The sequence below is a fragment of the Mauremys mutica genome, chromosome 10 (assembly GCF_020497125.1).
Source record: "Mauremys mutica isolate MM-2020 ecotype Southern chromosome 10, ASM2049712v1, whole genome shotgun sequence".
Classification (NCBI taxonomy): domain Eukaryota; kingdom Metazoa; phylum Chordata; order Testudines; family Geoemydidae; genus Mauremys; species Mauremys mutica.
In genome coordinates, this window is record NC_059081.1 from 50359118 (window position 1) to 50481013 (window position 121896).

Sequence of the window (121896 nt, forward strand, 5' to 3'; positions counted from 1 at the left end):
CCTTGCTGCTGGATGTTCATTAATGATTTCATAGGGCAGAACACCGGAGTGATTTAAAGAAACTGAAAGCATCTTAACCAGAGCTCAGCCCTAACTCATTCCTGTTTTTCTGCTTCCCTGTAATGTTAAACAACAGTTGACGCCTTGTGACAAAGACTGAAAAACAACCTACTGAGAAATGCTGCAGACTACATATCTGGTATTTATCTTCCTCTGTGTTTCTCTTTACTAGTATGAGTGATATTAACCTGGAAATGGATCTTGTTTCTTTAGAGTTTAACTGTGGATTCCTCATCTGAATCTGCAACAAACAAACCCCCCCACTCCAGTGTATTCTGCAACAAAGATCCAAAATGCTACAGCTTTAAATAGTATTACTGCAGGGTCTGGGACAATTACTGTAGAATACGGCACTATGTTCTAAAACAAGGATCCATAGTTGCCCATATATTCTGTTGAAACCAGTGGGAGTTCTGCCTGCATGAGGCTTGCAGGATGGGGCACTCTATGATCCTTATGGAAATCATACATTGAAACCAAAAAGTTCTTTTGGAGCTAAATCTTAATCACTTTGCTCTTGTAAGCAGTAGTCACCAAAGACACTTCAATGGGATTACTGGCATGAGTAAGGATAGCAGAATTTGGACTCTGATGATTATTAGCCATCAGCAAAGTAAATGGGACACTGATTTCCAGGGTCTCATTGAGCTCTTGTACTGCTAGCCTTGCAAATACCCTTAATTTACAAGAAGGCAGCAGCTTCCACTATGCTCAAAAATACCAAATGTGATTTCAAATTATAAATAAAACTGATTTCTCAATACATTCAGGGAAGTGCGTCTTAATTTTCACAATTCTGGTATGAGAAAAATAAGTGCAGTTGTTCATTAAAGTGTTTAGATTTTAACTGTGAACTAATCTACCAAAACTGCAGAGGGTCTGCTGCCAACTCCGAACTCAGCCAGCAAGTTTCTTATGAATCTGGCAGATGTTTCTCTCCTGTTCTAAATCAGCCATTGAAACTAATTTTGTCCACTCCCCTTCAGACCTTCCAAAGAACTAATGAACACAAACTGTGATTTAGATTCTCAGTTAGAGCATGATCCTGCAAACTCTGATTCATGCGAGTAGCCGTTACACAGCGCCAGTTTTAGGAGTGGGTGAGCAGGGCAGTAGCCCTGGGTGCCAGCTTCCCTGGGGTGCCATAGCTGCACTTCTCTGTTTTGTTTGTTTGTTGCACTTCTCTGATCAGGTGGCCATTTTTGCTCTGCTGATTGGTCAGCCTTCCCCCCACTCCCGGTTGCTCACAGGGCGGGAGGGAGCGTGAAAAACTTTTTCTGCCTTGGCTGGCAAAACAGCAAAGACAGCTGCTGTCCTTGTTTATGCATATAGACCCCCTGAAGTCAATGGGACTACTCACATGAGTAAGAGTTCTCAAAATCTGGCCCATAGTTAACACCAAGAAAAATCTCATAGGAAAATGGAATACTGATAAACTGAAGTTCAAGATGTCTGAAAGATTAATTGTTAGATTTGAATTGCTTTATAAGAAGATGATGTACTTTATGTCAATTGATCTCTGAAGCTGAATAACCCAGACCAATTTAATTTCCAAGGGTTTTTTCTGAATACAGATAATCAAGATTTGCAAAAATGCCTACTAATTTGGGGTACCTCATTTTTGGGTGTCCAACTTGAGACCCCTCTAAAGGGGACTGATTTTTCAGAAACAACTGAGCATCCACCCACCGAGAATCAAGCCACTTTAAGGGGTATCAGCTTGGACACCAAAAAATAAGGCACCCAAAATTACTAGTCACTTTTGAAAATCTTGCCCTACCTAGGCCTTACCTTTTAATTCCAATTTCAGAAATGGATTATCATTACTCCAGTGTCACGCTATCGTACACGTATGTAGTGTCTCTCTTTCAGTTTCATGTTCATTTGCCTAGCAATCGTTACCTCTTATACATCATGATTAGACACCTCTGAAGTTTTGTATATTTGAATGTAGGATATGCACTTGCCTGTGTGAAAGCTGCCACTCCATATTTCCCTGCTTTCTATAAATCACAATGACAAGTTCCTAATGACAAAACAACCTCTCAGAGAAGTGCTAAATCATTCTAATCATTGAAGATTAGGGTTGGAAGGGACCTCAGAAGTCCAACCCCCTGCTCAAAGCAGGACCAAGCCCCAGACACATTTTTACCCCAGTTCCCTAAATGGCCCCCTCAAGGCTTGAACTCACAACCTTGGGTTGAGTAGGCCAATTCTCAAACCACTGAGCTATCCCTCCAATTACCATTATTGTGGTAATTGGATTGGGGGGTAGATAAGACATAAAATCAAGCTCCTTTTCAGTTGTAGTCAATAAAGTTTCCATGACTCTTTGTACAAGTGTAGGATTGTTAACCCTGGTGTTTTGACCAAATACCAACTCAGGAGATTACATTCTGCCTTCCTAAATTCCCCTTAGTATGTTATCTTTTTTCCATACACAAAGAGCAACCATACATAAATACACTTTTTATATTGCCTTTTCTTTTGTAGTAAAAGAACAAAAGTAAGACCTCCAAGAGAGAATACACAGTGTGTGAGTTTCTTGTCTAACAGACTACATCTACACATACTAAATGACTGCAGCAAGGCAGGTATTTCACTCCATTTAAAGTTAAACTACACAAGACAAGTCAGTAGGTACAGGTTACATTCAGCAGAAATTGGATATAGCATTCTTCTTCACTTCTTATCCTAAACTATTTTTAATATTGCTGGGTATTGTTAAATAGCTGTTGCACTCCACTCCAGAAGTGGATGCATTTTGGTAGTGGATGATTCACATATAGCTATATGTTTATGGACTATTGTGATACTTTGGAGATCCATTAATTGAGTTGCAATAAAAGTCCACTTATTAATGATCATCACCACTTGAAGTTTGAAAGGATCATGAAGCCCTCTGTTTAAGATATTGTTTTCTAAAATCATACTCTTCTATGCAATTCATGCAGTAATTGTTCACTAATAGCTGTGTCAACAATAGCCATGGGTTTGGGGTTTTTTTTGTTCTTTCTTTTTGTTTGAAACACAAGACATACCATGAGGTATTTGTTTGTCAGACATGGTTATTTTGCCCATTAATCCTATTGTATGCTCTTCAGTTTCTTCAAGCAGGAGCATGACACATTTTTTACTGTAATTCTGTTCACCAGTAAACCCCTGAGTCAGTGACTATGCTCTTTTGCGGTTTGGGTGTGTTTGTTTTTGTCTGGGACAAATAGCTAGAGAATCTTCAGAGGCTGATGCTGATATTTGAAACGTCACTGGACATTTCAGATAGTGAGCCTGAAGTTCACTGAAGTTCAGGGTCAGTATTCAGAGGGATAGCAGTGTTAGTCTGTATCAGTAATAATAACAAGGAGTCCTTGTAGCACCTTAGAGACAAACAAATGTATTTGGGCATAAGCTTTCATGGGATATAACCCACTTCATCAGATGCATGGAGTGGAAAATACAGTAAGCAAGTATAAATATGCAGCACATGAAAAGATGGGAGTTGCTTTACCAAGTGTGGGGTGGTGTCAGTGCTAACAAGGTCAATTCAATTAGGGTGAATGTAGCCCATTCCCAACAGTTGACAAGAAAGAGTAAATATCAACAGAGGAAAAATTACTTTTTGTAGTGACCCAGCCACTCCCAGTCTTTATTCAAGCCTAATTTGATGGTGTCAAGTTTGCAAATTAATTCCAGTTCTGCAGTTTCTTGTTGAAGTCTGTTTTTGAAGTTTTTTTGTTGAAGAATGGCGACTTTTAAGTCTGTTATTGAGTGTCCAGGGAGATTGAAGTGCTCTCCTATTGGTTTTTGAATGTTACAATTCTTGATGTCTGATTTGTGTCCATTTATTCTTTTGCATAGAGACTGTCCAGTTTGGCCAATGTACATGGCAGAGGGGCATTGCTGGCACATGATGGCATATATCACATTGGTAGATGTGCAGGTGAACGAGCCCCTGATGGTGTGATTGATGTGGTTGGGTCCTATGGGGGTGTCCCTTGAATAGATATGCAGACAGAGTTGGCAACGGGGTTTGTTGCAGGGGTTGGTTCCTGGGTTAGTGTTTCTGTTGTGTGGCGTGTAGTTGCTGGTGAGTATTTGTTTCAGGTTGGGGGGCTGTCTGTAAGTGAGGACTGGCCTGTCTCCCAAGGTCTGTGAGAGTGAGGGATAATCCTTCAGGATAGCTTGTAGATCCTTGATGATGCACTGGAGAGGTTTTAGTTGGGGGCTCTAGGTGATGGCTAGTGGCATTCTGTTACTTTCTTTGTTGGGCCTGTCCTGTAGTAGGTGACTTCTGGGTACCTTTCTGGCTCTATCAATCTGTTTCTTCACTTCTCCGGTGGGTATTATAGTTTTAAGAATGCCTGATAGAGATCCTGTAGGTGTTTGTCTCTGTCTGAGGGATTGGAGCAAATGCGGTTGTATCTGAGGGCTTGGCTGTAGACAATGGATCGTGTGGTGTGGTCTGGATGAAAGCTGGAGGCATGTAGGTAAGTATAGCAGTCAGTAGGTTTCTGGTATAGGGTGGTTATGTAACCATCGCTTATTTGTATGTAGTGTCCAGAAAGTGAATCTCTTGTGTGGACTGGTCCAGCCTGAGGTTGATAGTGGGGTGGAAATTGTTGAAATCCAGATGGAATTCTTCAAGGGTCTCCTTCCCGTGGGTCCAGATGATGATGTCATCAATGTAATGCAAGTAGAGTAGGGATACTAAGGGACAAGAGCTGAGGAATCATTGTTCTAGGTCAGCCATAATGTTGGCATACTGTGGGGCCATGCGGATACCCATAGCAGTGCCGCTGACTTGAAGGTATAAATCGTCCCCAAATCTGAAATAGTTGTGGGTGAGGACAAAGGGTATGTCTACACTATGGGATAATTCCGATTTTACAGAAATCGGTATTTGGAAACAGATTGTATAAAGTCGAGGGCACGCGGCCACACTAAGGACACTAATTCGGCAGTGTGCATCTATGTACCGAGGCTAGCGTCGATTTCCAGAGCGTTGCACTGTGGGTAGCTATTCCATAGTTCCCGCAGTCTCCCCCGCCCATTGGAATTCTGGGTTGAGATCACAATGCACGATGGGGCAAAAACAGTGTCGCGGGTGATTCTGGGTAAATGTCATCAGTCAATCCTCCCTCCGTGAAAGCAACGGCAGACAATCATTTCGCGCCTTTTCCCTGGATTGCCCTGGCAGACTCCATAGCACAGCAACCATGGAGCCTGTTCAGCCTTTTTTCACTGTCACTGTCCAGTATGTCTACTGGATGCTGCTGACAGACGCGGTACTGCAGTGCTACACAGCAGTATCCCCTTGCCTTTGCAAGTTAGCAGAGATGGTTACCAGTCATATTGTACTGTCTGCTGCTGTCATGGGTGCTCCTGGCTGGCCTCGGTGAGGTTGGCTGGGGGCGCATGGACAAAAATGGGAATGACTCCCCAGGTCACTCCCTTCTTTAAGTTTTGTCTAAAGGTAGAGTCAGTCCTGCCTAGAATATCAGGCAAGCCTTCTAAAGAACCAGAGAGACAAACGGCCGCTCCGGTTCAGAGCCCCAGACATCCCGCAGAAATGATGAGCTGCATGGCATTCTAGGGGGTGCCCCTGCAACAACCCCACCCGTTGCTTCCCTCCTCCCACACCCCTCCTGGGCTACCGTGGCAGTTATCCCCCCATTTGTGTGATGGAGTAATAAAGAATGCATGAATAAGAAACAACACTGACTTTATTGCATCTGCAAGCAGAGATAAAATGGGGAGGAGGTTGCCTCCAGCTGCTATGATATTCCAGGCAGCACTGAATCTCCATTAGACATTAAAGGGGGGGAGGGGAGCGCAGCCTCCAGCTGCTATGATATTCCAGGCAGGACTGAATCTCCAGGAGACAAAGCTTAAAGAAGGGAATGACCGGGAGTCATTCCCATTTTTGCCCAGGCGCCCCCGGCTGACCTCACTGAGGCCAGCCAGGAGCACTCATGGGACAACAATGACAGATATCAGTCATACTGTACCATCTGCCGTCCGTAAGGGAAGGGAAGGGAAGGGGATGCTGCTGTGTAGCGCTGCAGCACCGTGTCTGCCAGCAGCATCCAGTAGACATACGGTGACATTGAAAAAAGGCGAGAAACAATTTTTTTCCCTTTTCTTTCACCCGGGGGGGAGGAGGGGGGGCTGACGACATATACCCTGAACCACCCGTGACAATGTTTTTGACCCTTTAGGCATTGGGAGCTCAGCCAAGAATGCAAATAGTTTTCGGAGAGTGCGGGAACTGTGGGATAGCTAGAGTCCTCAGTCCCCCCTCCCTCCCTCCCTCCGTGAGTGTCCATTTGATTCTTTGGCTTTCCATTACGCTTGTCTCAGCTCCTTACGTTTCACGCAGCACTGTGTTGAGTCCCTGTTGTGGCCTCTGTCTATCATAGCCTTGGAGATTTTTTCAAATGCTTTGGCATTTTGTCTTTTGGAACGGAGTTCTGATAGAACAGATTAATCTCCCCATACAGAGATCAGCTTCAGTATCTCCTGTACGGTCCATGCTGGAGCTCTTTTTGGATTCTGGGACTGCATGGTCACCTGTGCTGATCGGTGCTCCACGCTGGGCAAACAGGAAATGAAATTCAAAAGTTCGCGGGGATTTTCCTGTCTACCTGGCCAGTGCATCCGAGTTCAGATTGCTGTCCAGAGCAATCACAATGGCGCACTGTGGGATAGCGCCCGGAGGCCAATACCGTCGAATTGCGGCCACACTAACCCTAATCCGAAATGGCAATACTGATTTCAGCGCTACTCCCCTCGTTGGGGAGGAGTACAGATATCGGTATTAAGAGCCCTTTATATCGATATAAAGGGCTTTGTTGTGTGGACGGGTGCAGGGTTAATGCGATTTAACTCTGCTAAATTCAATATAAACTCGTAGTGTAGACCAGGCCAAAGTCACAAAGCTCAGCCACCAGGTTTGCAGTGACATTATCGGGGATACCGTTCCTGATGGCCTGTAGTCCATCTTTGTGTGGAATGTTGGTGTAGAGAGCTTCTACATCCATAGTGGCTAGGATGGTGTTTTCTAGAAGATCACCAATGGATTGTAGTTTCCTCAGGAACTCAGTGGTGTTATGTCAACTTCACCTTACCTTTCACTTGCCTTCATATCACTTCCAGGGATTGTTTAAAATGTATGGTTGCCACCTGGCTGGCAACTATCAACAAGGGTTATTTGTCCTGTGTTACAACCCACAGCACCCAAAGTTTGAGCAGTGAATATAGTATTCTTGAAGGGGAAGCAGCATTGTCTTGTGGACTGATCATGAGATTGGGAGTTAGGAACTGCCAATATCCAATCCTGGCTCTGGCATTGACAATATGCCCTTGTGCCAATCAGTTAACCGCTCTGTGCCTGTGTTTAAGCATCTATAAAATGGGGACAGTACTAAATTACATGCCTCTCAGGCATGTTCTGAGAGTTAATTAGTAGCTCTGAAGATATAATGTGCTATACATATTATTAATATTAGTGGTGAACTTCCTCCAAAAAGAACCTTTTTTACAGAGCATAACTGAAGCCTTGAGGGAAGTATTGGGTGAAAACTGTGGCTTCCTTTCTGGCATGTTTTGGGGTTACAGAATTGCAGCAATACTAAATTAATGATAATAAGAAGGGCCAAGTTACCTGGATAAAACTGAAGCAACAGTTATTCTTGAGAAAAACCCTCACCTGTGCATCTGGGCTGCTTGTAACAATCATGAAACAAGTTCCAAAGGCAGATTCCAAACCACACTTGCACTCTCCACTCTGAAAAAAAGTACACACCCACCTCCTTCTTTATCAGCAACTGGAAAACAGTAGCAGACATGGTGAACTAAACAAACAAAAAACACTTTAGCTTGTTAAAGGAACCAATGGGATTTCAAAGTTAAAAAGCATTTGACATATTTTGACATTTTGGTAAATACATGAGCATTTAAAAACACAAAATATTTTTGCTTATCCTTCTTGTTTGCTATTACAGGGACATTTATTTCTGTTTTTCATGTGAAGAATATTAGAGTGGCAGGATTTTTATGGTATGGTAATTCAGTTATAAATTTAACTGAGATAGTTTTGTGCTAAAGATAACACCATTACGGATTCCTTTTCGTTGGAAGTGTAAGGAGGCTCTAGGACTATACATACAATGTGACCTACACTAGAAAATCCTGCCACATTTGACAAATAAAAACCTCTCCCAGCTTCCCCAATAAGTGTTGAAAGTAACTGCCATTTACATCACTGGTTGTCAAAATGGAATAACTCCAATAATTTCAATGATGTTACTCCAAACTTACACCAGTGTAAATAAAATTTCATCCAGTAATGACCAAGCATGTAGGACTAAGCTACGGACTGTGACCTTCTGGTGGTAAAACATAGAACAGCTGTTGTAGAAAGTTGCGAAATTCATGATGGAATTTGCTGAGAGGATACAGAGGTGGGGAAACACAGCTGCCAAATATGGCAAGCACTTTTAATACAAACACAGCCTTCTTTTGAGAGACCTTGGTGCACTTTTGAAATGGAATAATGCTAGAGATTTCTGCTCACCAGTTTGTTTCCCATATCTGTTCTCTGGGCTGGTTCAGCCGAGAGCAAATTCCATCACGTGTTTCTCAACTCCCTTTAATAGTTGTTCTATGTTTTACCAGCAGGTCACAGTCTGTAGCTTAGTTCTACATGCTGGGTCGGTACTTGGATAAATTGTCCTTTCATTGGCACTGATGTAAATTGGGAGAGTAACACCACTGAAATCATTGGCATTATTTCATTTTTACAGCACCATGAACAGAATGTGGCATAGACAGATTGATTCTTCTCCTACTTAGCACAGCTTTACGCCAGTGTAACTTTAATGGTGTTACTTCCACTGGTGAATGGGAGAATCAGGCCACTGCTGCTAAATATCTCTACCAACCAAGTTATATGGATATATTAGTACTCTTTAAACAAAAACAAGTGTGGCCTTATTAAGCTCATAATATGTACAAGGTGAGATTTTAAGCATATAGGAGCCTAACTGTAGGCACCTTTATGTTATTTAGGCACCTAAATAAGTGGCCTGACTTTCAAAGGTGCTGAGCACCCAAGGGCTCTCATTAAAGTAATGAATATATATGTACAAATGGTTTGCTGTTCTAATTTTAAATGTTGCAAAGTGATGAGGCCTCTATCACTCACATAGCAGATGGAATAATCTTCTAAAGGACCTCACTGTCAAGAGTCATAGAATCGTAGGACTGGAAGGGACCATGGATGGAGGAGCCCCAGCCCACCTGCCCTAGCCACCCCAAGCCGCCAGTTGGCCCACTCCAGCCCCAGCAGCCAGAGCCAGCCCCAGCACCAGGCCTGTCCAAGATGCTGGCCCCAGCGCCAAGCTGGCCCAAACCGCTGGGCCAACCCCCAGGCCAGCTGTAGCACCTCCCCAGGCCGCCTTGAGCTCCCCAGGCAACTGGCTGAAGCTGAGCCCTGCTGGCTTCCACCCCCAGAGCCCTCCATTATCTTTCTGGGTACAAAAGTTAAGATGACTGGTCTGTAATTCCCCGGATTGTCCTTATTTGCCTATTTGTAGATTGGCACTATCTTCACCTTTTTCCAGTCTCCCTTCTATTCAGATTAATTTTTCTTTTTCCTAATTTCATCCTTTCTGTTTCAGAGATCTTAGCTGTTATGCTAAATAACTCTGTACTAAAATACAGGATAGGAATTATATGCTAAAGAATTTCTCTTCCTTCTGTGTGTTGTGTCTTTGTTCTTTACACAACATTAAAAATATGTGGAAAGTATGTGACACAATTAGATTCCAAATAACCATGTTTGCAATCTATATAAAAGAAAGAAAACACAGCTACCTCTATACACTGCTGCTGTGTTGGGTTCTAGTGGCTTCTGCCATAGAAGACGTAGAGGGTCATCAGAGGGCTCCCAAATTATTTAAAGGGATACTACCCAAATCATATACAATGCTTATAGCCTTCCATTATTTCTACTAGTATGTTCCTCCTTAGCTGTCACCATAAGTGCTGACTCGTGGGTGCTCCGGGGCTGGAGCACCCACGGGGAAAAATTAGCGGGTGCTCCGCACCCACCGGCAGCCAAGCTCCCCTCTCCTCGCCTCCTTCTCCCCCCCACAGCACACCACGTCCCTGCTCCTCCCCCTCCCTCCTAGTGCTTCCCTCCCTCCTCCCCCACTGCCTAACAGCTCTTTGGTGGCACTTAGGACTTTCCAGGAGGGAGGGGCAGGTGCAGGCACCCGGCACACTCAGGGGAGGAGGCGGAGAAGAGGCAGGACAGGGCTGGGGACTTGGGGGAAGGAGGTGGAATGGGGGTGGGAAGGGGGAGGTGTTGGGGTGGGAAAAGGCAGGGTGGGGCGGGAACTTTGGGGAAGGGGTAGGATGGGGGAGGGGGCGGGAAGAGGTGAGGCAAGGGCAGGGCTGGGGGTGGGTGTTGAGCACCACTGGGCAGAGGGGAAGTCGCCACCTATGACTGTCACTCTAAATCAGTGTAGTTGGCTCCAAAAGTTGTAGTAAAATTTGGCAAAGTGTGGTTAGAACTTCAAGCCATACTGACAATGTGTCACAAGAGGGCAGCAGTGGAAATCAGTGAAGGCTTTCTGAATAGGTTTCAAACGAGAAGATAATGCTAGTAGTGAATAGAGAAAAATGTAATGAATTTTGCCATTTTGCTGGCTTGGTGATGGCAAAAAAATACCAGATTTTTTTATCTTGTGCAGGCTCAACTCTCAGTGCACACTCTGTGCGGTCTCTTGTACTCAGCATCTTACTTGCTGTAGAACCCCTTGCTGTCCTCCCTCAAGCGCTTACTCTGAATATTTTCTTTACTGCTGCCGGAACCATCACCACTGGTCATAGGACTTGATTATTTACAGGGCACTGACAACCATAATACTGAACTAATATTTCTTATGTATCAAAAAATGTTGGAGAAGATCCATGAGCTAAGTGAGGGAGGAGATAAGAATGTGGGGAAAAACAGGCGGACTCTTCAGTGCTGACTTGACATTTAGAAAGATTGGGAGTGAAAACTAAACGTAGATAAAGCATAGGTTGGGCAACAGCTTATTTTGCTGTTCCTGTTCCGTGAAGGGAACTTGTTCAGGCTCACTAGTTTCCTAATGATGGTCATAAATTAATAGAGCAAAAATAAGTCTCATCCATTAAAGTAAGTGTGGACTAGTGAATGGGGTCTGGGCAGGGAGCCAGAAAATTTGGGTTCTAGTCTCAGCTCGGCCATGAATGCCTGCGGGATCATAGCCAAGTCACTTGACCACTCTGTGGCTCAGTTTCCCCTTATTTAAAATGCAGATAATATTATTTATCTGCGACCCAGGGAGTCACTCAATACCAACTGGCAGAGGGCACATCATACTGTAACTCACTTCAGGCCTGACACTCATTGTCCCAATACATTGTTGCCATCATCTGTATCTAAAAGGTGCTATGTAAGGTATCATATGCTAGCCACTGGTCAGTAATATTATTGTATGCTGTATGTAAAGGTGATGTATAAACAGATTTAGATGTGTTGCTGGAAATATGTTCTCAAAAGGTGTTTTGGAAGCAATTCACAACCCCAACCTGTCTTAGACAAAGGAATGTTGTTTCGCCTGTTTTTCTGTGTCTCCAGTGTAAACTGAGCCAGGTAAGCATCAGGACAATGAAAAGTACATCTACATACAAGGGAAACAAAGCCATCAAGCTAAATGAGTGGGGCTGGGGGTGGGGGGAAGACCACTTCACTATCATGACAGGGGATTGAGTCTGCATTCCCCAGGAAGCATTCCTGGCTTTTGAAACAGAGACAATAGATGTTGGGAAATATAAGCAGAAGCAGAAAGCCATTTGGCATGCGTCACTAGGGGATAAAGAGGAAGCTGCACCCTTTGAGTCCATGAAAAATGGATCCTCTTGGCCCCAAAACCAAGAGTAGCTGGAACTGACTGTGGGTGAGAAAATTGCTTAGATCAGTGGTTCCCAAACTTGTTCCGCCGCTTGTGCAGGGAAAGCCCCTGGTGGGCCGGCCCGGTTTGTTTACCTGCTGCGTCCGCAGGTTCGGCCGAGAAATTAATGTTCTGCGCAGAATTTCCTTTCCCCCCCAACAGAAATGGGCTGCTGAGCTACTGACCGCCACTAGATTTGGCAGAGCCCAGCTCCAACATAAAAGACACTGCGAAGAGAATGGGGACAGAGCTGGAGGGTTCTCGGCAGCTGCAACTCCTGGCATGCCCTGAAGGAAGGAGGTGGCATGCAGGAAACTCCACACAAGCCTGGGACCCAGCATCAGGTTGTTTCTCCCTCTGGATCCCTGGGTTCTAGCAGGTAGGGGGTGTGGGTGTTGGGCTGTGGGGGAGCCAGCAGCTGGGCTCTGGGAGGTAAGGGTGTCTGGGCTGGGGGGCACCTTGCGGTTGGGCTCTGGGGGAGGGGGTGTGGGTGTCTGGCCCCGCAGTTGGGCTCGGGGGTGGGGGGTGAGAGTGCAGAGAAACAAGAACTGTTTCATAGGGGTTTCTGTAACTCTCTACCTTTGGGGGAATTTTTTGTGTGTCTGTATTGTTATAGATATAGTTGCTGACAGGTATTTTGAAATAAATTACCAAAGGAATTAGAACTGTCTTGAATATATAGTGTTATTTTGACAAATAAAATAAGCAGAATTTTGCAGAATTGTTATTTTTTGGCCCAGAATTCCCCCAGGAGTAGTGCTGTGTATTAAACTGAAGTGTTCAGCTAAACTAACGGGCTGGTGTGTGCTCTGTCTCTTTGGCAGCAGAAAACTTGATAACTTCTGTGAGTGTCCAGTGAGAGGGGCTGGAAACTGCAGAGGGGAGAGGGTTTGGGGGAGACTCAGGACTGGAAGAGCTGTTGGTGTCACCCTGCAAGGAGTAACCAGGATGGGGGAAGCTAGGATGAGGCCACTGTGCTGGCGGAAGGCTACTTGCATCAGGGCTCTGAGCCAAAGCTGTGCAGCGCAGAAGCACCCTGGGTTACAGGGCAGGCAGTGGTGAACTCCCAAAGCGTCACATTGGCATAGTCAAACAGGATTTACTGTTTACTGCTTGCTGTTTGGCTCACACTCAAACCACAGTTGCCAACTTTCACGTGGTAAATAAGCACCCCGACTTTCACAATAAGCCAAAAATCAAGCTAATCCCATTTCAAAACAAGGCCAAAACAAGCCAATACCTAAGAACCCCAACACTCTATGTGACTAGATCCCCTCAGCGTGCACTGTGGTGGACCTGCTGTGCGCCCCTGACTCTCTTCCCGCCTTGCCTCTGCTTGCCCCCCCCCTGCCCCCCCCCGCGCTCCTGCTTGCCGGGAGCCGATCAAAAAAACAGAAGCAACAAGCTACAACACGCAACAAGCTACAAGCCAAAAACTAGCCAACAAAAAACTCACAAGCCAATTAAACCAAAAACAAGCCCAATTTCTGTGTGTTTTTCACGAGTTTGGCATGTCTGTCTCAAAACACTGATTTACTAGATTTTAAAGCGATTTTTCAGTGAGAAGGCCGAGTGGAGTCAAAGAAAGTTTACAGATTTATTGTTTTTTGCTTGTTTATTTTGGGCAAGGAAATAGAACAAAAGGAATTTTAAAATAAGCAGCAGCGGAATAACCATAAAGTTAGAACTGGACAGATTGGAGGCTGACCAGACAGAGAAAGAATGCGAAGCTGCAAAAGCAGCTCGTGATCACCAAAAATGGGAAGCCAAACAGCAAGATAAACAAAACCAATTATGAGAAACAGACCAGAGAGCCAAAAACGCTGATCTGAGAGACAAGCAGAGGGAGGCAGAAAAGCAACAGCAGGAGGAAGCACACTAATGAACCATGGAACTAAAAAGAGAAAGAAGCCCAAGAAAGGGGGAGAGAGAGGCTGTATAACCTGGATATGATGGATAAATATGGACACAGCCCACAGGTACTCTCTCTTCCCCAGGAATAGCCAGATGGGACAAGCAATGCTCTGCATACAAAATCAGATTACATTGAGGAATACCTTGCTACTTTTGAAAGATTCTGTGTGTTGCATAAAGTCCCAGAAGACAAGAAATTCCCAATGCTGGTGAAAAGGCATTTGGATAAAGCATTAAATGTATTTAATGAAATGCCAATTGAATAGGTTTGAAATATGATGAATTTTAAAAGGCTGTATTGCAAACGTTTCAAATTACCCCTGAAGTGTACAGGGTGAGATTCAGAAACCTCAAAAGGATGTTAATATGAGTTGTAGAGAATATATGTATGATTTGATGAGGAAATGGGTAGAAGGGAAAGGGGCAGAGAATTACAACCAGTTATTTGAACTATTTGCATTTTCTAAGTGTATGTATGCTTTGATGAAATCAGAGCTGCTCTTTGGGATAAATCCCTAATGTCTGTGCAAGAGGCTGCTGATCTGGCTGATTCCTGTGCACAAGACAGAGTTTCCAATGAGCACAAGCCTCCAAGGGAAGGGCACAAGGGAGGCAAGTGGGAGGGTGGAGGGGAGCCCAGGCACTCACCTCTCCAGAACCTATGCCCTCCTGGAAATCACATTTGCAGACCCACATCACAGGAGAACAGACCCAGAAAGTATTTCACATGTAATTCCACCAAGCAGGGCCGGCTTTAGGCCAATTCCCCGGAATCGGGCTCCGCGCCTTAGGCGCCTTTTTAATTTTTTTTACTCACCCGGCAGCGGTCTGGGTCTTCGGCGGTACTTCGGTGGCAGGAGGGTCCTTCACTCGCTCCGGGTTTTCAGCGGCATTTTGGTGGCGAGGGATCCGTGGAAGACCCGGAGCGAAGGAAGGACCCCCCACTGCTGAAGTGCCACCGAAGACCCAGACTGCCACCGGGTATTCGAATCGGGCCACGCAGTTCCTAAAACCGGCCCTGCCACCAAGCACCTGAGAGACAATTGCTCTAAACAAAGGGAATCTAAGCCTACAACCATCCAGCCACGCTCAGATTAATGTGGCTGTTGTAAACACAGGACCCACTAGAGTGACCAGATGTCCTGATTTTATAGGGACAGTCCCGATATTTGGGGCTTTTTTTATATGGGCTCCTTTTACTCCCCTCCCCCATCCTGATTTTTCACACTTGCTATCTGGTCACCGGAGGACCCACAGAGGTGCCTGAAACATTCCTGATAACCTTTGTAAGGTCCAGCCCATTGGAGGTTGCTGCTGAGTTTATTAAAGTTGTCAAAGTGAATGGCAAAGAATGCCTAGGGTGGAGAGACATTGGTGCCCAGATCTCTCTGGTTAGCGAGAGCATGGTCAGGAAGACTGACAGGCTGCAGGAAGAAAGTGTAGAGCTCCTGGCATTGGGAAGCTGTAAAACCACTGTGCCTTTAGCTAAAGTGCACTTGGAGTTTGGAAGGTGTGGAAGCCATTTTAAATGTTGGTGTGTTGGATTAAATTCCAGCAGAAATACTCATAGGAAATGATGTATTAACTATGTCTAAAGTTGTTTAATACAAACCTGCTCTTTTCTGAATGTTGGCAGAAACAGGGGTGGTGAGTTGTATGGGCCCGTGGTGCGCTGGCCCCACCTGCTGCCCCCATGCACCTCCCCCGAGTGTCCCCCAGCCCCCACTTGCTGTCCCTGCGCACCTCCCCCAGGCCCTGGAGTGTCCCTGCCTCTCCCTGGAGCTCCAAGCTGCCTCCACTCTTCTGGCTCCCAGCATCAACTGCTGCTGCAGGGTCCTAGTGCCCCCCATCCACTAGGTAATATACCAATCTCCTAGAACTGAAAGGGACCTTGAAAGGTCATCAAGTCCAGCCCCCTGCCTTCACTAGCAGGACCAATTTTTGCCCCAGATCCCTAAGTAGCCTCCTCAAGGATTGAACTCACAACCCTGGGTTTAGCAGGCCAATGCTCAAACCACTGAGCTATCCCTCCCCTGCCCCTGCCCCTGCCCTTCTGCCTCGGACCCTTCCCTTTTCCGGCAGGACCCTCCACCAGCAGAGGGGGCTCCCCGCCAGGAGTCACTGCTCCTGTCCCATGCTGGGCAAGGGGCAGCCCCATCCGCCACCCACAGTGAGGCTACAGTGAGGGGCAGCAGCAGGGGAGGAGGTGCACATGTGATGGAAGCCCCCCTCTGGCACCCAGCACAGGGGAAGCGAAGGGGCTTCCTGGACCTGAGAGGGGCCCTAGGAGCACATGCAGTGGCAGTGGTGTGAGGTGAGTGTGCTGCTGGGAGGAAGAGGCCCCCTTCCTCCCCTCCTCCCAGAACTTGCTGCTGCCGACAGGAAGAGGGCTGGGGGGAGTCCTCCTCTCTGGCCTGCCTACACCCTAAACCCCTCATCCCCATTCCCACCCCACAGCCCTCACCCCTGCACCCCAACCCTCTGCCTGAGCCCCTCCCACACCCCAAACCCCTCATCACCAGCCCCAACCCAGAGCCCTCACATTTTTACATTATTTAAAAAATATATATATTGGCTTATAAGGCAGGGTGTGTGTGTGTGTGCGGGACTTGGACCTGTTCCGGGCACCACCAAAATTATACAAACCTGCCACACCTAGGCAGAAAGGCTGTCTTGGAAACACCTGAAACTGGGCTGCTTGGTAAAAAGGAGTAATAAAAAGATAAAACTTCTGATGCCAGAAGTATTCACAGATTTGGTCCTGTGTGAAATTTTAGCCATTTTTCACCACTGGCTCAACAGACTTCCACAAGAAAATGAAGAAATTCATTCATTCCTGTTGGAAAAATCAAGAGTTGTGTACAAATATGGATTTTATTTTTAATTGTCAGAGGTAGGAGTGAAGTAGAGGAGTTGGTATGTGTGCAATTTTTCACCAACCTTGAAGCCAAGAAAACAAATAGAAGCCTGTGTTTACATGGCTTAGATATTCAGAGCCAGAGCTTCAATTGTAAATTGATGTAAATTGATATAGCTCCTTTGAATGTCAACCATTCAGTCAGATTAATAAAGGGAAGTATATGGAGATAAACCAGTTTACTCCTGCTGAGGCTCTGGCCCCCAGCTGTTACTGAGCTGGCGTGAATAATTAAATTGTTAAACTATGGAATGAAGAAACAGAGAGATGAATGTAGGAGCTTTATTTCTATTTCCAGGTTTACTCTCCTGGCTTTTGATTTCACAAGAACCCCCAATAAATTATGACCCCAGGGTTGGAGAGTAAAATGTTCCATTTAAATTTTTAAAATAATACATAAATGCAAATGCCTAATTTAACTATTGCTGTCCTTTCCCCTACCAACCTTCTTTTCTGCAGTCTCCCCAGACAGCTCCAGCTGCTGTAACCCTCATGCTTCATTCTGACTTTGACCATGACTGGAACCTGCATGGCCATGGCTGTTGCTAGCAGCCATTACTGGAGCAGCAATTTGCTTGATGTTGAAATCCAGTTCCATGAACCTGATGGAGGGTTCGGTTTAAACCTACAATGTTTGGACCACACACTCCTTGAAATAGTAAAGAGCCAGTCTGTCACATGTGATGTGTTTGGCTCTGTGGGGAAGGTAGCATCCTCTAGTTTATCATCTGATGGAGTGGTAATGTCGGAAGCATCCAGCGAGGGTCAGACAAGATTATCTCGGAGGGAGAGGGGGGCAGGGGAATGATGGCTATAGAATCATGTTACGCATTCTGCCTATCCTCCAGTGCTCTGGGAGACTTCTTCCAATAAATATCTGAAGAAGATAGTTTATGGGAAAGCCACTTCCCGCTTATGAAGCTGCGTAGCATATTCACTGGAAATTAAGTGGACGCCAATTTTTCAGTACACAAATGACAACCATGATTCTTTAGAATCTGAATTCTGACAACAGAAATTTACTGAGCATTCATTATTTTAAAAAATTCCATATGATGTGCATGATTAAAAACTGGATATTTATTATACACAGTACTGGAATTTACTGTAGTGTTCATGATATTTCCTATTCTAAGCACTGTGGGAGAGGTTCATATTGTGTAGTAAGCATACACTTTTAATGGTGCTTACGGCATATGTAAACTGAAGTGAGTGCATGCTTTAGAGGCTCCAAACAGTATACAGAGCCTTAACAAAAATTCCAGTGTAATTCAAAGTGAATTAAAATGAGTCTCAGGAACACAATTAGGCAGTGAATGGGGGATGAGGGGAGGGAAGGGGAAAGGCTTTTTTCATTATGCCTGTATTCAATTTCTTTTGTGAACAGATCAGATATTGTCATTAAGTCTAACTTTCTTTTCAGAACAACATCAAAGACATGTGGTTCAAGGAAACTGTGAAATACATTTCCTTTCCCAATCCAGGTTTCTGCATGCAGAATGCTAGCTAAGGTCTGACAGTGAGCTTCTGTATGGATGCCATTCCCCTCATCCTCAGATATGTAAGTCATTGCCTTGTTTATAAACCCAACCTTCCTCACTACACCTAGGCATCTGTGTCTCTGACACACCTAAGTCTCTTTCTTTGGCTCTTCCAGCAAAAGTCCAATGTTTACATCACCTGTAGTTGTCTTTGGTGCATGCAAACATTACCCAACCAGTTTCCTATTTCTTTAACTTGCCTCAGTCAGCTGCAGGTTGACTCTATACTCCCTAGTAACGACCACCCCTTCTGTCTTGATGCCATCTGCAAACTTGTCCCACTTTCTAGACGCATACTGCAGTTTCTGACAGGATTGGTCCCCATATTGAGCCTTGGGGATACTTTGATTTCATCTTTCAATCCAGGTACATTTGCTGTTGTTGATGCTTGCCCTGATGACTTTGCTTACCAGCTTCCTGTAGTGGTGTATTATTAAACACCTGGCAACTTATATTCTGTCAGATCAGCTAAGATCAGCTGGTATGCCCTGGGCATCAGTTCCTACAAGCAAACTCCCCAGGACACGTAGCAGAGCTTTTCCAGTGGAGGGCCCTAATCTGTGCAATTTGCTCCCTATGGATTTGGTGATCTTGAGCATGCTTATTTGGACAGGCATTTTGCTAACTGTTATTGTTTGCTTGCAGTCAGGAAGGTAATTTGGCTGCAAATGTTTTCTTGCAGCAGCAGTGACTGCTGTTTATAAACTACCTGTGTTGAGTAATTTGTATTTAATTTTGTATCTTTTTATATTTTTGTAAAGACCCCAGATGCTGAAGAGAAGGGCATTTTACTCAATACTGAATTTAACAAGTGTCCTAGTCATTATTTTTCACTGAAATCAATGGCTAGGTAAGGGAATTAACTTAGTTTTTTTTATTTTTAAGGTATAATAAATCAAGCATCTTTAATCTTGTTTTCAAAAGCCATTCAGTCAGGAACCTCATTTGTGCAACAAACTAGGACCTCTTTAGGTAGCACCCCCAAATTATAAATGTTTCATACAGTCAGGAAGTCATTAGGACTAAATTGTACCAATAATATAATGTTAAACTATATTATATTATAATGTTTAGCCACTAGGTGGCACCATGAGTAACATACCTGTCCCAGGACTTCTCCTGGGGTAGAGCAGTTATATGCCACCTCTCACTCAGGGTCAGGGCTGAACCTCCAGGAAGAATCTAGCCCTCAGTGAGAGACTTTGGCTTGGACAACACAACTCTTTTTTCATTTGTTGATTTTTAAACTTAACAGTTACAGACAGCAAAAGTGCTCTTATCTTGCTTGGATGTGAAGGTGGGGTGATCTGTTAGATTTAATCATGCATTAGGAATGCATTTATTTTAAGAAGACTTGTCAATCACACAGTCAATACTCAGAATTAGTGGAAATGTCAATAATTTCTGGTAAGGACAGAAGTTGAAAACACCCACTCTTCAGGACCAGGAACCTTTATCTGCACTCTCACAAACTAATCAATGAAACGCTCAAACACAGGGACATTGTGATGAATTAGTCATTAATAAACTTTAATTGTGTTTGTAACTGAACATAAAAAGGGTAATCATACTTTGAAATAAATTATACTTTGACTACTCAGTTACTCAATTGTCAACCTTTGTACATATCAATAGCAAATAAATCACTGATGCAGTAGAGTGTTCAGAAGCATTCAGATTACACCACTTACATTGCAGACCGAACAAGTAGCGAACTATAGCAATAGCATCAAAGAATGCAGATGAGTGTATAAAATTATTGTCCAGAATTTAAGTATATTGTATAAAAGAATTCAGGCATATGCCAGGACATGTAAATGTCTCAGTTGGATTCTAGTACACTTCTCAAATAGCTGTTTGTTGAAAAGCATTCTGCATTGAAGCATACAAATGAACAGTAACACTTAGCATTAGACGCAACATTAGTCTTTCAACTATTCAAATAATTTAAATCCAAATGTCCTTAAAAATTAGAGCAAAAGTGATGTCTGCAGTGGTCAGCTACGAATTGTGGGTTTCCTGCTGTGACACTTGTGGGGTATGGTGGGGTTTCTATAAATTTGGCCTAGCTGCAGCAGTTCATGTTAATTTTGGAATGACTCTCCTTGGGCCTTACAATGCTATCTAGTATTAAAATAGAGGGAAAGGACAAGGTGAGACAAAAAGTAAAGGGGACATCGTCACAGTGATCTCACTGACTTTGGCTAAAAGCCCTGACAAAATCCCACAGATTTGTGGGAAAATTCTGTGCAAATGTTGCCTAAATTTCCCTCTGATTTCTGTTGACCCTCCCTGTTGATAAAAATATGATCCAGTACCTATGAAAGTCAACGGACTTTCAGTCAACTTCAATTGGCATTGGATTAATCCCCCTAAGTGTTGTGCATTATTTGCCTGATGCAAAGCCCATTTGCTTCATTGGATTTTGGATTATAACGTATTAGTTAACGTCTGTTGTCTTCAGTGGGAGCTATGGATGCTTTGAAATTAGGCCATGCGCCTTACCCAAAGTCACACAGGTCCTGATCCACAATGGTACTTAGAGACCCATTCCAGTAGGCAGCCTCTGAGCACACCTACTTGACTGGACCCCACACATGAGTCAAATACAGGATTTTGCCTTCTATGTCTGTCTTCTGATGATTGGCAACCAAGGGCACAAGCACCTTACACACGGTACTGGCTGGGTATATCAGGCCTCTGCAATGCTTAATAGGGGAACAGAAAGGTGCATGAACTCTGATAATGCTTTATTTCTTCCTTGCTTTTTCACTTTTACATTTTTCCCATTAAACTCATATTTCAATCTTTGATTCCTAGCCTCATTTTCTTCTTGTTCAAGTGAATTAGCAGAGAAAAACACTGAGCCTTGGTATTGTGGGAAGGGAAATCCTGTCTTTTCCTGACTATTCATAACAGGCAATTCCATTTTTGTTTCTGTGACCCAGCTCCAATGATAGCAGCGATGCGCTGTCGGACTTCCCTGGGGAGCTTCTAGGTAGCTGAATTTGAGCTTTTATGTAAAGGGGACTAGGACCATTAGCAACCCAAGAACTGCATTTGCAAGGTTTGGTGAATGAACCACACACAAACTAAAATTGTCAGTGTTCACACACTTCTAGTTACTTGATCACCAAGGCCTACAGGTAGCAGTTTCCATGTAACCAATTTATGATGGTGGCATCTAATAGTTAAACTAGGAAACCAGGACTCATTGTTCCTGGCTTTGCCACTGACTTACCATCAGGTTACTTAAATTCTCTGTGCCTTGCTTCAGCCATCTGTGTTGTGAGATCTAATTAGATGTTTGTAAAGAACATTGACCTACTCAGATGAAGCAAGGTGCTATAGAAATGCAAAACAATATACTACTATTAGTAATTATTAAAATAATAGGTTTAGCCAAGAAAAAGGAAGCCTTTAAAACCATGAACCCATATAACCCATATAAGGGTTTAATAAATACCCTTCTATAGGTTTCACTGCTTCATTTCTGCTGTCCATTTCTGGTAAAGGGCTATGAAGTGAACAGTTTTTTTCTAAACACTAATTAGAATCTTTCCTTTAATTCTTTTTTTACACTTTTGTGGTTTTTTCATTCTTAAGCTTTTGAGGCCTATCTTCTCAAATTGTAGCACTAGTTCTAACCAATTTCTTTCCTTCTGGTCTTGCTTATATTAGGAAAAAAAGTTTGTTTTTTAAAACCCTAGTGTAGGCAAGTTATATGTTCACATATTAGCTAGTGTAGGTGGACACCAGGGATTTATTCAAAATGTCAAAACCATGTTTGGAAAGGCTTAACCATGTGTGCAAGTAAGGATATCACTACCCTATAATCAGGGGAGTGATTGCAGTATGTATAGACACATGGTTTGGTCTAGCTATCAGTGAAACTGTGGCAGTATGGACTTCAGTTTGGTCTGTACAAGCCCATCTGAAACCCCTGTGTAATTCAGCCCATGCTGAAATTTGTGCCACTGAGCCTTCACTAGGTACTCATGATAGCTAAATTAAAGCTAGATCAGGTATGTCTATACATGTTACAGTTACACCTGATTGTGGTATAGACATATCCTAAGACAGTCATTGAATCAAGGCTCTAGGACAGGGGTGGGCAAACTACAGCCCAGGGGGCCACATTTGGCCCTTCAGACGTTTTAATCCAGCCCTCAAACTCTCGCTGGGGAGCAGGATCCAGGGCTTGCCCTGCTCCACGCGGCTCCCGGAAGCAGCGGGATGTCCCCCCTTCGACTCCTACATGTAGGGGCAGCTAGGGGGCGCCGCACACTGCCCCCACCCCAAGCAAGTTCCCGGCCAATAGGAGGTGCAGGGGCAGCACCTGTGGACAGGGCAGTGCACAGAGCTGCCTGGCTATGCCTCCACATAGGAACTGGAGGCGGGACATGCCACTGCTTCCAGGAGCTGCTTGAGGCCTGCACCCCTAATCCCCTTCTGCACCCCAACCCACTGCTCTAGCCCTGATCCCCCTCCTGCCCTCTGAGCCCCTCAGTCCCAGCCCAGAGCACTGCCCCAACCCCTCATTCCTAGCCCCACCCCAGAACCTACACCACCAACTGGAGCCCTCACTCCCCACCCCCCTTCCCCAGTTCAGAGCCCCCTCCCACACCTTGAACTCATTTCTGGCCCCACCCCAGAGCCATCACCTCCTCCTGCACCCCAACCCTCAATTTTGTGAGCATTCATGGCCCGCCATACAATTTCCATACTCAGATGTGGCCCTTGCACCAAAAGGTTTGCCCACCCCTATTCTAGGAGGCAGCCGTTTACAGCTCCCTAGGGGCAGCTTTTCTGATAAAACTGGATTCTCAAGGTGTGGGGTTCCCAAACTTTATTGTATTGCAGCTCCCTTCCAGGAATTTTAAAACTTGATGGCTCCTCACAACCAAATAACATTTTTTAACCAAGTCAAGACACTAGCTTCAAGGATATTGACTTAAAGAGTTAAAACACTTTTGCAACTACTTATAGTTTCAAAAAATATGAAGCACCTATCCCTCCCTTCCCCTGTCTGCTGGTGCTGGTCAGCACTGGGAGCCTCACTTTGCCCTTTACTCTAGCGGGGGGGGGCTTTCAATCAAGAGCCTTCCTGTGGGCGCTTCCCCCAGCAGGGAGTCTCTCTGCTGAAGTCCCCACACTCCAGGGGGCACAGAGCGGTCCCAGTGCCTATAGATAAGGTAATTTTAAGCCTAGTTTAATGGTCTCCATCATTAGAAAAGAACAGAGACAGGCATATTAATTCACTCTCTGCCCCCAATACTGGTGGCTTCCCCTCGAGGCCTTGGTAGGGCCCCCGGGAGCCCTGGCTCAGTCTGGGAAATGCAGAGCTAGGCATTGGGCTAGATTGTGGCTTTCCTGCCACACATGCACCACCCAAGGAGGAGCACAGGAGCGGCCTCTATTAACCCCTGTCTTCCTTAAGTCCCTTTCTTCCCCACATCAGCCAGGCCCTTCCTGCGCCCTGCCCCGTTTGTGGCCCACGAGCCCTATTTCCACCTCCCTGCAGATGGCAGGTAAGGGCAGACTAGTTAGGGCAACGGCTTCAAACGTTGCTAGTGAGCATGCGCAAATCACTCGCGCATGCTCAGGGGCAAATATCACGGAGGCATGACTTGTTACTGAGCATGCTCGGAAAGTTCGCGCATGCTCCGTCGCTCCACCGGCCTAGCTGGATGAGCGTAGTTCGTGGCTTTGCGTGTAGTGCGACTGCGTAGTTCGTGGGTTCGGGGCGTTTGAAGGAAGTAGTCGTTCCCCCCGCACGTGGCAGGATTAGGGAAGCGCGAGCCCGTGAGTTTCGCGCCTGACACCGCTGGCAACGGGACACGTAAGGCGGGAATGTCGGGCCGGGAGCCGCGGAGAGAGGAGGAGGGGGCGAAGCTGAACCAGAAGGAGGAGCTGAACCGAAAGGTGGGGGCGGGGCGCGAATGACAGTCGTGCACACGGCCCTCGCGAGACCGGAGGTTCCGGCCTCTTCAGAAGAGAAACTGGTCCAGTTCCGGCTGGGGTCAGTGCGGAGGAGGGAGGCCCCCTGTCGGCTGGGAGGGTGGGGCCCGGTGCGGGAGGTGCGGCAGTGGGGAGGGAGGGGGGCACCAGCATGACGCCATCTTGCTTATTTGGCTTCATCACTACTAGAGCGTTCGCCGTGATGTCACGCTGCCAGGTGTAGCGTCATAATGCCGCCACAGCGAATCAGGGGGTTACATTGGCCCTGAGACTACTTTCAGGGAAACCGTGTGGCATTGGGCGCTTGCTGTGAAAATGGGGGTGCAGGGCAGCAGGACTATAAGGGCGATTACTTCATTTTTACCTGCAGGAAAAAATGAGGGACTCAGTACCACCAAAAAGCAGAGATTTCTTTGGCTTTTTTAAATTTTCACAGTAGAAAAACTTCCACCATAATTTGGCCCTAATTAATGGCCTTAGTGGCTGTGTTAGTAAAGGGCTAAATGGACATATTGGTAGAACTGCTTTGTCATGCCTAGTGTTGATCACTCCAAGCTTGAGATACACGGTCAGGGAATTGTGGCTGAGTAGCTACTCATCCCATACATGCTCCATGGAGACATATAATATTTTAGCCTCTGGAGTTGTCATTCTGGCATTCTTTACAAACACTAAATATTTACTGTAGAGACAGTAATGTCATCAGTCTGTAGTCTGTTAAATCCCAAGGAACCTCCTTCACTTTCCTTTTGTAAATTTACTGCTTCTCCATAGAGTCCTCAGTGGAGGATATTGGTGCAAAATGTGTGTTATGGTTTGATCACCTGAGAGACAGGAATGGGATCAAAGGTGGATTTATGCCAACTTTGTGACTTCCAAATTCTGGAACCAGTTATGGTACTGTTCAGTCCATGGCATAAACTAGAGGAGATGCTGTGCTATTCTTGTTTATGTCAGTTGCCTATGGTTCCAAGGGCCATTCTTGCAGCCTGTAATAGCTCTAATAGTAGAGATTCTTTCGTCTTTTTTCCAACAGTGAATATCAGGGAAAGAAGGTGTGAACAGCTCTGCACTCCAAGGATTCCCCCTGTCCTAGAGGCATTCCCAGGAAATTGACAAAATTGGCTTCACAGTTCTTTGTACTGTTGCGTGCTTCAGAATGACAAAGTTAGAAAAATCATGAAGAAACCCATTTTTTCCCCTGAAAAGAAGAAAATCCCACAAAAAACAGATTTTTCATATGCTGTTGTTGCATTAACCTCAGTGAAATTCTCCTGATTTATACCAGAATAATTCACAATCTAGTTCCTAGCCTGTTCTGTCATCCCTGTTGATTACAAAACATACCATATTTGCCTACATAGTAACCCCATCTACAAGAGTAGTAGGCTTTATTAGGGTCTAGTGCAAAGCTCATTGAAAGCAATAGAAAGACTCCCATTGATTTCAGTAGGCTTTGGAATCAGGCCCTAGATGTGCAGTAGTGATCACATGCAATTGTGGAGAAAAAGATGCAGGTCGTATACAAATTACCTCCCTTCTAAAGCAGGTATTTGAAAATGTGATTTACTCCCTCCTGATTTGCTGGCTCAGACTTCTACAGATACATAGTTTTTGAGATCAAATTAATTTCAGAAAAATTTACTTCGGTTTCTATCAGTCATATGCCCCAGAATATCTTACTGGCTATGTTTATATTGGCTATGGAAACAGCATCTTTCATGTCTCAGTTTACTTTCCATTCTTTACTCCATCACTTTTCTATCTAATTTCTCCTGGACCTGTCAGAATAAGACAAACATTTGCATTTACCTATCTGAAAACATGGGTTGGAGTGTTTAATAGTGGGTTATAACATACTGATTTATCTGTCATAAATCTAGAATTCTGTTATGTTTTTCAGATTAAAGAGCAGAAAGTTGTAGTTGATGAGCTTTCCAACTTGAAGAAGAACCGGGTGAGTGATTACAAAGTGGTTTTTTATCAATTCATCTTTTGCATTAGATAAATCACCTTGTCCGGCTTGTCCTCGTCCGACCTTCCACAAACGCAGGTCGACGCCACACCATTATTTTTTATTACGAGCATGTTCTTTCCATTTCTGGCCAAAGAGTTTTGTCATGGGATCAGCCCCGCGCATTTCTGGTCTGCCCAGCAGTCGCTTGTGGTCTGTGTGGTCTATTGTCTTGCCTGCACACTACATGACCTGCCCATCTCCACTTTGCGTTGTACATCACCTGCACTACATCAGTACCCTCTATATGCCTTCTGATCTCATTCGGTATATTATCACAGAGCGATATCTTGCACATTTGCCTTTCCATTGCTCTCTGGGTGACAGCGAATTTTTCTTCCTCTGCTTTTGTCATTGACCAGCTTTCCACTCCATATATCATTGCTAGCAGAACAGTGGATTTAAACAGTTTTTTCCTTTTTATGCATGGGCAGTTCATCATCAGTTAGAGATGTCTTTATTTTGTTGAAACTTTCCTGCCCCGCCTTTCTCCTCCTCCTGCATTTCCCTTCTAATGAATTGTCTCTGTTCAGCTGCTGACCCAGATAAATACATTTGTCAACGTCCTCGATTACTTTCCCGATGATTCCTGCTTCAAATGCTCATTTCGCATCCGCTTAATCTTTGACATGTTCACTTCCAACCCAATATCATGTGAAAGTGTATGCAGTTACTGCAATTTGTTCTCTAAGAACATAAGAACGGCCATACTGGGTCAGACCAAAGGTCCATCCAGCCCAGTATCTTGTCTACCAACAGTGGCCAGTACCAGCTGCCCCAGAGGGAGTGAACCTAACAGGCAATGATCAAGTGATCTCTCTCCTGCCATCCATCTCAACCCTCTGACAAACAGAGGCTAGGGACACCATTCCTTACCCATCCTGGCTAATAGCCATTAATGGACTTAACAGCCATGAATTTATCTTGTTCTCTTTTAAACCCTGTTATGGTCCTAGCCTTCACAACCTCCTCAGGCAAGGAGTTCCGTAGGTTGACTGTGCGCTGTGTGAAGTAGTACTTCCTTTTATTTGTTTTAAACCTGCTGCCCGTTAATTTCATTTGGTGGCCCCTAGTTCTTACATTATGGGAACAAGTAAATAACTTTTCCTTATTCACTTTCTCCATACCACTCATGATTTTATATACCTCTATCATATTCCCCCTTAGTCTCCTTTTTTCCAAGCTGAAAAGTTCTAGCCTCTTCAATCTCTCCTCAGATGGGACCCGTTCCAAACCCCTAATCATTTTAGTTGCCCTTTTTTGAACTTTTTCTAATGCCAGTATATCTTTTTTGAGATGAGGAGATCACATCTGTACGCAGTATTCAAGATCTGGACATACCACGGATTTATATAAGGGCAATAAGATATTCTCCGTCTTATTCTCTATCCCTTTTTTCATGATTCCTAACATCCTGTTTGCTTTTTTGACTGCCATTGCACACTGCGTGGATGTCTTCAGAGAACTATCCACGACGACTCCAAGATATCTTTCCTGATTAGTTGTTGCTAAATTAGCCCCCATCATATTGTATGTATAGTTGGGGTTATTTTTTCCAATGTGCATTACTTTACATTTATACACATTAAATTTCATTTGCCATTTTGTTGCCCAATCACTTAGTTTTGTGAGATCTTTCTGAAATTCTTCACAGTTTGCTTTGGTTTTGACTATCTTGAGCAGTTTAGTATCGTCTGCAAACTTTGCCACCTCACTGTTTACCCCTTTCTCCAGATCATTTATGAATAAGTTGAATAGGATTGGTCCTAGGACTGACCCTTGGGGGATACCACTTGTTACCCCTCTCCATTCTGAAAATTTACCATTTATTCCTACCCTGTGTTCCCTGTCTTCTAACCAGTTCTCAGTCCATGAAAGGATCTTCCCTCTTATCCCATTACAACTTAATTTACGTAAGAGCCTTTGATGAGGGACCTTGTCAAAGGCTTTCTGGAAATCTAAGTACACTATGTCCACTGGATCCCCCTTGTCCATATGTTTGTTGACCCCTTCAAAGAACTCTAAAAGATTAGTAAGACATGATTTCCCTTTACAGAAACCATGTTGACTTTTGCCCAACAAGTTATGTTCTTCTATGTGTCTGACAATTTTATTCTTTACTATTGTTTCAACTAATTTGCCTGGTACTGACGTTAGACTTGCTGGCCTATAATTGCTGGGATCACCTCTGGAGCCCTTTTTAAATATTGGCATTACATTAGCTATCTTCCAGTCATTGGGTACAGAAGCTGATTTAAAGGACAGGTTACAAACCATAGTTCATAGTTCCGCAATTTTACATTTGAGTTCTTTCAGAACTCTTGGGTGAATGCCATCTAGTCTTGGTGACTTGTTACTGTTAAGTTTATCAATTAATTCCAAAACCTCCATAGTGACACTTCAATCTGTGACAATTCCTCAGATGTGTCACCTACAAAGGACGGCTCAGGTTTGGGAATCTCCCCAACATCCTCAGCCATGAAGACTGAAGCAAAGAATTCATTTAGTTTCTTCACAATGACTTTATCGTCTTTAAGTGCTCCTTTTGTATCTCGATCGTCTAGGGGCCCCACCGGTTGTTTAGCAGGTAGATAAATGAAGGTGGGAAAGCACGAGAAAACAAACACTTCAAAATAGCTGATGCCCACTATCAGTCTGACATTTTTTAAGACAGCATTTAGTTATTGTTATATTGATATTATTAACCTAGTTTACACTCCTTGTCAAAGAAGATTTATTTTCCAGGAAGTGATCACATTCAGTTTTGTGATAGTGATGAAGTGTAGCACATCCTAGATCAAAGTAAAACACTTGAGTGCCCCTTCCAACACATCTCAATGCTTCAAGCCAAAAAGAAGACAACTCTTACTGTACATTTTCTAAGTGGTGAGGGAATTACTCTCCATATTAGATTCAGAACTAAGCTGTGCAGGAATTAGTTTTTATCAGGGGAAATACCAAATTTTTATGTCAAACCCATAATATTTGTCACAAAATTTTGAAGGCAAACGTTGTTTAAAGTTGCTTTTTAAAATAAAAAAGAAGACCTTCTCTGCTGTTATCCTCCTCTATAAATCCCCTGAGTTTTGACCATTATGCAAGAATGGTTGGTGAAGGGCTGTAGATAGAAATGAGAAAACAGATGTTATGTGCACTGATAAGCAAATAAATACTTTCCTTTTCTCTAAGCATAACTTATATTGGCTAAAACTCCAAGATAAAGATGTATAACCTACATGATGGGGAAATATCTGCTCCCATTTTAATATTTAAGAAAAGCAGGACAGCTTTTCCATGACTACTTCAAAATGATTGTGTTCCGATATTTATCAGTCTGATTAATCAGTGTCTAAAGTTCGTAAAAGAAAAATTAATTTAGTTTCTCTTTGGATCAGCACAATTTGTTTTGCCATTAATCATGTCCATCATGTGTGAGATTTTCAGAAGTCCTTACCATTGGCCTAGCTGCTTTCTTTGAAATAAGAGAGATTTACCATTAATTTTGAGGGGAGCAGAGTTAAGCCAATACTGAGCATGTGTGAAAATCCTACCCTATATGCACAAGTTAAAACCTTTTTAAAAATAAAGATAGGGTTAACTATATACAAATGTCATTTGCAAATCATATTTTCAGAGATATCTTATGCGTTACCTACCAACTATCTAATTTCAACAGTGCACAGAAAAAATGATAATCAATGTAAATGGACTTACCTGTTCTTAAAAATAAATCCTTCCAGGTGCAGGTAAATTATGCAGAAACGTGTAAACAATTCCTGACAAAAGCAGAATTAGTTTGAGCCCTGGATAGCTCAGGACTGATAATGGGTCTTTGTCAAATAAGATCCATTTTTTTCTTGGTACAGTTATTGGTGGACATGTTCACATCAGAGTTGGCACCACTGGCTGACTCATTGGCAGTTTCAGCAGAGAGTATGGAAGAGATGGAGGATGGATACTGAAGCACATTGAAGGGGCAGTGTAAGAAAGCATGTACCTGCCACTTCTGGTCTGTGTGTTCTGTGGATAGAGGACTTCAGTCTCCAGGACTCTCCATCTGAAGTTTCACAAACACCCCCCCCCTTTTTTTTTTTTGGAGTGTTTATAGTATGCCAGTTGAGACTGCTATTTCGTGTTTTGGTTAACTGTTCAGGATTAAATGCACAGTAGGTATGATATGAAATCACAAGTTTTGTTCCCTATCACCATGACTGAATACTTCAGTGTAGCTTTGTGTACTTGATGAATATCATGGATACAACTTGATAAAGAATTGTCTTTATGGTATAGTAGAACCTCGTTTTTACAAACCCAGATTTTACAAACCACCAGTTACATGAACCATTTTTCTTGATGGGACAAAGGATCACAACAAAAGAGACGTCAGTGAAGAACAAGTCAACATCCCTTTATATTCTGATGTCTTCAATGTGTTGGAAATTGCTTTGCAGTTGTTTGAAAGACAAGAAAATGATGCAGTGCATCATACTGCAACTTAGGCACTGTACTAATTTTTTTATGTTCAATTTTATGAACTTCTTGACTTTCTGCACTCAGTCTCCAATTAGTTTGTAACATAGAGTCTCTACTGTATATACAATTTATGTTGGGCCAAATCCTGTAGTTTTTAATCAGTCTATTCCAGTGGTTCCCAAACGTTAACAACCTGTGAACCCCTTTCACTAAAATGTCAAGTCTTGCAAACCCCCTCCAAAAAATGAATATTTCAAGGGATTTTCTCCTTTACCTGAGCATAAATTATAAAAGCAGTGATCTTGGAAATATAAAATTTGTTTTTATGACATGCCAATTACACACTATTTGTTATTCATTATTATTTATCATTACAGTATTTTTATTAGAATCAAACGAAACACAGAGACAAAATTTCTTGATACTTTAAATGACTGCTTATTGGAGCAGCTGGTACAGGAACCCACAAGGGGAGAGGCAACTCTCAATTTAGTCCTGAGTGGAGCGCAGGATCTGGTCCAAGAGGTGACTATAACAGGACCGCTTGGAAATAGTGACCATAATATAATAACATTTAACATTCCTGTGGTGGGAAGAACACCTCAACAGCCCAATACTGTGTCATTTAATTAAAGAAAGGGGAACTATGAAAAAATGAGGGGGTTAGTTAAACAGAAATTAAAAGAGGTAAAGTGACTAGAGTGAAATCTTTGCAAGCTGCGTGGACACTTTTCAAAGACACCATAATAGAGGCTCAATTTAAATGTATACCCCAAATTAAAAAACACAGTAAAAGAACTAAAAAAGAGCCACCGTGGCTTAACAACCATGTAAAAGAAGCAGTGAGAGATAAAAGGCATCTTTTAAAAAGTGGAAGTCAGATCCTAGTGAGGTAAATAAAAAGGAGCATAAACACTGCCAAATTAAGTGTAAAAATACAATAAGAAAAGCCAAAAAGGAGTTTGAAGAACAGCTAGCCAAAAACTCAAAAGGTAATAACAAAATGTTTATTAAGTACATCAGAAGCAGGAAGCCTGCTAAATAACCAGTGGGGCCCCTGGACGATCGAGATAGAAAAGGAGCGCTTAAAGACGATAAAGTCATTGCAGAGAAACTAAATTAATTATTTGCTTCAGTCTTTACGGCTGAGGATGTTAGGGAGATTTCCAAACCTGAGCCGGCTTTTGTAAGTCACAAATCTGAGAAATTGTCACAGATTGAAGTGTCACTATGGAGGTTTTGGAATTAATTGAGAAACTTAACAGTAACAAGTCACCGGGACCAGATGGCATTCACCCAAGAGTTCTGAAAGAACTCAAATGTGAAGTTGGGGAACTATTAACTAGGGTTTGTAACCTGTCCTTTAAATCAGCTTCTGTACCCAATGACTGGAAGATAGCTAATGTAATGCCAATATTGAAAAAGGGCTCTAGAGGTGATCCTGGCAATTACAGACCGGTAAGTCTAACTTCAGTACCTGGCAAATTAGTTGAAACAATAGTAAAGAATAAAATTGTCAGACACATAGAAGAACATAACTTGTTGGGCAAAAGTCAACATGGTTTCTGTAAAGGGAAATCATGTCTTACTAATCTATTAGAGTTCTTTGAAGGGGTCAACAAACGTGTCTGTACTGTGTACAGATGTGGTCCTTTCATCTCAAAAAAGATATACTGGCATTAGAAAGGGTTCAGAGAAGGGCAACTAAAATGATTAGGGGTTTAGAATGGGTCCCATATGAGGAGAGATTAAAGAGGCTAGGACTTTTCAGTTTGGAAAAGAGGAGACTAAGGGGGGATATGATTGAGGTATATAAAATCATGAGTGGTGTGGAGAAAGTGAATAAGGAAAAGTTATTTACTTGTTCCCATATTATAAGAACTAGGGGCCACCAGATGAAATTAATGTGCAGCAGGTTTAAAACAAACAAAAGGAAGTTCTTCACACAGCACACAGTCAACCGGTGGAACTCCTTGCCTAAGGAAGTTGTAAAGGCTAGGACTATAACAGGGTTTAAAAGAGAACTGGATAAATTCATGGCTGTTAAGTCCATTAATGGCAATTAGCCAGGATGGTTAAGGAATGGTGTCCCTAGCCTCTGTTTGTCAGAGGGTGGAGATGTATTGCAGGAGAGAGATCACTGATCATTACCTGTTAGGTTAACTCCCCCTGGGGCACCTGGCATTGGCCACTGTCAGTAGGCAGGATACTGGGCTGGATGGACCTTTGGTCTGACCCTGTATGGCCATTTTTATGTTCTTCTGTATTACATTATGAAAACGGCAACACTCTTCCGCAATCTCACTTTTGTAGCTTGTATCACTTTGAATAAGCCTGTTATAAGACAAGGCTCCTGTGTTTCATCAAGGAGTATCAGATGTGAAACAGCATGAAGGTATTTAAGAAGCCAATCCAAAGAGTTCCTCCTACACAAGCATTCGGGGCTTGAGCAGTCCAGACAAACAATGCACATTACAACAAAGCTTAAACTTGTTTTTCATAATAATTTAAACAACAATATTAGCTGCCTATTTAATTTTAAGAACAGCAAAAAATATCCACCTCCCTTTCCATTTCTTAAAAGGAGTCTTGAAGTTTAAATCTCCTCAGTGTGATAGATATGCTTGCTTTGATCTGCTTAGCTCTTGGAAGTCCAGGGGCTCCAGGCTGCTGGCCCCGTGCTGTTCAGGATCCCTGTTCGCCATTAGGGATTTTTTTTCCTGGGAACCCCCTGTAACATTTTGGTTCACGAACCCCAGTTTGGGAACCACTGATCTGTTCTAAACTCTCACTGAAGTTTTGAGTGAGTAGAGGCTCCAGGACACTGTCAGTATAAATGGTAGCCATGTTCCGTTATAGATTTTACAACTATAATATGTGTTGCAAAGAATTAACTTTTTAATATTTTTATCTTTTATCCTACATTTTTTTGTATCACATACATCTATTTTTAGTACAGTGCCTTTTAATGTAGTTTCTTGATGGACACTTGCCATTTAAAAGAATGAGAATTTGTGTGTCCTTTTGGCATCAATACTTTCAGTAATGTCTTATCTAAATTGTTGATTAAAATGTTTAACTTGGCCTGATATTTGCCAATATCATGTTAGCCATTCATACACTTTAAGTATCCATCAACATGTTTACTTTCAATTTAATTTATATTTGAAATAGTGGCACTTGACTCATCATATGTGAGGGAAGAAGAATATAAAATAGCAGTAGGTAACAATGCTGTGGATGGTAAAACCATTGTTTTGATAACACATTAGGCTTCTGCTATGGATTTGTTATTAACATTAACCTATCCCAATTTCCTTCTTATTTTTCAGAAAGTTTACAAACAGCAACCCAATAGCAACATATTCTTTCTTGTAGACAGAACAGAAACACTATCTGAATGCAAAAGTAAGTTCTTAACATACGTTGCCTACCAATATTTAAAGGTGGTATTCGTAACTGAGTAGGATTTCCCATGCAGATCAAAATGAACAATCATAATTTGTTTATTCAAAGCTGTATGATTGCTGTGTTTAATTTGTCTGGATAGGACAGAAGATTAAAGTAATCACAATATTATATATATGTGTGATAAAGTACTTAAAATGAAAAGCTGCCAGTCCTAAAAATGTAGGAAGGGTTGCCCGTAAAAATTATAGTAGATCTAGTGCCCAGTCCTCTGAAATGCAGAGCACCCTCAACTCCTTTCAGGAAGCAATCAGCATCTTGCAGCATTTGGTCCCATATAGGAAGAATAAACCTGTTTGAAAGTAGCATGAGTTAGGGAAGAAAGAAAACTGAAGTTGAACTGGATACCTTAGGGGGCTGGAGGAATGGGCTTTGGGATTATGGAGGTGTGGAGGGTTGAGGATCCAGGACAGAAGCATCTGGAGAATGAGAGAGAGACTTGATGGTTAAATAGAGACCAAGAAGCATCAGTTAGATGAGAAATCTAGGGTCAGGTGTGGAATGAATTCCAGGATGTAAATGAACTTGGTAATTTCTGGACAGAACAAATGGTGCTTGATCTTCATTTCTTAGAGTGTTTTTAGCTAGTTTACACTGAGAAGGCTTTAGTTAAGATAGTTCATTTCAGTTTGTTATGATAGTAAAGTGCAACTCTTATATTGACAGTAGCTAGGAGTTCACCAGGTTCTGATACTGATAAAAGCCTTATATTTAAAAATGCAGTACAATAATAATGACTTAGATTAGAGGGATAGGTTGTAAACTCTTTGGGGCAGGGATTTTTTGTTCTATGCCTGTATAGTGCCCAGCACAATAGGGTCCTGGTCCATGACTGAGACTCTTGGTCTTGGGCACTATAATAATACCAATAATAAAGAATAATTTCGGTGCCTGATAAGTCAGTAGTTACAGCTAATAGCCCAATCAATGCAAATTTAATGATGCACAATTTTAAAGTTCATGTAAACAAAAATGTGCATAAACAATAAGAATATATATCTACATTTGATTATCTTTAAGGGGAGGAAGCTGCAATGGACTGATTTGTGCTATGGTACTGATGTAAACACTTTCATATTTTCTTATGTGTCTTTAAATTTGTGTTTGGACTATTGGCTATAATTACTGACTTATCAGGAACCATTATTATTACTATTTATTATTTGTATTATTGTAGTGCCTAAGAGGCCCAGTCATAGAATCATAGGACTGGAAGGGACCTCAAGAGGTCATCTAGTCCAGTCCCCTGCACTCATGGCCTGACTAAGTATTATTTAGACCATCCCTGACAGGTGTTCGGTAACCTGCTCTTAAAAATCTCCAATGATGGAGATTCCACAACCTTCCTAGGCAATTGATTCCAGTGCTTAACTACCCTGACACTTAGGAATTTTTCCTAATATCCAACCTAAACCTCCCTTGCTGCAATTTAAGCCCATTGCTTTTTGTCCTATCCTCAGTGGTTAAGAAGAACTATTTTTCTCCCTCTTCCTTGAAACAACCTTTTATGTATTTGAAAACTGTTATCATGTCCTCTCTGTCCTCTCTTTTCCAGACTAAACAAACCCAATTTTTTCAGTCTTCCCTCATAGGTCATGTTTTCTAGACCTTTAATCATTTTTGTTGCTCTTCTCTGGACTTCCTCAAATTTGTCCACATCTTTCCTAAAAGGTGGCACCCAGAATTGGACACAATACTTCAGTTGAGGCCTAATCAGCGTGGACTAGAGCGGAGGAATTAGTTCTCGTGTCTTGCTTACAACATTCCTACTAGTACATCCCAGAATGATGTTTCCTTTTTTTTGCAACAGTGTTACACTGTCGACTCATATTTAGCTTGTGGTCCACTATGACCCCCAGATCTCTTTCCGCAGTGTTCCTTGCTAGGCAGTCATTTCCTATTTTGTACGTGTGCAACTGATTGCTCCTTCCTAAGTGGAGTATTTTGCATTTGTCCTTATTGAATTTCATCCTATTTACTTCAGACCATTTCTCCAGTTTGTCCAGATCATTTTGAATTATAATCCTATCTTCCAAAGCTCTTGCAACCCCTCCTAGCTTGGTATCGTCCGCAAACTTTATAAATGTACTCTCTATGCCATTATCGAAATCATTGATGAAGATATTGAACAGAACTGGACCCAGAACTGATCTCTGCGGGACCCCACTCATTATGCCCTTCCAGCATGACTGTGAAGCACTGATAACTACTCGCTGGGACCAGTTTTCCAACCTGTTATGCACCCTCCTCATAGTAGCTCCATCTAGGTTGCATTTCCCTAGTTTGTTTATGAGGTCATGCAAGACAGTATCAAAAGCTTTACTAAAGTCAAGATATACCACGTCTACTGCTTCCTCCCCATCCACAAAGCTTGTTACCCTGTCACAGAAAGCTATCAGGTTTGACACAATTTTGTTCTTGACATATCCATGCTGACTGTTACTTACCACCTTATTATCTTCTCAGTATTTGCAAATTGATTGCTTTATTATTTGCTGCATCTCTTTCCAAGTACAGAAGTTAAGCTGACTGGTCTGTAATTCCCTGGGTTGTCCTTATTTCCCTTTTTATAGATGGGCACTATATTTGCCCTTTTCCAGTCTTCTGGAATCTCTCCCGTCTTGAATGGCTTTTCAAAGATAATTGCTAATGGCTCAGATATCTCCTCAGTCAGCTCCTTGAGTATTCTAGGATGCATTTCATCAGGCCCTGGTGACTTGAAGACATCTAACTTGTCTAAGTAATTTTTTAACTTGTTCTTTCCCTATTTTATCCTCTGATTCTACCTCATCTTCACTAGCATTCACTTTGTTAGATGTCCAATCACCAACCTTCTTGGTGAAAACCAAAACGAAGTCATTAAGCCCCTCTGCCATTTGCACATTTTCTGTTATTGTTTTTGCCCCCTCATTGAGTAACGGGCCTACCCTGTCCTTGGTCTTCCTCTTGCTTCTAATGTATTTGTAGAATGTTTTTTTGTTATACATTATGTCTCTAGGTAGTTTGATCTCGTTTTGTGCCTTGGCCTTTCTAATTTTGTCCCTACATATGTATGTTATGTTTATATTCATCCTTTGTAATTTGACCAAGTTTCCACTTTATGTAGTAGTCTTTTTTGAGCTTCCGATCATTGAAGATCTCCTGGTTAAGCCAGGGTGGTCTCTTGCCATACTTCCTATCCTTCCTATGCAATGGGATAATTTGCTCTTATGCCCTTAATAATGTCTTTTGAAAAACTGCCAACTGTCTTCAGTTGTTTTTCCCCTTAGACTTGCTTCCCATGGGATCTTACCTACCAACTCCCTGAGTTTACTGAAGTCTGCCTTCTTGAAATCCATTGACTTTATTTTGCTGTTCTCTCTCCTACTACACCTCTACCCCTACATAACTCTGTCCTCGGGAGCCAAAAAATCTTACTGTGTTATAGGTGAAACTGCGTTATATCAAACTTCCTTTGATCTGCCGGAGTGCGCAGCCCTGCCCCCTCCCCCCCCCCCCCCCCCCCCGAGCGCTGCTTTACCACATTCTATCCAAATTCGTGTTATATCGGGTTGCGTTATATTGGGGTATTAAGGTATATTCCATACTTCTCGCATTAGTATACAGATCTAAGCTACTGATCTGATTTCCCCCACCGCCAGTTCTGTCTTTTCTCTCCCTTATCCCTGCTATAAGAAACCCATGCTCCACCCAAATTCTGATCCTTCTCTCAGGTCCCCATGTTTTTTACTTACTTGTGGGCTTTGGTCACCTGCCCCCTTCAAACCTAGTTTAAAGCCCTCCTCGCTAGGTTAGCCAGTCTGTATCCAAATATGCTCTTCCCCTTCCTCGATAGGTGTACCCCATCTCTGCTTAGCAGTCTTCCTTCCTGGAACTGCATCCTGTGGTCAAGGAAGCCAAAGCCTTCCTGACGACATCATCTTCGCAGACAGGCATTCACCTCCAGGAGGCATCTGTCTCTGCCTGGGCCCCTACCCTTGACCGGAAGGATCAAAGAGAACACCACCTGTGCTCCCAACTCCTTCACCCTTATTCCCAGAGCCCTGTAGTCACTTCTGATCTGCTGAGGGTCATACCTCACAGTATCATTAGTGCCCACATGGATGAGTAGCATGGGGTAGTAGGGGAGCATGGGGATGATCCTTGACAATCCCTCCGTAACATCTCGGATACGGGCCCCTGGCAGGCAGCATACCTCCTGGGATGCCATGTCAGGATGACAGATGGGTGCCTCCAACCCCCTCAGAAGAGTCACCAACCACCACTACCCTACGTTTCCTTCGGGGAGTGGTGGCTGCGATCCTCCCAGCCTTGGAAGTATATGGCATTTCCTCCTCCACTTTTGGGGGTGACTGCTCATCGCTCGTTGCCAGGGCAGCATATCAGTTTTCCATCACCATCGTGGGTGGGTTGGGAGTAGGGATGGAGCACTGCCTGCTGCCAAAAGTAACCAGGAGCCAGTGTCCTCCCTGTGACAGAGCCATATCCTCCTCCCTCGGTGGTGTGACATCAGTCTTCTGTAGCTGTATAGTGTCCTCAGCCTTGGATGTCTCCCTATGAATACTCTCAAGGAATTGGGCACGGATGCTCCTCAGCGTAGCCACCTCCTCCTGTAGCTCTCCCACCGACTTCCTGAGAGATTCCACCAGCAGGCACCTTTCACACTGGATGGTCCCCCCCAGCCTGGCTTTCTGTGAGTGGGAAATGCAGGCCCCAATCTCAGGAAATCCACACCAGGATCTGGGTAGAGGCATCCATGGTTAGGTTGTCTGCTGGATACAGGCTCAGGTGGAGGAGACAGGAGCAATGCTAGCAATGGCGATGTGGCCCTTCCTAACCATAGGGATTTTATTTCGTCTCCCTCCCACAAACCCCTTCTCAAACTCCTCTGTTTGTGATCCTCTCGTCGCTAGCTTCCCTTGGTCACTTAGTCTTTGGCTTTTAAGGCCTTCTCTCCTACGTCAGCCCTACCCCCTCATTAATCTCATAGGGGCAGGTGATCACGAGGCTGATCAAGGATGAGCCAGGGAACAAAGGCTCAAACGGTCTCCAGACACACAATCCCAACTGACCCTGCAACTGAAATAACCTGAAAGAGAAAGAAAAAACACAAGCAGCCAAACAAACTCACTCACCCCAAGATTAGTACTCGCACCTTGTTTGTTCAGCAGGGGGATCGCCCCTTCTCAAACTGTCCTGTTTGCGGTCCCCTGTTCGCTAGTTCCCCTTGATTGCTTAGCCTCTGGCTTTTAAGGCCTTCATGGACCAGGATCCTGTTGTGCTAGGCACTGTACAAATATAGACCAGAAAGACAGTTCCTGCCCCAAAGAGCTCACTGTCTATCCCTCTAAGTCATTTGTATTCTATCACATTTATTATTATTTATTTTTAATAATTATTAATTTATTAATTAAATTTATTGATTTATTAAAATAATTTTCAATGATTATTTATTTCCTCTTTTCTTTTATGCAGACACATTAGATGACCTGAAGAAGGCACATCAGGAGATAGAAAATTCAGAGAAGACCAAAATCAGGAAATAGACCATTTAAATTCTACATAGCAATGTGTGGCATTTGTTGTGTTGTCAGCTTGTCTGTTCAGCACACTGTTGGTGGGTTCTTCAAAGATGATCTGCTGTGCAACCTTAGAAGAAGAGGACCTAATAGCAGCCAGCATCTGATAAAGACTGTGTCTGATCTCTCCTACCAGTGTTTGTTTTCTGGCCATATACTTCACTTGAGGGGATTGATGACTCCCCAGCCTCTGACAGACATTGATAACAATGTGTTTCTTTGGAATGGAGAAGTCTTCAATGGAATTCACGTAGGGACAGTAGAGAATGACACTCAAGTTATGTTTCATCATCTTTCATTATGTAGTAGTGAATCTGATATTTTGTCACTCTTCTCATCTGTTCGGGGTCCATGGTCTTTTATTTATTATCAAGCATCTAGACACTACTTGTGGTTTGGTAGGGATTATTTTGGTCGTCGTAGTTTGTTGTGGCAGTTTAATAATGAGCTAGACAGGGCTCTCTGTCTGTCGTCGGTAAGTGCTCTTTCTGAATCTGATAACCAATGGCAGGAAGTTCCAGCATCTGGAATTTACAAAATCGATCTCAAGGCCTGTGCTATATCTGAATCTTTGGTTTTAATATTATATCCCTGGAAATACCATTCCAGAGAAAATGCAATAGAAGAAACATTCCTCAGTGGCTTGGATCAGATTTCAAAAGATTTACCTGCCTATGTGTCTCTTACGATGAGTGAGTCAAAACTTTCTCTAATAACACCAGTTGTTCCTTTAAATAGGACAGTTCCTGAAACTTCAGTTGACTCTCATTGCCCTAATATTACTAATAGTTTAGTTACTGTAGAAGATCTTCATGGATTTCTTGCAGAAGAGCACAAGAAGAAATTGGTCCATCAGCTTATTGATGTTTTAAGTGAAGCAGTAAAGAGACGTGTTTTATATCTGTTTAGAGATACAGATGAGCTAACAGGAGAAATTCTGAGTATACCTACCAAGAAAGCACATGTTGCAATACTGTTTTCTGGTGGCATTGATTCTATGCTTATTGCAACCCTAGCTGATCGACATATTCCTTCGGAGGAACCAATTGATCTTCTTAATGTAGCCTTCATGATTAAAGAACAGACTGAACAAAGCAAGCAGAAAAAACAACATGAATTGCATTCTTGTCAGGAATGCTTTAAAAAACTTGATACTACACTTGTTGATAACTTGTCTCGCTTCAATGTGCCTGACAGAATCACTGGCAGGGCAGGACTGGAAGAACTAGAGACTATTAATCCTTCAAGAACTTGGAATTTTGTGGAAATTAATGTTACACTTGAGGAACTGAAAAGAATGAGACAACAGCGCATAAGCCACTTAGTTTATCCATTGGATACTGTTCTGGATGACAGCATTGGTTGTGCAGTTTGGTTTGCTTCCAGGGGAGAAGGTTTTATTACTACCCAGGGGGATGTAAAACCATATAAAAGTTCTGCAAAGGTATAAGATCTTCTTTGTCTGTCTTATACTTGGTCAATAAAAATAAGTATAGTGCAATTTAGCTTCAATAGTCAGTACAGAATAAATATCCAAGGTCACTGGAATATAAGTAAATTTTGCAGTTGTTATAAGTGCGTAACTGTCTGCAGTTCCAAAAATGCAGGACTTCTGCATTCAGTTCCTTGGCATGGAATTATTCTATTCCGTAAGCTTGAGTATACAGCAGTAGAACTGGGAAAGGCAGTACCTTCAGCCTGAAATATTCAATTTTTGAATTGACGTAGTAGAGAAGAATTGTACCATCAGATCCAGCCTAAACAGATTTGAAATATTTAAATCTGCAGAAAATTTAGTTAATCAGCTTTGTTTTGTGCTGGTAGCCCACAAACCAGTAATTCCCACAATATCATTATTTGGGTTGGTATGTGCCCAAAAAATTGCTATTACTATTGAGGGGAGAGGATTGTTTTTTGAAGGCTTCCGACATATTTTAAACAGTCATTTAAAGAGCAACTTTTCCCCTGTGTCCACCTGATATTTTTCTTGCTGTTTTGAAGGGGGCAACTTCTTTCAGTAATTTGATAGCCACTTCAAGAATTCTTTTCTTTCCTCCCATTTGTCTTTGGTAGCTAGGATGGAGAAAGAATTAATGTTTTTTTTAAATAATGCTGCATATTTGGAGTTCACTTCTGCATCATCTTGGAGATTTATACTATTTGCTGCCAGTTAATGGGAATGTTTTAAATGGTTGGAGTCAAATAATAAAGGATTTAAAGCACAGTTGAATGGATTTTGCTTTATTTTTAGATTGTGCTACAACCTATAATGGCTTATCCATCAGAGTGGATCACCTAAAGATGTGGATACTGGTTTTATTTTAGTTGTCTTTTAAGTGACGTGATTTACTTAGCAGTTTTTCTCAATTTTTCAAAAAGTTCAAATTATTTTTTCCCTAAATAGGCTGAAATGGTTTACTATAACAGAGCAGGTTTTTTGTTTTTCTTTAATGAGTTAAAGCCTGAGGGTATACTGTTCAGGTCTGATCCTGCTCCAATTTAAATCAGAGTTCCCAGTGACTTCAATGGGAACATGATCAGGCCCTATAAAAATTAATAAATGCAGGCTTATTCTATTATGTTAATCTAACTGTGTTTGAATATATTTATTGGGTTTATTTTCAGATTGTTACAGTTGAATATTTTGAGAATTTATAACATGTTTTCCCCTCTTTAATTAGAGTTCCTAGATAAATAATAAAATACCACTTTTTATACTCTTCTGTAGGTTGTGCTTACAGGAATTGGAGCAGATGAGCAGCTTGCAGGCTATTCCCGACATCGTGTTTGCTTCAGAAAATATGGTTTAGATGGCTTGAATAAGGAACTAGGAATGGAGCTGGCTCGCATTTCTTCTAGAAATCTTGGCCGGGATGACAGGATTATTGGAGATCATGGAAAAGAAGCAAGGTAGCACTGTTTTAACATGCAGCAAATCGTTTCAACTCAGAACTCCATTTCTAGCACTGCAGTGGAATTTTAAATCAAAATTGTCGTGTCTTAATTTTTTTAAAATTCCATGAGAACATTTGTTGTGTGTGTACAGACATTGGGCCTGTACTAATTTAAAGTGCTTACAGTACCCCTTAAGAAGACATAGCAACTTGAAAATCACATTTTCACCTGAAAGTTTTACTTCCAGTCTCGTGTTAGTATGATGACATTACTCTCACATTTGCACAATGGCTATTGGCCAGGATGGGCAGGAATGGTTTCCCTAGCCTCTGTTTGCCAGAAGCTGGGATTGGGTGACATTCCCTTTGGGGCACCTGCCATTGGCCACTGTTAGAGGACAGGATACTGGGCTTGATGGACCTTTGGTCTGACCCAGTAGGGCCATTCTTATGTGATAGGTATAGTGAGTTTGTGTGGCTGGTTGGGAGTTACTGTTGGAAAACAGGAGTTCTTAGGGTCTCATACACTTTCCCCCAGGTTTAGTATAACAGGAACAGCAGCAGCAAAGCTTAAACTGAAGAGGCAGCAGACAGATATGTCCAGAGGGAGGAAGGAGATGCCTGAGCATTTTTGGTGTTGCTCTTGGCCCAACAGACTTCTAAACCTCAGGAAGGGAGCAGAATTTTTTTTTAATCCATACATGCTGTTAGGTGTTCTTATAGAAACCTGAATTATTTAGTTGATTTTGTCACTTTATAGGGGATCATTCATTGTTCTGCATAAAGTCTACATAATCTGGTTTTGTATGGGGAACTAAGTGATGACTTTAGAGAAATGCAATCCACACACTCTACCCACCACATAGGCTGTGGGATTGCAATACATGCAACTTCTTGCAGCCATTATTCCTGACTGTGAAACAGCAGCGGCTGCCCTTCCACACCTCTCCACTAGAGTTCCTAACCATTAGATTGGTATAGCCTAGATTGGGGTGGGCAAACTTTTTGGGCCGAGGGCCACATCTGGGTGGGGAAATTGTATGCAGGGCCAGGGCAGGGTGTTGGGGTGTGAGAGGGAGTGTGGCGTGTTGGAGGGGGTGCAGTGCAGTGCAAAGAATTGGGGCAGAGGAAGGGTGTAGGGTGCATGAGGGGGCTCAGGGAAGAGGGTTGGGATGCAGGAGGGGTGTGGAGTGCAGGAGGAGGCTCAGGGCAGGGGTGCAGGAGGGGTGTGGACTGCGGGAGGGGGCTCAGGGCAGGAGGTTGGGGTGCAGGAGGGGCATGGGATGTGGCAGGGGGTTGGGGTGCACAGCGGTGCAGGGTGCAGCAGGAAGCTCAGGGCAGGAGGGGTGTGAGATGTACCTGGGGGCTTAGGGCAGGGAGTTGGGGGGCGGGCTGCAGGAGTGGTTCAGGCTCTGGCCCAGCACTGTTTACCTAAAGCGGCTCTGGGGTGGCAACGGCACGCAATGGGGGCAGGGCAGGCTCCCTGCATGCCTGCCCTGTCCCCGGCCCCGCACCACTCCAGGAAGCCCTGCAGCCCCTGGAGGAGGGGAGGCGGAGGGCTCCGCGTGCACTGCCCTTGCTGCACCTCCAGGTACCTCCCCTGAAGCTCCCATTGGCCACGGTTCCCCGTTCCTGGCCCATGGGAGCTGCGGGGGGGGGGGGGGAAGGCAGTGCCTGGAGGCAAGGGCAATGCACGGAGCCCTCTGTCGCCTCCTCCCTCCCCCAGGGCTTCAGGGACATGGTGCCGACCGCTTCTGAGAGCAGTGCGGGGCCCACGGCACTCCCCTGGCCTAGATTCAGTAGCCCCACTTTAATTTACACAGAAACAAAACATCTCCTTTCATGCCTGTTTGACCCACCTAATCATCCCACCATTGGAGTTAAGTGATAGTCTGGAGGTTTTTGCATATTAACTCTGCACTGGGGAGAATTTCTTTCTGTATAGTAAACTGAAAAAATTGATCTTAGGTCACCAATCGTGATTTTGTGACTAGCAGAAAATGTGTAATATCTTGGGCCAGGGGGAGTGACCTATGGAGTTATAAATCTATGATACATGTGAAAGGATCTTTAAGAAGGAAGTACCTTTTTAGCAAAGTAAAAACTGACAGTAGGCATTTAAATTTTTGTGATTTTTTTTTTCCCCTTTAGCATGATGTCACAGAATTTTCAGTCTAAATATGTTTTGTTTCATAGAATCATAGATTATTAGGCTTGGAAGGGACCTCAGGAGGTAATTTAGTCCAACCCCCTGCTCAAAGCAGGACCAGTCCCCAACTGGCCCTCTGAAGGATTGACCTCACAATCCTGGGTTTAGCAGGCCAATGCTCAAACCACTGAGCTATCCCAGTGTAGCTGTAGATTAAGGTTAACATTTAAAAATCCTCTGATCTTGGAAAACATTCTATTTATAAACAACCCTGCACCTACATCATTTATGTTTTCTCTCTTCCATGTATCTTTATTGGTGGTGACGAGAGCTGTGCATAAAAACAGAAATTCTGTCATTTGCTCCTATTTAAGTACAAATTATTTTTCTTGGGCAAGACTTTTAAAACTTCAAATCAGATAAGTTTTAAAAGAAGTTTCTTATTGTGTATTGCTGTTTCAGTCTTTTATGTCCCCAAGACTCCACAACACTTCTGTTTTTCCACACCACATTAACACCAAGATTTATGTTGCATCTCCTAGGAATGGATATTGGCTTGAAAGTCCAAATTTTCTACAGATCACTATAGTGTGAATTGAGTATTCTAAAAGCAGTTGTCTCGTACACTACACATTTGTTTGAGTTTAAATGTTGTCAAGGTAACAGTTTTTCACAATATTTTCTGTTTAGATTTCCTTTCCTAGATGAAGATGTTGTTTCGTTTCTTAACTCTCTGCCTGTTTCGGAAAAAGCAGACTTGACTCTACCTCGAGGAATTGGTGAGAAATTACTTTTGCGCCTGGCAGCTAAGGAGCTTGGCCTCACGGCCTCTACTATTCTGCCAAAGAGGGCCATGCAGTTTGGAACCCGGATTGCAAAAATGGAAAACAGCAGTGAAAAGGCATCTGATAAATGCAGCAGACTTCAGTCAGTTTCAGTAGACTAACTTATGAGGCTGCAATTGAAGGTTTGTTCACAGCACATCTTATGGGAAATTTATGGTTAAAATTTTGTATTTTATTATGTGTGGATATTCAATAAATCCTCAACATTTTTGAATTGTGTTTTATCTACTGGTTTTAATCAGTTTAACTGTAATTACACCTTGTACTGTATATCACATACATTCTGTTCTTTTATCAATATTGCATTGTCCATTTGAAATGTACTCTACATTTAACATTTTAATTGTGTTAGTATTATATATTTTAAAAATGAAACTCTCTAAGAAATTCTTAGTTCAAGATACTAAAAAGTCCATGTCAGAACAGTGATTGTTAGGATTAGGGAAAAGTCAAGATTTAATACAAGTAATATAATTCTCATCTGGTTTATAATATAGAGAGATACTCATAAAATGAATGTCTATATCACTATTGTTTAGCAGTGATGTGATGGTAAGAAAGTATTATGAACAATGTACATCATACAAATCCATGTTTCTTCCATTGTAACTTTATTTTATTTGTTTTACAATGACACCCATCCTGATTAGGATAGACCAGGGGTCGGCAACCTATGGCACGGGTGCCGAAGGCGGAACGCGAGCTGATTTTCAGTGGCACTCACACTGCCTCGGTCCTGGCCACTGGTCCGGGGGGCTCTGCATTTTATTTAATTTTAAATGAAGCTTCTTAAACATTTTAAAAACCTTATTTACTTTACATACAACAATAGTTTAGTTATATATTATAGACTTATAGAAAGAGACCTTCTAAGAATGTTAAAATGTATTACTGGCACGCGAAACCTTAAATTAGAGTGAATAAATGAAGACTCGGCACATCGCTTCTGAAAGGTTGCTGACCCCTGGGATAGACTGTCAAGCACAAATGAGAAAGTGACCATAAATACTTGTGGAAAGGGAATGCCTGAAATTCAAAAGGGGAAGAGGGGGTGACAAATAATTTGTAAACCATGTATTAAATGTGTCTCTCTGTTCCCCAAACTGTACATAAATTAAGGCTGTGTGACAGAGTGTATACCCCATCCTGGCTCTGAAAGATGCGAATTAACATCTGGCTGCACCAAAGGGTGGACCAGGCCTAATTAAAGATGCACCCCAGCTGGGCAAGGATGATGATAAAGAAAGGAAGCACAGTATTAGAAGGACTGTAGGGAAGGAACCATATAGTTCTTCTCTGGGGAGTGGAAAGTGGGAGGCTTAAGGAAAATACCTAGGGGCAGATTTGATTTTGGGATTGGGAAATCTGGGAAGAAGTGGGAGAGATCTAATAAATGGGCAGGATCTGGACTTCAAGGGAAAGAGTCCAGGAAGCTATTCAGTGGAGGAATAGAGCAAGGGAAATTTAGAGTTGTGAAAAGTTGAGATGGAAGAAGTTGGTTTAGGATTTTATTGGGGGATTAAGCGTCCTAGGAATCCCAGCCCTGAAAAAAGGCTGAAATTAGAGGCTATAGAGAGGCCTGCTGACAGGCTATAGTAGGAAGTCCAAGGAGGCAGCAGCAAGGTCTCTAAAGAATGCTGGTTATAGGATCCCTGGATGGGAGTCCTATATAATGGGAGGGCTTTCGTTCCCCTCCTAGCCACTGGGGAAGGGGGTGAGTGAGACCCCCGCTGTAGTGTAGGGGGTAAGATTTTAAAGCCCTGAGAATAGTTCAGAGTAGATCAGAATAAGGCCAGGGCCTGTTATTGTTGGACTCAGTTACCTTAGAATTAGTGGGATTAAACGTGAGGGGGGCAGAGATTTGAGTCATGAGAGGATGCCCACAGTGCTGGAATAGCTGCGAGCAAAAAAGCACTAGATGAGAGCCTAGCTACCGGGGCGGGTTTGCGAGCAGTGCTGTTGGAGCGCTAATTCCCTGTTGTGCAATTTTCCCATTTTGACTCGAGCTGAAGTGTGCAGCTACTGGTTTTATAGCGGTAACGGGATCCCTGCATTCAGTGAGTCACCCCGCCACAGTTATTCCTGCTGCCACTTGTTTACATTTCATCAAAGATTAATTGGGGTGATGTGTGATCAGGGATAAATTATTCCTAACCCCCCCGCCGGGAAGCTGGCGCAGGCGGTCCGCCGGGTACGGATTCCCTCAGAAGCGAGCAGAAGGCGGCGCCCTCGTTTAGAAGGGCGCACTGGCAGCTTCCCGGGTGGCGATGGTGTCCCCGCCCCACAGCACGAAATAGAGAAGCCGGCTCTAGCCACTGCCCCCGCCTGGGCCTGGCGCGCAGCCCCGACTCTCGCGCGCTCTCCCTCGCGGGGACGCGCTCCGGCCGCGGGCACGACCAGCGCGTCGTGCACAGCTCCCCCTGCGGGGGTTGCCAAGGGGGAGCGGCGGCGGCGGCGTCCCGCGTTGCTAAGGTTCCCGCCAGGCCAGGCGCCGCGCGCGCTTCTCCCGGTTGGGCCGCGGGACTCCCTCCCTTCGCCGCCACGACCGGCCAGAGCGGAGCCTGGCCCCCTATGGAAGCTCCCACCTCGCCGCCAGGCTGGTGAGCCGGAGGGCAGGGACCCGCGGGAGGAGGAGGAGGAGGAGGAGAGCTGGGGGAGAAGCCCGGCGTGGGACCCCCGGGGACGCCGCTCTGTGCTGGGGACGGTGCTGTCTGTGTCCCTGGAGGCAGGAGGTTGCCAACCGATACCTCATTCAGCCACCCGGACTGGGAAGGCGGTTGTGGCGGTGCTGCCCCCGCCCCCAGGCCCAGATGCCTCCAAATTGGTTGCTTTTTTACCCAATGCCTAACTGGCCTGTGGAACTCATTGCCACAATATGATGGAGACTAAGAGTTTAACAGGATTCCAAAAACAGTTCAGTGTCGGTGTGGCTACCAATGGCTGTAGTTATAATAGTGACCAGCACCAATAAACAAGTTTTAGAAGCTGTATAAATCTCCAAGCTTCCAGACATTAGCTAATTTCTAACTGTTGAGGGCTAGGAGGAAATTTACTTGGGAGCAGATTATCCCATAATGTCTCCTCCAGAGTTTCTTGCACCTTCCTCTGAAGGAGCTGGTACTGGACACAGTTGGAGACAGCATATATATTTAATTAGTGGTCTGATCCAGTGTCGCAATTCCTATGGTTTATGTTTTATTTACTCTTTCTGTTACAGTATATATTTTTAGAGGTTACTTGTAACAATAGTAAATTCAAAGTCATAAATTGAAATATGATTTTTTTTTCCCAAGAGGGATTTTCTTTCAAAATCATGAACTCCCTCCCGGATTTTTAAAGGACTATTAAAGCTAAGTTTTAAAATGCTAGTATTAATTTTCATGTCACTCCAAGGCCCTGCCAGAATTACACTGCTGTAACTATTGGGATCTAAATCATCTCTATTTTTTCAGTAGGTGGTTCTAGAGCTTCTGCACTTCCAAAATTAAAATTTCACCACTTGCTAGGTTTTCTGGGTGTAGGATTTCTCTTTTTGGATGCTCAAGTGACTGTCACTCTGTTATTCTGGGTTCTGTGTAAGACAGGACATACGTCCTGAATCTGTAGGGAGTTATGTTTCCATAAACAGCTTGAGTGAGCAATCCCCTACAGGAAGAAGGATTAGCATGTAGAAAGTGAGAGTTCAAAGGGACAATGTGGGAATGAGTGGTTTCTTGCCGTATTCAAGACCTTGCGTAGGAAGAAGATAAGAAATGATACATTTCTTTTATGTCATGCGAATCTGGTGGTCCTGTTTATGAGATACATAATAATGTATGCCTTGGGTAGTAAATGGTGTTTAGTGTTTGCTCTGTATTAGAAAACACCATGTGAAGATTTGAGAATTCATTCGCAGGTGTTCCGTGCATTACAAGCAAAGACATAGTCCCTACCTTATAGGGTAATCTGAAAGAAAGAAATTTAAAATGTTGATATTTAAATTATCATTACTAGACTTCATCTTCAACAACCATTTCAGAGTAATCGGGCAGTGACACTTGCCCAGAGCAATTGTTTCAGTCTGTCTGTAAATATCACTGCATTGATTTGTACTTTTTCACAGTTGAAGTTTGTTTTTCCAGCCATGAGGGTCATATTGTTTTTTTTAAATGACATCTTAGATCAGGCGTCAGCAACCTTTCAGAAGTGGTGTGCCAAGTCTTCATTTATGCACTCTAATTTAAGGTTTCGTGTGTCAGTAATACATTTTAACATTTTTAGAAGGTCTCTTTCTATAAGTCTATAATATATAACTAAACTATTGTTGTATGTAAAGTAATTAAGGTTTTTAAAAAGTTTAAGAAGCTTCATTTAAAATTAAATTAAAATGCAGAGCCCCCCCGGACCAGTGGCCAGGACCCAAGCAGTGTGAGTGCCACTGAAAATCAGCTCGCATGCCACCTTCAGCACACATGCCATAGGTTGCCTACCCGTCTTAGATTCTAAAGCACAAAATGCCTGGCTCCATAAATACATATTTTTAAAAAGTTCACTTGGTTATTGCAAGTTGGCCCAATTCAATCCTTGGATATCATAGGCAAAATGAAGTTCTTGGTTCAAGGAAAATAACATTTTCAAAAATGTGTTGCCTTGAAATAGCTTGGAACACCTCATGTATGCTGTAGTATATTTTGATCTTGTTATTAAAGAAAGTCATTTTTCTTACAAATATTAATACCTAATTAAATAACTATTATACTTATTTGTCTTATGTTTCTATAAGTATTTAATTTTAGACACTGCAGAAAGGAACGATTGGAGAATGCTGAGGTCTGTCAAAAAAACATTACCTAGAAATGAACAAGCAGATGAGACAACCTACTTAGCAAATTTAGCAGTACAGAGAAATGCCAGTGCCTTCTTTGACAAATTTGACCGAAGTGAATTACAGGAATTACTTACCACTACCTCTTGTAGCTGGCTGGCTTCTAAAGATGACCTACACCTGCCATTAGAACTTCCCAGTGGACTTATGGGTCAGCTAAAAAACATAAGTTCCCCAACTGCAATTTTCCTAGCACCAGTGGTGCCAGATGTACCTTTGGACTGTAAAGAAGTTCATCAGATTTTGAGAGAATTGGCTGTAGGAATTTACTGTTTAAACCAAATTCCTTCCATCAGCTTAGATTCCAATTACGATCACAGCACATCTTGTCAGCTTCCTCCAGCTTACATTGACACCAGAATTGGACAAATCTTGATCAGCGTTGACTACATGTTAAAAGCACTGTGGCATGGTGTGTATATGCCCAAAGAGAAGCGTGTCAGGTTCTCTGAATTGTGGCGTTCCAGTATGGATATTGATATGGATGGGAATCCGCAAACAGAAAAAAATATTTTTTCAGAGTTTTGTTCAGCAGGTGAGTAAAAAACCAGTTATTTTCTTCTGGTATTTTCAGCCACTATAGCCCATTTAAAGAAAAATAATCTTACAAGTGATAAGTACTTAGCATATTCCTAAGAGCTAGGGGTCATTATCTGAAAAAACAAGAGATTGCTGGATAATATGAAAAGTCATCAAGTTGGAAACTAAAAAAAAATACTTCAAAGATCATTTTTTTCAAAATGGTGTTGAGACTGGTATTAAGCGGCTAGATTTTCAAAAGTGGTCAACACTCTGTAGTTTCATTTCAGGGAAGTTAATGCTGCAGGGTGCTGAACCCTTCTGAAAATATGGCTCTAAATACTTGGAAAAAAGTTTGTATGTATTTTTTTACAAAGGGTTTTTTAGATCACAACTTTGGCTTTATTATTAAGAATTAAAATTAGCTACTCTTTTAATATATAACAAATAAGACTGGGCTAAAATTAAAAAAAAAATTTCTAAATAAAAGACAAAAAACACCTGAGAGAAATCCTGTGGCTCTCACAAATATATCTCAAGAACAACTGATGGTAGAGATTGCTAATGAAATATAGAACCAGGGTCACTGGTTAAAATCCAGCTCAGTTTCATATTGATTTAATGCGGCTCTCAATCTTTCCAGACTACTGTACCCCTTCCAGTCTTGTGAACCCCCAAGTTTCACCTCCCTTAAAAACTACTAGCTTATAAAATCAGACATAAAAATACAAGTGTCACAGCGCACTATTACTGAAAAATTGCTTGCATTCTCATTTTTATCAAATAATTATAAAATAAATCAATTGGAATATAAATATTGTACTTACATTTCAGTGTATAGTATATAGAGCAGTATAAACAAGTCACTGTATGAAATTTTAGTTTGTACTGACTTCACTAGTGCTTTTAATGTAGCCCAGGGGTCAGCAACCTCTGGCACCCTGGCTGGCTGGGCCAGTTTGTTTACGTGCTGCGTCGGCAGGTTCGGCCGATCGCGGCTCCCACTGGCTGCGGTTCACCACTCCAGGCCAATGGGGGTGGTGGGAAGCCATGGCCAGCACATCACTCAGCCCGCGCTACTTCCCGCCGCCCCCATTGGCCTGGGACGGTGAACTGCGGCCAGTGGGAGCTGCGATCGGCCTAACCTGCCGATGTGGCAGGTAAACAAACTGGCCCGACCTGCCCCGCCAGGGTCCTTACCCTGGTGAGCTGTGTGCCAGAGGTTGCCGCCCCCTGATGTAGCCTGTTGCAAAACTAGGTAAATATCTAGATGAGTTGATGTACCACCTGGAAGATTTATGCCTACCCCCACGGGTCCACGTACCCCTGGTTGAGAACCACTGATTTACTGTCATTACTCTTTGGTGGTTTATGAGAAATTAGTTGGTGCCTTAATCCAGTTCCTAGTGACAAGTATACACATTACAAAATTGTGCCCAGTGTTGGCAGTAATCACCTGATCCAAATCCTATTAAAATCAATGGGAGACTTTCCAGTGACTTAAATGGGAATCAGAGCAAGTCATAACTGGCAGTCTCAGCAGAGAGGAACTTTCTCACCCCTACTGGTAGTCCCATCAGAACAAGAACAAGGCCACTGCCAAGGGAGTGGGGAGGAGTGTGCTGCAGCTACAGCTCTGCCTATTGTGTAGCTAAGTAGAGGGATTCATTTTTCCAGGGCTGTCTATTTAGCATTTTCATGAGCACTAAATTTACTCGAGAAAAAGATATCAGGATGCCCAGTGTATCCACTAGAGCACTGAGGAAAAGGAGCAGCTCTTACTGGGAAATTCCCTAATTCTCCCCCGCCCCCCGATATAGTTAAACTGCAGTCTGATTTGATACAATTTTGTATATAACAGCAAGGTGATGTTTAATATGTTAATATAAAGATAAGTACAATTCTGCAATGTAAAAAGTAAAAATATACTTATCAGAATTAAACAGTTGTATTAAATTATTTTTTGACAGGCATTAGTTTTTTAAAATATATTTTACTTACATCCAGTAGCTATATGGTTATTTATGTAGATTTTTGTTTGTGTGATGCAGGTCTAATTGATCTTTCCAATGAACCAGATTTTGAGGGAATCTATGATGAAAACATGAATGAAGATCCAACTTATGACCCTAACAGTGCACAAGAAAAAAATCTCTTTATGCAGTATGCAGACAATATACTATTTAAGTTGACATTTGGTACTATACAAGTTCAGCAGCATGAAAATGTGTGTAAATTTGATGCAGCATATGTGCTTTCTAATGTGATAAGATTGACTGAGGATCACCTTGACACAGTAACATACCAAAGGTTGCAGCAGAGACTAATTCTTCAGCAAAAACTCGTGAAGAAGCACTTAGAGAAAAAAGCAGAAATCCGTAAGAATATTGAATATCTAAAAATAGTGAGCTTTCTGATTCCATTTTTACTTGGCTTAAAAAGAAAGATGAAAATTCCAAATTTAAATCAGCTTCTTCAACCATATTCAGGTACGCAGCTTACAAAAGACAGGTTATAATTTTAAGTTTTTATTTTCAAATTGTATATTGTTCATATAATATTAAATTACAGTACTTTGAAAATCATTTGACCATGTATTCTGAAAATTTTAATAAAATTATAATTATATAAGAAAGTGAATGTCTTTTAAGTGCGGAGAAACTATTATTTTTTACATTCTAAGAATAGCAACTGCAAATAACTTAATTCAGACCGTGGTAGATAACTTGGATGCTCATTGTGTACAGGGAGCCAAATTCATCCCTGATGTAACTCTGTTGAAGTCTGTGAAGCTACAGCACAGTTGAATTTGGACTGAAATATTTATTCTAAACTAGTATTACACAATCATTTCTCAATGAAACACACTAATATGTAATTGCTTAGCACCTAAGATTTTTAGACCGCATTAAGAAATTACGTTGTAGTACTTTAACCTTCTGTTGTGCTCTAAAAAAATGTCCTCTTTTTGTAGATGATAAAGTTAAGACTGAACGAGAATTGCCTCCATTTGTGTTTGGGCCAGATTTTAAATGCCAACATTTTCATTACATAAAGAATGAGTATTTTCATGTTCATGGAGGAATTGAATTTGATGTTGGTACACCTTCTCTTGAGGATGTTTCAGAAAAGATAAAGGTTTTGGTTCAATATCTTTTCTATGATTTATGTGTGTGTACTTGCAGCTAATATAGTATAAGAGAATATTCTACTTTTGTTAAAAATACCAGTGAGAGCTAAGGAAATCATGTGCTCATGAATGCAGATTTCTTGGTAAGAGAAATATAGTAGAGCCAGGCTAAAGTAACAGTGCAATATTTCCTTATAGTAAATCTTCAGTATCATCAGTTTACTAGTTTGTAGCACAACTGTTATGTATGCTGACTTCAGCTGAATATACAGAGTGCACAATGCAAGAATTTTCAGGAAGTTAGGTTTGCATATGTGGGGGGAGAATGACACAGTATTTCTCCCCCCCTCAAAAAACAACAACCCCAAAACACATACATTTCTCTTTCACCAGTTCCTTTAGTGTGGGTCTGGCTCCAGTTCTCAGTCTTCATCATACTTTCATCTGCATCTTCACAGTTTATCGAGAGTTGGGAGCGCTCTGATTTGCAAACAGGCTGAGTCCGTGGCATTATCCCCAAATTATATCCTATAGCAGGGGTCAGCAACCTTTCAGAAGTGGTGTGCCGAGTCTTCATTTATTCACTCTAATTTAAGGTTTCATGTGCCAGTAATACATTTAAATGTTTTTAGAAGGTCTCTTTCTATAAGTCTATAATATATAACTAAAATATTGTTGTATATAAATTAAACAAGGTTTTTAAAATGTTTAAGAAGCTTCATTTAAAATTAAATGAAAATGCAGAGCCCCCCCGGATTGGTGGCCAGGACCCGGGCAGTATGAGTGCCACTGAAAATCAGCTCGCGTGTCACCTTTGGCACGCATGCCATAGGTTGTCTACCCCGTCCTATAGAAAGGACAGGGCTTCTGTCCTGTAGCCACAGTTATCACCTTAGTGTGAAGTCTTAGGCTTTGGCTACACTTGCATTTCAAAGCGCTGCCACGGCAGCGCTGCCGCGGCAGCGCTTTGAAGTGCTAAGTGTAATCAAAGCACCAGCGCTGGGAGAAAACTCTCCCAGCGCTGTCCGTACTCCACTTCCCTGTGGGGAATAACGGACAGCGCTGGGAGCGCGGCTCCCAGCGCTGGGGCTTTGACTACACTGGTGCTTTGTAGCGCCGCAATTTGCAGCGCTGCAGAGGGTGTGTTTTCACACCCTGCTGCAGCGCTGCAAATTTGTAAGTGTAGCCAAGCCCTTAGCTCCATTGAGGTCAATGGGTGTGTTTGTCATTGACTTCTGTGGAATCAGTATTTCACCATTAGTCTCTACTGGAATTTCAGCTGTGAGGTCAAACAGCTACTGATTTTGGATAATGGAATTCAGTTTGTTCTGAATAAACCCATTGCTCCAGAGCACCATCAAGGTCCCCATGCCATTTGCAGCTGAATGTTCTTCACAGACATGACTAATACTAGAGTTCAGGAGTCTAACAGGACAGAATGAACATACACAGAATGATGATTGCTGTTTCTACCTGCCGTGATTGGTATCCTTGGTTACAGAGGTAGTATTGCCCTAAAGGATGCATAGAATACAAGGGACAGATTTCTCTCTGTGCAACACAATGCATGGTATTGTATCATGGCCACCCTGAGGGGAAACATGGCAGTTAAAGGGGCTGGCAAAATCCATTCATTTGTTATACCAATATAATAAAAACCAGCAGGATCTTATTAAGAGGGATAAGGCAAAGATGCCACATTTATTGTAAATACCATAACAAAACAAAAGACAATGTTTTCCTACTTGTTTCTATTACTACTTATTCCTTATACACACACACACACACACACACACATATATTCATCCACACAATCATTCATTCAGGTTCTGTATAGATGTTATAGTTACCAGCCTAGATGTTGCTCATGCCAAGTTACTGGCCAGGTATCTTGGTCATGAGGATGGAGCCGAGTCTGTGTCAGATGCATCTGATGCTCCTGGAGGCTGGCAGCAGAACCATAGACTCAAAGTCCTCAGTCTTTAGAGTCCAGTTTTATAGGGATTTTTCCCTATGTTAGTTCATAGGAGTTGCTTCATTCTGCTGTTGCTAAATCAATCAGCAGATGGCTGGCTCCATGTTATTAGATGTTTTGTTTTTCCTTCCTTTGAGGTGTGGTGGGTGGATTCCAGTTTGCCCTCCGGGGGTCATCTGGTTGATCCCACTTGACACCTTCTTCAGCCGACACTGAATTCTTCAGGCTGGTGACTCCCTAACCATTCATTCATTGTTTAAACTAGGCATGCATTCACATACATTCTCTATCTTAATCACATCTATTTCACTGTCTCTTTACCTTTTGGGGTGTTACCAATTTATGTGAGACTCCCTGTCTTTTAACAAGCAAAGATAAAGTGAGATGAAAACTTACAGAGGGTGGGGGTCTCTATCTATACACTATAACAGCTACTGTTTTGGCTTACTTAGAGATAATTAATGTTTAACAAGTTTTATACAAAGTATTTCTTTGAGCTTAACAAGTTTTATACCAAGTATCTCTTTGAGCAGGCTTTACACAGACACAGCTGGTGGCTTGCAGGTTAGAAGCTAAATGTTGGGGATCACAAATTTACTTCTAACATAAACCTTAAGTTATAAAGTATTAATCAACAATAAATCAATAAATCATTTCTCATATAAACCATGTTTAATATAAACCTTCTTTAATATCCCTACACATTTCCCAGGGATCAAAGTTCCTGTCTGTACTAAAGAGAGAGTGTGCTAGGCACAGCCATTGCATCCACATCCAATAGCAAGACTATTCCCTCAGTGAGACTTCACATTGGGTGTGGATTTAACTTTCAACAGTCTCTGAAAGCAGCCTGTGTGTGTAGATGCACAGTGATCAGAATGGATTTCAGCTTGTATGTTTGGCATAACACAGACAAAATTTAAGTTGTTGGGCTCTTAGTGATCCAATGGCTCTGGTCAGTTCTTAGCCATTCAGACAACCACTTTATAAATGTAAACACTTACAGCTGGTTAATATAACAATTCTTTTGTTCTAGGCCGTCTTTGATGACATACAGATTTGTGCATCAAACCATGTAGCCCAGTTGTTAGACCCGGATATACCATACAGAGAACATTATTCCATACCAACCATGGAATTTGATGGAAAGAGGTAGGAACATGCCTCATACTGTATATTTAAACTATGTAAAAATTGCCAAAGTGTTAGTCTGGTTTACTGCTGTTTTCAAAACAATTATTGATTACTTGGACCTGATGACTAGAAATGAAAGAAATCACAGTTGTCAAGAACACCAAGACAGAGTAGTGTTTGAGAAAATGTGATGTGATCAAAATTTAATTTTAGTAGTCTAAATAATGTTCTGTTTAATATATTAAAGTAATAAAGCTAATTGAGTTACTTGATTAAATTTATGTGTAAACACAATTTTTTAAATCTCATACCCTAGCTTGTAAACTTTGGTTAAGTTTTCTTGAAATTATGAAATATTCTTAAATTCTGTAGAATCATAATATAAAATTAGGATTCTGTCTCAGAAATATTGTTCCAAGACAATATGAAAAGAAGCATGTTTTAAATCCCAGCAGTTGAATGAATTCACACAACTGTATTATAAAAATTAATGTAAAAGTGCACAAACAGTCTGAGGCAAATGTTTAGTTTTTAAAATTGTTGTTTGTTAAACTTTTGTAATGTTAGTGTTCTGTAGGAAAGAATGTTTTTATGTAAATATTCAGTAGTTTTAAATAAGATGTATTGAACTTGAAATAAGTATTCTCAGCTATACCAACTACTGAAAAATTCTTAAACTGTTGATTATTCAGACATGTATAGTATAATGATTTTTGTTTATATATTTTATTCGTCTTCTGTCAATGACAGTACATTGAAAATATTTTTATATGTAAAGACACAGAGCTGGATCCTCATTTGGTGTAAAGTGGTGTAGCTTCAATGACTTTAAAGGTACTCTGACAACTTCTATCAGCTGAGGACCTGGCTGTGTATTTTAATTCTATATATAAAAGCACAAAGTACACAAAAGAGCTAAAATGTTTCCTTTTAAACTTCTTTGTTTTGTTTTTTTGTTACAGCTACTATGTGATCTCCATTGAATTGGAAACTTTTTATCAGCAGCTATATAAGACCCCATGGTGGGGAGCCATAAATGAAATAATAAGCACTCTGAAGCCTAAAAGGCTTCCATTAACTGATATCCAGTCACTGGAGCAATTCAAGAAAAGATTTGGTTATAAGAAAGCTATTAAATGCAAGGTATCCTACTTATTGTATAATTCTTTTTCTGAAAGAGCATTTATACTCTGGAAACTGACTCTAAAAATGGCTTTATGTTGAATGTCTCTCAATCATTCCAGAATAAGTTTGCACAGTTTACAAGTAAAACAATGATTTTTTTTAATAACTGCCAGTGCTGCAGATTCCACCTGGAATCTAACAGTGAAGCTGTATTTTCTTGAGGCTCATGCACATCATCAGTGATAAGCAACAAAGAGTCCTGTGGCACCTTATAGATTAACTGACGTCTGTTAGACGTTTTATCGTCTGTTAGTCTATAAGGTGCCACAGGACTCTTTATTGCTTTTTACAGATCCAGACTAACATGGCTACCCCTCTGATACTTGATCATCAGTGATGATTCTGCAGGCAAAATTGTGGCTTCAGTAACATCTCCCTAAACCCACTATTCTCACATTCTGTTCTCATTTACACAAGAGCAACTCCATTCTCTTTAATAGAATTAAACAAGTATAACAAAGGGCAAAAATTTGACTATGCACTTGTAACTCGATTGATTGCTTTATGCATTATCAACAGAATAGAAATTGGTTCACTCTCCTATCGTACATCTTTGATGCGACAGTGTAAACAGGAGTAAAATGGAATAAAATGATGTTGTTTAGTCTCAAGTAAATAGATGTGATTCTGAATACACAGGGGGCAGATCCGTTGAGTAGTATGCTGCCATTTTTAAATAGTCATTTTCAGGGTCCAGATCTTCATCTGATGTAAATTGACACACATTTATTGAAGTTAAGGGAGTTAACTGGATTTATATCTGCTAAAGATCTTGTCCTCAATATAGACCCACAATTTAAGAATTGGAAGTTGCCTCTTCCCAGTGTCTCCTTTTCCAGTAAATGTTTTATTCCTCTTTGACATACTGTCTCTTATTCTATTTACATGGATTTAGAGTTTACCTTATGGTATGAAGTCTGCTGCTGAGAGAGGACTATCTGCTATCTTCCATACTTTTTGTCGTAAAACATCTACTTCCAGTCTCAGTGTTGTAGATGAATATGGTTATGCTCTTCTCCATCATGCTTCCATACACAACCGTGTGCCAATTATCTGTCAGCTGATTAAATCTCATTTGAATATCAATCAGAGGCGCAATGTTCACTTTAACCCGGGTAAGATATGATATATATATGTCGGGAAGCTATGATTGTGGGGGCCCCATGTTCCCTGTCACTTCCATCACCAGAGGGGAGCTCTCTGATAGGGGGGAGTCATGGAAGGAGGGAATACCAGAACAGTGAAATGTTTCTTCTTTCTAAACCTTGTGAAAGCCTCTCTGCAGGAATTTCACAGGGATCCAGATTTGTGAAGTGAGAGGCAGAGGGCAACATTCATTCTATATTTCATTCTCTCCTCTTCAAAAACCGTGGAGCAGAGCAGTGTAAATTACTGCAGGTTGAATTCACATTAACTTACTGATCTATTAAATCTACACCTTCGGGCATTTCAGTTGGCAGTTGGGGGAGCACATGTGGCTGCACTTTCTTTTGTTAGGTACTGCAAGGAGTCAGGAGTGCCATGTTGCAATATAGAGGAAAGTATCTTTCATGTGGGTGGCCTTTGTATCTAGCAGATTTCCAAGATCCGTGGGATTGTAGATGCACAGATTTTTAAGACTACTGTGATCATCTCGTCTGATTTCTTGCATAATACATTTCATCTAGTAATTCCTATAGTGGAGGAAATTATTTTTTCCTACTACATCAGTGAACACTATCAAGCTCATGAACGGAGGTTGAATCAGAGGACTTTTAAGAAAGATATGCAATAAAGATTTAAAGACTCTAAGTAATGATGAATTTATCACTGGACCCCTGACCTCTTCTGTGGGGGGGGAGGAAAGGGGGAACAAATTCCTCTGCACTAGAATAACATGTTGGGGTGTATGGGTTCCAGAGTATTTGTGGGCAACAGAAAAGTTTTCCTCCCTAGAAATATTAGAACCCTCCTCTGTGACCACTCTTTGCTTTCTTTCTGCAACATACAGCATAGGACAAAATGTGCTTTACAACTAATTTTATAAATTTATCAATCTCTCTTTGTGAATTTCAGCCTGTTCTATTACAGTCATCACTATCCAGCTTTTCAGTTTCTTTAAATTACTGCCATAATGTAGCCCTCTAAGATTCTATTTTGCTTGATTTATGACATGTATACAAATATCATTAGAAATATATAGAATTAGAATATATCCAATATACAATACTATAAAAACATTTAGTCTGTAGCTAATGATCATAAATATATTTTTGTTTTAGGAAGACGTTCACAGAAGAGTGAGACTAAGGGGGACAGAGCTGGTAATTAGTACATTAAATATTATGAGACCTTTTAGTATTTTTTGTTGTTATAAATATACAATGTAAACAAAAAAGAGTTCATCTCAAGAAAGGGAAAATTTGACATTTTTATGAAAATTAGAAGGTAGAGTCTACTGGCCAATTCTTGTCTCTAGTCAGCTTTTACTGAAGCAAAACTCCCACAGAAGCCATGAATTTTGACTAAATACATTAGGATTTTGATGTAAAAGAAGGGGAAGCTGAGTGGGGGATGGGCACGTATAGTATGGGAACTTGGAAGACTTGTTCAGAGTTCTACTTAAAAGTTTCTGTAATTCTTTCATCAGTAGTAAACTAAGTTCCAGCCATGAGAAGGCAGTCCCAATATGTGATGTCTCATGATTACTGTCACTGGGATTTCATGAAAACATTAGAGGAAAGCTATAGGATTTGCACTGGAAAATTCTACATTTCACTTGTCAGCAGCTCCTATCTTCCACACCTTCATTCTAGGGTATAGGTTTCATATTTTAGAATTCTTTGGCTTGTCATCTGCTGTGTTTAAGACTACATGGAAGATAGTTAATTCTCCTCTAGAGCTTGGTGTTTCAGTACTAAGCGAATAATTGCTTTGCTTTGAAATCCAAAGCCAATGCATTCAATGTGATCTTTACTGAGGTAGGGAAGCCTTCTTTTAAACTATCCAGTTGCCTGACTGCTCTTAAATTTTTCAGAGAAATTTCTTGATATAAGTGATCTCAGCCAGTTCAATGAGTATTGCAAGTTAAGAGGCTGAACAGCACTTTATGTTCCTTTTCTTTAAGAAAAAGAAGATGGAGTGCAGACACTTATTCTGCCAAGACTGGAGGTCCATTAATTAAATAATGGATAAGTTCTGGTTTTATAGGTCTTATTATCTGAAACTAACTACTTCCTGACTACTGTTCATGTTATTTATTCCTTGATACATTCCCAATTCAAACCTAATCTAAGTGTTTTGAACTCCAGTTAAGTACATCTTTTAATCCTTTTCACTTGACAAAGGAACTGATAGTTAGGAGCATTAAGGGACTATGCCTTCTCTGGTGGAACATATCCCCTAGTGTGTGGCACTGTAGTTGCCCCATAATTCTAAAACCTCAATTCTAAACTCCACTTCCTTACTGAGGAGTCTCCAGGTGTCGGAAATTCTCCAGTGGACATAGGCCTTGTCTACACTACAAGACTATTTCGAATCTACTTAAGTCGAATTTGTGGATTCGACCTTATGAAGTCGAATTTGTGTATCCACAGTAAATACACTAATTCGAATTTCTGAGTCCACAGTAATGGGGCTGGCGTCGACTTTGGAAGCGGTGCACTGTGGGAAGCTATCCCACAATTCCCGCAGTCCCCGCTGCCCATTGGAATGCTGGGTAGAGCTCCCAATGCCTCCTGGGGGAAAAATGTGTCGAGGGTGCTTTTGGGTAACTGTTGTCATTGAACCGTCAATCACGCCCTCCCTCCCTGAAAGCTCCGGCGGGAAATCTGTTTGCGCCCTTCTCTTGTCAGTTACAGCGCGTACGCCACAGCACTGCGAGCATGGAGCCCGCTGCGATCATCGCTGCACTTATGGCCGTTGTCAACTCCTCGCACCTTATCGTCCACCTCTTCCACAGTCAGCTGCTGAGAAATCGGGCGAGGAGGCTCCGGCAGCGTGGTGAGGACAGGAATTCACAGAGTGGCGCAGACCTCTCACAAAGCAGGGTACGCCGCGCCGTGGAGATCATGGTGGCAATGGGTCAAGTTCATGGTGTGGAACGGCGATTCTGGGCCCGGGAAACAAGCACGGACTGGTGGGACCGCATAGTGCTGCAGGTCTGGGATGAATCACAGTGGCTGCGAAACTTCAGGATGCGTAAGGGCACTTTCCTTGAACTGTGTGACTTGCTGTCCCCTGCCCTGAAGCGCCAGGACACCCGGATGCGAGCAGCCCTGAGTGTGCAGAAGCGAGTGGCCATAGCCCTCTGGAAACTTGCAACGCCAGACAGCTACCGGTCAGTAGCGAACCACTTTGGCGTGGGCAAATCTACCGTGGGGGTTGCTGTGATTGAAGTAGCCCACGCAATCGTTGAGCAACTTCTCTCAAAGGTAGTGACTCTCAGAAACGTCCAGGACATCATAGATGGCTTCGCCGCGATGGGATTCCCAAACTGCGGTGGGGCTATAGATGGGACTCGCATCCCTATCCTGGCACCAGCCCACCAGGCCAGCGAGTACATTAACCGAAAGGGCTACTTTTCAATGGTGCTGCAAGCACTGGTAGACCATAGGGGACGTTTTACCAACATCTTCGTTGGGTGGGCGGGCAAGGTTCATGACACGCGTGTGTTCAGGAACTCTGGTCTGTTTAAACGCCTCCTGGCAGGTACTTTCTTCCCGGACCACAAAATAACGGTTGGGGATGTGCAGATGCCTACAGTGATCCTCGGGGACCCAGCCTACCCGCTAATGCCCTGGCTCATGAAGCCCTATACAGGCGCCTTGGACAGAGAGAAGGAACTCTTCAACTACCGGCTGAGCAAGTGCAGAATGGTGGTGGAGTGTGCTTTCGGACGTCTCAAGGGGAGATGGCGGAGCTTACTGACTCGCTCGGACATCAGCGAAAAGAATATCCCCGTAGTTATTGCTGCTTGCTGTGTGCTACACAATCTCTGTGAGAGCAAGGGCGAGACCTTTTTGTCCGGATGGGAGGTTGAGGCAAATCGCCTGGCTGCAGTTTACGCTCAGCCAGACACCCATGCCGAGAGAATATCCCAGCGGGAAGCGCTGTGTATCCGGGAGGCTTTGAAAGCAAGTTTCCTCGGAGAGCAGGGTAACCTATGACTCTCCACTTGCTTTCAAGAGAAACTGACCCTGGGCCTGTGTCTGTATGTGTCGATTTCGATCTGCGGTTACATACCCCGTTCTCCAAGTTTCCCCCACTTCCAAAGCACGTTTTAAAGCAAATTAATTGTTACGCTCATTATTAATAAATCTTTGTTTTACTTTGCATTTCTGTTCAGGTGTTGAAACATGGATGCATACTGTGCTGGGCACGGTGTGCACTGATGTACAGACCGCTTGTTCCATAGAGGAATGACATCCTCCTGCTCCTACATAGGTCTCTGGGGTGGGGGACGGTTGCAAGTGGTTGTGCATGAAGGGGAGGGATTGCAGGAAGGGGTGGGTTTGCAGGAAGGGGCGAGTGGTGCCTTCTTTGGATAGGGGTTTGGATGACGGCAGTGGGCTGCGGGTTTGGGCGTAGGAAGGGGTGAGGGGTGTGGGGGAAGGGTGAGTATCTGTCCATGGATGAGGGCTCTTGTTGGGGCTCAGGGCAGCGGAGAGGCTCGTTGCTACGGTGGAAGTGCATGGTAAGGGCAGCATGCCTTAACATTAAGGGGGTGGCAGGCGCTAGGACCCTGGACAAGCATACACATCACAGAATGACCCGGGGCAGCATACACCACACAGAGTGACCCTGGTGCCTACTGACTGCAGTGTGTGTGTGCCCTGCAGTTGATCATGCCCCCAAGTCTGTACCCTGGTAATGTAGGCTATACCGTGCAATTATAAATCCCCTCCCCCCCCCCATACACAAAAAAATCCTCTGACACGAAAGACATGACCGAAACAGTGAATAACAGCAAACAGCTTTTAATAATCTAATACACAGTGGGGGGATGAAACTTGGATTTGGGACTGGGTGAGCCTGTAAGGGAAGCACTTCTACAAATTTATAGCGTGAGAGGTGTGTGGTACATTAGCGCTATGCAGTGGTGCAGTGACAGTTCTCACGGCCCCTACCGCCCCTCCGTCTTGTACTTTTGGGTGAGGGGGGGGCAGGACTTCTTGGCGGGGTAGGGCGGTTGCAGATACACTGCAGGGGGGCTCTGTCCTCCTGCCTGCGGTCCTGCAGAACATCAACAAGGCGCCGGAGCGTGTCCGTTTGCTCCCTCATTAGCCCAAGCAGCATTTGAGTCGCCTGCTGGTCTTCCTGCCGCCACCTATCCTCCCGTTCGATGTGTGTGCGATGCTGTTGACATAGGGTCTCCCTCCACTGTCTCTGCTCTGCCGCCTCGGCTCTGGAGCAGGCCATCAGTTCCGCGAACATCTCGTCCCTAGTCTTTTTCTTTCGCCGCCTAATCTGCGCCAGCCTCTGCGAGGGGGACGCCGGGGCAGTCCGGGAAAGAGCCGAAGCTGTGTGATGGGAAAAGTAACTGATTTCCTTGAACAGATACATGTTTGCGAACAGTGAACACAGTCTAGTCAGTTTCTCTGAACAAGACCATACAGGGCAACAAGTCTCACGAGATCTCAGGACAAGTTCGAGATTTCGGAATACGCTCTCATTGGCTGCGGCATTGCACAGGAGAGCGGACAAGTGGGGAGAAACAGCTGAATCCGTCTAGCAGACAGTCCTGGTAAGCCTTACAGTACATTCTGCTTATCAGTTAATGGATAGCTGTGCCCTCCCGCTAAAGGCAATCTGGAAATCATATACTCTGACCCTTTTCCAGCCACTCCCGCCAGTGCACGGGAAAGATCAATGTATGCTTTTCCTATGTGGCCTACAACACGTGGCTGTTAAGCGAGGGTCATTGTTATGCAAAGTAAAAGTCAACCATTCACAACAGTAACAATACACTAATTGCCCTAATTAGATGCAGCATTTCATGAACGAGATCACCCTGATGCGGGTCCCTCGGAGTCACAAAGAGCGGATGCTAAGGGAAGCCCTGCAGAGACCAGGACCATATGCGGCCATGCTTGTGGAGGCGATGATTCCCATCTACATAAGGATGTCCTGGCGCGGAAGAGTGTGCTTCCACGGAGCACCCAACAAGGCACCTCTCCCCAGGAACCTCCTGCGGAGGCTTTTTGAGGACCTAAATGAGACCTTTCTTGAATTGTCCCTGGAGGATTATTGTTCAATCCCTATATGTGTGGACCTACTTTTCATATAGTTTTTCATTGAAAATTTTATATATAGTATTTCTATTTTTTTATACCTGTTTTATAAAAAATAAATGTTTACATGTTTATAGCACTTACCGCCTGATCCTTCCCCTGATTCAGAGTCCGGGTTAACGGCCGGGGAGGGTTGGTAGGGGATCTCTGTGAGGGTGATGAAGAGATCCTGGCTGTCAGGGAAAGCGGTATTGTGTTCGCTGTCGCCTGCGCCGTCCTCCACAGACCCTTCCTCATCTTCCACATCGGCGAACATCGAGGAGGAACTGTCCAGGTTCACTATGCCATCCACTGAGTCCACGGTCACTGGTGGGGCAGTGGTGGCAGGCCCACCTAGAATGGCATGCAGTGCCTCGTAGAAGCGGCATGTCTGGGGCTGGGCTCCGGAGCGTCCGTTTGCCGCTCTGACTTTTTGGTAGCCTTGTCTCAGGTCCTTGATTTTCACGCGGCACTGCATTGCATCCCGGCTGTATCCTTTCTCTATCATTGCTTTGGAGACCTTCTCGAAGGTCTTTGCATTCCACTTGTTGGAGCGCAGCTCCGACAGCACAGACTCCTCGCCCCACACACCGATCAGATCCAGGACTTCCCGGTCTGTCCATGCTGGGGACCTCTTTCTATTCTTGGCTTGGCCGGACTCCTCTGCTGGAGAGCTCTGCATCGTTGCAGGTGCTGCGGAGCTCGCCCCGATGTCCAGCCAGGACGTCAGATTCAAAGTGCCCAGACAGGAAAAGGAATTCAAATTTTCCCGGGTCATTTCCTGTGTGGCTGGTCAGAGAATCCAAGCTCCGACTGCTGTCCAGAGCGTCAACAGAGTGGTGCACTGTGGGATAGCTCCCGGAGCTACTAAGTTCGATTTGCATCCACACATAGCCTAATTCGAGCTAGCCATGTCGAATTTAGCGTTACTCCACCTGTCGGGGTGGAGTACCGAATTCGAACTAAAGAGCCCTCTAGTTCGAATTAAATGGCTTCCTGGTGTGGACGGTTGAGCGGTTAGTTCGAATTAACGCTGCTAAATTCGATTTAAAGTCCTAGTGTAGACCAGGCCATAGAGTCTATGTAGTTGTCTCTACAACCTCACCTTTCATGCACTGTACTATAAACCTTGCCTTTGGTGGAACACAGCTCAGTATCCGTTTTAGAAAAAAGTATACTATGACCCCAGTCCTTCGTTAGGCTCCACACAGCCACAGAATCCCTATTGAAGTTGCCTAGGCTTCTATAGGGATCTGGCTGCATAGCACAGATTGGAGACTGTGTGTCTGTGATACTACCTGTAACAGTCCTGGGCTGCCATGCCTTCGGAGTAGTGCCAGTATATCTGATTATGTTAAATATGTTCACTTTCAGGAAAACCAAATTTGCAAGAAAAGGAGACCTCTGGGGAAAGAACTGGTGAGTGGTAAAGAAATCAAATATTACCTTTATTATCTTTACCTATGCAGCATGTGGAAGCTAGTAAGATTACAACTAAGGAGCAGAGAAATGGAATATTTTTATTAAAACTAAGGCATTTATACTTTAAGAAAATGTGTTTCCACACTGCTTAAGTCTGTCCAAGGCTTTGAAAGCTATAAAAATAAGATTTTTCCATGACTTGCATGGGATGGAAGGCAGGATGTTTGTTTTGAAAAGTATAAAATACTGTATTATTACCACTGAAGTTATAACTTCGGACATCTTTAGTTTTAAATATGTTGATACATTCAGATGTTTTCCTTTTATCTCAAAAGCTTCAATTTGATATTAAATCAAGACCTCGTAGAGATGAATAACTTATTCTGTGATTAGAATGGCATGAAAACAGTGCTGGTAAAACTGGCAAATAGTTACGTGGAGATTTTACATGTTTTGCAGGCACAGTTTAGGTGCATCACTTTGAAAATTATGCCCATTGTATCAGCGTTTTTTATATATCCATCAGCTTTAGGCCCTACTGCTTTACACTTGGCAGCTCAGTGTGGATCCATTGAAGCACTTACTTGTCTTCTGGCCTTTAAGGCAGATTATAAATTAACGGATGATCGAGGATGGATGGCTATACATTTTGCTGCATTTTATGACAACATTTCCTGTATCACGGTTCTCTGTAGAAAAGACCCAGATCTACTAGAGGCTGAAACAACAGCTGAGTAAGTCACTAGAGTTTTTATCACTGTGACGATTGGTGCTTTATCATTTATATAATACAGTGTATTTGAAAGACCACAAATATGCCTCCTCTCCTAAAATTTCTGTCTTGCTGTACAAATACAGCCCCGTATTGGAAAACGAATTAGCCTTTCTAGAATGAGGAGTAAAATAACAGTATTTATATGCTCACATATATGTCCTTAATTATATGGGAGCAACTCCTTTGGCTTTAATGGGAGTTATATGCATTGGGGCCCCATTGTCTCTAGGCTGTACAACTTCGGTGTTATCATACTCATGATTGTGAATTTCTATTGCTCATGATGTTCCTATGCTCTGGATGGGTGAAGGAATATTATAAGCCATAGAAATTCAGGACCTAATTTTGCCGTCCAATAGGATTGTGCAGCACCCACTCAGGTCAACAGAAGTTACATTTCTGTATGAGGTCAGAACTGGGCCCTCACAGTCCTGAGACATACTTAGGCTATAGCATAAAATCATTATTTTGTGGGGAAGAAGAAGAGGAGACCTGCTGAAATCTTGAAGATGCACTCTCAGTGTCATTCAGTCATGATACTGCACAGATATCTACCATTGAGAAATAGGAAAAGAAGGACCTAATGCAATCTCAGTGGCAATCAGCGTAAAAGCTACCACTGACTTAGTAGAATTTGGTATGACCACCAGGGAGCCTCAGCTAAGTCAGAAATCAAATGAACAATTAAAAATCAAACAAGCAGAAACTGTAAATCCAAGACAGATTAATCTGAACAGAGAGCTTATGCATTCACATCCTTATGGATTCCATTTTTGAAAAATAATAGTTTATAATTAGCTGAAATAACTATATGAAATAAACTTGTTTACATACTTCATATTTTATTACATATTAATTTATACCACAATATGTTTGTGTTCCATAGATATCATTCTACTCCACTATTGCTTGCAGCCACATCTGGAGCATTAGACACTCTTCAATATTTGTTTTCTCTTGGTGCCAACTGGAAGAAAACTGACAGTGAAGGAAACAATATAATTCATTTAGCAGTGCTGTACTTTCACACAGAAATTCTCAAGCATCTAATACAGCTAGATAATCCAGATCTTCCAGTTTGGAATACTCTTGTAGGTAAGCACATACATTTTCTCTAAAATAAAAAGTCTGTGTATGATTCATTTTAACCAATGGTATTTTCCCTAAAATGGTGAAAATATCTATAGTTAATGTACTTTCCAAACTAAGCTACAAATAATGAAAAACAGAATTTTGAATGTTTTGGGGCTAAACTGTATCTCTAGCTTTCCCTGTGAAGTCCATTAATTTGAATGGAGTTGCAGAGGCATTACTGAAGGCAATCTGGTCCTTAATTGTTATATGATGAAATAAAAATATGCATGACTCATTTAATATAATATACTAATTTTTGGAGATATACCTATCTCATAGAACTGGAACTGCTGAATACTGCCTCAATCTATGTCAGCTGCCAAGGGGGCCATTATGGCAAACAGGGATTCCTAGATACAGGGAACCACAGGCCAGACCTCCAGTCCTTAATCACAGCCCCAACACTGGCAGGCGGTGATATAAAAGCTGCCTGAGTATCCTTATATGTAAGGGAGACCAGAGTTACTTGATTTAGGTCCGCTTTGCTTTGGATTAGGGCAATTAACTCCAATCTGGAATACAATGAAGAAGGAGTTGCGTATCCATCAAGTTGTCTCCTTATATAGTAATGAGTTCAGTTGCTTCTGGCATACGTGAATAAGGGTTCCACAAAGACAAACAGGGCCTTACATGCTATTCAAAACTGTTCTCAGTTGGGGTATTTGTTCAAATTGTGATTTCATTTAAATAATTTCCCTTTGTACTTATACATGTAATTAAATAGCTTTGCTTCGAACTAAGCAGGTCAACTTTACATCATAATATTCAAAGAGAATAAATACTCTACAGCAGAGGTAATATTAAAGGAAGATTATATGGGACACTCAATTTAAATCCTGCTAATGGCAGTTCATGATTTTACTAGGTGAGGATACTAGGAAGAGGATTAAGATGGGAGGATATAGTTTCTTACAGTAGAAGCAATGCAAGCAATGTAATAGAAACATAATGTTAAAATGAAGCACTTGTCATATTATCCTACCTCTCCATAAACCTTTTTTTATTTAATTTGTGCTAGAGAGAATGTAAACAGTTGCCCATACCCTTTGGGGTTGCCCCAAACTAAAATATTTTTGAAATGAGAGGTGGTGTTGGTAAATATTGTTCAATTTGGAGCCTGAAATGAATACCACCTAACAGCAACAAACTGTTCTTTGATTATTTATGTAGAGAGTGCATATACTTAATCTGGTTGCTGCCATGATATAATTTTTAAAGTAGACTGCTAAAGTGGACTATTTGCTATATGCAAAGACACACACAGAAAACCAGTACATAGCACACACATTAATGTAATGTTTGGACTCCCTGATCCTATGGTTATTTTTGAGAATATAGACCATTGATCACCAAACTAAAAAGTAAATATGGATATATGTAAAATTGCTGGGAAGAAGGCAGTTATTAGAACTTGAAAATCACCTTAAATGTTAAGTACAGGTTGGCTATTTGAAATTTAAGCCATAACTGAAAGGTTGATTTAAAGATAAATTCAGATTGTTTATATTGTTTCAAGTGCAATCAGAGTAACAACATTTGAGAGTTGCAGAGAATTCCCATTGACAATAATGGAAGTTTTGCATAGGAGGGGTTTGGTGCAATATGAGAGCACTCCTATCCAAGAAGAGATTTTTTCCTTTATTGTGAATCTCATTGTAACAAAGTGGTATATGTGCACACACATACTCATTCCTATCATAGTACTTAGCTGCTAGTCTGTGGAACAACACTGTAAACTGGAAACTTTTTTTAAAACTATGAGCTCCAACAAGGATTGTTTTTTCTTACCCACATGGAAACATATGTGGAGTAAAATCAGACCCCATTGAAGTAATTTAAATTTGATGGAGCCAGGATTTTTATCCCTGATTGGCGTATCCTTATGATAAAGGAAAAGGACCTAAGGAACTAGGGGTTACAGTGGACCAGAAGCTGGATATGAGTCAACAGTGTGCCCTTGTTGCCAAGAAGGCTAATGGCATTTTGGGCTGTATAAGTAGGGGCATTGCCAGTAGATCGAGGGATGTGATCATTCCCCTCTATTCGACCTTGGTGAGGCCTCATCTGGAGTACCATGTCCAGTTTTGGGCCCCACACTACAAGAAGGATGTGGAAAAATTGGAAAGAGTCCAGCGGAGGGCAACAAAAATGATTAGGAGGCTGGAGCACATGACTTATGAGGAGAGGCTGAGGGAATTGGGATTGTTTAGTCTGCAGAAGAGAAGAATGAGGGAGGATTTGATAGCTGCTTTCAACTACCTGAAAGGGGGTTCCAAAGAGGATGGATTTAGACTGTTCTCAGTGGTACCTGATGACAGAACAAGGAGTAATGGTCTCAAGTTGCAGTGGGGGAGGTTTAGGTTGGATATTAGGAAAAACTTTTTCACTCAGAGAGTGGTGAAGCACTGGAATGGGTTACCTAGGGAGGTGGTGGAATCTCCTTCCTTGGAGGTTTTTAAGGTCAGGCTTGACAAAGCCCTGTCTGGGATGATTTAGTTGGGAATTGGTCCTGCTTTGAGCAGGGGGTTGGACTAGATGACCTCCTGAGGTCCCTTCCAACCCTGACATTCTATGATTCTATAAAACCTATTAAAAAGGACAACTGATAATTATGTTATTTTTAAGTTCAAATAATCTTTAAAGTTCCCATTCAGTGACAGCTGTGTTTTTATGAGATGAAAATGTTTTTAAAATGTTTTACATTCCCAACAGAGATGTTACAGTGTGAAGACTCTATGAAGCCAGAAATGGCAGTTAGATCCTTGGAAGTTCTCTGTTTAGCAAAAGATTTCTACTGGAAATGCATTTTGGATTCAGGTGATATAAATAGCGTAGCAAGTGTACTTGATTTTATTTTAACATCTTAAAGTCATAAGTTTTCGTAAAATTAATTGTGCTGTCATGTCACCATTCATTGTCAACAATACTAGTGCATAAACAAAGAGTCTCCAAAGGTGCTACATTCAGCAAAACTGTGATAATTCCAGCTCAGTTCAAAACCAAAGGTGTATAATATTTATTAAATGAAACTCTAGCATGGGTTACAAGTGTAAAAAAGCTGCTTAACTTGAAGGATAGTTTCAACAACCTGAAGGAAGGCTTTAAAACAGGATTTCAAGAGTGAGGAGAAGTAGTAAGAACTGACATAAATAAGGGTCTGGTGGGGGCCTCTAAAATAAAAATGCCTCTGCATTGGTTTAGTCCTTGTTCATTTGGCAAAAGTCGTATTTTATTGTGTGTCTGGAGTTGGAATGGAGTTTCCATTAGATTATAATATTTGTAGGTGGATTAAATTTTAGGCCTTGGCATGTTAGGTGTCCCTGTCATTTGTTTTTATTTTTGAAATTACTAAAATATTTCATGTAACTCTCATAAATTCAGTTTAAAATAAATAATAAGCAAACGTGATATTGGATGCCTGTCACACTGCTATAATCATGAGTTTGTTTTCTTATTTATTGCAGGTGCTATCCCCTCTCTAATCAATCTGTTGAAAGGCCACCAGATCAAGCTGGCATGTATAACATCAGGGGTGTTGAGTAACATTTCACCACACATCACCATTTCTAAAGCTTTAGTAGAAGCAGGAGGCATTTCAGTATTAATTGAATTGTTGGGTTCTGGTGAACCTGAACTGCAATCTCGCTGTGCTGTTATCCTATACGATATTGCCCAGTTCGACAATAATCAAAATGTCATTACTGAGCTGGTAAGCCTAATTCAGGAACTGTTAGTTATGTTCACAAATTTTACTTTCTTAAAAAGGACTGGATTTTTAAAAAATCCTTTGCTTTTCCAATATGAGGTAATTTTCATAGTTGATGAAACTTATTTGACATCTTTTGTTCCATTAATTTATATATACTATGAGGCACATGGAATGTAATTGCAATGGCTCTTTCTTTGGGATTGTTCCATATTACATTCATATGCTTTTTTCCTTCCTTAGGGTGGAATCCCTCCTTTGATAAATCTTTTGAAAATTAAATTACAGGATTTGTTAGTTAATGTAATAAATTGTATCCGGGTTTTATGCATCCAGAACAAACAGAATCAAATCACAGTGAAGGAACATCAGGGTATTCCAGCACTTGTTGAGTTTCTAACTTCACAATCAGGTAAACTTTTATTTTTACATGTTTGTTTAATATTCTTACTGTAGACATTTGGAAAAAAGGAAACACTGCATATTAGTAATGGTTTGAGTATTATTATATACTCCTGGGGGAATTCTGCAACAAAAAATTGAAAATTCTGCACATAATATTTTCAAATTCTGCATGTTTTATTTGTCAAAATAACATAATCTAATCACACCAGTTTCAATTATTATTGGTCATTTATTTCAATATACCTGTCAGCAAGTATGTTTGTAACAACACAAACAACAAAAAAGATTCAGGAAATGTTTTTTTGACAAATAGATTACTTAGTAGTCATATTAATACAGAACTGAGTAATAATTCATTTCAACTACAATGCAGAACTGTATTTCCCACACCTCTCAGAAGCAGTGCAAAGGCTTGGGGGAGTCAGGGGTAACGGAGGAGCTGAGGAAGAGGGAAGTAATTGCTGGGAAGGAGCCTGGATATGAACTTGGAACAGGGTGGATTTGATTTAAATCACTAGTCAGGAAGACTCAATTTAATCATTGGTTTCTACATAAAAGTGCATTCTTGTTGGTTGTTATAACCTTAATACATATTCTTCACAGCTCAGAGATAGATGTAGGTTTCATTTTTAGAAGGTACACACTATACATTTTTAAAGTGATTTATTTTGAAAACTTTTCAGATTAGTTTTACAGCTATATCGGAAAATGAATGATTGGTTATTTCATTTACCAAAGGTAATTGAAGCAGATATTTATGAAGCCATTGGGAGGTGAACTATCTCCAATTCAACAGGTTAATCATTAATATTTGGAGGATTTTCTTGCCATGCTGTATTAGGAGAACATCACCAAACAGACATTTAAATTGTTTTATTTAACTATTTCTCACCTCTATATATTATTTATTTATTTAAAAACATTTTTGCTGTTAACAAGCATGTTATCTCTGGAGACACAAATCCACAGTTTGAGAACTGCAAAACTAAGCATCTCTGATGGTATCTTCTAGACCAGGGGTCGGCAACCTGCGGCTCCCGGCTCGCCAGGGTAAGCACCCTGGCGGGCCGGCCCGGTTTGTTTATCTGCCGCGTCGGCAACTTCGGCCGATCGCGGCTCCCACTGGCCGCGGTTCGCGGTCCCAGGCCAATGCGGGAGGCAGGAAGCCGCGGCCAGAACATCCCTCGGCTCGCGCCGCTTCCTGCCTCCCGCATTGGCCTGGGACCGCGAACCGCGGCCAGTGGGAGCCGCGATCAGCCGAACTTGCCGACGCGGCAGATAAACAAACCGGGCCGGCCCGCCAGGGTGCTTACCCTGGCGAGCCGGGAGCCGCAGGTTGCCGACCCCTGTTCTAGACTGAGCACTGAGTCCCATTGGGTAGATAGAAAGATTAACCTAAATAATCTATACAGAAGCCCCTGATCCCCGTAAGATTGGATCTCTAATTCATGAACTATTGGAACTCATTAACAAAACTTTTCTTAAACATTACATGAACATATTGTCTCATACTATAGAATTAGAATTTATAATCCCTATTCCATGATGAGATATCTTTGAGTTATAATGTATCTTAATTAAAACTATCTTTAGATAGGTGTTTTCCTCAAAAAGCATTTTATCAAAAAAATCCAATTTAAATAAAAAAATATTTTTATCCACCTTGACTTGGAGGGTTGTTGGGTATGGATGGGAAAAATATGGAACAGTTTTTTTGGGGGGTGGGGAGGGAGTGCTAGGGAGCTTCCCCCATCCAGACCCTGGCTGACCCCTAGCCTTTCCCATTCAGTCAGGCACATCTGTCCTGGTCCACATATGTCTCTCCACCTCCACTCAGACACCCACTCCCCTCATCCCTATGTGGCCCTGCCACCCCCTCCTCCGTCACCATGTGCCCTTGCACCTCCCTCCTCCCTGTGGTCCTGCGCCTCCACTCCCATTCAGCCCCTGCCCCACTCTGTCCTCCCCCACTAGCCCTTATCAGCCTCTATCTGACTCCCCAGCAGCCTCACGCTGTCTATCTCCCCATAGCTCTTGTCTCCTGACCTAACCCGACAGGCGCTGTGAAAAAGGCAGGCTCTTTCTCTTCCCTAGCCGGCCAGAAGCTGCTGCTCTGGTCTATCACCACAGCACCCTCTGGTGGGCAAAAGGTGGAACTGCAGCAACTTTCCGGCAGAAGCTTTTTTCTGAGCAAAAAAATAAAAATATGCATGACTCATTTAATATAATATACTAATATTTGGAGATATACCTATCTCATAGAACTGGAAGGGACCTTGAAAGGTTATTGAGTCCAGTCCCCTGCCTTCACTAGCAGGACCAAGTACTGTCCCTGACAGTTTTGTGTCATTCCCCCCCCCCAATGGCCCCCTCAAGGATTGTACTCACAACCCTGGGTTTAGCAGGCCAATGCTCAAACCACTGAGCTATCCCTCCCTCCCTCGATTAATTATGCATATGCACAGAGGTGCAGAATTCCCCCAGGAGTAACTATTTTTGCTTGATTGTTGTAGGGCCCGATCCAAAGCCACTGGAGTCAGTTGAAAAAATTCCCATTGACTTCAGTGGGCTTTGAATCAGGCCCTTGTTGCCTATGTTAATGTTTTGCTATTTAGACTAGTTTTTCACAATATTTCCATGCAAGTTACTTTAAAATTGCCTTCAGACTGGGTAAATTTGTTTACAAATCAGGCTTTAATACAGAATAATTTGCAGACCCTGAAAGAAAAAGACATAGGAGGGTAGATTGGCAGGGAAAATTCTGTGCTCAATTCTACCCTGTGCAACTTACCGTATTTATCGGCGTATAACACGCACAGGCGTATAACACGCACCTTCATTTTAAGGGGGAAATTTCAGGAAAAAAACTTAAATTTCAAATAAAGGACTTTGAAGCAAAATAAGGGTAGCTCAGAACTTGTTTTATTAATATTATTACCACGTATAAGGTAAATAAGGTTCGCGGGGAGGGGGGCTCGGGCCGGGCCGCTCGGGAGGGGGACGGGGGCTCGGGCCGGGTCGGGCCACGCCGCTCGGGAGGGGGGCAGGGGCTAGGGCCGCTCGGGGGGGAGGGGGGACGGGATCTCGGGCCGCTCGGGAGGGGGTCGGGGACTAAGGCCGCTCGGGGGCTCGGGCCGGGCCGGGCCGCGCCGCTCGGGAGGGGGGCGGGGGCTCGGGCCGGGTCGGGCCACGCCGCTCGGGAGGGGGGCAGGGGCTAGGGCCGCTCGGGGGGGAGGGGGGACGGGATCTCGGGCCGCTCGGGAGGGGGTCGGGGACTAAGGCCGCTCGGGGGCTCGGGCCGGGCCGGCCGCGCCGCTCGGGAGGGGGGCGGGGGCTAGGGCGGTGCTCCGCGGGTTAGGGCCGCTCGGGGGGGGGGGACGGGGACGGGGTCTCGGGCCGCTCGGGAGGGGGGCGGGGGCTAAGGCGGCTCTGGCCGGGCCGCTCGGGAGGGGGGCGGGGGCTAGGGCCAGGGCCGCTTGGGGGAGGGAGGGAGGACGGGGTCTCGGGCCGCTCTGGAGGGGCGCGGGGGCTAAGGCAGCTCGGGCCGGGCCGCTCGGGAGGGGGCTAGGGCCGGGCCGCGCCGCTCGGGAGGTGGGGGCTCGCGCAGGCCGGGGCTCGGGGCTCAGGCCCCGCCGCTGGGGGGGGGAGAGGGCGGGGGCTCGGGCCGCTGGGGGGGGGCTAGGGCCGCGCTGCTCGGGAGTGGGGCAGGGGCTAGGGCGCCGCTCCGCGCCGCTGGGGGCGCTTTTCTTTTCTGCCTGGGGCGGCAGAAATCCTAGAGCCGGCCCTGTTAAGGTTATATCGGCGTATAACACGCACACATCATTTGCCCCCTATTTTCAGGGGAAAAAAGTGCGTGTTATACGCCGATAAATACGGGTAATTGATTTGAGTGGAGTTGCATTGGTGTAGAATTTTACTCACTATTTTTTTTTTCATACTTTGGTTTTCATTTATAACAACCCAAAGTATATGAGAACAAGTCCTATATGTACAATTTATACATGGGTGATAATACAATATTAATGCAATATTAAGGTTAATAATTTATCTGCAAAAAGCTTACAAGAAGTGTTCTGCCTAATCTCCCATGTTCTTGATCTGTAAAAATATTTTCTTCTTGCAAGATTTCTATAAAATCAAGATAGTACTGCTTTGTGCAACCACCAAGTTTAGCCAACATTAAAGTTCACAAGGCCACATTAGTGATGTGAATGACATTTTTGGGGCATCTGACAATCGTAGCCTTAGGATTTAAATTTGAAGAATATCCTGAAGTCAGAAATGACTAAATGTTTAGTCAGCATTTTAGCTCTCTGTATCAGTATGCTGCAAGTGTATTAGCCCTAACATCTCTCTGAAACATAATTACTACTAATCTGAAATAAAATCTTCTAAGGGAAAAAAAAAGAGAGAATTTTGTTGATTCTTATCACTGTTTGACTAATACTTATGCATTTAAAGATGTGCTACAGGCTGTATCTTCAGCAGCTCTTGCAGAGCTTGCTCGGGGGAATGAGAAGATGCAGGATGCCATTGCAGATGCAGATGCAATTGGTCCTGTGGTTGAACTTCTCCGTGGAAGGAAAATCACTGTGCAAGTGAAAGGTGCTATGGCTATAGAAGCACTATCGGATAACAATACTCATATACAGAAACTGTTTCTGGAAAAATCAGCAACAAAATATCTTTTAAAGCTCTTGAAGGCAAGAATTTATTTCGCATTTTTATTTTTCTAAAGTCTTAAATCAATTTGTTCGTTAGAAAAAAGCGTAAAATAGGCGGAGTTACTTGGAATAATTGGAAAACCCTTAATATCATGGAGTAAATAGTTTTTTAAATGTGTAAGACTTAAAATTCTGCTAGTGAAGGAAAAACTTTGCTTTTTTCAAACTTTCAGGCGTTTCACTTGACAGTTAAGGAACAAGGTGCTACAACTTTGTGGGCACTGGCAGGACAAACACTGAAGCAGCAAAAGCTTATGGCAGAACAGATTGGGTACAACTTTATTATTGATATGCTTTTGTCACCATCTGATAAAATGCAGTATGTTGGTAAGATCTTGTTTTGTTTTGCATAATTTTGCAAAATATTGGACAGTTTATTGGGAGGTTTTTAAACATACATTTTTGCTTTGTTTTGGAAGGAGGTGAAGCAGTCATAGCTCTTAGCAAAGATAGCAAACTTCATCAAAATCAAATATGTGAAGGAAATGGAATTGGTCCTTTGGTTCGATTGTTGAGAAGCACAAAGATAGCAGAGGGCACGCTCCTGAGTGTCATCAGAGCTCTGGGGACCATTTGTATTGGTTTGTAGAATTTCTTATGTTTTAAGTTGTTTTTTTAAAAAACAAACCAACCAACCAACCTTAAGTGGTTTTGAATGGGAAAAATGCAAACCAGTTTGAAACAATATCAATGAAAGAAGAAAATATTGTATTTAGTATTAAATTTGGATAGAATTGAAATATAACTTTTCAATATGAGGAAATATCATTTGCCATGAACAAAATTTGTGCTTTGTGTACATTACATAATTTTGTCATGGTAACCACTGTTTGGAGCTCCTAGCATACCTATGAAATGTAACACAAAATTGCTTTCAGTGATGTGTGATTAAAATGCCATAGCTAAACACCATGTGGTCCTTCCCCTTGCCAATTTCCACCACTTAAGTGCCAATGTAGACAAATAGTTTTGGTGTAGCAGCCCAACAGTGAAAATAATCTCATTCCAATCCCCCAATGCCACTGCTTAGGTGTACTTTCTGATCTACTATCTGGGATAAAGGTTTCCAGTTGGCACTTTGCTATAGAAATTTCCCTGCATAAACCATTGTCTTAATCTGTGGTTATTTTGTCAGCATCAGCTACTTTTCTGGCATTGTTATTATCCCATAATTCAGTGATGAGCTCCCAAAATCCTAATAACTGGTTCCCTACTAGGTCCTTGGCAGCACTTCGAGGTGGGGTCTTCACTCTTTACAGGTTTTCGGTGGCATTTCGGCAGCGGGTCCTTCACCCAGAGCAAGTGAAGACACAGTCGTGTCCCCCCCCGCCGCCGAAGTGCCGCCGAAGACCCGGTAGGGAACCACGCGGTGAGTACAAGCCCCACGTGCCTGTCTCTCCCCTCCACCCCATCTGACCCGACCCAACCCACGTCCTGCCCCCGACTGTCCCCCTCAGAACCTGCAACCCATCAAACCCCTCCCCCCCCGCTTCTTGTCCCCTGACCATCCCCTCCCAAGACCAGGGGTGAAAGTAAGGCCAGCTCTGGCCCCCCGGAAGGGACAGGGCCTAGGGCAGAATGGGCAGGGCTGAGAGAGTCAGAGCCAGCCCCAGCCCACCCTGTAAGGTAAGTGTCCCCCCCACCACCGGTGTAGCATCAGCAGCCCTGGGCTATGGGGGCTATTTAAGGGCTCATGGCTCCCCTGCTTCTACCGCCCCGGCCCTGTAAATAACTGTGGGAGCCCTGGGGAAGTGGTGGGGCTCCCGCAGCTATTTAAAGGACCGGGGCGGCTGAGGCAGCTGGAGCCCCGGGCCCTTTAAATAGCCGCGGGAGCCCCCAGCTACTCCTGGGCTCCGGGGGTTATTTAAAGGGCCGGGGCAGTAGAAGCAGCCAGAACCCCGGACTTTTTAAATAGCCCCCAGAGCCCCGCAGCCCTACCCCAGGGCTCCAGAGGTGGGGCTCTGGTGGCAATTTAAAGGGCCTGGGACAGGATGGCTCGCGGACCGGAGTTTGCCCACCCGACAGCCCCTTTAATGACTGGTTCTACACCGGTTTCTAAATTTAACAACCAGTTCTTGTGAACTGGTGCGAACCAGCTCCAGCTTACCACTGCCATAATTGGCTTCTCTATCAGTATGTTTCAGAAGAAGCTTCTTATGAGCATGCTGCTTCCAGCTGTCTTGGTCCTGGGGACCATCTGGGGAGATAGTTAAGCTGAATTCTGTGTGATTTAGAGTACCTTGGTCTATGACTGGGTGATGGAATGACTTAACAAGTAGGCCATTGCTGAGTTTGGCAAGCAGTGCCATGACAAGACTTGGGGTACATCTGCATTGCAGTTTTTAAAATCCATGGCAGCGAGTCTCTGAGTACACATCTAAAAACTCAGGCTCGTGCTACAGTGCTAAAAACAGCAGTGTAGACATTGTGGCATGGGCACTGAAACCTGCACCCAGCTCCAGCCTGAGCCAGATTGTCTAAACTTTTTTTTTGTAATAGCGTATCATGAGCCCTGCGAGCCAGATTCTGTAGACCTGGGCTCCGAGACTTGTTGCCATGGGTTTTAAAATACAGTGTACCCTAACAGGCTGATCATGCACTAAAAAAGACACTGATAACAGCCAGCCCAGTGAAAGGAAAAAAATGTGTGTGCTGCATTGTCTCGTGAATTTCATGTAGAAAGGTTCTAGTACATGGAGCTGGCTACTCCTTGATGAATATGTAGATGAACTTTGCAATATGAAATCTTTTAGCTGTTGGTCTTGTTCTCTGGCCGTCTGTGTGTTCCTATTTTTGTAATTCTTGTCATATCCTGCCTGGCTGCTTTTTTATTACCCTTATTTGTTAAGCCACATCTAAAAATTAAGAATGTAAATTCTTTTGGGACTGCAATCTGATTTGGGAGTATTATAAAAATAAAAATATTAATTTTATGCCAACTTATTTCCTTATGGTGTATAAAAAAAGTCCTGAAAGGCTTTTTTCTCCTTGTTTTCATCCTCAAAATATCAGAAATGTCAAGTCTTGTCATGCCTATTTTTGTTGAAGACTTTGATAACCTAAATATGTGGATTGAGTGCTTTCACAGCCCTTAAATGAAGGTGTTGAATCCTTAATAAAGTCATATTTTCTTTCATTTTTAAATAGGTGTTAACCAAAAAAAAAAAAAGCCCCAAGCCAAAAACCAGTATCTTAAAAAGTTTAAATAAAAATCACTTTTTATTTCAGTTACTCAAGTTTTACTTGTACAATTGCTCTGATGTAAAAACCTACTAATTCTCCAACATCCATAGAATTTTCCGAGGTGCACAAAACCTGAATTTCTAAATAAAAAGCAAAAGGAGGAAAAATACTTTTTTGCCACGAGAATTGCCTCCCTTTCAGGACTTTTTTTGTATATCATAAAGAAGAAAAAAGGTACAAAACCACTCTTGGGTTTTGTACTTTTTGTGTTTTCCTTTAAAGCAAAATGTTTTTTACAGCAGTGTATTATATGTCCACCAAATTAATTGTCACGCTGGATGATTGACCTGACAACCATAGAAAACCATGTCATTCACATTCTAATGCTATTTCTATGAGAGAGACATGAGAAAGTGAATGTTGCATCTACTACTTGTTTGGAGAGTACCAGCATTCCTCCCCAACTTCAAACCCCGCTGAAGAGGACATTTTTGTTGTTGTCGTGTACAGCAGGAAAATTAACAAGCTCTCAAAACCTTCTTGTCTAAACTCTTTTTGGTATTTTATAAAAATAAGGTATTTTCAGTATTTTCATCCCAAATTCCTTACTATGATTTTCTTGAAATTTAATATAAACCAGATCAGATCATTTCCTTTCCCCCAATCTACATTCCCAAGAACAACATGTTTTTAGAACAGATGTGAAATGAGTCTTCAGGTTTGGCAAAATGTATTTGTCCTCTTAAAATAAGCTCTCTGTCCTGTCTCTTCTTGTCATATGAGGCTAGATCAGCTGGATAAACCATACTAAACAGTGAATCTGAAATAGTCAAATGCATTGTACCCAATTACAAGGAAGCAGAGGTACCCATTCTAGAAAATATTTATGTTCAATTGCTAAGAGTAAAAGTGACACTGAAGGCAGCTTATAGTCAAGTCTCTGGAATTTTAAATATCTGTACATGTATTTGGAAATCATTACTTAGATTTAGTCAGCACTATTATTTAGGGTAGGATGGACTTTTTTGGCAAAGTGGTTCTCCAGTTTCTCTATAACTAGAAATACCCTCAGGCAGCCAACCTTTGGGATAATTAGTGCTCATTACAGTCTCCAAGACTTAATGTTTGGTAATATGTTAATGAAAATTCATCATCTGGTGGGCATCTCTGAATTTACTCCAAATTTACCTTCCTTTCTTCCATATATCTTGTTCTAGGGAGCTGTCAGCAACAGAAGCCAGGCATACCTTTATGTACACACGGTCCTTGTACATAAAGATAAAACACCTGGATCAGCTCTGATACTTAGGTATTTCAAGTAAAAAGCATATAGTACTCTTATTCTTACGTAATCTGCCACAATTAGGTATAAACTGGACAATTTTTCTTTATGCTTTGTTTTTCTCTTGCACAAATGTCTTACACGGGCTACATCTGACATGTGGACTTTTACAGGTGTGGCTCATACAAACAATCCAGTCAGCCAGGAAAACATAGTGGATGAACAGGCCTTACCAATACTGGTTCACCTGCTTAAAAATCATAATTCTCTTCAGATAAAGGTGTGGAATAATGGTGTGTGTGAGGGGGTGTGTATGTATGTGTGAACATGTTCTGTGGCTGAAAAATATGGAGAACTGAACTTTCTGAGAACACTTCTTGACATCTTTTTGCAGCTTAGAGCATGAGAAAACAAAATTAAATAATATCCCTCCTTAACAAGACACCTCAAAAGCCAGCTACTGAGGAATAATTGCAAACTATGCCTAAAAAACTATTTACTTTTAAGTGTATGAAGGCAATCACAAAAGTAATTTAAAATGTCAAAGGATTCTGTTTTTCCCCTGTGGATTTATCTTGAGTAAATTGTTTTTTCTAGATGAGCTCATTGCTCATGAATATTGGACTTCCCTGTGCTAATTCATAACATCCCTTTTGAGTGTGTTTTTTATGCAGGGAATAACATATGACAGTTTGATACACGCTGGCACATCTTCAGTGCCCAGTGAGGCATATGGGACCAAACCTACCTGCTGGTCATAGAATATCAGGGTTGGAAGGGACCTCAGGAGGTCATCTAGTCCAACCCCCTGCTCAAAGCAGGATCACTCCTCAGACAGATTTTTGCCCCAGATCACTAAATGGCCCCCTCAAGGATTGAACTCACAACCCTGGGTGTAGCAGGCCAATGCTCAAACCACTGAGCTAGCTGTCCTCCTATGAGGGTATGTGAATACTTTGCTTCTCTAAAGGTGCAGTAAGTCGAAGTATAATATAGCCACAATTCTGGAGTCTTCATTCCTTCGAATATGACAAAGCTTGGAATGACCAGGCTCAGAATGCTTTAAAGCGGTTTTTTGAGACATTAAAGCTGTGGTGAGGATTGGCTGAAAAACGTATATGAATCTGGTCATACAGAAGCATGGCTCTGCATGTGAGTGTTACTGCTATCTTCAAAGAACAAGAATTACAAGTGGGTCATTTTGTGTCTCTAATCCTAAAGTATAGGTATAATTTAAACTACATAAATAAACCAATTAACCAAAGAATTTGTGTTGTAATGGACAAAATACCACTTGTTTATGGTATATAAATTACAAGAGCAATCAATTCTCACTTCAAGGCACAAGCTGATCATGATTTGAGGTCAGGAACATAGGAATTCACATACTGGTCCAGACCAGAGATCAATCAGCAGACCAGTATGCTTTAAAGGAAGACGCAAGAAACTCTGAAGAGGGCAATTAAGAAGTAACCTGACCATACAGGAAGTTTTTTCTTAACACCTTTGCCATGAAGCATGAAGGTTTATATCCCTTAAAAATAATATATTTTGTAAATTTTGTGTAGTGTAAATGTGGATGTTTCCATTATCCATATAAATACTGAATCTTTTTTTTTAAACCTACTAAGTCTTGGCCTCAATTATATTTTGTTGAAGTGAGTTTTCCTACATACTTAGGTTTTCTAGTATAAACTGATTTGTTGTTTATTAAATAAAATATGCCATCAATTTGCTCTGCAAAGTGTAAGCATATAATATCTGCATTTTTCTTTAAAATATATATTTAGGTTGAAGTTGCATATTCCTTGGCTTGCATTGTTTTAAGGAACAGTAATTTACAAACTGTGTTACAAGAGGAGGAAGGTTTCAATTATAGTGATGTTCTTGAACTTCTTAATGCACCTGATAAGGTACTGTACTTGATAAAGTAGCAATATTAATTTAGGAAAAAGTATTCTATATTTGGCATACCAAATTTACTATACAGTAGCTCCAAATGTTTACTGTATGAACTTCACATGTGAGACACACATATCAAAAGTGTGTCCTTTTAATATAACTATTTTTTAATACTCTTACGCCTTGGGTTAAACCTTACTGAAGCCGGTGGGTGTAACAGCTGCTCTTAATTTGATAGCTGTAAGAAACAGTTAAGCTCATTTATAGCAGTCCCCATCCAAAACAAAGGCATATGGAGAAGGAAGCTGCAGACATAGCCTGGTCCAGCACGGTGTGTGTCCCTGACAGAATCCTAGAGTAAGGAAACAGTCTTATATTATTTGGGTCCTCGTGTGTTCAGGGAAACAGTACATTCTTTGTAAATAAACAAAATTGCATCAGAGAAGAACTCCAACTCCATTACAAATTTCTCCTCCTAACTGGAACAGCTTACAAAGACCTCAAATTGTTGGCTACCAGCTTGAGTCAAAAGGGGTAACAGTATAATTATTTAATAAGTTCTATAGTTTTATTTAGATTTGGACATATAGTTTTGAAATTAAAAATGTATATGATAGGCTGAAGTAGTTGCAGCAGGGTTAATGGTATAAATGCTATCACAATTTCAAGACTAATATATTGTTCAGAATCAAGGCACACACTAAATTCATGACCACAAGATCCTCAGTTTAGGAAGAAGCTACTGACTACTGCAAACAGGGTCAAACCTTAAACCCAGAATATGTGTAAGTGACTTGGTAGTCCTTTCCATTATGGACACATCCTCTGGAAATGCTAATAATTCCTGAAGACAATTGTGCCTGATGTGGAAGGATGTTGGAGGGGATCTGCACCCACTCCATGAATAGAAGGCGGGAAGAGAGCTCATGCCACTGAGCTCTGAGCCCTTCCCCCAAAGCTGCCCTTTATGGATCTTGACTCTCCTTTCCCCCTTCATTGGAGTTGTGGATGCACTTCAGGCATCAGTAAACCTTTTACTGTTGCTACTGCAGGGGGCAGAGGGAGATCAGGATCGGGTCCCTAACATTAACACAGGACAAAAAGCAAGGTTAATTATATTGGTTGGGAGTTAGCAAGATTCAGAGTATGTGCATGTTCCTCTTGCCCCTATCACCAGAGAGAGGGATTTCTTCAGGCTGAAGATCCTTTACTTTACTCCCAGACTCTCACTTCCATTTCAAAGCAGTGAGCTGCAAAATCACTGTTGGGCTTCATTGCTCCATCCATCCAGTCTTCTCAGCTGTCAGCCAGAGTGTCAGTGTTCTGAAGTGGATTTGGGGAGGCTTAGCACATGCTCAGTACCTTCCCAACAGCATCTTCCAGCTTCTGGTAGTTGGGGTGAGGGAGGCTAGACAGCCATATGGGTGCCTCTGCATGTGTTCTTTCTCATTCTGGGGACAAACAGACCTTTGCAGCTGTAGAGTCTAGCTGAATCACACAGTTTGTGCTGTACAACATCTACCTTATGTTTTATACTGCTGCCCCTCACCATAGTATCTGAAATATTTCAATGTAAAATCAAAAGCAATAGTGAAGTCCTTAGTGGACTGTATGGAGTCTGACACTTCAGGGACACTTCAGGAAAATCTGCAGGGATAGGGTTTGTTTTTTAAATTTTTATTTATTTCCTTTTTTGTTTTGTCTGTTTCAGGAGGGATTTTTTTTTCTTTTGCTCTTGATTGGGGATTTTTTTGGTTAAAGAGAAATGTCAGTGTGGTGAGTGTTATTCTTATCATTATCCAGTCTCTGAGGGTTTTGCCTGCAGTATTTATATGAAAATCAATAAAAAGAAAGACAAAAATATGATGATAGGGGTTGGTAACTATTTTAACATATCAAAGAATACAGTATTTTATTCTTTAATTTTTAGATAGTATGAAAACTTCAGAGCTTGCATGTTTCTGTGGGGTTTTGTATTTGTTTTTTTGGTTTGTTTTTTTTTAAGGATATTTGTTTACGAGCTGGATATGCTTTAGCCCTTTTTGCATACAACAATCCTGTCCAACAGTTCCTGATATTGGAGACCGGCGCAATTATGATGTCTACATTTGAACCTTTTCTACGATCAGAAATTGAGACAGATAAAGCAATGGCTGCATTTCAGGTATACGAATAGGGCTTTTACTCATAACACACAAAACAGATTACACATTTTGGGCCTATGTGTAATGTTATGGTTATTAGTATAACTGATAGAACTGATTTTTACACAAAAATATTAATATAAAGTCCTTTTCAAAGAGCTTAAATGGCCGAATATAGTAACACTTATAAAATGTGTAGATTACATTACAGATTCTAAAGATCCTCGTCTTCTCTGCAAGTCTCCGTCATAAACTATTTCAAAAATAATCAGAACTTGGGACTGTTTTTGATGGTAGAAGAAAATGTTGGCTATAGACTTGATCCTGTATCTTTACTCAGACAAAAATCCATAGGAATTCTGTCTGATTAAGGAGTGCAGGTTTTTTCCCTATGTGTTTTTAATTTAGCATAAGAAAAGAGTAACCATCGTATCAAGATCATTTTAACAAACCAACAAATGTATAGAGTAGTGGAAAAGTCTGTAAAACCTGAAGATGTATGAATTATATGGATAAAATTGCTTGTATTGCACTGACATGTCTATATTAAGGATTTGCCTTTTTCTGCCAATAGGCAAAGGTCCAAAGTGCAAGTGATAGGGTTGAAAGTGTCATGTAAACGTACAGCACTATACACAAGAAGGAAAAAAGGAAATGGAAGAAACCTACTTAAACAATCTGTATCTTTTAAAAATTGTCTGCCTTTGATTTCAGATTGTTGTTTTAGCCAGAGTCATAGTGGATGTGGACCAAGTTACTTTGTCTGCAAGAGGTGTTACTATTTTAGTTGAACTACTAAATTCTAAAAAGACAGCTACTCTTGTTCTAACAGGTAAGAATTATAGAAGATGAGCAAAAACTCATAGCAATATAAAGTAACGCATTTCCATAAAATACGGTTGTTTCTCCAAAATGAGATATTGAACAGTAGGATAGTGAAACTTACTGTTTAATATTAGATGGCAGACTCAGGTCAGAAGATTGGCTCTTCCAAAATGCCTGCACAAAGGAGTAAGAGGACATAAGGCAGAGGTGGGCAAACTATGGCCCGCGGGACCCCTGCTCAGCCCCTGAGCTCCCAGTCGGGGAGGCTAGCCCCCGGCCCCTCCCCAGCTTCCCTTCCTCCCCTGCAGCCTCAGAGTGCCACACCACCAGCGCTCTGGCCCACCGCTCCTGTTGGGCAGCGTGGGCGGTGTGGCTGGCTCTGGCCAGGCGGCGAGCTCCTGCTGCTCTGAGCAGCATGGTAAGGGGTTGGGGGCTAAATAAGGGGCAGTGGTCCCGGGGGCAGTCGGGACAGGGAGCAGGGGGTGGTTGGATGGGCGTGGGAGTCCGGGGGGAGGGGGGCTGTAAGGGGTCGGGAGTGTGGATAGGGGTCAGGGCAGTCAGGACAGGGAGCGGGGGGAATGGATAGGGGGTGGGGTCCTGGGGGGGGCGTTAGGGGTGGGGGTCCCAGGAGGGGGCGGTCAGGGGACACGGAGCAAGGTGGGTTGCGGGTTTTGAGGGGGACAGTCGGGGGGCGGGAAGTGGGAGGCGGTGGATAGGGGGAGGGCACCAGGCTGTTTGGGGAGGCACAGCCTTCCCTACCCAGCCCTCCATACAGTTTTGCAACCCTGATGTGGCCCTCAGGCCAAAAAGTTTGCCCACTCCTGACATAAGACATCTCTTGGTCTGCTGCAATGGCTACCGACATCTTGAGTTACAGCATGAGGGAGAGAGGAGCAGTCACTCTGCAGGGCTTTTACTCCCACTCCCATGCCTCCCTATGGTCTGCCTAGCATAATTAAACTAATGTAGAGGGAGAAGTAATCTGCATTAGGAAAAAAAGATTTAGCAGATTACTTTCTCCCCCTAACAAGGTAGGACCCAGGGACTGAATTGTGACTCTGAGACACAATTCAGTCCTTCATCTGTTTCTGGGGCAGGACAGGTTACCTGCTGCCCCTTACCCTGGGCAAACTGTAGATTTATATTATGGCCCTCCATTTTTATTCAATTCTTGCTCAGGCAAAATTCATATAGATATCAATGAGAGTTTTACTTGGGTAATAAATGAGTAAAAACTGAAGAAGGATTTCAAGATTTTGCTCAAAGATGATAAAGGAGATGAATTTAATAAAATATTGCTACAGTATTTTAAAATGATTCCTCGTACAAAAGCAAATTTCTTGGAAGCAGAAATCAACATTTTAGATGCAATAGATATATAAAACGTATTGAGAATATCACAGTAGAAATAATGACAGAAGACAAAAGACTGTGGGTATGACGATTTCACTGATAATATTTAAACACATTTTGAAAAAACAAAGCATTTCATTAAGATTATGCAGGAGACTAGAAGTGAGCAAACTGATAATATGTTTGACATTATATGATGTGTAATTCCAGTGTCTAATTAATTTGTAGGGAAGTTATTGGCTAGCCTGGCTCATACAAGAGCAGGTGTTCCAGAAGCAATTACTGAACTAGGAACTATCAAACGTCTTTGTTATCATTTGTACTCAGATAAAGAAGAGGTAAAATTTCTCCCATCTCCCCAAAATAAAATGTTCATGTTGTGGTTTTAAATTTATTTTTCTTCTTTATTAATTAAATCTATTTGTTAGAAAAATTAGCTGATGAATGTTAGCTTTATATGTAGTAATATAAATATTTTATAAAACCTCACTAAACAATGAAAAACCATATTAAAAATAAGATAACTGTGTAAGACAAAGATCCTGGCCCCATTGAAATCAATGGCAAAACTTCCACTGACTTCAGTGGGGCCAGGATTTCCCCCAAAGGTTTCAGTGTATGCTTGTTAAATACTTAAATCCTGATCATGAATGGTAAATTTCTTACCTGATAATTTCCTTTATAATAGTAGTATCTACTACTATTCTGAGATGTATGTGAAGTAGTGAGCAGTGAACAGAAGTCGGAAGAAATAAGAAACAAGATTGAGATAAGGAGACACGCCCCCCAACCAGAGGCAACTCTAGCCATTTCGTCGCCCCAAGCACGGCGGCACGCCGCGGGGGGCACTCTGCTGGTTGCCGGTCCCGCGGCTCCGGTGGACCTCCCGCAGACGTGCCTGCGGATGCTCCACTGAAGCCGCGGGACCAGCGGACCCTCCGCAGGGACGCCTGCGGGAGGTCCACCAGAGCCACGGGATCAGCGGACCCTCCACAGGGACGCCTGCAGGAGGTCCACCGGAGCCGTCTGCCGCCCTCCCGGCGACCAGCAGAGTGCCCCCCAGGGCATGCCGCCCCAAGCACGCGCTTGGCGTGCTGGGGCCTGGAGCCGCCCCTGCCCCCAACCCCAAGTTAATTGCCCCAAATGGCAATGCTATTACTAGATCACTGCTTGTAGCATATCCCTGCCACAGGAGGCCTCAGTGAAGGACAGAAAGTCCACTTTATAGGATCTAATAAAGGTGTTAACTTATGACCACATTGCTGCCCTGCAGATTTCTGAAGTAGAAGCATAAGTTCTTTTTGCCTATACAGTCATCATAGCTCTTGTGGCATGTGCCTTATGCCCTCTGGACCTGGCATCTTGCATGCTTCTATGATGCGTAGCTTGATCCATATAGTTACTAATAGCTTGGATACCCTAAGCCTTTGGTTCTTTGGATGAAAGGATACAAACAAGGAGCCCTAGCTTCTTGTTGATTTGGGGCACATGTTACAGCTCATTAGTGCTTTTTGAACATCTAAAGTGTGCCATAGCTTTTTCTCAGATGCTGTTGCTTTGGACAGAAAGAAGGAAGGAGTATCTCCTGCGAGGAATGGGAAAATGAATTCACCTTAGGCAAGAATGGTTCTGGTATTCTTCACACCAGCTTGTCATCATGAAACATGCAGTGAGATTCCTATGTGAATATAGCTACCAGTTCAAAAACTCATCTAGCAGATGTGATGGTGACCAGAAAACAGATTTTGATGGATAGGTAGAATAGAGATATTGATGTCAATGGCTCAAAAGGGTGTGGGGTTAGGACTTTTAATTCCTATGGGAGGTCCCATTTGGGAACAAATGGTTTAACCACAAGTTTAGCCAGTCTGATTGCGCTAAAAAATCTGGATTATTGAGGGTTCTCTGTTAAGGCACCAAAGGATCCAGAAAATAGGAGGCTACTTATTGCTGACACCTGGTGTGGTATGGAGCTGGGCTGAATTCCACTGTTTACCCCTTCCTGAAGAAAGTCCAGGATATCTGAGATATCAGGATCCTTGGGATTTTTATTATGTTCTTCACACCATGAGCTAAACATAGTCCAGATGGAGGAGCAGCCCTTTTGTGTTGAATCTTGCCTGGAGGAGAAGAGTTCTAATCGCTTTGGAAGATCACTTGCACAGCTAAGGCTTCTCTCTTAGTAGGCTATCAGTTGTAGATAATTGTAACCGTGCCTCAATGGGTCACAATTGAGGATGCCAAATTCAGGACAAACTGCTGAGAAATAGGGCAGATACACCCCAAGACTGATGGCCAGTCCCCCTTAAGATATACCAAACCAGCAACAAAAGTAAACTTCTGTTTCACCACACTGGCTAACAAGAAGTAATAAAAGCAGTTTCCTCTGTCATTTCAGTTCTTGTATTACCACTGAAAACACTGGATTTAAAGGTGAGTGGTTCTTTACAACCAGTCTCATCAACTAAAAGGTTCCTCTGATCCCAAAGGACTAGCCACACACCCACCTCAATATACAAGTTATATCTTACCCAAAAATCACGCTGATGCCAATCCTTTAGTATCTAAAAACTAAAGGTTTATTCACAGAAAGAGAGAGAAAAAAGAAAGAAGCGAGAGTTAAAATTGGTTAAAGGAATCAAATACATACAATAAATGCAAAGTTCTCGGTTCAGGCTTGTAGCAGAGATGGAATAAACTGCTGGTTTAAGTCAAGTCTCTGGCTGCTTCCAAATCATTGGGAAAGTCCTCAGTTCATTGGTTAGATGCTTTAATCTGGGTGTGGATGGAGAAATGGGACTTGGTAAAGGATGTCTGGTCTCACTGAGAGCTGCACTGGTGGTTCCAATTTCAGTTCTATCAGATTGGAGAATCATGATCTCTTTGTCCAGTGTGAAGCTATCTTTGCTTCTTCTCGCCTTATCTTCTGGATCACCTTGCCTAGAAATGGAAAGGACAGAATTGCATAAAACAGGCCTTGTGGCCATATGTGCGAAAAAGCAACTGTTCTCAAAGATCTGAGGTCTGCTTCCCTGGCGAAGTACTAGAGTCACGTAGCATCTTTATGATTGGTGAATAGATCGACTGCCAGAAGGCTGAATTTCTGCAAAATCAGGCACCATTCTGAGTTTTTGATTATGCGTCTGCTGAGCCAGTCTGCCTTTGGATTCAGCTCTCCTTTTATGTATATTGGCCTTATGAAAGGGAGAGTCCTCTCTACCCATTCCATTATCTCCATTACTTCTTTGCATAGTAACACTCCTTGTTCCCTATTGGTTGTTGATATATGCCACATTGGTTGTGTTCCCCAGGACATTTTTTTACCTCTAAGTAGTTCTATAACCTCTGTAGGGCTAGCTTGATGGCTCTAAGCTCCAATAGGTTGATGCTCTGGTTCCTTTCCCTGGAGTTCTGTGCTGTCCAACCCCAATGCGCTCTCCATCCCGACAGGATGGCCTCACTTGTGAGCAGGAGTGGTGGAAGCTCCCTAAAAGTGTTTGGGGGGGCCACCGACTCCCAAACCATACCCCCCCATGCTGCGCCTTCTCCCTGAGGCTCTTCCTTCCACTCGCTCCTTTCCCCCATTCACCCCCTCCCATCGCTCGCCCTTACAGCTGGTAAAAAGTGATGGGGCCATGGCCCCCACCCTCCCCGTTCCGGTGCCCCTGCTTGTAAGTAACTGGGGGTCTGGAAGGCATATGGGAAGACTCCTACGGCGGTTCTGTGGGATTGCCCACCACCTTAGAGAGGTCAGCATCTGGTTGGGAACCAGTACCTGATCTTGCATGCATTCTGGTGAGTTGTTCCATACTTACAGGAGAAACACCTAGAGGCACCTCACCCCTGGGGTGATATCTGTATTTGAAACCAGGAGGTCCAGTAGCTGTAGACATTGAGATAACTGTATGGCTGCAGGTCTGTTATTACTTGTTTTTAAAGTTGTTTTTAATATAGAATTGTAAATATAGATGGAGCATTATTAAGAATTAGCCAAAATATTAAAATTAATAGTAATTAAATTTTTTTATTATTTCTAAACTGCCTAATCAGGCACACTTATCAACATGGATTAAAGCCAAATACTTTTGTTCATCTTCCCATGGCTATTCATCTTTTCCAACATGTGCCTCATTATAAGATGCTTAATCTTGCTCTCATTAAAGTCAATAGTAAAACTCCCTGTGGTGTAGGATCAGGCGTGAAGTGTACATCAGGCTACCAGTGGTAGACCCAAATTTATCTTCGTTTTACTGGTGAGGTTTTTTTCTGTTATTTTAAATTATTGACTATTATTCTGATCCTCATTTGGTGGTTTTGTCAGGTTGGGAGCTGTGAACGTGCATCCTTTCTCTGTTTTGATAATATAGTTGTTTTACTTAATGTGAAATCAGAATTATAATCAGCCTCAAACCATTATCAGGGACAACATTTATGTTTCTTCTAGGTTCGTATCGCCTCAGCTGGTGCTCTTGGATACTTAACATTTAACCGCACTGCTTATCGCCATCTATTAGTGGAATGCAGGAACAAACCCAAGCAGTTCACACGTCTAATGAATAACCTCAGCAGGGATGCAAAAATAAGCCAGGACTTTGTAAAAGAATTCCAAAGGCAAAGACAAGTGGGGCTGCCTTCTTTAAGGTACCATATGCTGTACATTTATATGGGTGTGTGTTTACTGAAGTTAAAAAATAGAAATAATTATACCTCTACCTTGATATAACGCTGTCCTCGGGAGCCAAAAAATCTTACCATGTTATAGGTGAAACCGTGTTATACCGAACTTGCTTTGATAGGTAATAATTGGAGGTATACCAATCTCCTAGAACTGGAAGGGACCTTGAAAGGTCATCAAGTCTAGCCCCCTGCCTTCACTAGCAGGACCATTTTTGCCCCAGATCCCTAAGTGGCCCCCTCAAGGATTGAACTCACAACGCTGGGTTTAGCAGGCCAATGCTCAAACCACTGAGTTATCCCTCCCCTCCTCAGCCTTGCCCCCCCCCCCCGGAGCACTGCTTTACCGTGTTATATGTGAATTCATGTTATATTGGGTTGCGTTATATCGGGGTAGAGGTGCATATGATTTTATATTTAAGGATAAATTTTCCAAATATGGCAGCAGAGGTCTGTATGCAAAAAATGCATGTGCATACAACTAAGCCATTGGTGCATGCAAAAAGATATTTGCTAATGCAAGTGCCTTTTGTGGAGACAGTTAGTCAATTTGCTTTGGCAAAAGTGGGTACATGTATATGTGAAAGTTGGCCTAGGTGATATACTAGGAACCAGTAACACCAGTCCCAAAATATTAATGTAACATTATCATTTGCAGATATCTTAGGCAAAATAGTCAATTGGACAAAATCCAGAGTAATAAGCTTGGGCAAGTTCTGTCAGGACGCTGTGCATTAGCATGAATCAGAATACTGTGCACAGCACGGGGAGCACGTAGCAGAAGTTTTACATCGCTAAGATGCTTTCCCCAAACACACAGGTCCTCCAGAAATGGTGATGGTTTGTTCTGGAACATGATTTACATATTTTTGGAATAGATGCAACTGACTCGTCGTTGGCCCCCTTCACTCTCCACAGACTGGTCTATCTCCTGACAGGATTCATTCTTGGCCAAAATGGGTGTATGTTAATGTTGTTTTTTTAGCATACGTATTGGGTTGTGTTCATTGTGGGGCCATTCATAGAGGCAAAATTTAGCTCCTTGTCAAAAAGCTGTACATCAAATTTAAATGCTCTGTTTATTATTTATAAAAATCCATTCAATATTCAGAGCTACTACAAAAAATTAATGGTAAAATTTAGAGTAAGTTATGGGCATCTCCAATCCCATATAAAAAAACCAAAACAAATTTATAATTTAAAAAAGTCATTCATATTGAAGTGAAAACATAAAAATAACTTATTTAGAAATTAAATGTATTTAGTTTATTATTGGTATTACAGTAGCATATTGAAACTCGGTCAAAGGTAAGGTCCCCATTGTGCTAGGCTCTGTATGACTAACAAAAAGATGGTCCCTGTCCCAAAAAGCTCACAATCTAGGTTTAAGACAGAAGAGGTAGAAGAAACAAACTGTTGGGCAGGAAGAGAGTGGGAGGACAAGGTAATAGTAAAATGAGCATATTTTGCATAGTGGGCAGTGAGTTTAGTCTGTCATCTGCCTACCATAAGCAGCTGGCACTGAGTACAGAAGGCACTGAGAACCTCATAGCATCAGGCCTCTGACTCTGTTTGGCAGCTATTAATCTAAGTCTTTTTAGACACAGATCATTATATTAAAGCATTTACATTAAAAACAAAAGCTAGTGTGATAAGTCATCACATTTAGTATCCGAAACATACAAAATTGACCCTAATTATAGAACACTTAGCTAGTTTGACTATCTTAACTTTGAATTTCAAGGCTTTCAAAATTTGGTGGTGTAAATTTAATCTTAAAAATTTCTTTTTTTAATTTAAAAAATTATTGAAATTTAAAGTACTGATATATGTCTGAAATCTCACCACCACCACATAGGAGGTTTTTGTGTGGGAATAATGTATTTATATTTGTTACATGTTAGTTTAAAGGAAAGGAGGGGGATCCTATCAGAATCTTAGCTGATGTCATCTACAAATTGTTTCCACGTATGTTGTCTTATAAGTCTAATGTTAGAGTCTCATTCAATCCATTTTCCATTTATGTCACACTGTCCTTGAACAATGGATGGTATTTTCTGATTCCAGTCTGGAAGTATGCTTTTATTTTGTTTATTACTGAGACATAAATTTAAGCACACTCTTCCTCAAATGTTCCTTTTAGCTTTAAAGCATCACTCAGAACTTAAAATGAAATTGTAAGGAATTAATAGGGAAAGAAGTAGTAGGTCTCTCATATCCACAACCCATCCCATACCCAGAATTGGCATAAGGGGGTGGGGATAGTCTCCCATTGCAACCCCATGTTGTAGAGGTGGGAGATAGGCTCCACCCTCACAACTGGAGGATGGGAGCATGCAGGCTAGCAGCTGCTGTCAAATACTGGCTTACTGAATCTACAGGGGAATTTTGTTCTAGCAACAGTCATCTTTCCTGCACTGTTCCCAAAGGGCTATGGCTAAGAGGGTCTAACTCTTAACATGTTCTTATGGTGGATTATTACGGAGCCAAAGTTATCTTTAACTATACCATTTAATCTGAACTATCAAAGATCGTCTATTGGTCCTCTTCTCCCTTACAACTACCTGTACACTTTCTTCTATACCACTTTATATATGGGGGGGGGAAACCTGTCATTATTTTGTGTGTATTGTATATAACACTTAAGGTGGTAAAGTGGCACAACCACTATGGGCTGGATTGTAACTACAATCTGGCCTGAGAAAGAGACAGTGTGTAATTGCACTGCCCCAGGAACAAAGCAGGAACGGGACCCAGATCAACAAAGGGACTTAGGCACCTAAACCCCAGATTTAGGTGCCACTGCAATCCACAAAACCCCTCAGCTGCCACCTAACTCTGTAGGTGCCTAAACTCACTCAGTGCCTAAATTTTAGCTGTAACAGTTTCCTAAGCACCTAAGAGGCTGCCTTTGGGCATGTGCACTGTTGCTTCAGGCAGGCACTCAGGCATCTATCTCATAAGCCACAGCGCAAACATCAAAGCAGGTGAAGACAGGTATTGCCCTGCTTATCTGGCCTGTGGGGCTCAGTCTAATAGGCCTTGCTCTGAGCATTCCACACAAAATAGGTGATGAGTCGGATGGGGAGAGGAGGCCTCCCTTATAACATTTAGACCAGCAATTGGGAAACTCACCTGGAAGTGGGAGACCTCAGTTTAATCCCCGCCCTTTGCCTGTTGAGAGAGATCTACCTCCGAATACTCCTCCTCAATCTCTTATTGAAGCATTTCCACTTTGTAGAATTAAATATTAATTGGATCAGAGAGCGAGTGAATGGCTCTAGAGTGCAGTGGTTAAGGTACGTACCTGAGAGGTGGGAAACCCCTATTCAAATCCCTTCTCACCAGGCAGAGAGGGGGAATTAAATCATTATCTCCCACTGGGCTAAACATTTTAAGGGAGTACTCCTCCTTCCCCTGATGGTTTTGTGTGGATTTAAGTGTTTGCTGCTCCCTATCTTGGAAGAAACGGCTTAGGTGCCTGACTTGAGGAGAGGCGTTCCCAGCTGTGGATTGCAAGCAGAGAGAGATGCCTTCCTGCAGTACAGACTGAGGCACCCAACTCCATGAGAGGGACAATATTTAGGGACACATACCTCTTGTTAGCATTTTCCATTGGCCAGCTTAGGTGGCTCTCCACCTACCAAGCAGGCTTTTGTGGATCCCATTCTCTGGCATCTTTCTACAGGTATGGTATAGCTTAGGCACTTAACCCAGGGTTTATGGAGTCAAGATTTTTACTAGTTTGGTCAGCACTGCAAAACCTGTGCAATAAGAAGTCTGTTTGTGGATCTGGGTGAAGACTGTTACTTGGCGAGCAGGCTCCCACTTTGCTCCAGGGGAGAATTAATTTGCATCAGCCCTTTTGTTTGCACAGTATATTCCCTGGTCTGTGCTAGCTCTGTTGTGCTGGCTGGCTGACAGATTGGGGTGTGCAGAGCCAAGGCTTTGCCCACTTTTGGACTCTGCCTGGCAGCAGCTACCACCTCATTCCCGCATAGGCTATGGCAATGCGGATAACCCATGCAGTTGAGTAAGGTGACAGCTTATGCAACACTAAGGAAAAGCGTCAATAAGCCAAGAAAGACTTAAGATGATTGTTACATTTTCCCATATGTACAAGACTCTCTTGCTTCAAGATAAATGACAGATATCATGATAAACATTAGCATGTCCAGAAGTACTCCACAAAATTTCTTCTCCATAACTCGCCTATTATGTTTTAATATCCTTGAATAGTTATTGAATTGTCTTCCAATATATCCCTGCATCCCTGTAGCCACAAAGTCAGGCACAGATCTTAAAACAAACATGCATGCTTTTGTGTGCACCATGATATACATGCAATTCATATAGTGTATATACAAGTTGAGGATGCAAGCATGCAAAGATGTATAAGCAGAAATCTGTGACTGCATACAATGGGTATTTTTGCATGGGCACTTTTGCTCAACTTCTTTTCAAAATTTGTCCAGACTCTCTCTGAGACAATAGTAATACAACCTGTTTAAAAGCATGCCTTTCAAGCTCCTCAGCCTTCAACTATGTTTACTACTGATGCAAATGAGCTGGAGAGCAGACCTAAAAGAACCCTTGATGTCCTTATAAGTCCAGGCTCCATGTGAACTGGAGAAGTCAATCCTAAATATCTTCTCATCAAGAACACATGAAAGCCTCCATTCTGCAGAATATTTTATCTCAATTGGAATGTACTGAATTAACTTTATAAATCAGGCAGGGGTCACTGCACTGAACACTGAAATGCAGCTACCTGCAGTTTTAAATCTACAAAGGACTTTTAATTAGACAGAATGTATTTGCCTTGCAATATCACAGGTCAGAGAGATGATCTAATGGTCCTTTCTGGCCTTGAAATCTGAATTGTAGAAGTACCAAAGCAATAAACACCTGACATATTTCAAACATGATATTCTCAAAAAATGCCCAAGTTGTCAACTTTGCACCTTTTGCCTGTTTGGCTACTGCAAAAAACTCCAACTTTTTTCTTTTGAAGCTGTTTTTCTGGGATGATTTTGTTTTAATCCAGAAAAATTGGTCTTCCCTTCAACATTGCTCAAAACCCCATATAGACTATTTACTACAGGGAAATTGACCTCCTCTCTAGGGGAAATTCTTTATCATTAAGTAAGAGCATCCACATTTCCTCAGGTACCTCAACTGCCTCCATCTAGCCACACCGGTAAAACAGCATTAGCAGCCACAGTTAAATGTAATTGATCCACCTTTATTAAAATAAGGTGCAGTGACAAAAGGTTCTCTCAACCATTAGAGTCAATCTTCAACAATCATTAAGGTGAAGCAAAAGCTCAAACATTGATGCGGGGTAGGGAGCAAAAGAGGGAACTGAATGGCCAAAGAATAGCACAGGTCAGAAAGTCTCCCATGCTCCCACTAAACGTTGCTTCAAACAGGGAGAGTGACTGTCTATTGCTTCTCTGGAATCTCTCTCAAAGCAAGACATGAAGGATACTTAACTTAGTGATGAGATCATATGGAACTGACCCAATATGTATGAAGTCCTTTTTCACTTACATTCTGGGTATGTCTACACAGTGATTGCTCTATTGAGGGATCGATGTATCGCGTCTCGTCTAGACACATTACATCGATCCCCGAACACGCTCCCCGTTGACTCCGGAACTCCACCAGAGCGAGAGGCAGAAGCAGAGTCAACGGGGGAGCGGCGGCCGTCAATCCCGCACCCCGAGGATGCGAAGTAAGTCAGTCTAAGATACGTCGACTTCAGCTACGCTAGTCTCGTAGGTGAAGTTGCATATCTTAGATCGATCCCCCCCGCCCGCCAGTGTAGACCAGGCCTCTGTGTTAAGTGGGATCACACGCGGACATTTCCTTTTCTTGTCACAGTCTAGGATTTGTGTATGCTGAGGTAGTTTCACTGTAACTCCCCTTTCATCTTTGAGCATCTCTTAGCAGTGTTATTTGTTCATATTTTTATAAAGCACATCCCATATTCTGTGCACAGTATAATTTTTAAAAAGATTTTAAGGCATCCCAAATACCACTGACGTGTCTAAAGGACTAGAGAGGGCTATTGGTGCATTGTTCCAAATGCTTTGAATTGCCACCTTAAAAAGTCTGCAAGCCTCGAGTATTTTTTTCCTGCTTACTCCTGCAAAATCTAAATCAAGATTGTACAAGACTTGCACATTTATCCTTATAGTTTTATAACATTACAGAGAGTAATTGTTTAGCCTTTTAGAGTCAAATTCTCTGGTCCAGGCAAGAGCTGGGTATTGCCTTGAATATACTGGTACCAGTATAGTTCCAATGCAGAAGTTTTGGGATGTTGATGTAGAAAGCCAGCAATGGAAGTCTGCAGCCCCTCTTCCTTGCAGAGAACAGCTGTGCAGGGGTTTCCTCAGTCTCAGCGTGGAGAAGGTTTTGGTGGCAGTGGTGTGCCCTGTGGATCAACAACAACTCTGGACTGCCAGGCAACCCCCCTGATGCAGAGTGAGGTACTGTAGCCACTGGAAGAACTGGGGCAAGTGTGGAAAGGTTCTGTAGTCTGCCAATGAAACAGGTTTCTCTCCCCTGATTCTTCCACTTACTTCAACTGTTCACTTGGAGCAGGATTTCCTCTTTAATCTCAGAGAGCCCAGTCCTTCAGTTGCTTTGTACGTAGAATTCCCACTGAAGTCAAGGAGCTTTGTATGCAGATAGACTACTTTCTTTAGAGTCCAATCCTGCAATGTCTACACACAGGATTCTTGCCTGTAATGGTAATTCTTTGAATGTAGTATCCTTTGTGAATTTATGCTGATCATCTCACCTCTCCTTCAGAATTTTAATACTGTTGCAATACAGGACTGACCATTATGCTCTCTAATTCACACATGAAGCACCTGTAACAAGGATTTATTAACCACATTCTAGACTAACCTTTTCATCTGATGTCAGGCATCTTAGTGCCACAACCAAAAGAAGTGAACTGGAGAGTGATATGGGTAAGCCACAATCCTTTCTTGTATTAAAAACTGAGATTTTTGAAATGTGTGTATATTTTGAGATATAAATAGTATGGCTGGGATTTTATTTAAAAAAACTCATTACTGGCCTAATTCTGCTCCCATTGATGTCAATGGGACTTTTGCCACCTTATGCATATATTTGTGGCGGTGGAGCTATAAAGTGTGTATCTGTAAGTTTTAGATGTTGTTAGTGAGTGATAGAACGGTAGTTGAATCATACCGATCTTTCTTTAAAAGTGGCCATAAAACTCTGTAACACTCATAATGTCATATTTTGAGAGAGTAAGAGAATGCAAACCTTGTTTAAAACTTTATTTTTTATTGTAAATCAGTTCCATCTGGGGAGCTTTAAAGTAATCTTTTCTGTATGATTTATAACCTAGTAGATAAAGATTGCTAAATTGTCGTTTTCAAAAATTAAAAAAGGGCATCTGGTCATTTATTTTTTAATGTTCTTGAATGCTGATGGATACATGCTGAGTGGCTTCTGTGTTTGGTAGGGTCTTTGCAATCAGTTATCTATAAGGCCCACTTTCTGTATGTTGATGCTAGCATAAGACCTTTTCAGCAGAGGAACGTTAACATCCTCTGAAGTGGTCTTGGGTCTCTTTTTTATATATGTATTTTAGAGTATCATGGACTCACAGTGCATGTGGTACACCACAACTAATATTTTTTTAAAAAAAAAAGAACTGCTTGGTTCAGCAGGACCTTTACAAACTGGTTAGCCTAAATATTACCTAACTCTGACCTGATTAGACCATGCTGTCAGAATCCAAGGTAAATTTTATACCTGATTTGCCTGAAGATCTCCAAGGAAGTTGCTCTAAGGTGGGTGTAGCAATGTGGGACTCATCCCTGCAGTGCCTCCTGTTGGTCATCTCAGGGAATTAGCTTGCCAGCCTCCGGAGCACCCTCTGCAGGCCAATGTCCCACTTGCCTCCAGCCCCGTGTCCCTCCCAGACCCCAGTGCCCTTTTATCTGGGGTGCTGCCCCCACACTCTGCCTCTAAGTCTCCCCTCTCTGAGGAACCCCCAACCCTCTAATCCCCACCTTGCCTCAGTCTGAGCTACTGCCAATCATCATCAAGCCCCCACTCCCTGGGGCAGGCTGCAATGTAAAAGCCACTCATCATAGGCAAGGTTGGGTCTGGACCTGCTGCCTCTCTCCAGGGGCAGCTCGAGGAATTTGGCCGCCCCAAGCACACCGGTCCCGCTGCTCCGGGGGACCTCTTGCAGTCGTGCCTGCGGAGGGTCCGCTGGTCCCGCGGCTCCGGTGGAGCAGAGGTCCACTGGCAGCGGACCCTCCGCAGTCATGCCTGCGGGAGGTCCACCGGAGCCGCGGCAGCAGCGGACCCTCTGCAGGCACATCTGCGGGAGGTCCACCGGAGCCGCGGGACCAGCGGACCCTCCGCAGTCATGCCTGCGGGAGGTCCACCGGAGCCGCGGCAGCAGTGGACCCTCTGCGGGAGGTCCACCTGTCCCGCGGCTCCGGTGGACCTCCCGCAGGCATGACTGCGGAAGGTCCGCCGGAGCCGCCTGCCACCCTGCCAGCAAAATGCCACCCGAAGCGCGCGCTTGGCGCGCTGGGGTCTGGAGCCGGCCCTGCCTCTCTCTGCAACCCAGTGCCTCTATGGGGCCTTGGACAAGGCCCTGCAGCCTAGGGAGTTGCCAGCCTGGAACTCCCCAGCTCCTCTAGCCACTCCCCAACCCTGCCTCACTCTAGGCACCCTGAGCTTCCCAGAAGTTCAGCTCGGCCGGCCGGCCACTCACTCCTTCCCTCTCTGAAGGTGGAGAAACTCTGTCTGCTCCCAGTCCACTGCCCTCTTATAAGGGCCAGCTGCAGCCTGATTGGGGTGTGGCCCAGCTGTGGCTACTTCCCCAATCAGCCCACCTTTCAGAGCTGCAGCTCTCTGCAGGGCTGCTTTCAAGCCCTTTAGGGCAGGAGTGGGTGACCACCCCGCTACAGTAGGGTAAGTAAAAATTAAGTGTAAGGCTAAGGGCCTTTGCTCCTTTTAGGTCAACAGGCTATCTGAGGGAAGACTTATGTTCCAGAACTCCAAGATTTCACCTCTGAGGAAAGAAATCACACCATCAATTAACAGGCTTATACCAGCCCTTGACGAGTCTTCCTGTACCTGAAAGCCTACTGGTACTGTGCCAGCAACATTATCCTCTGGCTTCTCATCTGCAATTCTAGCATCTATGTCAGAAAAATCCAGCAGATTGTGAGATCTTAAGAGTTCACAAACACCATTCTCTTAAGTATCTAATATTTTCCCCCCTTTTTGTTTTTATTTGCTGGGGAAAGTTCCAGCCTTTTATTTTTTTTAATTTTAGAAAGTGGCAGTGTGGGTGTGTGCACGAGCTCCTGTAAAATCCACACAGAGAAAGCACCAGAAAGAAAGCTCTTTAGGTTTAAAGAACTCTAAACTTTGCCTCATAAAAATACTTGTGTTCTGTATTCTGTGTAAGTGTCCTAAGAATCTTAAAATTGCCAGTTGTAAACTGTTAATCAGAACTTTGACAACTCCTACTTATCAGAATGTTCTATTAAGGCCTGTTATCTGTTGTTGGAGGTGGGAAGTAAGGGGTTATCCACCACATAAGAATTGAAACATAAATTTTAATTGGTTTTGAGATTGTGGAGTAGATGTTAAACAATAATTTGGTTTCAGTATAAAATATTCATCCAAGTCTAAATTCATATTTCATTGCCTCTGGTAAAACTCTTTAGTTGGGAATTTATAACTAAATAGACAGCTAACCTCCTTAGAATACTACTTAGGATTTATGAGGTTTAGTTTTTTGTTGTATCAATCTGATGATTTAACTAATCTGATCATTTGATTTTAATCAAATTACTAATTTATTTGATCTTGATTTGATAATAGTATTGCTTAGTTTATTTTAGTAATATTGATGGGATTTTAGTTTTATTGATATACTTCCTTGATTTTATTTTTTTGTTAAATTTACAAAGATGTATAAAAAGGATACTGAATCATATTTCTTTCAATAAGTGACATGGGCCAGAAGCATCGAGAATCCATATAGATATCAGCATGTCCACGTAGGAGTTTAACGAGCACCCTCTTAATTATCATTTGGGTTTAATTTTTTTTTAATTCTTACAACAGTTAATAAGCAGCTTTAGTTAGAGAATATCAAACCACTTTGCAAACAATAGTTAAGTCTCTCAACATCTCTGTGAGATGATTATTGATTTTATAGACAAACTGAGGTATTAAATTAGTAATTAAGTATTTGTAACTTTTAACACTGGGATTTTAAAAATGCTTATATGCCTAGATATAAAGGTATTAACTGCAAAGAGAGTACTCATGTGCTTAAAGAGAATCATGTGTTTGTTTATAGGCCAAAAATCAAATAAATGTATCAATGCAGATTAGTTTAAAAAAATCAAACTCATTTGAGTTCCATGAGTTCATAAGAAATGCTGAAAATATATTAAAAAAAAATACCCAGAGCCTTCATGTTATTAGGCCAAAAAAAACCCGGAGTGCTTTAACGATCATGAATTCCTAAGTTGTAAATATTTTATTTACAGTTTGGTGATAAATGGAGGACCCCCTGCAGTTCCAACCTATACTAAAGGTATAGAATGTATTTAACTTACTTTGAAGTTCACAGATGAATTTATTAATTAGCTATCAACACATCCCAAGAATGGGGATCTGCCGAACCACTCCTCAAAAGGCAATTTTTTCTTAGTCGAACATTTAACTTATTTTAGAAATTACCTCCATAATGAGGCTACATGTACTATATGCCATTTCCTAACTTTTGAAACTGTGGGCAGGTGACTTTAGTTAGAATTCTCAATTTTTTTAATTTAGCTAATTAGTTAGTATAGGTAAATGTAAGAAGCATATAAAAGTTTCTGGTACAAATGTAAAATACTTACTATTTGTCATAGTCGGCCTCAACTTTATTGTCTTCTCTTTTTTAAAAAGCCACAGATCTGCTAGGTCATAGTGTTCAGGGACATATACTCAATGTTCTGCTGATGATATAAATGTAAAATAAATTACACTATTTTTATTTTGCAGAGAGATCACGAAGTATTAGTAGTAGAAGACAATTCAAAGCTAAATTTCATCCAAAGGACTCTCTTCTTTTAATGCCTATATCTGCTCACTTAATGGGAAAACTCAGAACTACAGACAAACCCTGTAGCCGAACCACTGGACTTCATTCATTTGCACATGCAACTTTCGACATCACAAAAGTTTCAAGACCAAGAATTTTTAATGTCAGCAAGCTCCGGCTTAATTCACCAGGAAAGAAAGCTTGAGTCCAGTGCCAACAATGTAGCAGATAAGTATTTGTATCCATGCAATATCCTGTAGATTTGGGAATAGTCTTTCGGAACAGAATTTCTTGATGGCAGTTGCTAATACACAGATGCCTAATTTTGGAAACCTAAACTCTTTTCACAAGAGAGTTGTGTGTGGGATGGAAGAAGGCGGTCTGTCTGTGAAGAATTAAATTTGATGCAGTAGTAAAGAATAAATGCATTGAAAATAATTTCAAATTCATCACTCACAGGCATCAATGAAGGCTATTGTGTGCAGGTTGTTTTATATTTTGGTGAATTTAAGCTTCTATTTCTAATCATACAATGCCTTCTGTTACTAGATACAAGAGCTGCAAAACAGCTGCTACGCATACTTGCATCTTCTATCTTCAGATAGGCACTCTCAAACTAATCTATATCCACTCTTATGGGTAAATTTTTAAAATGTTGTGCAGAGTTTCAAGATCAATGGACTCATGTAGCCAAAATCTTGAAGTGCTATGAAAATTTGCCTCTATAAAACGTTGTTCTGTGTTACAAAAGGATATTTGAGTATATAGTTAATAATAATTAAGGCTGATACTTTTCACTTATCTAGAGAACTTTAACTGAGTGTTTTCCAAAGGTAATTATTGCACTATTAACTTATTCCTATTTTACACATGGGGAAAAATAAGGGACATAAGTCTAAGGTCATGCAAGGAGTCAATGGCATATGAGAATAGAATAACTCTCCTGACTTCCAACTCCCTGTTTTAACTACTAAATAGCACAGCAGCCCGTAAGGGTGCTTACATTGGTCAGATATGTCTTAGTAAGAAAAGACTAGGAAACAAAAACATTTTAATAACAGCCATGAACAATAATTCCCAAACTGGATGTGTTATAAGTTGATAGTTGAAAGTTCATTTAGGGAGACTTCTAGACTTGGTACCTTGATGGAAACTTCTCCAACTTGTTCTGAGATATCAATTCCAAGAGAAGCTCTATAATATAACAAGCACTGTATTATTTTTAACAAACAATTTTTTATAATTATGGTAATAAAGTTACACATCTACTCAATTATGAAGCTACCTATTTAAAGTATTCAGCATTATGAGAGAGTATTTGGTGCTTGACTCTTGTGAGCTTTATACAGGCAATGAAGATTTGTAAATCTATACAGCACCTTCTATATTTTAGTTTGTCCAACTTCCCTTTTATGAAAGACTTTCCTTGTTCATAGCATGATGATGTACACGAGTTCCACCTAACCCATAATGTTTTTATAGCATTCCCCTTCACCAGTGACAATGAGTTAAGTATTGCAGGTTCTTTCCTTCCATATGAATAACTCAGTACTGTCTACTAAATGTCTCAACACAAATGATCTGCCCAGAACAAGAAACATGTTCTCTCCAGCCCAGAAATGTAATCTCTATGCATCTCGGCTTTTCTCTCTCACCTCATATTTGAAACATGAAATGTGAGTCCTTTCAAAAATCAGTCTTTTTGTTAGCAAAATGAACCAAACCTCAGCCCAAGCAATTAAAGGGGCAGCACTGTTACTGAAGTCAATGAGAATTGTCCCAGGTTATGTCAGGGGTAAGTGTGACACCGGGGTGAAATCCTGGTTCCACTGAAGACAATGGCAGAACTTCCATAGACATCAATGGGCTCAGAATTAACCCACATATGTTCTGCAAATAATAAAGCTGTCCTGTCCAGTCACAGGACTACCACCCCAGGGTAGAGGGATCCCACAGTTGAGTAGAGCTGGCAGAAAAGTTCCTCTACCAACTCCTACCTGCAGCCAGCACAGGAGAAAAGGAACATGGGCTTTCCTTATACCCTGAGCATCTGTGACTGCTGAAGTGGCCCCAATGTGCTCGAATGGGGGAGAAAAGCAAATACCTTCTAAAGGAGAAATATTTTCTCAGCTTCCCTCCCAAGTGTATCTCCTCTAACTGAGGTAAGGAATTGTGAATGTAAAACACTGCAAACATCTTAAACAAGAAGGGTTTCAACTAGTTTCAATTTAAAATTTCTGACTGAATGAGATTTAAGAAAAAAGCAAGTGGCATAATAATAGCTCCTGCCAGACAAGTACATTTTCAAGATATGGTTAATCTCATTTAAAATAGACTGAATATACAGTTGGAAGGGAAATGGGCAACTGGCCAAAGGTATCTGACAGCTAGCCAGAGAATAATCAAGGTCAAAAGAAATCAGCAACACAACAACTTGTGAACAAATGGCTATAAGCATGGGTGAGGGTCTAGTAAAGAGACTGAATATCCAATATAAAGGAGAACAGCAGCTGGAGAAAAACACAAATTCATAGTGTTATGAAAGGGAAAAAACAGGCCAGGTCAAATCAAATTTATTAGCATTATTGAACCAGAAGCTTGTCTGCCCTGACTTTCTGGAGAGAGAAAACAGCTACTGAGGCAAACTAGAAGGGCTCAAGTTACTTACAGCCACTTCCAAGAGTTTGCTGTTTCTATCCCTACGTCCTAGTTGAAGAGATTACCCTACGGTCTGAACTGGAACCTGGAACATAGCAGAAGAGATGAACTCTGGCTATGGTGGTGGTTGTTTTCCCCCCAGAAAGTCGCTTTTCTTTTTCACTTCGATGCTAGTTGAGATTTTGCAGTTTGCATCCCATTGCTAACACTTGTGAATGCAAGATATAGCAGAAGTTCACAAGAGTATTTACCTGTGCAATTTATCTATTCTGTGGGATTGCAGCAAAATAAGGTAACCTTATTTTTTAATGAATGAAGCCTTACATAAGTTCTCTCTGAAGCATAACATTCCAACATCTTTGTTCTCTCAGAAAACTGCAAATCTGTGTTTCCTGAGAAGTTCCCAAAATGTCTGTTTTTATTGAGGAAAGGGGAAAAGATGAAAACCTATTTCATAATAATACAGATCACAATTAGCATTTTAAAAATAGGGAACCTCCAAAGTTTCCCAAACACTCTGCTTCAATTCAACCCCACTTCCATTCCTTCCAAAACCTACATAACCTCATAAAACAGGCCATGCCATGGATACTAATGTCTAAAGTGCAGTAGAGGTATTTTATATCATTAGATTGTTCTACATCAAATGTTATTTTATTAAAGGTATTCTGGTTAAAAAGCAGTATTTTAACTTTGTCTAAACACCTGGGGCCAGACTGATGCACAGTGTGGCTTTGCTGAGAGGGTGTCTACTGCTGCCCATCCCTCAGGGTTCCCATCAGGATGCTGGGGAGTAGCTCTTTTTTTTTTTTTTAAATGGCTCAGGCTTGTCAGCATCCCAACTGGAAGAGGCAACTGAGAGGTCAACATATCCTTCACATGCCTTCTGTCCAATTTTGGAAAAGTGCTAGCCTGTCTCCAGCTCCTTAGAGCAAAATAGGTTGGGACTGCTGTGTGCCACTGCAGCCTCCACCAACAGATATTCCATCTCAGGAATGTAAACCCAATCTGAACTTCGCACTGGATGGCTGATCATGAACAGGCAGCAGGGTTCAGTGCATAGGACAGTGAGCTCAGAGACAGAATGCCTGAGTTCTAGTTCTATTCCTGGCTCTGCCACCAATTAATTGAATGACCATAAGCAAGTTGCTTAACCTCTTCATGTCTCAGTTTCCCCATATTACAATAGGAATAATGATATTTATCCAACTTCATAAAGTGCTTTGAGATCTATGCCCAAAAAGGGGTAAATAAGTGTTAAGTATTATTTGTATCTTATATAATTGCAGTGAAAAGTTACTGATATTTAAAAAGCACAGCTGCATCACAAGACGTTTCACATAATAAAATCTGATTGTGTAACTGAAGGAGGCTTAAATTAAAATGACTGTAGGAAGTTAAAGTTCAATATGACCATACGAGAAAATGGATTGGTAGGAGCTTTGCCACTTACTTTGGTTCATAGCGTATGCCATCTGTGCTATGTAACACACCTAAACCTGCACGCATCCTTTCAATGCCATTCCTAAATAGAGAAGAACATAAATTTAAAATGCAGTTCATATTTAACATACAAATGTGTCTTTTTGTCTGGATCACATGTGGCTTAACCACAATAAGCAGAAATTCTTACACAATTACGTCAACTGGTTTTTTCGCATTGTACCACTGCTATATAGAACATTTAAAAAACAACAACATAGAAACACAGTCTTTGCTCACCAGGCAATCATAACACCATTGTCAGTACAGAGTCTGGGAGGAGGACACAGCAAATTGAAGTTAGTTGCATCTGTTACAATTTGCAGAGCTCTTCGGATATACTGATTACTTGCAACTCCTCCTGATACAACCTGACAACAATTTTAAAAAGACAGGCAAGTCATTCAAAAGTAAAAAAAATAAGGAACAGCTGATAGTACACTAGTTCAACAAAAAAGCTTGATGAAGACATTGAAGAAAATTCATAAGAAAGGCCATACTGGGTCAGACCAATGATCCATCTAGCCCACTATCCTATCTTAGGACAGTGGACAATGTCAGATGCTGCAGAGGGAATTAACAGAATGGGTAATCATCAAGTGATCGTCATCTACTCCCAGCTTCTGGCAGTCAGAGGCTAGGTACACCCAGAGCATGGGGTTGCATCCCTGCCCATCCTGGCTAATAACCATTGATGGACCTATCCTCCATGAACTTATCTAATTTTTTTTTAACCCTGTTATGGTTGTAGCCTTTACAACATCCTCTGGCAAAGAGTTCCACAGGTTGACTGTGTGTTGTGTGAAGCAGTACTTCCTTTTGTTCATTTTAAACTTGCTGCCTATTAATTTCAGTGGGTGGTCCCTAGTTCTTGTGCTATGTGAAGAAGTAAATAACATTTCCTTATTCATTTTCTCCACACCAATCAAGATTGTATAGATCTTTATCATATCCCCCCTTAGTCCAAGGTGAAATGTACTAGGGGGAAGCTGTTCCATACCCCTAATTTCAAAGAGAATAATAGGGAAATCAAGACCTAATAGAAAAGAAAAGGATAAGAGAATTGGGTGTCTGTAGTCTTAGTAAGGGCTTGTTTCCACTGGCAGGCTAAATCGACGCCACTGCAATTGATGCAGTGGCATCAATTTATTGGGTCTGGTGAAGATGTGATAAGTTGATGGCAGAGTGCTCTCCCGTTGCATCAGTGCTCCACCTCCCCGAGAGGCAGAAGCTAAGCTGGTGGGAAAGCATCTCCCGCTGACACAGTGCACAGTGCAGTGCAGTGTACATTAGGTCGATGTAAGCTACGTCGCTCAAGGGGGTGACTTAGAAGCGGCAGTACAGACCAGGCCTAAAAGATTACTGAACAGATACAACTATCTACAAATACAGCATGTAAAGGATGTGTAAGTAAGGCAGCTATCAAAAATCAGGCATTAGGGCCTCTGTTATGCAGGAGGTCAGACTAGATGATCATAATGGTCCCAGCTGGCCTTAATCACGTTATTCAAGTAGGACAGAACAAAAGTAATGGGTGTAAATTGCAGCACAGCACATTTAAGCTATTAGAGGAAAATGCTAAAAAAGTAAGAATAGCAAGCCATGTAATCATCACTATATATTCAAAACTAGACTTAATACCCATGTATTATGGATGATTTAGGAATGGATTAGATTATCCACATCCAATGATTATTTGTATTAAATAGTGCACAGAGTTCTCAATCAGAATCAGTGCTCCTGTGTGCTGGGAATCTAATTCAAATGAGTCTATGAAATTATTTAATTTTTTTTAATATATATATTTTAAGTGTCTTGTAAAAATGCTAGCTGTTAAAGATGACTTTCTGGTCCTGTGTAGCAGGCAAAGACACCATCCTTTTAAAAAAAAAATCACGTAATTCTAGCATCACAGATCCAGAGTCAATTAAAAGTTGTCTTCTTTTTATGCATTCAATAGTAGAAGTCCTTGAAAATTCTGCTTTCTGGGACATGTATGTCCTTGTAAGGTGGAGAATATTATTGGAAGTTTTATTGAATTTGGCATATAACAATTTTTATGCTTAATTTAGACATTTTTCACTTACCTTTTTATGTGTTATAGCAACTTAATTGTAAGTAATCTCCAAGGCTTTATAGCAACTACACTTTTTACCTTTAGAGTTAGTCCAAAAATTTCAAGTTTTTGAAATATTTCAAGAAAAAGGCCAATGGGGGGGAGAGGGGAGCAGAGGAGAACTTTCATGAAAGAGTGTCCTATTTTCTAACATGCTCTAGTTACATTATTGAAGAGAAGTTAGTGAAACTGAATAATACGAAAAAATTTGAACTCAGTTTACAAGTTATAAAATTAAGTTCATTAGCAGACATTTTCACATGTTCACAAAAATCTTTAATTTTTTCACCATATTTCATAAAGCTTTAATCATCATTGACAAATTACAAGAACAGAAGTGCATGGCCTAGTAGCACTAACAGTGTGATGATTAAGAAAATACTATTTTTTTCTCAATTTATTAAGACAAAATGTGAGAGAGTAACTATAAATGAAGAATTCTGAATCAGTACCCCTGCAAAACCCTGCAGCCAGACCACACTGGGCTGTCAGATTTCACAAATTTAGTAGAGTTGAATTATGTCAAGACTGGGATAGGAAAGCTACAAGGAAAAGCAAGATACTAAAGGAAGTAGTGTTGGCAATTCAATAGGCGCCACTCTCCCCAATAAGTCAATGTTTATTAAATATCCCAGCATGTGGGGGCGGGGGGCTGGGGGAAGAGAGAAAGGGTGCTGTTCTGCTGGAGGTACTCTCTTTTGGATGAGACAGAGAACTATGGTCATGACCACTTTTGGTAATTAAATCTCATAGTGCACAAGATGAGGTGTTAATCCTAGTGTCCTGGGCAAATTTAAACTTGGTTAATCATATTCTGTTTACCTATAAATTCCCCTTGAAATTTCAGCTTGATATATTATTCTCACTTCCTCTCCTAAACTGCTTTCTAGTATTGCTCTGTACAGTTGAAACAAATGATGTGTTTCACCCGATGGCTGCATTTCAATGGAGGATGATGCTATCCCTACATGTAGTTTTCATATCAGTTAGTTAACTTTATACAATGCTTTGAGATTGTTTGGAGTAAAAGATGTTAAAGTTGTGGATAGATGTTTCTAATACATCTAAATATATACAAGAAAAATGGACATGTAAGAAAACTTTAAAATTACTTTACTTAACAATGCAGCACTTTGCAATCCTCTATACAGCTGTACACTCTGTTGCAGCAGGTTTTATTTATTTTATATGTTCAACTAAATGTATCACATGCATTTATTTTAATGCTGGAGCTGTGTTATAAGTGGAAATGTGAAGGAGGGTGCTGATGCCTTGCTGCACTTTCTCCTGGTGCTGTTACGTGTATTCAAATGTATGACAGCATGTACCCCTTGACATGCATAGTAAAGTTATATGTACTTACCAAAGTTGCATTTGGTTGTGATAGGATGCCACTTTTTATGCAGAATAGAATGGCCCGGTGTGTTCGCTGGGCAATATGAAGTGCTACTGCATGCTGTACTGCAGCAGCAATGTCTGTAACACAGGACAGGAGGTGTCCCTCCTGTAAACCTAAAGAGATTGTGAGCAAAAGGGGTTTTTGCAAATATAACCACAGGTCAGGTGTACAATTTGTATATATCTTACTTTGAAAAATACCTTCTTCCTTTTCTTTTTGCATAATTATTCTAGTGGCATTGGAGTGAAGTCCAGAAAAGGAAAAATTGCAGTTAGGATGATGTCGCATGGGAGCTCCGAGTTCATAATGCAGCCTGTTTCCCTGTTGGGCCAAGTGCTCTATAGCTTTCCCACCACTCATTCTGCAGCACTCTGGGTGCTTTGTTAGAGAGAGTCTTCTTGCTACCTAGAAAAATGGAAAAGAATATAATTATGCTAACAATAGACTTGGAAAGAAGAATTGGGGAAAAATAGGGCCAAATTAATCCCTGATGTAACTGCACTGCTCCATTATAACTCCAGTCAATGGAGTTACACTAAGGATGAATTTGGCCCAGAGTTTATAAATTGTGAACTAGGTCTTATGAGGAAAAGACCAATGATAGATGCTAAGGCTAACATTAGAGGGCGTTTAACATCAAATCCAATTTTATAGTAAACTGGGTGAATATGAGGGTCCTCAAACTTTGCAAGAAACATGAGGAATCTAATTCTTATTCTGTTTGAAATGAACACTCATGGGTATATTAGACTGCCAAGTTAACACTAATAGAAAGGATTTCAAACTTTTTTTTTTATTTTTGTTTTGTTTTAAAAATTTCCTTGCAAACCTGTGCTAGTGCTTGAGAATAAGAAACAGAAACTGGCCAGCTTAAGTTTATTTATTCAGTGACCAACACAATATAACTTGTGAAACATAAACTAGACTTTTCAAACTCTCTCAGGCACAATTAGTAACATAAGTAAGGACATTTAAAAAAATCAAACACGATTTTAAACAGCAGCATCCTTTTAAATATCACTGTTAGTCAGATTCATTTGTACTGCATATATTGTTGAACTTTCTATGTCCAGCCTCAGTGTAGGCTGGCCATCCAGGTTATGGCTAGCTGCCTGCTGAAAACAACTAGTGCCAACTAAAGAAATATAATGAATAGATTTTAGTAGCCTCTAAGCCTACAACATCTCTAGTATTTCAAATTGGAGGAAAAAATTGACGTTTATAGTGTATTGTACTGTTTTCTTTATGTTGACTGTAGGTGATATTCTAGAAAGCATACTGGCTAACTTGTTCCAACCTCTGTGGTTACAATGAAAATTCCCAGAGTTTAAATATACACCTGCCAAATCAGATCCTTCCTTTAACAATGCCCATTTTATAAGCAGGGAATATTTAAAAATTAATTTATTCAGATTTATTTAAGGTATCCATCTAGGGTCTGGGCACAAATATAAAAAATTGCTAATAAAACACAGAGTAGGACTCGTCTACACAAGTGATTAACCTTACCTGTTACTGGATTCCACAGTTTTTCCCCTTTTGGAAAAAACATTAGCTGCTCTAAAGCTTACACAAATTCTTACCCAAGGCAATGCCAGAATCCCAGTTTCCTAAAGAATACATACCTCTACTTTTGCTACTGTAAGAAACAGACAAACTATTATGTAAATAATACAACAAATGTAAGTACTTGTATAAAATGCATAAACGAATCCCTACAGAAATGTTACCTTGTCAAGCATGTCTCCTGGTGCTATATCCACTGACTGTCCAAGCAGAAGAAAATCTGAAACTCCTTGTGCTACTACCAGGATACAGTGGCCTCCAGAGATTAAAAGAACTAAGAAAGGGAATTCCACTTGGTTTATCAGCCTAATTGTAAGTGCATGTGCCTCCATGTGGTGGATAGGGATGAAAGGTTTTTTATACTTGTCCACCAATTTTAAACTATATTCTAATCCCACGCCGAGACTTAAAGCGAGTCCTGGCTTTACAGTAGTTGCAACAGCAGAGAGCTCCTTGAGAGAGATTCCACTGACGCAGAGTGTTTCTTTTACTATTCGCTCAATATTTTCCCTGTGAAGCTGCTGTGCCACTGGAGGAATAATCCCACCTGTTCTAATTAGAAACAAAGAATTATGAAGTGTCCATATTTTATGACAGAAACAGAATCATAGAAATGAGAGATGGAAAAGACTTGGTAGTCCTTCCACTTCATGACAGTTCTCTACAGTTATTCTCAAATGCTTTGTCTAGTCCTATTTAAAATGCTCCATGCAGTGAAGATTACCATCACTTCCAATGGAAGGCCATACAAGGATTCAACTTGCTCTTGCTTAGTTTATGCCCCATTTGAATTTAGCCCTAGGCTGTGCCAAGACAATTTATAGGAGTTGGTATCCACAACCCCTCTCTGTCATCATGAATTTAGCAAGGAATGTCCATCTTCTGATTTACCTTTGTCCAAAATTGGAGACAGGTAAATAACATACTCTTCAGGATTGGTGGGTGTGGGGAATTTTACCAAATTTGATAATCAGAACCAATTCATATTTCTTAAGAACCTGCCCCTTGATGGAATATGACAAGTATAAATGACAATCACATTAGTAATATTAAACTACAAGTGCAGTTTAGAAAATAAAGCACCCATGATAATGTCTACTTACTTTAAATGGACTTCATTTTGAGAATGTAGAGCTTCTCCTAAGATTTTGCCAGTATCATCCACCACAGCAGCTGCTGTATCATCACAACTGGTTTCAATTCCCAGAACTAATTTAGTGGGATAGTATTTGACAGAGTTAAAGAAAATGCTTCTTAACCACACAGACCGGCCATGTTTAACTGAATTTGAAGTGCATCTGGTTACACTGCTTATTGCTAAAATCTTCTGCACAGAGGCATGCCTAGAAAAGAACTGTACAGATACCATCCTCAGAATTCAAATTCCACAACAGTAATTTAGTCAGGCAAAGACATATTAGTAACAAGTAATTTTAAAAGCAGTGGCCAAATTCATGCAAACTGTCACTTCAAAATTAATGCAGTTACACCAATAATGACTTTAATGGGTTCATGTTTAAATGGGAAGAGACTAAAAATTCTGCTATTCCATTGTTTATTATACCACTAGAGGTCTGAGTGAACAGGCTTAGCTGATACCAGAATATCTTTTCCCTTATATTAAGCAGAGGTTCTTAAAATGAGATCTAACAATTAGTCATCATATATGGGTCCTAATTCTCTTCTCAGCAGGTTTTTTACCCCAGAGTACTTCTATTGACTCATGATTTACACTGGTATAAATCCCAAGGAGAAGCAGACCCATTCTCCTGCTCCCTTCAATGAGCTCCACCATTCATGAGTAATAAGAACGTATATTTGTGGCAATAAAAACTTCATCGTGCCTGAGAACCATTACATATATTCTCTCTCCCCGTTTGCATATCTATAGTGAGATACATAGCAACATGCTGGGCTAGATCCTTGGAGCTAGTAGCAAAACACTTCTTTTACACTGACCAATCTTATTTTATGATAGCAAACTTGTATTTTTTTCCACACAGTCTTCCTAATTCAAATCAACTCAGCTGTTTCTGTGCAGACTTTCCCAAAATATTCACTACTGTGCTTAGTACAAATGTGCCAAATTTCAGCCCTAAAGATATGTTTTGATAGGCCTCTGAAAATGACCCTTTAGGATGAAAATCCCCATGCCACCTTAACTTTAGGCAGTGCTCTATCAAAAGTATATTTTGGAGCATGCCTTAGGTACCCAGGCCTGATCCTCCAAAGTATTTCAGATCTTAATACACATTGATTTCAATAGGAATACAACTCCTAAACACCTTTTAAGATCTGGGCCACAGTCCTCCTCTGATTCAATTTTTCTCCCAGTACTAGGACAGTTGCTGATCATGACGTAGTATTTCAACAAGGATCAATATTAGCACCAGTAGCATTAAGTGCCCGGTGCTCATGGTATTTTTAGTAATAGAGCTTAAAACTGCTGCTGCATCTAACACTAGAAATCCTGTGGGGTGGAGGACATGGGGGGAATTCCTGGTCGGGAAGGAAAGTGGTGGTGGGGAAAAAGAAACAAGAAGTTAGAGAAAACGAAAGGAATTTTATAAAAAGAAAAAAAAAGAAAATGCGTCCCATTAGAGGGATTACATAGACAAGAAGCACTGTCCTCCAACTCAGGCCCCAAGAAGAGGTAGAAACAATAGGAGGACCTAACCACCTAAGGCAAGAAAAAAAATGTTTTGGGGTTTAATATGCTTCTAAAATGCTCTCCTATTTTCTCAGTAGTAAGACATCGTCCCATTCTGGCAAATTTGTGAGATGAACACTATGTAGGTACAATACCTGTGCTTTAACAACCTAATCTGAGTTACATTACAAAACACAAATGGTTTGTACAGTAGATGTGACTAACCAAATGGATATTTCTTAAAGTGAACTGAAATCACTCTCCCCCTCTTTCTATATATGAAAAGTTAATTGAAAAAAAAAAGCCAATGCCAAAATATTTTTAGCAATTTAAAAAATGATTTCTTTTCCTCACTCTTTATAAAGTAACCCCTTGGACGCTTGAAAGTGATACCTGTTCCCTTTCCCAGTTTTGTTTCTCCTTTGTGCATGCATACTGGTTTATTGGAGGGTTTCTCGAGAGTGCTTTCTTATTATTCTACTGTACACAGAATTACACTGACTTAAAAAAATTGCAAGAAATTAAGCAGATCAAGTTTCAGGTCAAACAAAAATATAACTTTCATTTTCTAAAACAGTCATAATTTTAGAGCTCAAGAAACTGACCTGAATAGTGTATCCCTTACTTTTTTACTATTACAAACTACTGAGCTAAAACGTGTTTTCTAAGAAATAAGAAAAAGAAAAGGAAATGTTTTCTTAATACTTAACATTTTGAGAAGGGTTAGGAGGTCTGTGGTTACCTGCACCCAAAACATGTTTCAAAACAGATTTTGTTCAGTGTTTCCAACTGCAGGTACCATGTTTTACACTTTTCTGTGAGAGAGACACAGAACACAGAGTAAATCTCAGAAAACTCTGCAACGCATAGACATTATGTATAGACATGCAGATGTGCTTGGTTACACTCCTAAATTCTGAACTGTATAAGTAACACCTTACCGTTTATATGCCTGAATACTCCATTATTAGAAGGAATAAGACTTACCATAAGTCACTGCCACTGTAAAAAGTATTCAAGCTTTCAGAAAGGTATTACTCCAGACAACAAACAATCAAATAACTGGGCAACATCATACTAGCAAGCCAGTTACAAGAAGAGGAACTATGTAGTGGGAGAATGTATTTGTTTTATTTATTTAAAGTAGTCTCACCACAAACATTAAAAGAATAAACAATAGTATAACTTGTTTATAATTCATAAATACTTGTTTTGTAAATTAGGGGATATGTGGCCACAGCATCTGTGATTATATGGAATCAGGGGCCATGAATCCACCGAGGGTACAAAGGTGCAGTGGCTCCTTCTCCAGTCACAGGGCTGGAATAGTGGCTGTGGTGCTTTCCGGGGAGAGGGTGAGAAAGAGGGAATTGTCCCTCCTCCACCACCCACACAGAACTGGTTCCTGTGCGATTCCCTGTGGTCCTGCTATCACTGAAATCAACAGGAAAACACCCAATGATTTCACCGTGAGTGGGATCAAAACACGTTTGTTACAGCATGTCACAATGTAAAAACATTCCTTCTAAAATAACCATTTTCCCTACACATCACTCCAGCCAATATTTTTAATCAGTCCAACTCTTATTACACATGCTGTGAGAAATGCCCTTGTGGATACTAATTTAAATCCAAACTAATCTGATTAGATCCTGAGCCTTTTAAAAAACAGGACAGTGATCCCTGATAACATAATTATCTGTGCTACTTTCAAGAGCATCCACTAACTATTCAAGGATACTGATTTTATTTTTGACATAATATGTGAAGCACCCAGGCAGGGAAAATGAAGCATGACTGTAAAAAGAAAAGGGAAGCAATTGAGTTAAGATAGCTGTACCAAAATAATCAATAGTATATTTTCATCCACAGATCTTGAAGTACTTCACTCATTATCCTTATTTTATAGATGGGGAATCTGAGATAGAAAGATATTAAGTGACTTGCCTAGTCACAGCACAACCAGAAACAAAATCCAGATTTCTCAAGTCACAATTCCCTCCCCTAGCTACTGGATCACACTGCTTCCCATTAAGTGAAAGAGTGGGGATCCTCTAGACCTTATCTGCACAAGGGCCTTGGTTAGATAACTACATAGAAAAACCCACCTTAAGACATCATGTGAGGAAAAACAACAGAAAAGAAGAGAACATGCTAAGCAACATTTTCTCCTTTCCGACTTCTTATCATGTCTAATTTATGTAACACCACATCTGACCCTGGTACTTTACAGACAAATAAAATGACATGTACCTGCCCTGAAGCGATTACAATTAGATTTAATGCACCAGATACGACTAACAAACAAGGGGAGGAGAAAATCGGTATGGAAGGATGAGTTACAACAGAAAAATATCATGAGATATGCTTAATGTTATGCACACATTCTGTTAATTATCTTAAAATTAATTTTCTCAACATATTACATCTTGTGGTTAAAGTCCAGAATGAAGGGGAACTAAAGCCTGAACAAAAGGAAGAGTTTTTTGATCCCCTCCCACTACTCTACTACAAGGTGTATTTCTGTGCTTTTTCTTATTCTTGTTATGGAAATTGCTACTGTTGAGACAATACTTGCTGCAACATCAAACAGTTGTTTTGTGTTATGTCACTAAATACTGAAGACATAACCTTTCCAGTACTAGATAAGAAGTTTTTTGAAAATCTACATCTATTTTGTTGGTAACTGGTTGGGTCTAGTATTTCAGTCCTGTTCCATCTTTAATTTCAATGAACAGGGCTATTCTGGGATTGAAAGTGGTTGCTTATTTAATTTTTGCTTCAGGGTTAAATTGTATCTTAACTATCTTCAATAACAGATCTCTAGTCTGGCAGTGAGGCTATTAAACTGGAGGTAGTGGCTATACAACATTTTTTAGTATGGGGCTATTGAAAAAATGTGTACCTGCCTTCCCCTAATCTACATAGATAACAAATAGGTTTGGGGAACTGATGGCCAACGTTACTGCTAACACAGATGTAGACAGACATACCTGGAGAATGATCCTTCTTTGCTGGGAGCACATTTCTAATGATGTTCTGACTGGGAGGAGTTTTGTTTATTAGCTCTTTTAACATTCCTAGAGTTCTATGCTTAAGTGCACCTACTATGGTAGCAATCATATTGTGTGCAATAGCATGTTTATATGTAGAAGGTTATTACACAGAGTTGGGGAAAAAAAAACCAGACTGCATGTAAACAAGTGTCATGGTTCTTTCTACACTCTTGACTGTTTCAACTCCCCAAATGAAACAATGACTGAATAGATACAATCAGGTGGGTCCGTTTTGAATTAATAATGCAGAGCTGTAGGGCTTCCCCTTTATTGCTTTTCTATCTCAGTCCCTTTCTGGCTCTTATCTGACAGGGATAATGTGGCTCACAAATATTTTTGAAAGGAAATCGGTTTTGCCATTGGAGGGGGCCAGGATGAATTAAATGGCATAATCTTATAATGGAAGGGAAAAAACAAAGCCCTACAAGTGTTATATCTCCTCTGCTCTGCAAATTATTTAAATGAAACCTTGACTGGGGCACTAGAAGAGGAAGGTTGGTGTAAGGGGCCGGAGACGTGGGACTGTTTCGTGGCTGCATTCTTGGGAGAATAAACGGACAGAGGAGTTTCCCGGTAGAGAGGAGAGCGGCACGGCAGTCGGGACAGGTGCAATGCTGCGGTTACTCCACCAGCAATTTCAATGAGATGCTGCTCAGAGAGAACTGACTATAACGGGTGGGCAGGTCACGTAACCTCCGACGGCGAGGATGCAACGAGAGGGGGGCAGCCCTTTCCCTACCGCCCCAGAGCAGCGCGGGGGCTGTTGTGCTGACCCCCGGGCGCAAAGTCACCCAGCGCCGAGGGGGAGGCCGCTGAGGGAATCAGACAGGCGGGTCCGACACCCCGGCCTCTCCCGCTCCAGCAACCGAGACCCGGGCGGGCCTGACACCCACCCCCCGCGCCAGAGACGCCCCCCCTCAGTCTTGGGCTAGATGAAGGTTCCGCCTCCCTTGGCCCGGGTTTCATCCATCTTCTCCCCCCCCCCCACCCTCTTACTTTGTGCTTCTTGCCCCGCCCCTGCGACAAGATCCAGCAGCTTCTGTCCCGCAAGGGTTAAAACCGGCCTCCCCGTAAGAGCAAGCGGACCAGGCCTGGTCACATGGCAAAGCTGGGCCAATGGGAAGGAGGAACGTACGCTGGGGGAGAGGCAGGGAACCGCTCGCTGGCGCCATCTTTGGTCCAGGCAACTAGAAGGAAAAACCTGGAGGTAAGTAGCCGCGGGCGCCATCTTTGTTAATCCCCGGGCGGCAGCCGGCGCGCTACAGCAGCCGTCAGGGCGGGCGCAGCGGCGTGACCCGGCCCGTAGCGATGGCGGGGGCAGGGCGGGGCACTGGGAGACCCCACCGGGCGGCACAGGCGAGAACAGACACAGATGCCAGGCCCTGGGGGTAGGGCTCAGCCTCCCCCCGCCCGGCCACACTGGCACCGCCGCTGCCCGCCTCCCACCTGCGCTCCACGGCGCTGCAGAGGGGCGGAGAGGGGCAGCGCGGGGCCTAAGGAGGAATATAACGGGCTCCCTGGAGCTGCTTGAGGCCTGAGGCAATTGCTTAGGCTGCTTCTAGCGCGCGCTGGCTCTGCGGGGCCTGTTTCGCGGCGCGCACCACTGCACCAGGGGCGGATCCCGGTTCAGTTAGACTTGGCCCCGCCGCACTCACACGAGCACACTCATCCTCTGCCTTTCCGGAGGCCGACGCCATTCAGTGCAGCTGTCAGTGCCACGTCTGCAGCTGTGCTCTCCGTGCACAGCCGCTTCGGACGGAGGCAGCCGTAGTTCAGCAGGCCATGCAGCGCTGATCGCAGACACCGCCTCAGAGCCTAGGTCCGCACGGGCTGCTTGCCTCCAACCACCCACCCAAAGGGCACATCAGCTATGGTCCAGATTTATCCTGCCCCTGCTGAGGCTGTTAATCGTGTCCACTGCTCCAAAATGCACAGCAGCAGCAAGCAGTTGAAAGCAATGATGTTTGGCTGACTGTTCAAAGCTGGTTGTCCTTTAAGTTTTTTGAATAGTAATATGTCTCATTCAAAAAAACTTACACTCCTTCATACCGACTCACTGTGCTGTGGCTTGGTTTCAGATTTATTTTCTGGATTTTATATTCAACACAAAGGAGGATATACTCCTTGCCTCAAGAACTTGCACTTTAAACAAGATATAGAATATCACGTACTGTGTGATCAAGATTATGGTTTCAAGTACAGCTTTTTATGTAAACTTAAAATTTGTTACATGACTGTTCTAGTATTAGTCATGGGCTTTATGGCAGGCATGAGTGAAGGCGGAATAGCTCAGCCGTTTGCGCATTGGCCTGCTAACTCCAGGGTTATGAGTTCAATCCTTAAAGGGGCCATTTAGGGAACTGGGGTAAAAATCTGTCTGGGGATTAGTCCTGCTTTGAGCAGGGGGTTGGACTAGATGACCTCTTGAGATCCCTTCCAACCCTAATATTCTGTGATGCTTA

The 121896-nt window shown here is 42.1% G+C and overlaps 3 protein-coding genes across 28 annotated transcripts; 2 read left to right on the top strand and 1 right to left on the bottom strand.

Moving 5' to 3' along the window:
• Positions 1–24068: 24068 nt before the first annotated feature.
• On the top strand, positions 24069–46013 carry ASNSD1 (asparagine synthetase domain containing 1). 6 transcript variants are annotated; one of them, XM_045032241.1, is made up of 6 exons: positions 24069–24341; positions 26281–26334; positions 34197–34272; positions 39808–41355; positions 42640–42821; positions 45645–46013. In XM_045032241.1, exons 4-6 carry the CDS (start codon positions 39901–39903, stop codon positions 45898–45900), a joined length of 1893 nt encoding a protein of 630 aa, XP_044888176.1. In that variant the 5' UTR covers positions 24069–24341; positions 26281–26334; positions 34197–34272; positions 39808–39900; the 3' UTR covers positions 45901–46013. The 6 variants fall into 6 exon arrangements, with proteins under 6 accessions (XP_044888176.1, XP_044888180.1, XP_044888181.1 ...); XM_045032242.1 differs by having other exon boundaries at positions 24072–24221; XM_045032243.1 differs by lacking the exon at positions 24069–24341 and adding an exon at positions 24373–24438.
• ANKAR (ankyrin and armadillo repeat containing) lies at positions 45785–104719 on the top strand. 9 transcript variants are annotated; one of them, XR_006582624.1, is made up of 27 exons: positions 45785–45921; positions 50562–51198; positions 53234–53671; positions 54157–54320; positions 57324–57439; positions 58384–58564; positions 59502–59721; positions 60868–60909; positions 67231–67275; positions 67805–68012; positions 68940–69148; positions 71900–72004; positions 72652–72896; positions 73137–73305; positions 77760–78001; positions 78196–78349; positions 78442–78603; positions 82661–82767; positions 84278–84400; positions 86395–86553; positions 87248–87365; positions 88940–89049; positions 93156–93352; positions 100301–100371; positions 102414–102546; positions 103966–104012; positions 104468–104553. XR_006582624.1 is itself a non-coding variant. In XM_045032233.1 (26 exons), exons 1-25 carry the CDS (start codon positions 45904–45906, stop codon positions 103971–103973), a joined length of 4248 nt encoding a protein of 1415 aa, XP_044888168.1. In that variant the 5' UTR covers positions 45785–45903; the 3' UTR covers positions 103974–104012; positions 104468–104569. The 9 variants fall into 9 exon arrangements, 7 of the variants coding, with proteins under 7 accessions (XP_044888168.1, XP_044888170.1, XP_044888163.1 ...); XM_045032233.1 differs by lacking the exon at positions 102414–102546 and having other exon boundaries at positions 104468–104569; XM_045032235.1 differs by lacking the exon at positions 102414–102546 and having other exon boundaries at positions 100325–100371; positions 104468–104569.
• OSGEPL1 (O-sialoglycoprotein endopeptidase like 1) lies at positions 91345–120962 on the bottom strand. 13 transcript variants are annotated; one of them, XM_045032257.1, is made up of 11 exons: positions 120431–120563; positions 117121–117193; positions 114832–115082; positions 113893–114280; positions 112363–112567; positions 112127–112275; positions 108888–109018; positions 108619–108690; positions 105650–105701; positions 104323–104418; positions 91345–91651 (listed from the first exon to the last, which is right to left on the bottom strand). In XM_045032257.1, exons 2-10 carry the CDS (start codon positions 117133–117135, stop codon positions 104383–104385), a joined length of 1299 nt encoding a protein of 432 aa, XP_044888192.1. In that variant the 5' UTR covers positions 117136–117193; positions 120431–120563; the 3' UTR covers positions 91345–91651; positions 104323–104382. The 13 variants fall into 13 exon arrangements, with proteins under 13 accessions (XP_044888192.1, XP_044888189.1, XP_044888191.1 ...); XM_045032254.1 differs by having other exon boundaries at positions 104323–104421; XM_045032256.1 differs by lacking the exon at positions 91345–91651 and adding an exon at positions 100006–100138 and having other exon boundaries at positions 104323–104421.
• Between the last annotated feature and the right edge of the window lie 934 nt (positions 120963–121896).

Bases quoted from the DNA above. Each gene is read 5' to 3' on its own strand.
- ASNSD1 (XM_045032241.1), top strand. From the start codon at position 39,901: ATGTGTGGCATTTGTTGTGTTGTCAGCTTGTCTGTTCAGCACACTGTT. The intron at 41,356-42,639 runs GTATAAGATCTT...ACTCTTCTGTAG, and splicing joins CATATAAAAGTTCTGCAAAG to GTTGTGCTTACAGGAATTGG. The intron at 42,822-45,644 runs GTAGCACTGTTT...TTTTCTGTTTAG, and splicing joins GATCATGGAAAAGAAGCAAG to ATTTCCTTTCCTAGATGAAG.
- OSGEPL1 (XM_045032251.1), bottom strand. The intron at 114,281-114,831 runs GTAAGTAGACAT...GTTTCTAATTAG, and splicing joins CAAAATGAAGTCCATTTAAA to AACAGGTGGGATTATTCCTC. The intron at 108,691-108,887 runs GTGAGCAAAGAC...TTCTCTATTTAG, and splicing joins AATGGTGTTATGATTGCCTG to GAATGGCATTGAAAGGATGC.
- ANKAR (XM_045032228.1), top strand. The intron at 54,321-57,323 runs GTTTTGGTTCAA...CTTTTGTTCTAG, and splicing joins ATGTTTCAGAAAAGATAAAG to GCCGTCTTTGATGACATACA. The intron at 87,366-88,939 runs GTAAGAATTATA...ATTAATTTGTAG, and splicing joins AGCTACTCTTGTTCTAACAG to GGAAGTTATTGGCTAGCCTG.